Below are 121,121 nucleotides of genomic sequence, written 5' to 3' on the forward strand. Positions count from 1 at the left end.
ATGGGTTACATAAACAGTCTCAGGGAAAGTTAGAAAACATTTTTAACTAGTTGAAAGTACAACTCATCAAAATTTGTGGGATATAGCTAAAGCAGTGATTAGAGGGTGAAATTTATAGCATTGCATACTAATGTTAGAAGAGAAGATCTCAAATCAATAAGGTGCATTTCCATTTAAGAAATTAGAAAATCAGAGCTAAAGCTAAAGCCCAAGCAGGTGGAAGAAAATAAATAATGATTATAATACCAGAAATAAGTGAAAATGTAGAATAGAAACAAAGAAAATTCATGAAATCAAACATTGGTTCTATAAAGAATTCAATAAAATTTATAAATATCTAACCAGCTAGGTCAATAAAAAGATACAAATTATTAACATTATGGATAAAAGAAGATATATCACCAAAAACCTTAGAGACATTAAAGGATAAAAATAGAATACTAAAAACAACCATAGCTATAAATTCAACAATGTGAAGAAAATATAGCCATTCCTTGAAAGACTCAATGACCCAAAATGTACTAAAAAGAAAAAAAAATTATCTGAATATTTCTATATCCACTAAAGCAATTGAATGGTAATTAAAATCCTCGTGATGAAGAAAATTTCACAGCCAAATGTTTTACTAGTGAATTCTGCCAATTGATTTTTGACAAAGATGCAAAACTATCCCAAGTGAAAAAAGCTAGACTGGAAAGATCATATGCTGTCCAGGTCCATTTATTTGACACTTTGGGAAAGGCAAGACTAAATGGTCAGAAAACAGGTCAGGAGATCTCTGTACAGGGAAGAGTTCCACTACATGGTACAGCAGAAAGGAATTGAGCAAGACAAGGAAATTTGTCTGTATCCTGCTTGTGATGGTGGGTACATTGTTTTTACATTTGTCTAAATTCTTTAATTAAAAAATACAACATAATGAAGTAAAAATGAAGGGAAACAAACCTCAAATGGAATCGGTCCTCTACTTCTCCATTCTCTGCTCATTTCCACATCAACAATTCCCAGAAACAAACCCCCACACCATTTCGGTGGAAGGGGCACAGTCAGAGGGGACAGGGTTAGACTTCCTACAGTCCACATCCTATATTTTGGTAATAAAAGGTTTTCCAACTCATTTACTCTTTTTCTTATTATCCTGTAATTGGGGACCTGCAGGCAACTGTCTCTAGGAGAGAATGAAGAGGAAGCAGCTGACCTTATTTGCACAGGCAAATCTTAAACGGGCTATTCTTAAATTAAGGTCTATCTATATTTCCTCCACTGCACCTGGAAAAGCCTTGATACCATTTAAGTAAAAACTTATTTCTGCTACTTCAAAAAATGCTTTTAAAAAATTGTTGCTACCTAATCAACTTCACAAAACAAAAACCTCTCCTCTCCTGTTCTAGTAAACTGAATAAAAACACTTCTGTTTATTTTTCATTCTGTGTATTTCTGTAAGTTACATATTTCTTTCTTTGAATAAGTAGGGTAATTGTTTTTCTTAGCTTGAATTACTTGCTTTTTGTGTTTAATAGTGTGTTCCTCTATGTTCTATTATTTGACTACACAATTTTGCTTAAAACCATAACTTTCTATTATAAAAAAAGAAATTGTTTCTGCTGTCTTTTCATAATTTTAAATAGGTTTGGTGCAGTAAAATCACATTTCCTTGGTTAAAAATATTTTACTGCAGCCCTGACTGGTGTGACTCTGTGGGTTGGGTGTCACCCAGTGGACCAAAAGTCTGCCCATTCTGGACCAGGGCCAGTTCCCCTATTGGGATATCTTACAAGAGGTGACCATTCTATGTTTCTCTCCCACACATTGATGTTTCTCTCCCTCTCTTTCTCCCTCCCTTCCCCTCTCTCTAAAAATAAATAAAATCTTTTTTAAATATTTTATTGTATTATTACAGCACTGAATATTCACTGGGCACAATCTTCTAGGATGCATTAAAAAACACTGCTACAGTAGTGGTTTTAGCTAGGCTGAATGTTCTAAAGTTTGATTGACATGTTAACATGTCTCTAGTATGAAACTTCAGTCTACAAATCAGACTAATCAATCAGAGGCCAGCTCTGGTCAGATTATATTATCTTTGTCTAAGATGTTACAAAAACCACAGGGTTGATATATTGTGAAACAGACCTGATAAAAATGCAACAGAAGTTGTCTCACGTGACTTTAAACAACAAAACCTAAAGGGTAAAAGAAATTTGCTCCGTGAGTTTCACAGACCTAAAAGAGAGAGAATGCTTCAAGTTGTTAAGACATGAAAACAATTGGTTCAAAAATAAATTTTGATTAAGAATATATTAAAAAAAACATAGCTAGCACAGAAAAACAATGGGGAAAATTGGAAAATACTTTGGGGGGAAAGTGTATAACTAAAATTGCCTTGTAGTGATAGTAGACTTCACCTGGGGTGGTAAACACACAATACAACATACAGATGATGAATTATAGAATTGCACACCTGAAACCTATGTAATTTGATTAACCAATGTCATTCCAATAAATCCAATAAAAATAAAAGAAAAAATTAACATAAAATTGCCTCTAGATCTTTTTTTATTAACATAATAAGCTTAGAGATGAATGGATTCTTTCTCTTAAAGCTATAGGTTGAAAGGCTATTCTTCTTCAGAAGTTGTTCAGAAGTAACTGACAGGTCAAAGACAGAACATTTGCCAACTTGCTCTCCCCTCATCCTACCCTCCTTATTCCACTTTGCACATGTCATACTTCTTGGTGCCACCACCTCAATCTCAGGCTGGGTTCAGAAATCACTAACTCTGTAATTTCCTTGTTGCACTGTTCTTCTAAGTTCTTCAGTTACCCCATTGAGTATCCATATGCATCTTTTATATTCAACTATCAAAAATAATAAATATAACACGACAGCTACCATGCATAGAGTGACTGCCATTTATTTATTCATTTAATGAATATGTTTGAGCTACTTGTTTGTATGTAGCCTCTGCCAAGGGTTAGAGATATTGTTAGGAACAAGACAGAGGTGATTTCTCTTCTCATGGACTATGAAGTCTGGTATGGAAAAGAGACGTTATAAAATACTTGCACAAATACTCAGTAATTATCAGTTGTGATGTACACTCTGAAAAATAAATGTGTGGTGCCCTAAAAGCATGTATCGGAAGGACTCCTTTGTCTGGAAGATCTGAGAACTCCCTAAAGCAGCGATTTTCAACCTTTCTCATCTCAGGGCACATACAAACAAATTACTAAAATTTTGCAGCTCCCAAAAAATATATTTTTTGCCAATCTGACAAAAAATAGGTATAATTTTTATTCACTCACACTGAACAGCTATGGCTGTGTTGGTTGTTGTCATTTTTTATTTGACAATCTAAGGGAAAAGATGTCAATGTCCCTGACTAAGTAGTCAGCTAGTGCACATTTTAAAAATTCTTGCAGCATTCTGGTTGAAAATCGCTTCCCTAAAGAAATAGCCTTCAAAAAGTGTTAACTACTCAAATTGTAATTTGAAGAGGGAGACAGAAGGAAGATTGGAGGGAAGAACAGGAGAGGAAGAAGCGGAGGAACCAAATACCAAGAAGTTGACCTATGCTATCTTATCGAATATGCAAAATGAGAGCCTGACTGCAGTCGGAGGAAATAGGTTTCCAGCCCAACTTTGCCACTTAGTTGCCTTGTGACCTTGGGTAAATCACTGAATCATTCTGATCTTCAGTATCTTCTATAAAATGGGAGTAATAACTGTCCTAAATTTCACATGTTGTGAATACCACTACTTAGCATAGCAACTGGCACAAAAAAATACATTCCACAATTTTTAAAAGATTTTATCTATTTATTTTTAGAAAGAGGGGAAGGAAAAGAGAAGGAGAGGGAGAGAAATATCAGTATGTGGCTTCCTCTTGCACATCCCTTACTGGAAACCTGGCCTGCAACCCAGGCATGTGCCCCGATTGGGAATTGAAATGGTGACCTGTGCTCAATCCATTGGGCTACACCAGTCAGGGCTACACTCCACAATTTTGTAATGGTTTCAGTCATAATGCATGCCACATTTAGTATGAGCATAAAAGAAAAGCACATAGTTTTTACTTTCAGCATGCCACTGGTTCCAGTCTTCTACATCCTTGAGTATCCTCAGCTGGGCGTTAGCTCATCCCGAAACCCCTCTCTCCTTTCTTCTTAGAAGGTGCCAAGTAGTTTTAGGATGGAAACAGGACAAAAGTAGTGTCATTAAATAGAGGTATTTAAAGAAAGCAGACTTCTTTCTAGAGAAATTCCAAGTATAATTTTAAACTATTCCATGGCCAGGAAGCTTTGTGTGTCTAAGCTACTCTGAATCTTGACTATGAGCAGCTATCTGCAAAGAGAAGACAGTAAGAGGCCCATCCTCTATAATTCATCATTTTTTCTAGAATTAAATTGATGATGCAAACGAAGGAGTACTAGGTAGGTGCTTAAGAGCACATCTGAGATAGTGACAAGCCTTTGGAAATTTCAATTGAGGCTTTGATATGTAAGATAAAGTTGATATATTGATGTTCCTGCATCCAAATATTGATTGGGAAAAAATCACAATAATAATGACAAGACTAAATAATACATTTACCTGTCTATGGGCCCAAGTTTCCAAAAGACCACAGAATCTAGCCAGCAACTCAGAGTAATTGCCAATATAAGGAGGAAAAGGCAATGAAAAAGCTACTAGTTTGTAATATGTATCCCCTTTATGACACCTGAGTAAGCATTCATCTTTTTGCTTTGTGTAAAAGATTCAAAATTGTTTTCTGAGTGACTGGCTATTTCACAAGGATTCCAGAGAGATTTATCTCTGGAATAAATCTTTCACCCCTAGCAGCCCAGCCTGAGTCAGTAGTGCCTGAAATTTGCTAGCAATTAAAAGCCAAGTGTTGACCTATGTGAAATGAAAGGTTACAGAACATAATGCCACATGGGCAGGTTTCAACAGCTCAGGGTGACATTTGAGTCAACGATACAAGTAGAACAGCTGGAAAGCATGGAAGGGGTTAAACACTCTGGCTGGGCATTTATTTTTAAAACAAATACCAGAAGGAAATTTGACAGTCCATAATTGTGAAGTAGTCAAACAGAGAAGGATTATTTGATGTTTCAGAGAGCACATGACTCACTGTCCGGGCACCAGCTGTGCCCCCACTTTCTATAATGTTTAATGCATGATATTCTCTCTCTCTCCATATCTCTCTCTCCATCTCTCTCTCTCTCTCTCTCTCTCTCTCTCTCTCACACACACACACACACACACACACACACACCACCACCAGTTGCTCTTTTCCTGCTAGGGATTCTATCCACGTTTTCTTAGGATCTTCTCTCACTTGTAACCTTCTGACTTTTCTGAGTTATAAGGGTGACCTTTCAGCTATTATATTACTAAGAATACACTCTGGGAAAAAGAAAACAAAATGCCCATTTTGACCTTTCATTGTCCTCTTGAAAGGGGATTTCTGCCTCCACATTGTTCCTCTGCACCAAAGGACTTTGATACTTATCTCTATAGGTGGGAGCTGCTCGAGAGAAAGATCAAGAAGAAATTTGATGGGAAGCATTGAACCAGCACTATATCTAGACTCATTCCTATTTCACTGAAACTGCTTTTTTTAACTTATCTTTTTTATTGTTGTTCAAGTACAGTTGTCTCCATTTTCTCTCCACTACTCCCCCCAACCCCAACCATCCCCACTCTCAATTCCACTCCCCTCTGGTTTTGTCCATGGGTCCTTTATAGTTGTTCCTGAAAACCCTTCTCTCTTTTCCCCCCATTATCCCCTCCCCTCTGGTTACTGTCAGTTTGTTCTTAATGTCAATGTCTCTGGTTGTATTTTGCTTGCTTGTATGTTTTGTTGATTAGGTTCCCTGGCTCTGTGGTTCTTAAGCCTGAATTGAAACTGCTTTTTGAACTACAACAGTAACTTACAGTGTCACTCAAAGGATCTTGTGCTGCTTTTTAAATAGGTTTCTAAAGGCTAAAGCTTTAAAAGGAATGATTTACTTATTCAAACAGTAGAAGTATCTTCACCCACAAATGCTGTGATTGTGTAATCCTCATCTAAACAAAGAGATGAAATTAAATAGATAGATAGATAGATAGATAGATAGATAGATAGACAGACAATAGATTTGATAGGTATATAGATAATAGGAAGGAAGAGAGGAAAAGAGGTAGTGATGTCTTCAATATTCCCGCTGGCTGATGGTTTTCCAGTTTGAGAAATAAAACTCATTCCTAAATACATAGAGGAAATCCTGGTGATTCTGCACAACCCCACCTACCAAAATGTGAGTGCACTTCTAAATTAGGATGTGTTTGAGCAGAATCTAAATGACTTCCCAGGTTTATAAGGTGTCTAGTTCCTAAAACATCCCACAAATAGATGATCACAATACTCTATAAGTCTTATACCTTATCATTACAAAAAATAAGTGCCAAGTAAGGCATCCCTAGAAATCTTGGGTCTACCATCCTACTCTCTTCCTCAAAATCTACCTCAGAGAAAAATCTTTCATGCTACAGTGACCCTGACAAAAAATTGATTCTGTGACACTCAGCACACAACTGCAAGCCCCAAAACCATGGAATAAAAGGCACCTGACTCTAAGAACCTAGACATCTTTAAGCAAAAGTTCTCCAAGAGGTGGGAGTCAAGGTGGTTCCCACTTGGACCCCATGAGGAAGGCTCTAGTTGGAAGAACACCTGTTCTTTCCTGAGAAAAGAACCCAGTTTCAGAGTGACTCACAAAATGTTGTAAGGGCAAAGGATAGACTCCTACTTGCAAAACTAGAGTCTCTCTATCTCTACCTCTACCTCTATCTCTATCTCTCTCTCTCTTTCCCCCTCTTTCCCTCCCTCCCTCTCGTACACACACATACACACACACTCAGCTTAAGGCACTAGAGTCCACATCATTTGTCCACTTTAGTATCCAGTACTGTTGTCACAGACCCTGGAAAATACATGCTTCTGAAGTGAAGGTCTCCCCCAATCTCAGGACCTTTGAAGGGGTCCAGATCACCTGTTTTGTCTTGTCAGCCTGTGCCACCACCCATTAGCCAATGAAGAAAGATCACCTGGAAATACAAAGTAACTGCCTACACTGCATCTGCAAAATCCTATGGCTCCAATCCCCACTAGAAGATGCCCCTTTGGATGACATCCCTGGGCCTAATCACATCACTGCTTTTACTGTAATTTAACATATAGTCGATCTCTGGAAGAGGTCAGTGAGTTTTCTCTCCCAGCCTCTTCCGGAGCACTATAGTCTAAGGCCTCTGCAATCTCCTAACCCCTCAGAGTTCGGCCGCCTCCATGATGCTGGCCTTGGATATCCAGCCCTCTCCACTACAATTCCCCTTTCCACTTCCCACGCACTGCATCACTCCCATACTCAAATAAAGTTCAATGGTCACTACTGACTTTTACTAGATCAAGCTTAATTTTACTGACTGCAAGGCCTTTTATAAACAGTCTCATCCCACCTACTTAGCTGGGTTTATCACAGTTTGGAGGACCTTAGTCAGGCCCATCTCTTCAAAATCCCAGACAGCTAGCCACCGTCATTCCGAAGATTTTCTAAATCTATACCCCAGAGCAATGCTGAAATTTTTTTCTCTGGTATGCCCTAGTTGGAAAATTTTGTAGTCATCTTTCAGTGATGGAGGTGATAATTATAAATAAATCACTTGAAAGTAATTGTTTGGATTGTGAATTAAGGAGAATGGTTTGGCTATTTAAATGTAATTAGTTTAATTAGGTAGAAGAGGATATTTTTTAAATAAGTAATAACCACCAGAATGAATTTGCTACTTGAAATGTATGCTGGTGGGAATTAATTAAACATCCACAAGTAACCCTTCACACAGTGGCTCTCCAACATTAGTCAATACCAAAATCTTTTCGTTAAAACTCAGATCACCAGAAATTCTGAATTAGTAAACCTGTGGTGAAAACAGAGAATCTCCATTTCTAACAAGTCCAAGGTGACCCTGATGCTTCTGGTCTAGGGACATGCTTTGAGACCGACTGGCCTGGTGTGTACTGTATCTCAGTCTATCTTCAGCATCGTGTGCCTGTATTACATCATTTCATACTTGCAATAAAAACCTAGGAGGCTGCTGTTACTACTATGTGTGTTCTATATGGAAGTTAAACAACTTGTCTGGCTTCATACCACTAGTAAGTGGTGGAAAAAGCATTCAGCACTAAGCCATCAGCTCTAGGTCCTGCATGCACCACAAGCCTTTCATATGTATTGATTATGAAAGTGTCATTTGAAAAAAGTAAACAGATTGGTTCCTTCTCTGGCTGCAATGTCTCCCCCTGAGGAATAAAGCAGGGGTAACATTAAAGACAGCATTAAAGGGCCATAATGTTCTAACAAAAATGGAACACTTACCTAGAACAGATTCATGAGGATGAGTCATCGGTGTCTCTGTAAAGCTCCACATCGAGGCTCTTTGGACAGCAACCCCACATCCTCCAGAGGCTAGTAATGATTCAGTTCTACTGCAGACAAACCCTCTCTTCCCTCCCCACCCCATCCCCCAAAAAGACTGTTATCACACTGACCTCTCCACTTTCCTAGTTTTAAAAGCTTCCCAGGTTATTCAAATGTGCTGCCAACTTTGATAACTAGCACTCCAAGCACCGGCTGGACCTCCCCACCTCAGCTAATGACTTCTCTGGCGATATGGCTTTGACCAGGTTTATCCCATCAATGCTCTCGGACCGCCACTGCTCCTGCGCCTGTTCAGCCAACCCCCATCTAGTCTACATAGACATCAGCATTTCACACGCTCCTCTCCGACGTCTCTAGCCCTGTCCAGGATGTAGTAGTTCTCTGAATTTAAAGATATATGTGCAATTATACAATGGTTTCTCTTTATCATGGGGGCTGGGAAGACTGGTAAAGAGAGTCAAATCTTTATTTTGTAAAAACTCTCTCAGTAAAGTTCCATTTAATATGAAAACACTGTGAAGATGGCACATTTCCGTGTCTGGCATGTTTCATATGTTCATACAAGATGTTTCTTAAGATAGAGCCTGATTCTCTGGTGTGGAATGCAAAACCCAAGACATTCAAAAGTACTTGTGAAATGCAAACAGTTTCATCTATTAATGGTAGTGCCTTCTGGCCTGCCATTTTTTTAATGTATATATCATGTAGATTCTGCCTATTTCTAAAAAAATATTTAAAGAAATATATAATATAAAGGTGTATATAAAACAAAATAGCTGATATCAACATAAAGCAATGATCATTGATCATTATAAAAATGAGAGAGAACAGTGAGCTAGGAATTAGGAGTGAGTGACTTTCTGTAACTGAGTTCTGTAATAGACAATGAAAACAGAGAAATATTGGATGATATCAATTTTATTATAGAGAAAAAAGGAAGGATGAAGGGAGGAAGGGAGGAAAGAAAACCTATTTGGAAAAAAAATTCTGTATAAATTAATAAATTAAATGATTGCCCTGATTCTCACTCATGAGACCTGGTCCCATAACAATCAAGGTGGTTTTCAAGTTTAGCATCCCCTTTTGGAGTGTCACTCAGGATCTGTGGTGACTATGCAAACCATGCCTATCTAAAGTGTGAAGAGAGAGTGATTAATTAGCTCATTGTCATTCCATGCTGCCAAACATGAGCATATATTATGGTTTTCAACAATAATACTTATTGTATATGATTATAAATTAATACAGCCAATGCAATCAAAATTAATCTCATCTCAATGTTCCCAACTAGGAAAATAAACATTTTTCCTAGCCTCTTTCCCTCACACATTTTTCATGGAAATGACACTTATGAAATACATCAAGGCATGATGAAATTTCTCAGTGAAGGGACAAAATTTTTAGTTTTACAATGGTCAGTGAATAGAAATCTCTGATGTATTGAATTGCAAATCAGTTCCAAAGAAATAATGAGTGAAAATTGTTCTCTATGTAACTCTGTGAAACATGGCCAGCTTCAATATAGTTCCTTACTGCTGCATAACAGAAGTTTAATATGTACTTGCCTTTAAAAAAATGAAGGTCCCATTGAGTTATTCCAGGCTATGAAATCCTAGCATCATATGCAGAGGACATCAGGATGCCTAGCTATGTGGCTAGGTAGCAGTGCAGTTCTCTAGTTGGCACTTCCAGAACTTGGCTCACATGCCCCAAGTGATTTAAACACACCTATCTCCAAGCTTGCCCACAACTATGGGTTGGTGGGCAGCTATAAAGTGGGCAAATGGCCCTCTAGTAAAAGCCACAGAAAAGTCAGACTATCCCCAAGAATAAGCTTATATACCTGCCTCCAATGGCCATTTTTGTCTGTTTTCTCACCATTATTTCTAAGTTGCTCCAAAGTATAGCCGAATTGTGCTGTCCTTCTCCTTGACTGCTATGCATTTACAAGGGTTGATTCGTGCTCCTCACCAAGGCTTAAAAGCCAAGAGTCTCAATATTAGAAAAGACTTTTAAAATGATCTAGTCCTTTTACTTCCCAAAGCTGAACTACACACTGTGGAAGCACCTAGCAACAGGAACCCATTCCTTCTTGTACCAACCAATCCCAGTTTTGGAAACCCTGGTTTTCAGAAAATTTTGAAAAGGAGCTACAACCTATTTCTTTCTAATTGCTGGCCATATTTCACCACTGAGACCATAAGTGTTTCATCATTCATACGTCTGATGACACTTCAAACATTTAAGGACAGGTGTCATGTCCATGATGGTTTGCTCTTCCCTAGTTTCAGTACCCCATGAATGGTAAGCTTGTTTTCCTATGGCACAGTTTAAAGTCTCTTCATTATCTTGGTGTCTTCCCTCTGAATACTGAGGAATTCTTCTATCCTTCTTAAAACATAATAACTTTCAACAAATGATTCTGGAACAACTAGATATTCACATGCAAAAAATAATAAATCTAGACACATTATTATCCTTCATGAAAATTAACTCACAATCTATCATTAATCTAAATGCAAAACTCAATGACATGAAACTTCTAGAAGATAGCATAGGAGAAAACCTAGGTGACCTTCTGCCTGACAAGGAATTTTTAGATAAAACACCAAAGACATGATCCATGAAAGAAATAATGGAAAAGCTGGACTTCATTAATACTAAAAACTTGAGTTCTACAAAAGACGTTTTCAAGAGAATGAGAAAATGAGCCACAGACTGGAAGAAAATATTCACAAAAGAAATATCTGATAAAGGTCTAGTATCCAAAATATACGAACAACCCTCAAAACTCAGCACTAAGAAAACAACCAACCTGATTTAAAAATGGGCCAAAGACCTTAACAGACACTTCACCAAAAAAGATACACAGACAGCAAGTAAGCAAAAGAAAAGATGCTCCATACTATACATTATCAGGGAAACGCAAATTATAATAACAGTGATATACCACTATCCACCTATTAGAATGACCAAGATCCATAACACAGACAATACCACATGTTGGCAAGGATGTGAACAACAGAAAATCTCATACACTGCTGGTGGGAATGCAAAATGGCACAGCCACTTTGGAGGACAGTTTGGAGGTTTCTTATAAAACTAAACATACACTTACATATTGTCAAACAATTGCTCTCCTTGGTATTTGCCCAAAAGTGCTGAAAATTTAAGTCTGCACAAAAACTTACACATAGCTATAAATGGAAGATTTATTCATCATTGCCAAACCTTGTATGCAACCAAGAAAGATATCTTTCACTAAGTGAATGGATAAATAAACTGTGGTACAACCAGACAATGGAATAATAAAATGCTACTCAGTGCTAAAAAGGAACAAACTGTCAAACCATGAACTGACATTACAGAACTTTCAAAGTATAGTTCTAAATTCAAGAAGCCAATCTGAAAAGGCTACAATCTGCGTGATTCCAACTATATGACATTCTGGAAAGGGCAAAATTATGGAGACAATGAAAGGATAGGTGGTTGACAGGTGATGGAGGGGTGGGGAAAGACAAGTAGGCAGAGAGGATTATTAGAAAAGTGGAAATACCCTGTATGCTATTATCATGGATATATGCCATTTGTCCAAACCTATAGAATGTGCAAGTTATGAATGAACCTTAATGTAAACTGTGGACTTGGGGTGATTATGTGTCAGTGTAGGTTCATGTTGGTAACAAGTCTACCACTCTGGAAGGGGATGTAGATAATGGAAAGGCTACACAAGTGTGGGGGTTAAATCTGTGTACCAACCTTTCAATTTTGTTGTAAGCCTAAAATTGCTCTAAAAAACAGACTCTTAAAAAAAAGTAATAGCCTAGAGATGGTTGGAAGTGCTCAGTGGTGGGTTGAACGTGACTGTAATCTCTGTCTCACACATCAGATGCTCACTTGCAATATAAGAGCATATTCATTCTGCTGGTAACTGTGGGATATTCATGGCACTCATTGCTGATTAAAATCCTGTCCCCTGCAGTTTTTGAGGAAGAGTTAAGAGGCACTTTAGGTTTGATTTACTTACACGAGGAGAAAAAATGCCTCTGTTGTAAAACATGAATTTTCCATGTTGTTTCCCCCATTCTAAATGTCCATTACACGTGGCTGCAAAGAACCTAATTTTAAATATACCATGATACTTAGTTTTTAACTCCTATGGATGTTAATAATACAAACTCTTCTAGTCTTTGACATTCCAAACTAAAATGAGTCACCATAATACCACTAAAATTATCACCATAATAGCCATATTCTAACAAAATAATGTATATCTCTGAACCTATCTTTCATTACTTAGTAAGCACTTAAAGTCCCAATTATCTAGCAGTATAACCAGAACTATTATTAACTTCATTTTGCAGCTTCATTGTCAATAGGCACATTGACAATGCCATGTACAACTTCAGAAGAGAAGCTCCTGAAAACAGCCTTTGTCCTGGTTCTAGAGGTGGTGTGCTGATAAAGGCTTTACAACCAGGGCGAACGCCTTCTGCTAGTGCCCGTCATCAAATGGGGTCTGATTCAGATGTGAACGCCTCAGCAGACGGGAGGGTTAATAAGCTCCAATGCAACACGTAGCAATTTAGAGCCAGTAGGGACGTCAGGAATAATCAGGTCTACTTCCTGTTTTACAAATAAAATTAATCCCAAGATGTTTAGTTTATATTTGTGTTCAGGCCCCACAGCCATTGATTGCAGTTAGAACACACGTCTAAGACTTCTAACTTATAATAGTAAGATTTATTCTCACGTTAGGCAGTAGCACTTTCTTAGTGCTCCAGTGAAGAGCATATGGTCTTTAAGCTGTTCCATGGAAAATATTCCATGGTCAAATAAGCACATATTATGTGCTTTTATTGGATAATTACAATGCTCATTAGCTTTGATAAGGAAATCTGTTTAACAGTATTAACACAGCATTTCCTAATTTATTTAACTCCGAAAACTTGCCCACTCCAATCCCACCGCCCATTAGCATTCACCTATCTGAAGAACCGAGAAACTTTGCCTCCTGGCATGTTTTACCTACTTTTACTAGTATTATCACTCAGAGCTGTATATTGAATATGTTACATACTCCTCCACTTGATAGACTTTCAAATATCTGAGGACAGCTCGTATACTTTTCCAGAAACCTGCAGAGGCTGATTGGAAGTAAGCTAAGAGTTCTTTTCTAAGGAATGATGGCAATGCAGATGTAAAGAAAAGAAAATTTAAGTAGAACCCCTATTGGCTTTGGAGGCACAGATAATATTTAATTTCTTGGATCTTTCTGGCACACCCAAAGGGATTCACAAAAGCTACTACAGCAAAGAAGTCTTCCGTGTCAACTGGAGGTCTTCCAGAAAGCCCACTGAAAAACCCAACCATCCTTCAAGAGAAGGGGGGAGGGGAAGGGGGAAGCCACTTCTGGCAACAGTTTCACCAGGTTAATTAATTGCGCCTGGAGGAACTACTTTGGGTGCAATACCAATGACCTTCTCCTACCCTGTAGACTCAAGCAAAACGTACCTGATTACTATTCAGGCTGGGCTGAACATTTCTAAGGACTTTTTAATGAAGAAGAATGTTTCTAAGAGGGACAAACTGGTCAACTCTAAAAACCTTTTATTAAGTATTAATGAAAAGGAAAGCTGATTCTCAGCCAAATAAAAATGTGTTTAAAATAAAGATCTCTGTCAGGGTTTTCTTCTATCTTTGTAGGCTTTTGCTCTAACCTCTGAGAAAAGAAATTTCTAAAACCATGGGTAGCTTTGCTACTTTTTCAGGAGGTACAAAGCAAGGGAAAAAAATTAAAAAACATGAGCTTTATAAATGAAGGGATGAGGTGGGTAGGGAATGCGGCTACAAAGTCCAATTGGACACTCTCCAGACCTGTGCAGGGTTTTTACAAAGCTCTCGGTGGATTAGTTTTGCAGGTAACGTAATTCAAAACACTTGAGGAGGGCATACGATAGTAAAATTCTTGAAATAACTTTGTGTCTGAAGGCAGGAGCCTTTTATTTGAGAATAACAAAAAGTACAGGTGAACTGTGAAAATAAAAGACCATTTGGAGTTCTTTTAGACTTTACCCTGCAGCAAACCAAATACAATTAAATATTTAATGAAATCTCAGGCTAAGTCCAACCAATGCAAGCAGAAAAATGCCGAGATGGGTTTTAAAATTTAATCTGTAACCCTAGGTCACTCACCCAGGGACACCACTAATGGTGTGACAAGCGAAGCAGAGGAAGGGCTAAATTCAGGGGCCACTGAAGCCTATGCACACTCAAAGCCACAGTGCTGTGGTGTCAAACACGTTTTAACCTGTCGGTCTACACTGGCTGTAGAAAGTTTCAAGTTGACTGACACAGTAGGTGAGTGGAGAGAAAGCAGTATTTTGGAATTATGCTATGAATTATTAGTATAAGGACTAACTTTTTTCATATAATGCTTTTGGAACATAACATATAAATAACAGAAAGACAAAATAAACAAGCAAAAACAAACAACCAACACTAGACCCAAAACTAACACCTCATACACCATCCAAAAACCCAACAGGAAAATAGGGAAAGGGAGAGCAGGCATTATTAATGGCCCATTATATAAAGTTCTCATGTGATTTCTCCCCCACGCTTAATGAAATCCCAGTCCTCGATGCCACTCCCTGCCAGCACTCCAGCCCACTGCAATCTACCCTTCACACCACAGCCACTGTGATCTCGCAAACCTGACCAAATCACTTCCTTGCCTAAAAGTGATTGTTGGCTTCCTGTTACCTAGGAGAAAGGTACCAGCTTACTGGTTTGGCATTCAAGTCCTTGTCAGTAACCCCTCGTCCCAGCTCTCCAGCCTGATGCCTGTGCTCTCTGACCCTCACCATTTAGCGCATGGGGCATGCATAGTGAACTTCCTGTCATATTCAACTGCCTGAGTCTTTGAATCTGTTTCTCATCTCACACTGCCCTCCCTCCAAGCCCTCCTCTGTGAAATCACTCATCGATCCAAACTCTGTTCAATTATCATCATTTCTATGGAGCTTTTCCCAGCTGTCTTGGACCAAATTAATTGCTTCCCTCCTTGTACCCCCAGGGCTCATTTATTGTAAATAATAAGTAATGACAGATTAAATCACTAAGCACTTACTATAGGCCAGGCACTGTTCTATGCATGTTTACTCATTTTACTTAATCCTTGTTTAAACCTCATAACAATCCCATGAGGCTAGTACTCTTATTGTTATTTCTCATTTTCCAAATGAGAAAGCTCAGGCACAAAGAGGCTCAGTGTCTTGACTGAGGTCATTCAGCCAGTAAGTGGCAGGCACAGGATTCTGACACAGGCAGCCTGGCTGACACGTGGCATTCACACTCAACACCGCCACCAGCTACCAACAGACTGAGCCTCCTGGGACCACGCTGGGAGGGAGTCTCTGGGGCTCAGCCAGGCCGACGGGGTTCCCTGAGACAGGGGCCAATTGAGCTTGCTTCTCACCAAAAGTTGTGGGGACCCCCCAAATTGGGAAAATTAGCAAGGCCAAGAATTGAAGGTGAAGATGAGTCAAGCAAACCGGGAGAGAGAGACTTTACAAGTCCTCTAAATCAAGGGAGAAGTGCAAAGGTCAGAGCTGAGCTCTAAAATCAAAGATCTGAGAGCCAGGGACCAGGCTGTTTCCATAAGCAGCAAAATGCCTTACTCACCTTTTGTCCCTATAGCTGAGTTCAGCAAAGTTCTTTTGTTTGAAAAGGTATAAATAAATCTAGCTGTCAGTGTGCTTTAAACATTTTATGGGAGCACCAGGCACCTGCTTGGAGGGTTGTTTCATCCCCTCCAACTCAGAACTTTGGAAGTCCAACCTTGAGGCAGCCCTCACTCAGAGGGACATTGTTCCCGCCCGGGCTCAGAGCAGACCCCAGAATAATGGAACCAGGGTTGAAGTCTTTTGCTGATAAAGCACAGACTACTGACTCGTAAATAATACCAGCTTACTTGTCACTTGGTCATATTTTGTTTTTTTATTTCGGGTCATCACACTGAAATCTGTGTGTCACTTCTGAGCTGAGGCATTAGAGAGTGGCAGCTCTGGAAGCCACGAGGTGAGAACACAGGGCCAGTCTCCAAACAGAAACAAAGCCTGGATCCAGCTGACAACGCGTCAGGGAGAGTGGCCGTGAGGAGTCCCGAGATGTGCATCAAAGTTTCTGAAAGCAAGAAACAAACTTCTGTTGGGTTAATCCATTAAGAGTTTAGCAATTTTGCCCTGGCTGGTGTGGTCCAGTGGATTGAGTGCTGGCCTGTGAACCAAAGGGTCGCCAGTTTAATTCCCAGTCAGGGCACGTGCCTGGGTTGTGGGTCAGGTCCCCTGTTGGGGGCGCACGAAAGGCAACCACACACAGATGTTTCTCTCCCTCTCTTCCTCCCTCCCTTCTCCTCTCTTTAAAAATAAACAAATAAAATCTTTAAAAAAAGATTTTAGAGATTTTGTGTTTTGTTGTCACTGAAGCCTTAACTAATACAGACTATAAATGCTATGGCCTCAACCCCAAAACTCTAACTTCTTCCAGCTTGACTTTTTCAGAGCATTTATCTAAAGTGAAGGAAAGGAACAACATGGGGAAATAGATACATCTAATGGCATCCTTTTCTTCAGTACAAGCATGGGAATAAATTGGGAAGCAGCCAGACAGGAGCCGTGGATATCCTCACAACACACAACAGACCCGGTGTCACGAGGCATCCCACAGACTGACTTGGGACAGGAGAAAGAGGATGAACTACAAATGGGCTGTGGCATTATTCTCCTCCAACAAAATCCTTCCCCTTCTTGCACTCACTCTTAATTCACACCTTGGCTTCTACTTTGACAAATTTCCTGATGTGCTGAAGACTTTTATACATTGTAATACAAGGTTACATAACTAAGAAAGATTTTTTTTTAAAGACCCACAGAATTGCCTTTGAGGAACGTGGAGGTGCCGGGGATTGAACCCAGGGCCTCGTGCATGCTAAGCATGCGCTCTACCACTGAGCTACACCCCCTCCTAGAATTGCCTTTGGAAGCAACACACTTTCTCTCACCTATGTGAGGTACTTTGGACTTACTCTTGATAGAGGAGTAGAGTGAATTTCCTTCTCTCTGCCCCTTTAAATGTATTCATCCTCACCACTGTCTTGCCAATGCATTAGCCAAAATGATAAATACACTTTTCTTTAAGCAATATTTTTAAAGATTTTATTTATTTATTTTTAGAGAGGGAAAGGAGCAAGAAAGAGAGAGAGAGAGAGAAACATCAATGTGCGGTTGCTGGGGGTCATGGCCTACAACCCAGGCATGTACCCTGACTGGGAATTGAACCTGCAACACTTTGGTTCACAGCCCACACTCAATCCACTGAGCTATGCCAGCCAGGGCTTCTTTAAGCAATATTAAACTGGAAATGTTAAATGTGCTTACCTTCTTCCCAGCAATTTCAGCATAGCAATTTACACTACTCATAAAAATTCAAACGTAGGCTGTTGGCAGCTTTTTTTATAATAGTGAAATACTGGAAACAACCTGAATGTCCATCAACAGCAGACTGGTGATATGGTATTTTTCTGCAAGTGAATTTATAGCCCTTAAAATGATTCTGTAGCTCTAGATTTATTGACAAGCAAACATCCATGTCAGGTTTATGAGAGAAAATTTAAATTATAAAAATATCTATAGTGTGATTCTATTTATATAAAACTATCTGCTGCCTTTGTGTGTGTGTGTTGTTTGTGAATAGAAAAGGCTTGAAGGATCCTCTCCAAAATATTAACAGAAATTCTCTTTTCTTAGTAGGTTTTGGGGTATTTTTCTATTCTTTCCTAAGTGTTTTTCTATACTGCTTCAATTTTTCAATTTTTGCATGGTGTATTTACTATTGTAAAAATAATAAAACTGATTTTATTTGAGGTAGAATGTTAAAACTGGATATTAGTTATCACCTTCTAACCCACCTAGAACCTCATTTCAATAACAGCACGAAGTGGCACTAACTAGGTTCAACAGTCTGTTTATCAGAGCTCGGGTCTACCTACAGTTTCCATAATAGGAATGGCATCTGATCATTATTCAGACACTGTTCCACAAAAGCAGTGACGAGGATTTAAAAGTCCACTGGAAGTTAAACTATTCTTTGATGAACGTTCATATCAGACTCACATTCAAATGTGAAGATGACTCTGACAGAGAGAAGGCACATAAATCCATTTCAATAAAAACTTCAGGTTTTTTAACTATTGTTGCAGAACTGGAATTCCCATGGTGATCAAGGTTTTCAATCATGATCTTCAGTTCATGTGGGCAGATGTTTCAGCCTCACTAAGTAACCAGCTGTCAGATAAAGGAAAAGCAAAAGAAGCTCTAAACTTTATCTGTCAACATGCCCAAAACTATCTCAGGCAAGATATTATAGGTAAGTTTCTTTTTAAATTATTTTAAGCCTCTCTCACCTGATAAAGAGAAATAAAGAAGTTCTGTCAGAAATGATTTTAATAAAAGGCAGAGTCAAAATACATTGACAACCCTCTTGTTTAAAAAACTGACATATGAGCCAGAATTTAATAACTAAGATCCAAAGAACGGGAGGATGAAAGTAAACAGGAGGTGGACAACTTCAAAATTTTAATGAATTTCTAGATTATAGAAACTTGTCAGAAAAGTGCTATCATGGGAATATGCTACCAGGAAATATTATGAATAAAGTTTGATTCTAGAGCTAGCTCATCCCTTCAATATTGTTATTAGATTCTCACTAAAAATTGGCCGAATGACTGAGTGTCACGTAATTCAGAAAGAGATTAGCTATGCTGCTATAATAAATACATTCTAAAATCTCAGTAGTTAAAATAAAAAGTCATCTATCTCCTAAGTTATGGTTCAGTGTTTTTTGGGTGACAGACAATTCTGGAAAGCTCTCATCCAGGTGGTGATGCAGAGATCCAGGCTTCTTCCCTATGGTAGCTCATAATTTGAAACATATAGCCTCTAAGATTGCCACAAAAGAACAGGGGCTGGGAAATCAAATGTAGTGCTTTGTGAACAGACCTAGAAGTGGCATGTCATTTATACCCACATTCTTTCAGCCAGAACTCAGCTACCTGGCTGCAATGAACGAAGGCTGGAAAGCATAGTCCTTCTGTGTGTCCAGGAAAGTGAAATGGAATTATGAGTATTCATATGCTGATGTTTTCTATGTTAACTGTTTAGTGGTAATCTTTATAGAACATATTATATACTGTCTTGCTTTCTTGAAGACAACGATAAATATTACACTCTTTTTCTCTGTGTGTGCCCCAAGTTGATAATTACAAGCACTACTCACTGCTCTTAACTAATATACAGGCATGGAGGGTATGTTTCCTCTTTACTTTCTCAGTGCTCCCTCAGTTAGTCATCCACACTTATACTTAATAATGCCTTGACTTGGATCCCCTCTGCCGTCAGTCACAGTCTCCTAGAAGATCGTCCTGCTTCCACTCTGACCTCACCAACAACTAATCCATTTCATACACTGCCATCAGCTGAATCTTTCCAGAACAATGCTTCAATCACCACTGAAACAACATGGCTTCGTTTTCCTAAGGTATCATACTATTCTCCCTTATCTTTCTGATTGCTACCTCTGCAATATGGTCTGGTCCAGGCTCCATAGCCTCATTACGCTGAGGAGGCTACCTAACTGTCTGATCCCCTTTAAAATTCCATTTCAGCCAACGGTGCTGTATTCCCTTCCCCATGACATTGCTCATTTCATCCTTCCTGTCTGAGACGTGCTCGACACCTTCTGTAATCACCTATGTCCTCCACCTTCTTTAACACTGTTCCAGTCTCATTTTCTGTATTAGTCAGGTAACAAGCTGCTGTGACAGAAGAACACCCAAATCTCAATGATCTAACACAACAGAAGTTTATTTCTTGCTTTCACAAAATCTAAACTTGTGTTCCTGATATCGAATGGCCCTCCTTTCAGGTGACAGTTCAGGGACTCAGGCTCCTTCCTTCTTGGTCCCACTTTTAGTTCATAGCCCAACTTTTAGGTACTGCTTTTCATTGCCTCTGGCACACTTGTTTCTTCTAATCAGTACTCCTTACTCCGCCTATAATTTACTGCTGCTAATCTGCTACACAGTGTTTTTAAAATCTTAGCAATGGGAAACTTTCTACAAATAAGATCAGCTGTGGACCCCCAAGGACATGGAAAGAGCAGAACTGTGCAACCGCCCGGCTCCAAGGAGACTCTCCGTGAAAGGAAGTCCCTTCACCCACTCTCCGCCCCTCAGCAACACTGTTTGCTTGTTGAAACACACTTCACTTGGCAACTCACCGAAGATTTTTTATCGTGGCACAAAACCTATTACTTTTGTCACTCTTACCACAAACAAACAAGGAAAGAAAAGGATGAGGAAGAGGAAATGGGAGAAGAAAAGAATTTTGAAAGCTCTGGTGAATAATAAGACTGATAGCTATCACGGAGATTTAGAAGACATTTCAACAATGCCCCCTGTTTTCCCCACAGAAATCCTTCTCAGCAGCTCACAAAGCCTCTTCTGCACTAACGCCACATGAAGACAGAGACACAGAACTGCTTCAAAGTGTCAGCATAGAGAAATACTATGACTAGCCATAAATGTTCATTCAAGCAGCTTTTAATGGAAGCACAGATATCTTTCTGAAAGGAATTTAGAGCAATTTAGTCATATATTTTAAGCAAAAATAATAATATTTAACATGTTAAAAAGTATAGAAATTAGTTCAATTATTTCTAAGAATATTAAGGTCTATGGGTTCAGTGAAAAGTTTCATGTGCCAAAATCCATATTATTGTATATGTTCATGCTTATAGGATTTGTCATTATGAATTAATTTGTTTCCCTGGGCCACTATTTAATTGTCATTTTTTATTAAACTGCCTTGAATTAAATGTTAACTGAATAGAATACAAAACAAAGTTTCTTTAACCCACACTGACCTCTAGAGACATAGAGAGATTACAAAATGTTCGAGCAAAACCAAAACCCACCTTCACAAAATCAGTGTGAATATAATAAAAGGATTCATTCAGGGCCATAAGGATAGACAATTCTTTGAGCTCCACATTATACTCCGTTCATTAAGCACACCACACTACATGTTATTAAAATTTCACTGCAAAGATAAAAAGAAAGAGACAAAGAGCAAGTCTCTAAAGATAAAAGGAACTTGAAAATAATTGAAATTGTTCAAATGTATGCCTTGGAAAAGGCATTGAACCATGTATCCAGAGGTCTGAGTTCTGGTTCTGTTTTTTCCACATAATACCTGTGTGACCCTGGGCAAACCACTTTCCTCCTGAAGGCTTTATCTTCCCCATCAATTAAATGTGAGTTTGAACCAAGTTCTATGATACTCTGTGCTATGTACAAGCTAAGAATACTAACAATTTCTTTTCTAATCTAAAAATAATCTATCTTTTTTTTAAAAAAAAACACCTTCTATTTTTAGACTGGTCAGTGTAGTACATTACTAGTAAAGATTATTATATTAATTCCCTATGGTTGCAGTAACGAAGTGCCACAAACTGGGTGACTAAAACAATAGACATTTATTTTCTCACAGATCTGGAAGCTACAAGTCCAAAATCAAGGTGTCAGGAAGGCTATGTTCCCTCTGAGACTCTAGGTAGAATCCTCCCTTGCTTCATCTTAGCTTCCGGGGGTGGCCATCATTGTTGGCATTCTTTGCCTTGTAGCTGCATCACTCTGATCTCTTCCTCTATGGTTGCATGGTGTTCCCTTCTGTATCTCCAGGTTACCTTCCCTCTCCTTATAGGGATGCCAGTCATATTGGATTAAGGGCCCACCTTACTCAAATATGACCTCATTTAACTTAACTAATTATGAGGACTTCTGGTCAAGATGGAGACATAGGTGGATGCACCGTGCCTCCTCGCACAACCAAGATAGGGACAACAACAATTTAGAAACAGAATAACAACCAGAACTGATAGAAAAATGATCTGAATGGAAGTCAGACAACCAAGAAATTGAAACAGACCCGTTCATCCAGACCAGTAGGAGGGGCTGAGTTGGGTAACCAGGTGCGGGCCGCGGCACGGAGAGCAGAGAAGGCATGGGGGCGTGTAAGACCGCAACGGGTGGACCCTGAGTGCACAAGCAGCAGCTGGCAGACCCCAGCTGAGGGGTGGCAACCACAGACCTAGTGAGGTGGTGATTGTAAAGCAAGGCAGTACGCTCAACCCAGGATCCCAGTGCTGGGAAGCAGAGCCTCGGGACACTGATTGAGGACACCTGTAGGAGTTGAGGTGCACAGAGAGACACCCAGCCTCACAGGAGAGGTCCTTGGAGGGTCCCACAGCATTCACAAGCCTACTCACATGGGAATTCACACTAGAGGGGCCCAGTTTGCTCCAGGGAAGCAGGGGAAGGGACTGAGGTTCCACAGAGAGTGGAGCAAGCACCATTTTTTTCCTCTTGGACCTGCCCCCACATACAACATCACAACCCAGTGACTGGGGTGCCCAGCCCTGGTGAACACCTAAGGCTCCACCCCTCATACATAACAGGCATGACCAGACCAAAAGATGGCTCAAACAGAAGACCAAATGAAGGCCCAAGAACCCATCCTTTTAAGCAACTGAGAGATAGCCAACTATCAGATGCACAGTTTAAAACACTGGTGATCAGGATGCTCACAGAATTGGTTGATTTTAGTTGCAAATTAGATGAAAAAATGAAGGCTACAATAAGTGAAATGAAGAAAAATACACAGGGAACCAACAGTGATGGAAAGAAAGCTGGGTCTCACATCAATGAAGTGGACCAGAAGGAAGAAAGAAATGACCACACAGAAAAGAATGAAGAAATAAGAATTCAAAAAAATGAGGAGAGGCTTAGAAACCTCCAGGACATCTTTAAATGTTCCATTATCCAAATTATAGGGGTACCAGAAGGAGAAGAGGAAGAGCAAGAAGTGGAAAAGTTATTTGAACAAATAATAAAGAACTTCCCCATTCTGGCAAAGGAAATGGACTTCCAGGAAGTCCAGGAAGCTCAGAGAGTCCCAAACAAGTTGGACCCAAGAAGAAACACACCAAGGCATATCATAATTACTTTAGCCAAGGTAAAAATGAAGGAGAGAATCCTAGAAGCAGCAAGAGAAAAGGAGACAGTAACCTACAAAGGAGTTCCCATTAGACTGTCAGCTGATTTCTCAAAATAGACCTTACAGGCAAGAAGGGGCTGGAAAGAAATATTCCAAGTCATGAAAGACAAGGACCTACATCCCAGATTGCTTTATCCAGCAAAGCTTTCATTTAGAATGGAAAGGCAGATAAAGCATTTCTCAGATAAGGTCAAGTTAAAGTTCATCAAGTTCATCACCACCAAGCCCTTATTTTATGAAATGCTAAAGGGATTTATCTAAGAAAAAGAAGATTAAAAAATCTGAACAGTAAAAAGACAGCAAACTCACAGTTAGTAACAACCACACCTAAAACAAAACCAAAAGAAACTAAGCAAACAACTAGAACAGGAACAGAACCACAAAAATGGAGATCAGATGGAGGGTTAGCAACAGGCGAGTGGGAGGAGGAGAGAGGGGGTAAAGGTACAGAGAATAAGTAGCATAGATGGTAGGTAGAAAATAGACAGGGGGAAGGCAAGAATAGTATGGGAAATGTAGAACCTAAATAACTTGTGACACATGGACATGAACTAAAGGGGGGGAATGTGGGTGGGAGAGGGTATGCAGGGTGGAGGGGAGTGAAGGGGGGAAATGGGACAACTGTAATAGCATAATCAATAAAATATATTTTAAAAACTTAACTAATTACATCTGCAATGATTCTATTTCCAAATAAGTCCATATTCTGAGGTATTAGGATTTTTACTTCAACATATCTTTTGAGGGCACATAATTCTTAATAGTGATGATGAGAAAATACACAAGGTCTGTCCAGAAGGTATCCAGCCATGTAATATGAACAATGGAGACATTTATTGAAGAAGATACAAGAAATATTATACATAGGAATATGACGCCTCAGTCCCCCTCAAAGTGGGCACCTTGGGACCTCACACAGGTCTCCCAATCACCATCAGTGCTCCTCATATTTTCCTGAATCACATTGGCAGTCTGAAATCCTTTCCCTTTCAAAGGTGATTTTAGTTTTGGGAAAAGCCAGAACTCACAGAGCATAGGCTATAAGGGCGTTGAATCACCTGGGGATTTGTTGTTTCACCAAAAAACTCTAAACAAGATGTGATGCATGAGTGGACGTGTTGTCATGATGAGGCTGCCAATCACCAGTGGCCCATATCTGTGGCCTTCTGAATCATCCAAATAGTTTCTGTGGAGAAATGTTAAAACTTAATACAAAATTTGATGCAGATTTGTTGCTCTACTCACTCAGTCATTTTGAAGGCAACCACCACACAGTACACATGCTTACTCAATGGCGTCTACCACCCTCACTGAATAGTACAGTGACGTTGTCATTGTTCACATATGTGCATTCCAGTCCACCCTCCTTGGCTGCCAAGTTACATTGATGTCATGCAAACCATTCTTGTTATATTAACAATGGCTGGACTTTTTCCAGACAGACCTCATAGTCAGAGAAACTTGGCAGTTTTAAAAGAAAAGCAATGTCATTTGCAACATAAGTCACTTATAGAGCATGTATAATGAATCCTTTCCTCTTGAAGGTTGATGTCTCTGCTGGAGAATCCCATGGTGAGGAAATAGTTATTCAGTACAGAAATGGCATGACCTAAGGCTGGCAAAGTGACTCAGACGAGATTCTGGCACCATGTCAGTGTAGGTTGGGGTGGTGAGAGATAGTGGTGCTTCTGTGTAGTGTAGACTCATTCAGACCCAATGCCTCTGAGGGTTTGTCCTGCAAAGGTTAACACGACGAAGAACCACTGGAACTCATTCTGGCCATTCTGTCAGAAAAATTGTTTTAAATGGCTTGTATTTTCCTCTGAAACTTTGATTAATGAGCAAGAAATATAGAAGATAAGCCTGGAAAATCTTGTTACACCATATAGCAAGGTAGCTATCAGAGCCTATACTAAGACCATGTTAAGAGGACTTAGGCATCAACATGTTTGTGCTGCCCAAATATGAGTCAATTTGTGCATCAATTAGAATAATAATAGATTAAAACATAGCAATTGCATTTAAAACCCAAGAGCTCCCAATAATATTTAAGGGGGCAGGGGAATCTTATTTGTCCTCTTGGTAGAAAATAGGAAACAAACACACTACTTCAACAACTTATAAGTAAAGGGAAAGAATCTAGTATTGATTCTGGCTTTATTACTCAAACTGTACCACTATTTTAACAAAAGAGTGAATAAGGGGATGTATTCCAGACACTTGTGGGGAGCCATTTCATGTGGTGTGGAAATGTAGTTCAGTCTCCATGAAGAAAACCAGTAGGGAGCGAGTTGGCACACAGGACCACGCCCATGGAGAGGTTTTCCTGTGAGGAATCAGGCCTGCATTGTACCTAGGCTGCAGTGAGACTTGCTTTTGCTGAAACTCCCTCACCCTGAATTGAGGCAGCAAATGCTTACTGTAACTTCCTAAAGTCTATACTAAACCTCCCAAGTATGGAGTGTGACTGGTTCAACCACTTTTCCCCTTGGTCTGCAACATCCTTCTCTTTGAAGTAATTAGCAACATTCTTTCCTTTATTATCTATAAAAGGTAATCACCTGCAGTGAACCTGTGCATGGTAAATGAGGACTACCCTCCATGTAATGTACCCAGAAAAGCAATAAAAGCCTATCCAGGTAAGGACTGGGTTCTCTGGCCCTCTTGCCCTCTCTCTCAGAGAGTGGCCATGCCATCCCTTTTTTTCCACAGGACTTCTGTTGTCCATGTGCATTTGTTCACAAGCAGCCACCACAACACATGGATCCTGCCAGCCAGGGTCCACATCAGACAGTAAATGAAAAAGAATCATATAATAACACCATTATGCAACCCCTAATGAACTAGAGGATGCCAAGAAATACAATAAGGATACTAGTAAAAGAAAACTCCTAGATGTAAATAAATTACACAACCAAAAGATAAGAAAACACAAAGATATTAAGAATGCCAATAAGATGTAAACATGTCATTGACCAAATGCCACTAAGTGATTCAATGCATTTTCTCTCTTCATATTGTTCTGAATGAGTGTCCACTTGACAATCCATGAGCCACAACACTAGCGACACAATATAATTGTGAAAATGTGTTTCTTATACCCAATGGAAATAAAAATTCACATATACTTCCAGTTTAAGAAGGGACATACACACACTTCTTGTACTTTCTGAAACCCCACTGGAAAAAAAAATTTCAGAGGTAACCTCAAAATGAATGGTGGGGGGAGAGCAATTATGACAAGAAATTATGCAAATTACACAAATCACTGGGAGACATTAAGCAGAGGACTGGGAGTTAGTAGAATACAGTCAGAGCCTAGGATGCACGAGAGCCCAGGGGTACAAAATCATCTTACACAGGAGAAAGTATTAATGAGAAGTCAGACCACCTCCCCTCTCACTCCCCTGGACTGAAACCCATCCAAGCAAATGCCCCACCTATTCACGCAGTGATGCCGGGCAGGATCCCCACCCCAGCATAAGACTTTCATACCACAGCAGAAAAACCTAAAATGGCCACACAGTCATCAATCACTGATGGAATGAAAAATAGAGGTTTAAGAATGTTACGGTGATAAAGGTAGTCAATAAAAGAACTAAATAATGTGACTGGGAGATAATGACAAAGGAAAAACAGAACATGGTAGGTAGAGGAACAAATGGAGAACCACAGAGAAAATGATTCACACTTGGCAACTGCAAATATTTCAGCACAGTGGGTCTTTAGAGTGCAAAGGAGGGATTGATGAGAGATGGTGAGTCTACCAGAGAAAGCAGAGGCCAGAACTTTACATCATACTACAAAGAGTTTGAGCTTTATCCTGAAAGTTCCAAGGACTTTAAACACAGCAGATTTGTATTTCAGAAACACAACTCTGACTTTTGTTATGGAGATTTCTGAGAAACAAGTCTGGAGACAGGAAAACCACTTAGGTGGCTGCTGAAATCATCCAGGAACAAAAGATAATCAATTGCTAAATTTAGAAAGTGAGCCAGAGAAATGCTTTCCTAACTTTAGCACACATTCAAATCACCTGAGGGCTAGTGAAAACAGTGGGACCTATGAGGCGGGACCCAAGAATCTGCATTTCTAATAAATGCCCAGGTGATGCTAATGCTGCTGGTCCCGGGACCACACTGTGAGAACCACTGGCCTGTAGGAACAGAAAAGGGATCTGAGGGTAGGACTAGACAAGAAGTGGAATCAACCATTCTTGGTGGCTGATCAGATGAAGATGTTGAAGAAAAGGAAGGACTCATAGTTCTCAACTTTCTCCCTCAGGCAGCTGGGAGATTTCAGTGTCCATGGTCAAGGAAGGAACACCGAGGAGGAACATATTTGATGGGGTAAGGAAGAAGTAAGTATGATGAGATCCATTTAAGCACGTGTCAAACAACATTCATACTGCACATCCCAATGGAATTATACCACAGGCAAGTAATGTATTCTTCTGGACTTGAAAGGGAGATACAGGTTAGAAGTACAGATATCAATTTAAGAACCATCAGCATATAGATGATAATTAAAGCCATAAGAATGAATATGATTTCCCATGGTCAGTGAATACTGTGAGAAGAGAGAAGAATAAGAGAACAGAAAAATTTAAGAAGAAAAGGAACTGGCACACTATGTCAACAGATAGATAAAGAGGTAGATAATATTCACTGCTACATTGTTTGTAGTAGCAAAAAATTAAAAATAATCAAGTTCTCATAAGGAAGGGACTGGTTAAGAAAATCATGACACTTTCTACAGCAGAATTCTTTGCAGCTGTAAAAAAGGGGGATGAATAAGCACTTTATTAATAGAAAAGATGTGCTAAATATATAATATTGTTAAGTGAAAAAAAAGCAAAGTGCAGAATGGCATGTTTAATGTGCTATCATTTACATGAAAAGGGGAAATATATATATCCAATTTGTAACCCCAAGTGGAACACAGTGGAGGACCTGGAGATTAGGAGACAGAACATCCAAGGAAGAACTTCAACCCAACGGTCCAAATGTCCTATCAGCCTATGTTAAGATGGAAGCATCAGAACCTGATGTTATTATCAGAATCTGATGCTGTTAAATATTTAAGTCACAAAAATAATTATCCTTATTCTGATTCTATGATTACTCAACAATATTCTGAAACTTTTCCCATGTAAAGAAAATTCATTCTTCACATTGTCCACCTAACACTCATAGATTTTTATGTCAACTTAATCATTAGCATTCTACCATGGGCTGTAACCATTCATCTCTTGCAAGCTTTGTGAGCTTGAGGCAATATCCCTGGGTTCAATCAGATTATGTGGAGATTTGGGGTCTATGGAGCTAAGGGCTAAATCCTGGACTTGGATACATCAACCAGGGTGAACTGCACATTGTTGGGGTCTTTTGACAGCCAGTCAGCTGGTCTCTCTTGGCCATACTCCAACAGACCCACGATGTTATATTCCAGTTTCTAGAGGCAACAGAGTTTGTTTATACAGCTCCTCACTTGATATTTATGATACTCATGTCATTAACTGATATCAGATTTGCCAATCTACCCATAAATTCTATAGGACTGTAATCTCCAACCTCTCCCAGCAGCATCCCTTCCCCTCCAAAGAGTTTGCCAGAATCATTTCATCAAAATCTTTCTTTCTACTGTAAACAAAAATTACTGTTAGATACCTTGATGTATACTTGCCAGGACCCACCACCAAACCATAAACTTTCCATGGGGAGGATCTGTTTTATTCAACTTTGTATTCCAAAAAGGTAGTACAGCACTTTGTACATCACAGACACTCAACACATTCATGTTGAACTGGGTTGAACCACCTGCTCATACACTACCTACCCAGATAAGGTAATTACTTAAGCCACTTAAATCAAGGATCCTTACAGGATTCTCTTTCAGGTAGGACCTCTAATCTTGTAAGGGAGATATTTTTGCCCAAGGGCCTTTGACAACCTTCAAGTGTAATCATAAATGAAGTCACTTACTCAACCTACTTATAAATCTGCTCAGATAATAATACACTGCATTCTAGCAAGTTCTGAAAATAGGTTTTCTATTGTAGTTAATAAAAACTCTCAACATACATGACATATAGATTGATATTTTCCAAATTAGAATTTTATTTTTAAAATATGTTGCACTAAAATGATGCCAAACAGAATGCAAATTTTCTTTGAACCTGTAAAGCGGGGTTTGCAAACACTGTGAAGGGAATCCAGGCCTGGGGAGATCAGAACAGCTGGACCAGTTAGCCAGGCTCAGACCCTCCACTGCTGTAATACACACAAATAGTAAACAGCTCTGATTTGTTTAAAAAGGACTTTGTAGTCTCCCTCTACCTCAGGTCATTATTACTATCAATTTCCCTTCCTTGTATCTGCACAGAAGTACCAGGAATGAAACAATGGAGCAACCAGAAGGTTAGATAACAGAACATTTATTGAGACTATGCTGCATACAGTGTGAATCTTTTTTGGCAGTTAAAGTGCCACTTTTTTTGTTTTCTTAAATAGTTACTATTTATTTATTTCAGTCATTTCTGTTACTCTGTCTTCTAACTAATATCAATGTAGTCTGTGGAACACAGAACCTGGAAGAAGTCCCTGCCACAATCTAAACTCTATGACAGGGTAACCCCCCCAGGGAAAAATCTCAGAGCAGAGTACTTTCTGTTGAATATTCAAAACCACTTCTCTTTGCCAGGAAATATCCTCAATATGGAAAATCCAGATCTATAAGTATTGAAAAATACCCTTTTAAATCTTATTCAAATAAACCTTCGAACTCCAGAAAACTAACTGCAAGCCTTAAGATGTAAGACTACTTTTTTATCTATGAAAAGAGGCCCAATCACTTCCCATTGGAGAGGAACAAAATATCAGCATGTTAAAGCAGAAAATAAAATAAGAGCCTTAAATTGGAATGAGATGACAGAGAAATATGGAACGAGGCAGAGGAGATCTAAGAAATCAGGTCGGCTGTATCTTAATTACCAAGTTCCAAAATTAATCTACACATATATTTCTGAACTCATCCTCAGTGGGATTTTATCTCTGCTTCCCCCTTTTTTTGACTCAATTGGAGCTTTATTGTCAGAATATCATCAGTCTCATCTGATAAATTAAATTTTAACTAAGTCATTACACATATTGTAGATTTGCTATTCTGTTTTAACCTCATTCAAATAAGTGCAAGTACTGTTTAATACATTATAAATATTTCAGAACAAAACCTAAGCAAATGAACCTTACCCAGTCAGGAAGAGAATCCTATCACTGAGCCATGCTGTGCATATGTCAAATACCTTGATAGAGTAATAATGACCTATTAATCTGAGTACAAGTTAAATGACCCCACCACCTGCTGCACATTAACATTAATATTCTGATAAACTATTTAAAGAGATGAGCAGTGTCCCTACTATCCTACACCAACTCTAGCTTTCAGGTAGTATTAACACTCACAGATGTGGACAACTTGAATCAAGACCTAGGAACTAAAATAAATCATTGGCTTCCAGCATTAAAATATTGTCTTTTTTTTTAAGTTAAACCTTTAGACTTCCACTAAAGATGGCAGCATAGGCAGACATGGCTTGCCTTTTCGAACAACCACATCAAAATTACAACTAAAATATAGAACAACCATCATTTAGAATCATCAGAAATTGAGTTGAATGGAAGTCTCACAACTATGGAATTGAAGAAACCACATCCATCCAGATTGGTACAAGGGATACACACAGGGGAATGGGCTGGTCCCATACACAGGTGTGGTGAATAAAAATTTAGGGTGGCTATCTCAGGAGCAAGGAGTCCTGGCCTCACACCAGGACTCCCAACCCAGGATTCCAGTGCCAAGAGGATGAGTCCCCACAACTTCTGGCTGCAAAAACCAGGAGGGATTATGGCAGTGGAAGAAACTTCTGGAGCCCCAAGAAGTTCCTCTTACAGAACACAACAAAAACAACCACACAGAACAAGAAGAAAAAAGAATCCAAAAAAAAATGAGGACAGGATAAGCAGCCTCTCAGACAACTTCAAGAGATCCAACATTCGCATCATAGGGGTACCAGAAGGAGAAGAGGAAGAGCAAGAAATTGAAGACTTATTTGAAAAAATAATGAAAGAAAACTTCCCTAATTTGGTGAAGGAAATAGACATGCAAGTTCATGAAGCACAGAGTCCCAAACAAGATGGATGCAAAGAGGCCCACTCTAAAACACATCATAATTAAAATGTCAAAGGTTAAAGATAAAAAGAGAATCATAAAAGCAGCAAGAGAAAAGAAGTTAGTTGCCTACAAGGGAGTCCCCATAAGACTGTCAGCTGATTTCTCTAAAGAAATCTTGCAATGTAGAAGGGATTGGCAAGAAATATTCAGTCATGAATAGAGGGGGCTGACAGCCAAAATTGTTCTAACAGCAAAGCTATTATTTCAAATCTAAGGACAAATCTAAGAGCTTCCTAGACAAGAAAAAAATAAAGAAGTTCACCATCACCAAACCATTATTATATGAAACATTAAAAGAACTTAAGAAAATCAAAACCATGAACAATAAAATGGCAAAAAACTACACATCTATCAACAATTGAAGGTAAAAAAACAAAATAAGCAACCAAGAAGAACAGAGACAGAACCATGGATACGAAGATAGTTTTGATAGTTGCCAGATACAAGGGGGTGTGGGAGAATTGGTGAAGAGGTGAGGGGATTAAGAAGTACAAATTGGTAGATTCAGAATAGCCATGGGGATATAAAGTACAGTATAGGAAATGGATTAGCCAAGGAACTTATACACATGACCCATGGACATGAACAATGGTGGGGTGACTGCCTGAGGGAGTGTGGGGGTTCTGGGTGGAAGGGGACAAATGGGGAAAAATCAGGACAACTCTAATAGCATAATCAATAAAATATAATTTTAAAAAATAAAAGTTAAATTTTGAATGCTTTTTCAGATTCTTCTGTACACATGGCATCATAAAAGCTACACTGTGCTAGAATTGTTGATGGTCAATACGTAAATGGTTGAGTACCCACAGGTACAAGGCTCTGGGTTTTCCCAGTGATCAAGAGAAACATCATCATAATACTCAATGTATGAGTCCTACGCTCCAGTCTCAAATCTACTGCTGAACTTAATGTTAGTTACATGGCCTTTGACAGGTCACTCAGTCTCTCTACCTTCCTATTCTCCTCTGTAAAGTATAGAAGTTGGACTAGATCCTAAAGTACCACAAATATCATGTTGCTGCTGCTACTGGGTTTTGCATCACAGGAAGCAGATGAAAGTGCACATTATCCAAACATCACTGAACAGAATGAGTTTACTGACTTATGCCTTTCTATGGTCAGCTATGCTCAGTTTTAATTCCAAAGTTTCACCTGAGGTAAGATTTTTTGGGTCCTTGAAATGGTAATGAGAACAACATCATATTCAACACATATATTATTAACAACATTTAAGAACTTTCTTTAGTAAGTTGAGAAGGTACAGTAGAAGAAACTAGTAATTTCTAACTGTGAAGTAATTTTTGTCTTAAGCTACAAATGTAAACACACAGCTCCCCTTCATCTATATAAATTATTCCATTTGAATATCTGTGCTGCTATTGATTCATCAAAAGGTCAAATGAATTTAAACTTTCAAAAGAAAGACATAGATTTACTCCCTATGTTCCTCCTTGATGTTTTCATTTTTACACATTTATACTTTACAGCATTATGTAATTTGTGGGACTGAGAATTCAGAATTAGGAGCTGTGAGCTGAAATCTAAAGTTTCTGAATCTTCTTATAAGCCATAGAACTCCAAATTTGGTAAAATTTCAAGTCAAATTCCCTCACTTTAAAGATCATACACACATGCACAATCATATATATACACATAGCACTCTGGAAATAAACTAATTTGCCCAATAACCTATAGTCAGCAAGTAGCAGGGAGGACTTGAACCCAGGTCCTCAAGTTCTTTCCACTACAGGAAATGACTGCCCTCAACATACGCAGAGGGCAAAGACCATCTCCAAAATTCTTTCTGGTCTAAATGTCTGGACTCCCTAGAGATGGTTACAATCCGGATGGTTCCCTACCCTACAATAAACACAATTAGGCTCTCCATTTTCTGGGTACAACTGAGAGGGGAACACTAAGAATCAGAGTTCTTAGTTACAAGCCACAAAAGACTTGGGCTGATTTAAGAAGGATTTCTGGATAGTTGCCAGAATCACCAGAAAAACAGAAAAGGGCAAGGAAAATAGATATTGTGTCCACATAAATTAGAGACCTCTAAAAGTGATTATATGATATTCAAACTAATTTTATAAATTTAATGGTATGGAAGCCCATTTGAGCATAATACATATAATACAATGAGGAGAATCCACATCAAAACATGTATATTATTACCTTTTGATGATAGAAAATAAGTAATTTTGAAAATTTATGCTTAGCTAAAGTTCCTAAATTTTTCTTCCACATATATGTATTATGTGTATAATAATTTTTATGAAAATAATAATGAGGTGAAGAATTTCCAATTCTATTGGTAATTTTATACAATTCCAAAACTTTAATAACACATAGTGCTAAGAAAGCACATAACTGCTTTTTATGACATTCATTAAAAAATAAAACATGCTTTTAAATGCTAATTTTATTTTTGCACTTGTTTTATAGTTCAAGAATCACATTTTTTCACTAACAATTTCCTTAAAGAATGGAATCTTTTAAATTATTTTTAAAAGAAGGGAGCACAATTCTAATTCAGAGGGTGTTTGACCTGTCCAAACATCCTGTTTCTCCTCTTTACCAATTCAAACATTTCCTTTCCTGGCAAGACTTACTGCCGTCGACCGAAGTTGCGGGTAGCTTTCTACTGCTCCTGCTCCTGGAGGGTTAGCTTGTAACCCTTGGATTTCTTGGCATTCTTTTCTTCTTTTCCCCAAATATCCAAGCTCTCTACCCCTTAATTTTGCTGGTTGATTCTGTGCTCAGTCATTATTTATGGCTGGAGATAATCCCAGATTGGCACAGCTGGTCTGGTTATGAGATCTGTGATCTCATTTAGTTTTACCAGGTATGATCCTTGGCCACAAACACATCAAGAGCATGTATATGAACTAAGAAGTTTAACAAGCATGAAGCAGGTAACACAAACATGGATCCTCTACTGCAGAGTTTGCACGCCATGATTTAAAGGAGAAAAAAACAACATACAGCCAAGAGTACCTCTGGCATTCTTTTATGCAGGGTGAAGCTTCCCACTCTGGGAAGGTAGCAGGCTCCTAGTATCCTATGAGAAGTTCATACTGTTTCTATTGTCTCTTTCATATGGAGCACCCTCGCTGAATCTCTCCACCAGCCCAAGGACTACATATTGTTCAAAGAATGTTTCAAACTCTATCTTTTTTCCTGAGGGATATACAGATGCATAGCTAAAAATGAAAAAGGAGGGACTACAAACCTGAAAGACAGACATAATAATGATGATAGGTACCTTGCTGCTAAACACCACATTTACTCCTCATATCACAACAGCCTTAGAAGCATGGACTGATTACACCTACTATGTTACACATACTGTGACCATTAAGGTAAATATAACAGAGCCTCTGCCTTTAGAGAATTTCAGTCTGGTAGAATCAACTGTGTTCAAAAATAATTCAACACAAGAGGCTAAGTGCAGAGAAAGGGGGAGTGTGCCCAGAGAGCAAGAATTTATTACAGCCTGGATTCGGGGGAAGGCTTCTGCAGAGAAGCCCATTTTACAGATAACAAAACTGAGATTCACAGAAGTTAAATGTTCATAATCACAAACTAAAAAACGATGAGCCAGAAATCAGACACAGCAAGTCCATCTGAGCCCCACATTCCCACTCTTTCCATCGTGGGAAGTTAACACAACCATCTGCACATTTGCCAACACCAAGTATGTTCATTTTCTAGAGCTGCTGTAATGAATTACTGTAAGCTTGGTGGCCTATAGCAGCAGAACTTTATTCTCTCACAGTTCTGCAGATCAGACATCTGAAATCAGGTGCTGGCAGAACTGGTTCTTTCTGGAGGCTTACAGGGAGAATCTGCTTCATGCTTCTCTCCCATCTTGTTGTGGCTGCCAGCAATCTGTGGTGCTCCTCTGCTCGTGCATGCATCATTCCAGTCTCTGCTTCCAGCATCACGTGGCCTTCTCCTCCATGTTGCTCCTTTGTCTGTGTGTCTTAAATCCACCCCCTCTTCTTTCTCTTATAAAGACTCCAGTCAATGATTTAAGGCCCACCCTAAAACCAAGATTATCTTGTCCCCAGAACCTTAACTTTATTAGACCTGCAAAGACTATTTGCAAATAGGGTCACATTCACAGGTACCTGGAGTTAGGACTTGGACTCATCCTTTGGGAGGATGCTATTCAACCCACTACACAAAGCACATTATTTACAAGCCTGGTCCAGCTTGTACTTCTTAGCTGAAGGTCTTGAATTCATCGGGGAATCTGTGGAGAACTCTCGAGCATGCACTCAGCCTTGGGCATGCAGGCCATCTTCCAGACCACCAGGGAGATAGAGGCTTATGAAGACCCACTGTGGCTATCCCCTTCCATTCTTCTCCTTGTTAAATTCCTCACTAGTCTGTTGGTTTCTTGCTTATTCCCACTAGGAACACAACTTCAAGACAGCCTTTCCTGTTTATTTGCTGACAATTTCTATAACTGAGGGCATGGGGTTTTCCATTCCCCTCTCCAAATCAAGCCAGCCTCCCCTAGCAGCTTTTCGTGGCTTGCCCTGCCACAGCTAAACCGTCCCGTGATGGAACTGAGGAGGGGAATGGGAGTAGTCCAGGCTGTCCGGCACAGACTCTCCTTGCTTGTACCCAAGGTTCAGTAGTTCTTGTTAAATAGCACTGAACAATATGTTGTATGACCTTAGTCAATTTGCAGATCTCTGAAATGGCTGTTTTTGGTACTAGTATTCAGCTTTATCACTGCTTTTTGTGAAGAGCAGTGCTCCTCACTCTACTATCCCAAGAGCCTCACTCCACAGCCTCTGGGCATCAACAACAACAACAAAAAGCCGTAGCAGCACTGCAGCTTCACTCTCACTAGTCAAAGGAGAGGCAGAGAGGTCTCCAGAAATGCTCACTCTGACTTGGGATAGCACAAAACGGAGTGGGAACTGACAACAGTTTGGATTTTTTCCCCTTCAAACATTTCTCAATATTTCAATAGTAAAAGAAATGAATAGAATTGTCTAAGACTATATTTTACAGAACAAGAGTTCAAAATCCAGATAAAATAATCCATCTAATCAAGATGCAAATTGCTACAGTAATTGCATATAACTCTGTACACACAGAGAAAAATACTTGCCTATTATTATTGCCCATGGGCCACATTGATTCACTTAAATATTTATGAAGATTTTTTACTTTATAAATCTATAAATCTGTTATTATGAAATTTCCATAGCCTTTCTTTCTCAGACTAGGAAGCCAAATCATTTAAAGGCACTCCTATTTATAATACACTCCTGCTAAAAGGTGATAAAGGTAATTGTTCATTACTGACTTTGGGCTATTAAGATACAAAGTAGCTCTATCAACTTTTTTCCATCAATTTTTCACCTGCGCATGCCCATAAACACAACTGCAAGAGACTCTTTCAGAGGCTACAAACTGGTAAGCTTTGGCTGAAAAATAGATTCTATTTAGCTCTTATTATACCTTTTAAAATATTGAACTAACAATTTTAAAAATCCATACATTTCACATAAAATATGAACAAAATATGCTTTCTTTTAGAAAAGAGCTATTAATATCAAACCTTGTAATATCTGCCTTTTAAAACAGGGCAAGCAATCTCCAATGTGTTGTAACCCCCACTTGTCCCCGTAATTTCCCTAACCCTGAGAACCAATGTCAGCTACCATCAATCACCTGCATTATTTTTCTTTTTATAGTAGAGAAATATTTTCTGTAAAAAATATCTTTATTAAAAATGGGAAGAAAAAATAGTAACTGAGAGGGCTATTTGACTAGCCTTCACCCAGTCCTCTTCAGTTACAAATGCTCTCTGGCTCCCAGAAGCGTTTGAGTTTGTGGTCTCCACTTTTTGTCCCTAGATTAGAACCAAATAATCTCTTGAAATATAAGTAATTCAAGATTTAGTCATTGTGAGGTTCTTGTTTATCAGGTTGGCCTGTGCCAGAAGGAAATCAAAAATCTTTCCAAAAATCAATTGATTATATAATGTAGTGTTTACATGTCCAAATTCTAGAGCCAGACTACTTGAGTTCAATTCCTGACTTTGCCAGTATAGAATTTGTGATCTTGAGCAAATGAGTTAGCACCTCTGAGATTCGATTGTCTTGTCTGTAAAATGGGGCTAATAATATCATGCAGCTTGTAGGGTCATTTAAGGGTAAATTAAGCACTCAGACAGTACCCACTGGATAGTAAATGCTCTGTACATTGTAGAACCAAACCAAAATGGAATCACTTATGTCAGGGACAAAATGGAGACAATCAGGACAGGTGCATAAAGATAACCCAACCTAATTTTACAGGAATTTACAGCTCTTCTCAGAAATCAGCAGGCAATATCAATCAGTCTCCAAATACCAAGTTTGTTCATCCCATCTCTGGACTTCCTTGTTCCCATGACTCAGCTGTCCTAATCCAAATATGGAAGAAGACACCCAGGCAATCAATCAGCTAGAAAAGCCAACTAACTTCTGCATTTATTCCATAAAAACCCCTGAGTCTGTAAGCAACTTGGAACTCATTGCCCCCATACCCTTGAGTTTCCTAGTTTGCAGGTAAAAAGCCTAGTAAGAAACTCATCTTTCTTCTTTGTTTTACTCAGTGTTCAGAATTTGATTTTTACATGTTTGCTATTATTATAAAAAAGCAACTGCCCCTTGAAACATTACTACATTGTCCATTGTTAGTGGAATTGACAATCACACTTTGTAAAATTAATCTATCCCCACATACATATAAATATTTTTATGTCTATACAAGAAAATTAAATAGAGAACAAAGTATTAACTAATAAGTTTAACTACTATAAATAGTTAATTTACCTGGATAATTAAGGTTCTAATGTCTTTTAACCTTACAAAGCAGATAATAGAGTTTGGCTCCTGAAATTTCTAATTATCTATTATCATCTTTCCAGTTACTCATTTTGCCTAGTTTTTTTTAAAGTAAATTATTTAAAAATAGTAACAATTACTTCTTCAGCAAAAAGTTCCCCTTATGTTTCTACAAATATTGATGTCTATGGCATTCCCTTCTGTACTCTTCATTTTTTCCTTTCCAAAGGGTGGTACTTATAACTAAACTTCTTCCCATTGTCTCCAAAACCTCTGCTTAGATGATTAGGAATTTATGGCAGGGTAGGGTGTGATGTGGGGCAAGAAAATGAAAGAAAATAAATCATGTACCTAACACAAAGGGAAGCAGAAAGCATCAACCAAAATTGTATAAGGAAGAGAGCATAAGCAGATTCCAACATAATGGATTCTAGAACTGCACTAAAGGGAAGATACTTGTGCATGAGTACCACTAAATAAAGTACAATGAGTCTGAATTATCTGTCTTGGAAGCAACCTATATGCTGAAACATTGCCCAGCAGGACAGGGAGATGCTCTCACATCAGGCCTACCCAGAACATGAAATCTGTAGTCCAAAGAACACTTTCTAGGCCATTCTGGTTCCCAAGGTCTCTAGTTACAACCCCAGGGCAATTGATGATTATCTACTGGAGACTCCCAGGGCAAAGCAAGACACTATGTTGGTTGATTTGATTAAGTCAAAATAGCCACATAAAAATATAAAAGTTTTTTTTTCAATTACCAAGTAATGTATACTACAAACATACCTCATCTTTACCCAATCCTGGGGTTCGGGGATAGAGAATAACCTTCAGGTGAGATACCTTATATGACAAGGAATCTTTTTCTCTGAAAATTTAATGTTTATTAGAAAATGGCTAACTTGAATTTTCTAGATACTTCCATGGGATGAGAGAGGGCACTACAAAGGGCCAGTTGCAAGTTGTATATAGGGCCACAAAATAAGGCATTAATAAAACAATGAACGCCAGGATCTTACCATACAATAAACATTATTTAAAAGTCCAGAGCTCAAATCAGGAGCTAGCTTTCCCTATCTCATCCATCCAATAGCCCCTCCGTGCTTCCAAACAATTTGCCCTCATTAAATGCATCTTTCCATAAATCTGTATTAAGCACTGCTGAGTTAAAATAATTTAGGACAACTGGAAAGTAAATAAAATATAGTTTTCTTCTTTTAAGGTGTTCACATTTAGAGAGTAAACTATAAAACACAAAGAATAACACATATGCAGGAGCAGAGTGATGTAAGGGTCCCGTGCATTTTTGGACAGATGCAATCTCTGGACCAAAGACTGAGAAAAAGAAACAGGGGACTAAAAGGTCAAACACTGGTCTATGATCCTGAACATCGACACTCACTGCCTGTAAGTCCCTTGCATTCCCTTCTCTACTCTTAATATTTTTCCTTTCCAAAGGGTGGTACTGCCTGATGCGCACAGCCCTACACCAAACCCTGTTCTTCTCTGGAACCAGTAAGCAAAGTGACCTAATTAAATCAAAAGTTCCCTTTGGACTCCTACTAAAACTTAATACAAAGAATCCCAAAGACTTTCTTCCTTTTTTTAAATACTTACACCATTTATTATACATGCATGCATGAGTTCATTCCAGTTGGTACAAATTGTGTTGCCTTTGGTTGGGAGTTATAAGCAACCCATGAGAGCTTCATCAAAGAAAGGAATGCTTGGGAAGGTCATAGATGTGTCTAAGAGGATGCAATGGAGAGACGAGTGCAAGACTTAAATTAGCTCTACCTCTCCGGCAGAAGTTTACCGACCTTCCTTCTAATGTGCTTCATTAATGTGACTGAGTTATCAATACTTCAAGTCCTTCAGTGCAACAGGGAATGTCTTGGGTCCATCTTGAGTGCAGTGTCTGCCCCTGGACTAATTGACCAGAGCCAGAGAAGCTGATTTCCATGTGTAGACATGGCTATGGGGGGTCATCCTGGAGGTTAAGACCCCAGAGAAGAGTGAGGCAGTCTCTGAAAAATGACTTATACAACAGAAGTAGGAATTTCCCCAAGAGCCCTTGACCTAATTTTGGAAAGTAGGTGGGCTCAAGGAAAATTTCATTATGGATGAGAACTATAATCCCATTACTTAAGTATGAAAAGGAGTTAGCTGAGCCAAAAGGAAAACTGTGGACAGCAGAGAGAGGAGGGCATTGTCACACACGGGAATGGTGTCTGCAAAAACTCCGAGGTAGGAAAGAATAAGACACATCAGAGGACTCATGAGAAGTCTGGCCAACGGAATATCTTAATTCTGGTGCACCAGAGGCCTTATCTCCAACCCAATGCCCCTTTCCTCAGCCCTCCTGGGAAGTCACTGAGACTCCTGGTGTCCAGCAGCTAAAGGCTTTCAAAAGGCTTGTCGCTGAATTCCATAATGGTTGTGGTTTAAATTATTAGGCAAAACCTGAAATTTTCAGTTCAGTGGTGTTTACTGTAACCAGCTTTGTCTAGGTTATTCTCAACCGAGTCTTTAAATACAAATAGAATATAGAATACATATTAATATAAGGTAGAATTAAATATGGAAAATTCCTAGAGATTTAATCTAAGAAAGAGGATAGGTAATATGTTTAAAACTACAAACCTCCTCTAGTAAAATACACAAACACATGTTTTGCATAAAATTTTTAAAAAGTCACAGATACTTAGAAAGATTGGGTTTTGAGAAAAACTGGAATTTGAACATGGGAAATAAGGGGGGTTACCTGATGAGGACTACCTAGCCATTTAAGGAGAAGGGTTTCCATGTGGTACTTTGCTTAAAATCTACATGCACTGTATTTGACAATCACATTATAATATAATAAAGCATCTTATAGCTAGTCTTCAACTAAAACTCTGAGATCTCTTAAAAACTAGAAGGCCAATACAGCATTTCAGTCATATTTAAGCTTTTGAAAACATTAACAGAATATTTTCACTCATGCATTTCGAAAAGGAAATGCTGTTCATTTTCATTCAAAGACCAGCTTCCTTTTCATTCTTAAAAAAAAAAAGAAAGAAAGAAAGAAAGAAAACCCTACTGCAACATAAGGCATGATGAGATGCCCTCTTCTGTTTCTAAACAGTTAATGCAGGGTTCTTTGAATCCTAGCCATTTGGAGGACTTCAAATTAAACTGTGAACACAGCAGGATTTTAAAATCCTAAAGCACTTCTATTGACCTCCAACGACTGGAATATCTCCTTACACAGCAGAAGTTCCTCTTTGCCAATTAAAAAGTCCTCATTCCTCTCTCTGTGTAATAGCACACCCTGTTCCTGGCTGAGAAGAAAATAAATTAACCTTGGGCTGGCGACTGCTTTTCGCCTGATTTCCCTGGGTGGGTGAATGAGCTCACCAAATGTATAATGTGTCCAAATTTCCTTGTTACCCAATTTTATATATATATTTGCTGCCCTGAAGCCTTGAACATAATTCCAAATGGCTAAAGTTAATACTTTCACCTGGGCTCGAATCCAGTTGCTAAAAACAAAACAAAACAAAACAAGAAGCAGTGAGATAACAGTAGACCCTGAAGGATGGCCCAAACTTCCCGTTCTTTGTTGGCAGAATTTTGGTGTGGAACTGGCAAAGCTGGGCAAACTGTGCCAAGAAACAAATGTAAAAGGACAGATCCAATCCAAATGGAGGTGCTGGAGAACAGTTGTTTCAGTGGAACTACCCCTGGGCCACTGCCAGTTGCATCTGGGCAGGAAGGAAATGCAAATTCAAAGGAAAAATTGGGCCATTTTAGAGCAAAGCAATTTTTCAGCAAAAGCTCAGTGCTAACACTAAAGAATAAAGAAGGTATTATTTAGTTGTAAATTGGATTGATTGATTCTTTTCCTTGGTGATTCTAACTAAACTGCTTCTCTTCCTCTTCCCTGGAGTGATGGAGGTGTTTTGATAAGGGCTCCTTCTTTCTGCAGGGCCACTTCTCATCTTTGTTACTTCATACCACCTCTGTTCATCTCATGCAGCTACTGAAAGGGATTCTGTCTTTATGTAAGGCCTACAGCCTGTACTGAAATCAAAGCTAACTGATAACTTTCCTTTCTTTCTTTTTCTTTTTGCCTTTTAATCATCTCCCAAACTAAACAAATAACTCTCATTTAGAAAATTAGACTTTGGAATCAGAACTGACTTTTAGACACCTGTCTATTGCTCACTAGTCCTGTGAACTTCAGATTCCTCAGCCATGAGATCCAGAAGTGCCTGTTTCAGCTACATCATCAGGTGGCTGTCAGGGTAAAGTGAGATTATATATGAAAATGCACTTTAATACCTTATTATCTATTAGCTCATTTAACCCTCACAATGACCTTATAAAGACTATTTTGTCCCTATTTTACAGATATGAAAGCTGAGGCAGAGAAATTAATTCACTTGACAAAGGTCTCCCAGCTACTAAGTAGAATCACTGAGATTCAAACCCAGGTAGCCTGGTTCCAGATCTTACACTTTGCGTCCACGCACACCACCTTCCATAGAGATGTGCAGTGGTGTTAGTCATTCATTTCTTCATCAGCTATTTATTGGTCATCTACCATATGCCACACACTCTTAGAAGATGAGCCAAAAATGATCAAATCAATGGTATTTTTGTTACTTTTCATTTTTAGTTCCTTCACTTCATAGGAAATAAAGAGAACAGCATAAAGGGAGAAGGAAAAAGAAAGACTCTGAGCCTATCATTTAGGCCTCCTCCAAAATAGTCACATAAGATGCTACAACTCAGATGAGAGGACCTCTGGCATAGACTCAATGACCACTGGCAAGAGGAGTTGGAGAAGAGGAGGCCATGATGCCTAGGAGACAGGGTCCCTCCCCACAGGCAGGTGCAGAGGGCAGAAGGCTGCAGGACCTGGGTTTTTAGCTCAATGAACAGCAGAATCACTGAGTGGCAAACCCCAAAGCTCCAGACACCTAATCTTGAGCCTTCTTCACGAGGTAGCCCTAAGATCCAAGGAGACAGCCTCTGTGAATGTGCTTGCTGGATGATGAAGTGCTCTATAATGTTAGACATAATGAAGAGGTGACTTGCAGTAAACCCTGGCCTCAACAAGGAATCCAAAATCGGTAGTTTGACACAGGAGACATAGATATAGTATTTAATTTAGTAATGGGGGCAGGGGGATTCAAGTCCTGGAATTTATTTATAATTATCTAGAAAAAAATCATTAATAGAAAAGGGATAATTAATAGTTGTAACATTCTATGGTTTTCTCTTCCAGAGCAATCTTCCCCAAGAACTTCAAATAAGTTTAACTCTATTAGTTAATCACCATCAGCTGTAGTACAGAGTCATTGCTATTATTTACCCTACTTTTAAGAAAGGAAAAATTTAAATGAAACAAAAATAAATAATACTTTAATAATGTGATATGACAAGAAATATCTATTCGGTCTTCAATCTTTTTCCTGGCACAGAGCTCTTGAAACCCTTGTAATTTCCTGAGTGGCAAGGTTGAGAGGAAGGTTTTTGCTATTCATTATGAGCCCCTTCCAACTATATCTGAATTTATGCTAACAAGCTAACCCTTGATGGGGTCCTCAAAAACTTCAGGATAGGGACTGGTTGCCAGAGGAGCAAACCAAGTGATTATAAGGTTGCTACCTTCAGTCCCAACCCCAACCTACAAAACAGGGGACAGGGGATGGAAACTGAGTTAATCACCAATGTCCAATGCGTTAAGCAGTCATGCCTATACAAGGGAACCTCCATTAAAAACCCTAAACAACAGGCTTCACAGAACTTCCCGGTTAGCTAATGTATTCATGTGCTAGGAATGTAGCATACCCCAGCCTCCACGGGGTCAGAAACTTCTGCACTCAGGACCTTTCCAGATCTCACTGATTTACCTTTTTATCTGGCTGTTCACTTGTATCTTTTATAATATCCTTCATAGTAAAATGGTAATAGTAAGTAAAATGTTTTCATGAGTCCTGTGAGCTGTTATAGCAAATTATCGATTATCTAACCTGAAGAGGGAATCATGGGAACCTCCAATTTGTAGCAAAGTCAGACAGAAGTGTGGGTTACCTGGGAACCCACTACTTAAAATTGCCATCGGAATTAGGGGGCAGTGTGTGGGGCCGAGTTCTTAACCACTGGGGTCTCTAACTCTGGAGAGTTAGTATCAGAATTAAACTATAGAGCACCTAGTTGGTGTTTGCAGAGAACTGGAGAGACCCACACATTTGGTGTCAGAATTGTTGGTAGTAAAAACAGGTGGCAGCAGAAACACTGAGGCATTTCTACACAAAGCCACAGCATGTCACCTGCCAAGAAAAAGAAAGATTCCTCTATCAGGGAACATACATACTTTCTTTCACTTGGAAGTATCAATTTCTTTTTGAAATGCTAGCTGAACATGGACTCTGTCCTCTCCCATAATCTGGTATTCTAATAAATATTAACAGTATCAATTTATAAGTGTAACTTCCTTGTCTGGCCATACCCTTAGTCCCATCTCCTAGGCCCCTAAAAAGAGAATCATGGGGCCCATTGTTATTCTATTGTTATCTATAATTTCTCTATCCAATTACCACACACACACACACACACACACACACACACAGAGTGTGAGTACATTTATACCATCCTGATCTTGAACTTGCTTGGTAAGCTTTCATGGACAGAGATGGGACAGATAAGAGATACACTAAATTCACAGCTGTCACACAAACAGTCTAAGGGTAATCACAGGCACCCGAATTTACACATTTACTCAAAACAACAAATTCAGACTCATCTCAGCAAAGTAAAGGAGTAGGCAGAAATAACTACGGATATTTTTTGAAAGGAGAGAGGCGAAAGGTACGTGTGATTACAAAGGGCCTTCATCACCAGCGACGCTTTTCTGCCCAGCAGGGCCGTCATGGGTAATGGACAGCATCTACGACACTGTGGTGCTGGGAACATCTCAGCGTCAGCTCCAGATAGACCGCTGGGGTCTAGAAGGAGGTGCAACATATCAAGGGGAATTTAGGACACATCTGAGAAAACACTTCAAAAGAGAAAGCAGTTTATACCCTGGTTACCACAGCTTAACATGGAGAGATGAACTTTTTAAGTTCAGCTTAAAAAGTCTGAAGACTTTTAGAACATGTACGATCTTCTAAAGGCTGAGAACTAATTAAGTGACTTAGGGTCAGCGATTCTCAGAAAATGTTTTAGAAATATAGTCCCTTATTTCATTCAACAAGTTCTCATAGCCTTTGACTGAAAATATCCAGTATCCAGAAAGTTACAACCAAGACAGTTTTACATTTTGAAATGCTAATTTAAAAGATTTTTTTTTCTTTTCACACTGGTCTGAAACCTGTCACCGTATAACTCACATTTACTGATCATAAACTTCTGGAGCAGTGACAGGCCCTGAGAAATGAAGACAGGCATCAGCTCCTCTCCATGCCTGTTCCTCTCCAAACCAAACAAAGCTGACCCTTGAAGAATGCAGGTTTGAACTGCATGAGTCCACTTACAAGCGGATTTTTTTTTTAGTAAATATAGTAAGTCCTTCCTTATCTGCAGGTTTCCCACAGGCAGAGTCAACCTTAGACTGAAAACAGTACTTTCTCATTGAAACCAGTTTCCCAGCTGCGGATCCCAACCCCACATCAAAAATACCCTTTTCCACCCGTGTTGGTTGAATCCACTGACATGAAGGGCCAACTCTAGTTAAGTTTTCGGGGAATCAGAACTTGTAGGATTTTTGACTGTGGGGTTGGCGCCCCTATCCTCCGAGTTGTTCAGAGTCAACTGTAATCACAGCTCCCTTTGAAACTCAGGTGGCCCTGTTTCTAGATCTTCCATCGCCCTAGGGGCTGTGTTTTGGCATCAAACTTCGGTATGCCTAAGAACCACCTGGAATGTTTGATAAAGATGAAAACTGCCAGCCCCACCCCTACCCCTATCCTCTGATGTAGTCAGAATATCTGGGATGGGCCCTGGATCACACTCTTGAGACCTCCCTTCCTGATGCAGGTGGCCTAAGACCCACACTTGGTAAATCATGTGAGTATATTCTTGCTGCATTAAAGTGTGATGTTACCAACTGGACACAGCTCTCCAAACTCCCTCCCACTAATCCAGGGTCCAATGACACCAGTACCTTCTCTGATCCAGACACATGTGCCTATTCCAAAACTTCATCTCTTTTGGATAAAATATTTTGTCACATCTGTCCTTTAGGAATATAACTGCAAGGCACATTAACTTTGCTGTCTACTTTAGCATGTTTTATATATGACCCATATCAAAACTGTGACAGTTGTATTTGGATTATTATGATGAGAGCAGACAGAATTCAAAAATAACATATCAAGGGCTGACCCTGGTCCTGCCTGACAGAAAAAGCCCTAAAGTCCTAGGAATATTCTTACACAGTGGCTTCTTTTTAGTTGAAACATTACTATTACCATAGCCTTTGGAAAATAATTTACTATTTTAGAAGTTAATCATTTTATATGCCCATTCCTACTTTGATCAGAAACCCCCCTGCCAGTATTCCTTACAACTCTCCAACGCCACAGGTTCTGGACACAATTACAAGGTCCCTTTCTAGAAAAAAAAAAAAAGGAAGAATAGAACAGGTCCCGTTTTCACAGTGTTTTGCTCAGCAGAACACTGCAGTGGGAAGTAGAAACTCCAGGGTTAGGTGAGAGTCAGGAACAAGCCATACAGTACTCTCCTGTCCAGATATCTGATGTGCCCAATAAGAGTGAGGGTCCCCATAAGCAGGAGTAAGTGTCTTTGTCAGAATGAGGTGGGACAACTAGAAGAGAGCTGAAAGAAGGAACCCTCTACCCAGAATCTTACACCCAGCAAAAATAGCCTTAAGGAAAAAAGAGAAATCAAGACATTTTCAGAAGAAGAAAAACAAAAAGAATTTGTCACCAGCAGATCCACCCTGAAATAACAGTTAAAGGGCATCCTTTAAACAAAAAGGAAATGATAAAAGTAGGAACCTTAGAACATCAGGAGGGAGAAAAGACACAAACAAAAATATGAATAAGTGCAGTGGAATCCTCTGCTCTTCCAGGGGTTTTTTGTTTAGTTGGTTTTTTTATGTTTGAGGATTAAAGTACAAGTTATAACATGCCTGGTATGGTTCTAAGTGTAGGTGGAGGAAGTAGTTAAGACAATTATGAGTGGGGGAGGGTAAGAGACTGTGAAGGTGGGAAAGGTAGCTATACTTCACTAGAACTAGTAAAAGCACGACACTAGGAAACTGTGATGAGTTACGTATATATAATGTAACACCTAAAATGACTACTAAAAATGTTATACAAGTCCCAGCCAAGATAGAGGCATATATAGAAACCCTTCGCTTCCTCACACAACCAAAAGGAGGATAGCAACCAATCTAAAATCAATAAACAATGAGAAGTGCCAGAAAATCAAAATGCATGGAACTCTGACAACCACAGAACTAAAGAAATAGTCAAACAGAACCACCAGACCAGTAAGAGAGCAGATGGAGAGAAACCGCAGCAAGGCAGCAAGTGCGGGCTGGGCTGGCTGCTGCACAGAGGTGAGCTGTGTGGGTGGGGCTGACTTAAGGGGAAACTGAGACTCAGAGTGGGCTGTGGACTACGGCAGTTGCCATGGGAGGAGAAACTCCCAGTCTCACACAAGAGAGTTTGTTGAAAAGCAGGCTAGAGACGAGCAGGTGAGCTGCACTGTTCCCTCTCTGGCCCCTCCCCCACAGGCAGCTCCACAGCACAGCAAGGAGGGTTGCCCCACCCTGGTGAATACCTAAGGCCCTGCCCCCTTATAACTTACAACTTAACAAGGGCCCCAAAAAAGAAATAGGGCCAAAATGAAGGAACACTGTGAAAGAGAGCTAAATGATGAGGAGATAGCCAACCTATCTGATGGAGAATTTAAACACCTGGTAATCAAAATGCTCTCAGAACTGATTTAGCTTGATCAAAAAATGAAAGAACAAATGAAAGATACTCAAAATGAAATAAAGCGAAATATTCAGGGAACCAACAGTGACGGGAAGGAAACCAGGACTCAAATCAATGATCTGGAACAAAAGGAAGAAATAAACATCCAACTGGAACAGAATGAAAAAACAAGAATTCAAAAAAACACAGAGAGACTTTTGAACCTCTTTGACAACTTAAAACATTCCAATATCTGAATTATAGGGGTGCCAGAAGGAGAAGAACAAGAACAATAAATGGAAAACTTATTTGAACAAATAATGAAGGAAAGCTTCCCCAATCTGGTCAGGGAAATAGACTTCCAGGAAGTCCAGGAAGCTTGGAGAGTCCCAAAGAAGTTGCACCCAAAGAGGAACACACCAAGGCACATCATCATTATGTTACCCAATATTAAAGATAAGAAGAGAATCCTAAAAGCATCAAGAGGAAAGGAGAGAGTTATCTACAAAGGAGTAGATAATTAGGCTATCAGCTGATTTCTCAAAAGAAACCTTGTAGGCAAGAAGGCACTGGAAAGAAGTATTCCAAGTCATGGAAGGCAAGGGCCTACATCCAAGATTGCTCTATCCAGCAAAGCTTTCATCTAGAATGGAAGGGCAGATAAAGTGCTTCTCAGATAAGGTCAAGTTAAAAGAGTTCATCATCACCAAGCCCTTATTTCATGAAATGTTAAAGGGACTTATCTACAAAAAGGAAGATCAAAAATATGAACAGTAAAATGACAGCAAACTCACAACTATCAACAGACGAACCTAAAAATATAAGAGAAAGAAAAACAACAAAAACAAACACTAAGCAAACAACTAGAACAGGAACAGAATCAGAGAAATGGACATCACATGGAGGGTTTTCAGGGGGGAGGGGAGGAATGGGGAAAAGGTACGGGGAAGAAGAAGCATAATCAGTAGGCATTAAATAGATGAGGAGACATCAAAAAAATGGTACAGGAAACAGAAAACTCAAAGAACTTATATGTACAACCCATGGACATGAACTAAGAGGGGTGGGAAGCTGGAGGGTTGGGGGTGCAGGATAGAAGGGGGACAAAGGGGGAAAAATTGGGAAAACTGTAATAGCATAATCAATAAAATATACTTGAAAAATATTATACAGAGAGATACCACCAAAACACTGTAAATAAATCAACATGAAATCTAAGCAAGGTTCCAATAACCCACCCGTGGGTAGGAAAAGGAAGACAGAAAAACAAAAAGCAGAGAGAACAAACAGAAAACAAAAAAATAAAACAGCAGATTCAAGCCCTACCATATGAATAATTACAGGAAATGTGAATGGTCCAAGTTAAACAACTAAAAGACACAGATTAGCCCTGGCCAGATAGCTCAGTTGGTTAGAGCATCATCCAACTACAGGAAGGTTGTGAATTCAATCCCTGGTCTGGGCTCATACCAGAATCAACCAGTGAATGTGTGCATGGGTGGAACAACAACTGATGTCCTTCTCTCTCCCTGTCTCTGTCTGTCGCTCTCATTCTCTCTCAATTAAAAAAAATCAATAAATAAAAGACACAAATTGGCCAAGTAGATTAAAAATCATGACCTGACTATATGTTGTTGAGAAGAAACTCACTTTAAATATAGCAATATAGCCACAAAGACAAAAAGGGAAAAGACAAGTTTACCAATATCAAGAATAAAATGGGATATTGCTAGAGACCCAGCCAACAAAAGAATAATAAGGATAGATAAAACCAAAATTTCTGCACAGCAAAGGAAACCATCAGCAAAATGAAAAGACAACCCACTGAATGGAAGAACATATTTACTGACATTTCTGATGAGGGGGTAATATTCAAAATTTATAAAGAATTCATAAAGCTTGCCCTGGCTGGTGTAGCTCAGTGGACTGAGCTCGGGCTGTGAACCAAAGGGTCACCAGTTCGATTCCCAGTCAGGGCACATGCCTGGGTTGCAGGCCAGGTCCCCAGTGTGGGCCATGTGAGAGGCAACCGCACATTGATGTTTCTCTCCCTCTCTTTCTTCCTTCCTTCCCCTCTCTCAAAATAAATAAGATCTTTAAAAAAAAGGAATTCATAAAATTCAACACCAAAAAGTAAACAGTCCACTTAAAAAATGGGCAAAGGACCTGAATACACACTTCTCCAAAGAGGACATACAGATGACTGATAGACATATGAAAAGGTGCTCAATGTCATTAATCATCAGAGAAATGCAAATTACAACCATAATGAGATTTCACCTCACACCTGTCAGAATGTCTGTCATCAATAAATCAACAAACAAGTGCTGGTGAGGGTGTGGAGCAAGGGAAACCCTTTTGCACTGTCAGTGGGAATGCGGATTGGTGCAACCACTATGGAAAGCAGTTATGGATATTACCTAAAGAAAATTAAAAATAGAACCACCTTATGAACCAGCAATTCTACCACTGGGAATTTATCCTAAGAAACCCAAAATACTAATTCAAAAGGATGTATGCACCCTTATGTTCACTGCAGCATTATTTACAATAACCAAGATTTGGAAGCAGTCCAAGTGTCCATCGGTAGATGAGTGGATAAAACAGCTCTGGTACATTTACACAGTGGAATACTACTCAGTCATAAAAAAATAAGACAATTTAACCCTTTGCAACAGCATGGATGGAACTGGAAAACATTATGCTAAGTGAAATAAGCCAGAGAAAGACAAATACTGTATGATTTCACTCATATATGGAATCTAATGAACAAACTGAACTAACAAGCAAAAAATAAAGACAGATTCATAGGCAGAGAGCAGACTGACAGCTCAGTAGGGGTGGGGGCTGGAAGGATTGAGCAAAAAAGAAAAAAGGAGAGAAAGGACTCACGAACTTGGACAACAGTGTGGTGATTGTGATGGGGAGGGGGTGAGTGGTGGTAGAAGAGGGTATGGGGGGATATGTGGTAATAGAAAAAAATAAAGTAAAATTTTTTAAAAGATAAGGAATATTGTGACTAACTCTACACACACAACATTAACAACTTAGACAAGCAGGGCCATTTCATCAAAAAACACCAACTACCACAACTCACCCAAATGATCAAGATTTTACCAGGCTATTCATTTTAAGAATCCCAGCAATAGGTTAATTGGATCATTTTTAAAAACTACCTTCTTTTCATTTTCTTATCTTTGAAAACAAAACAAACATTCTCTCTAAACTCCCCCTTATCTGTTTTACCTGAGGTGCCTGTTCAAAATGAAAGTTTCTGAGCCCAGATTTACTTAATCCAAACCACTGAGGGTGGACAAAGCAAAGAGCATCTTGGGTATTCCACTGCTCACTGAAGTTTGAGAACTACCGTCCGCATCTCAAGAAAGTGTGAAGCCCAAAGAGCCCTGATTGTTTTCAGAATGCTGCATTTTACTCATCCTTATTCTATCTTTTGTTACCAACACCTGAGTGAAAGGTAATCACCACAACTTCTAGATCCAAAAGGCAGGATGCAAAGAAGTTTTTCACAAAATATGGAAAAACTAGCCACAGTGGGAAAATAGGAAAATGTAATCTCTTTCCCACAGTTTTTTTTCCCCATTATGTTATCCACATATGTATCCACACTTTCAGTTGGTTTTGCTTCCATTAAAGCTCCTAATTAAATTTGTTACCTGCAATAAGTTTGAGTATCACATCCCTTAATCAGACACACTGCTCTTGCCCAGGGAGTGATAAATCAGTTGTGCGCCCACAGAACTGTTATGAGATGACAGAAAGACAGGCATACAAAGTTTCTTTAATGGAAGAGGATACGAAAACTTTGAAACTGAATTAAGCAGGCAATAACAAACAGAAGCAAAACCTCCCAGGCCCTCCCACATTGCAACAGGGAGATGGCACTGCTATAGATAAATCAGCTTCCTGGACATGTGAACTCGCTAGGCTCGAGATATCTTTTTCATTCTCACGGAAATCTGAGGCCTGTCTGTTCTGGAATCTCTGGAAGCTACACATGACTATAAAAAACCCCAGATCCTCCCCAGGCTGAGGCTTCTAAACAGTCTGAGGGCCATTCCTGTAACTATCATTTCCTAAACATGTCAGAGCCTCAGGCCCTGTGGTTTCTGGAAGTGCCACAAGGAACCATGCCATTTGGCAACAGTAGAAGTTTAGTTGCCAAGTACTTAACAATGAGCTAGGGGACAGGCACAGTGTTATTGATATTTTAGGAGCTTTTGAAAAACAAGACCAAGACCAATTTACTCTCACTGCTTTTTCTCACTCCCTACTCAAATTCAAACAGGGTCCATGCCTCCTACAACCATATTGTCTAGCCTTGTTTCCTGCTCCACTGGGAAGATTTAGGCCAATGGACATAAAGCACCTCACTTTCTTTTCCATGTATGTGTAACATCTTTTCCTTAGTTTCCCTTAAGAAGTAATAAGACATAGAGTGGTCAAAAGCATGAGCTCTAAAACCAGACTACCTGCCTACCAGCTGTGTGATCTTAGGCAGTTACTTAACCTCTCAATGCCTCAATTTTCTAATCTGTAAAATGGGGATAATAATAGTATATATCTAAAAGAGCCCTTGTGAAGAGGAAAGACTAACATTTACTAAACATGTTGAAAGCACTCAGTACAGTGCCTGGCATGTAAGTAGGTATACATCAGTATTTACTAGCATTATCCTAATTTCAGAGAATAAACACTCCCTCTTTAGAGGGAAGTTCCTGCACCTGAGCCCATGATGCCATGCTCATCGTCTCCAACAAGAGTTGGCTCCATCAGCGTCTTCTTCCTCCATCGACAATCTCCCTCTTCCCTAGCTCCCTCTCCTTAGCCTTTAAAGATGCAGGAGTGTGCAGGAGTTAGGGCAGGGTCCACAGAGGAAGCCAAAGTGCAGCCAGCCTTGAAGACTCGGCAGGAATTTGCTCAATGGAAGGAGGGCAGCTGGGAATCAGTGGGAGGATGCAGGGGTGAGGGCTCAAACAAAGGAAACAGCAGTTGCCCAAAGCTTTGCTGCTTGAGGAGTTGTACAGGTGGTCATGGTGTTGAATGCTTGGAGTGCATTCCTACAGGTGAATCTCTAAGGCAGGGTCCCAACATCAAATGCCTGTGAAACCACAAAGGCGAACTGAATGAGTCAAGTAAGCCAGTTAAGAAAATCAGGAACGGAGAAGCTCTTCACCTTAATTACCACCTAAACACAGAGCTTGCGATAGGGGCTCGAGCACAAGTGATTTGTTTTAGGAGGTGTTCCCAAGGAGTGTGAGTGAGGGACCTGGAAGAGTAAAAAACAAGGAGAGAAAGCCAGTCCAAGGGGGAATGTGGATCTGGTCACCGCTGTGGAAAATGGCAGCTCTTTTCCACTCGGGCATATTGATCTGCCAGTTCTGGATTCTCATTTCTCAAGGGTTCCCCGTAGGGTAGGAACAACTTCACACTTAGGTTTGCACCTGTGTCAAAGAGGTCAGTGAGTTCCTTTCTACATCCCACCGGGCAGAGAGGCCGTGAGGCAGGAAGCAAGGCTCACACAAACCGCAGCCTCGGGGCTGCAGTACAGGGTGATTCCTGAACCGGGGAGAGAGAGCTCAGGGTCCATTTACAGAGGGCAGCCACACTCACGTCATATAATTTATACAGAAATGCTGGCCAATATGGCTGGAAATCCAACGTTTTGTGTCAAACCTCTCAACCTTGTTCTCTTAGTAATAGGTTGTATTTTTTCTAAAACACTGTGGGGCCAGATATAACACATCTGCCAGACAAATTCAGTCCTGGGTTGCTGGTTTGCAGCCTCTGCTTTCAGAAGCCTTTGGTTTAATTCCATGACAATAAAATCTAAATTTTTGGCAATGGGAAATGAGTCAAAGTTTTTAAGCAAAAGGATGTTATGGCCAGATTTTACTTGGGAATATGCCCCTTCTGCAAATGCTTGACGTTTCACCAAATGTTTCCCCTTTCGCATATCAGCCCATGAATTCCGAAGTGGCAACCACCTGTGATAGGGCAATTATGAGGCGGCGCACAAATCTCTCTTGAAATCCAGCACAGGCCACAGTTTTTGTAACCAGTGGTGACTTTGCAAAGTCCTTAAGCCCAGAGATGGATTCCTGTTTTCCTCGCCAGCTACCAAGTGATAAAGTACTGATAGCGTGCAAAGGAACATGAAACTGCTCATTCGCTCTCCTCGGTCCACTAACAAACACCTGGTGGGAGGGCATGTTGATGAGATGTGTAACAGCATTCGGCAACAGCCATCCTGAGGATGCCCATCTGCAGAACACAGTGAATTTTTCCTAAGGCCCTGGCCGATAACATGAATCCATTGGCTGGGTATTGTCCTGCCAACAACCAGAGAGAATTCCTGGGGAGCAAAATTGATCAGTCCCCCTGCATTTAAGTGGAAGAAGAGAACAGGAAGAACAGCATCACATTCAGCAAATGACAATCCCCCAACCGTGGACTCCGTAAGCCACTGGCACTGGAGTAAAGGGACCTGATGAAAAACAGGCACAGTTCTCTTCCCTAGGAAAGACTTTGTCCTTCCAGTTTCATCTGTCTAAAATGGGACGTATGTAACTAAGGCATCACCTCCTGCCTTTTAAATATAAACCTGAGAGGGGTGAACTCTACAATTTTGGTCATTTGTTTTAATTCTCTAGAGTGTATTTTTAAGTGGTCTCCTGGGTAAAGTAACACAAGAAAGAGTTGGGCAAATCTGGGAGAGATATGAGGAAATATAGTTAAATAAGCAGCACTCGAATAGATATTAAAAGTACATGGTATAGAAATTTTTCAGTAAAACATAAAAATGACGTACTTACAAATACATAGGAAAAGGTTTGGAAGGATACACATTATGCTAATAATAGTAGTGACCTCTGGAAGGGAAAAGTGGGTTTTGGGGAAACTGGGAGTTTAAGGAGTATTTCCCCACTTTAAAAGTGTTGAATATTTGACAGTGAAATGTATGTAAGTCTAATTATGTGATTGAACATAGATATAAAGAAAAAATTCCTCTCTTTGAGGACGTTCCTTCAGGTCACATAAATACACTTTGAAATAGCTGATCCAGTTGTGATTTAAGTACTCTGTTCCACAATTTACTTGCAAAAACACGGAGTGACTGGATAGAAGAATAATTTGCCCTGAGATGCCACTGGAAGACTAAGGATTTTCCCAGCTTCGACCACAACGACACTGTAGTGTTGGGCAGAAAAGGCCACATCACTGAATGGATGCAGTCCTGAGTCCTCTTCCTCAGGGAAGCAGTAGCTTCATGCACTCACAGGCCACAGGCCAACCCTGCTGGCTGAGTGGGACAGCCCTGGAAGGTTGCTGATGGTGGGACTGCTCCACCCGGCAGAGCACAGAGCAGGAACCTCACCGTCCGACATCTCGCGTTCTTTCTTATTACTACGTATTCTTCCTTCTGACAAACCACACTATTTCACTCGAAATTTCAAAACTATCTTAAGTGGAAAGTAAACTTTCCAACAAATAACAGATAATATTAATAAAGTACTTTTAAGATGATCTGATATATAGTGAGTGCCTTGCAAGTGTTTGTTAAGTAATTAACAAATTTACTTAGCGGACGAAGTAGATATACTCTATGACAAAGATCTAGTTGTACTAAAAATAGGACAAAGCATTTGCTCAAGTGTTTTTGATAACTGACTGAATTAGAGGTTGCCATCATAGCAGCCACCTGCCTGCTATAGCCCCTTGTGGGTAAAACGATCTTTTCCAGAGAGGCATCCCAGCGATAGCCAAGCAACACCCACAAGGCAGCCGTGACTGTTTGGGTCCCAGCAACCGTGCTAAATCTAGGCTATTACTAGAACCATCTGAGGAGTCCAACCTAGAGCAATTAAATCAAAACCTCTGTGGCACAACCCAGGTGTAAGTTAGTTGTTTCTAACTTCCCAGGTGCTACTAAATTAGTTGTTTTTAACTTCCCAGGTGCTACTAAGTTTGAGAACAGCTGCTCAAATTTTAATACGCGTATGAATCACCTGGGGATCTTGCATAAACATAGGTTCGAATTCAGTAGGTCTGCAGTGGGACCTAGGATGTTGCATTTGTAAAAGGCTACAAGGTGATGTAGCAAGGATCTAGCCTGGAGAGTCTATGGAGATATGTTTTAAAAATTCACCAGGGTATTGTTTTTAGTAAGAAAATGTTGAAAAAACACCTAAATGTCCATCAACAAAAAGAGGAATGAATTATGCTATACTTAGACAATGGAATACTATACAGTATTTAAAATGAATAAAATATGTTGGGAACCGCCCTGCCTGGTATCAGAAGCTGTAACCCCCGCCTAGGCTAAGGCTAAGGGAACGCCCTTGGAACCATAAGCCAGCAAGGAGACAAGCTTATCTCCCTGACAGGAGCGCTGCTTCTGCTCCTTCATACCTCACCCTGCCTGGACCCCAATGCTTGGTTGGTTAGCCAATGATGGGTAAGATTCCCCAAGGGGGGAACTATCTAAGACAGGCACGATCATGTGGGAGGCCCCCAAAAGAAGGACTTTGGGGGCTACGGCAAAAGGGGGTAAGGGACTCTCGCCCTTTGGCTTTGACAAAGCCCAAGTCCTCCTGCTCTGCAAGAAAATCTCTTAATCTCTTGGCTGCTTTACTTCCCTTGCTCCACCTAAGCCTGAAACAATGACAGGGTGGTGCCGTCCTGCACTGGAAAGGGCAGATTCCCTGGGTGATCAGGCCTAAGAAAGACCATGTAAATTCCTGTGAAACCTTCTTTGTTTAGAATGTCCTCAGTTGAATGAGAAGGGTTCAAGGAGGAAGTTAGCTGTTTGTTCCTTAAAGTCTTACAGCTCTTTGACCCTGACTCAAAATAGACCCTCAGAGTTCCTTGTTACCTATATTTGACCCTTACTTCCTCGCAATGAGTATTGTGCTTTACCTGAATTCTTATGCAAAACGAACCCAATAAAAGCCGGTTTGGACGGTAAATCAGCGCGTTCCCCACTAGAGGGGGTGGCCGTTCTGTCCCTACTTCTCCACAGAAACTGGTCTGTCTCTGTGCATGTTTTTTCTCGCGTTTCGACAAGCCATCTGCAGCATTCCGTGATCACTGCTGGCCGGTGACCCATACTTCAAAAATATAACTATAAATATCATCATACATATGTTGAGAATAAAAATAAAAATATTTGTATATTGTTGAGACAATTATGTTAATTTTGCAAGCATGAACAATACTATCTACTGTTTATGGATACATATAGCAGTAATATAACACATATAGAAATAATAAATACCAAATTTAAGATTGTGAGTTTATCTGTCAATGGCTTAGATTAGAGCTGGCAGGGGATGGGGTGCATAGTGGGCTTTGGCTGAATTTGTAATGTTTTATTTTTCTCTAAAAATATCAGAATAATATACAGCAAAATGTTAGGACTTGATAGTGCTGGGGAACTTGGTGATTACATGTCTGTTTAATTATCCTATAAACTTTGCATATATGAAATATTTCATAATTTTTAAAGTTTTTAATTTTTTTACACCCATGTTCAGCATTATTCACAATACCCCATGGGTGGAAACAACCCGAATGTCCATTGATAGATGAATAGATAAATAAAATATAGTATATACATACAATGGAATATTAGCCTAAAAAGAAAGGAAAGTCTGACACATTCTACAACGTGTATGAACTCTGGGGACATTATTCTAAAATGAAGGGAAGCAGGCACAAAAGACAAGCACTGTAAGATTCTACTTATATATTAATTCTGTGAAGTAAAATTCACAGAAAGTAGAATGGTGCTTGCCAGGGACTGGGAGGTAGTGAGGAACAGGGTATTGCTGTTTAATGAGCTACAGAGTTTCTGTTCAGGAGGATGAAAAAAGTTCTGGAAATGGAGGGTGGCAATAGTTTGCACCACGTGAATGTACTTAATGCCACTGACGTGTAGATTTAAAAATAGTTAACATGATCAATTTTATGTTGTGTGTATATTTTACCACAATATTTGTAACTATTTTTAAAAATATTTTTATTATTTTTAGAGAGAGGGGAAGACAGGCAGAAAGAAAGGTAAGGAAACATCGATGTGTGAGAGAAACATCGGTTGCTTGCCTCTCGCACACCCCCAACTGGGGACCCGGCCCGAAACCCAGGCATGTGCCCTGACCGGGAACTGAAACAGTGGCATTTCTGTGCACAGGCCGGTGCTCAATCCACTGAGCCACACCAGCCAGGGTTTGTGTTTTTATTTTTAAAACATCATTATTTTATATATCTATATATGAAATCAATAGAGGACCAACGAAAGAAATTTTGAAAATCATACAAGGCAATACCACACAGTCAGAAAGAGTGAGATAAGATTCGCGGGTCCTGGCATAGAATGATTGCCAAGGCACACTGCTCACTGAGCAAGAGTGTCACATGGATTTCCCACTCACACTGCATAGCATACCTCTGGGAAAACCACTAAGCAACTGGTAACTGCTCACCTTGAGGGAGGAAAATGGGACATGAGTTCACAAGTGGCTCAGAACTTATTCAAAAAAATTCAACTAATTTTTTAGAAAGACCAGTTCTCTAAATTGTCCATACTATTGAGAGCAATTAAAAGGAATAACTGGAATTCACACCTAATAAGACCCCAATTCGAAGTAACTGGATTTCAGCAAGGTTAAGTGACATGCTCAAGAGCACACACAGGTGACAGAACTGGGACAAGTTATGGTAACATTTACTTCTTCTAAGTGTTGGAAATATTTAATAAAACACTTAAAAATGTCTCCTTATGTACTGCCAGCGTATTGAAGCAGAAACCATTATGTTCCTCCCCCAAATAAATGATGTTTGGGAAAACTTTAGTATTTTGTAGTTCTTATATTATCAGTATGATTTGTGCATGTTTGGTAACATTTGCCCTTGTACATAATTTTTTAAATGTTCGACAATCTTCTATGATGAAAGATTAGTCCTTTCTTTCCAGTTTGGGGCTTCCACTGACCATTATTTTATTTTAGTTTCTATGTTTGTTGTTCACATACCCAAACATGTATGGGTAATAGGTTTTTTAAAAGAAAAATAGGTATTTTTAAAACATCTCAAAAAATCCTACACATATGTATATACATGCCTCCTGATTCCCAATCTATGACTTTTCTCACTCTGCATACTTCAGCAGCTGAAACTATAAAAGAATAAACTCCTTAATACCTCCTAGAGCAGGGAGGTGTCAAACTCATTTTCACCAGAAGCCACACCAGCCTTGCAGTTGCCTTCAAAGGGCCAAAGTTGAAATAATTTCAGGGCTGTATGAATATAACTACTCCTAACTGTTAAGGAGTTGAAATTACATTCGGCCCTTTGAAAGCAACCACAAGGCTGATGTGGCCCTGTTGACAATGAGTTTGACACTCCTGTCCTAGAGATATGTCTTCCCTTGCTTTATTTAAGGATAAAAACTCCTCTCCTTCATTAGGTGGTTTTTAGCAGAAGATCCTGCTTCAAAGGTAGTGTATCAACCACATTCAAATTGCTAACTGTAAGATTTGGAGAGTCCACAGGGTGGCACTAGATACCTTTGGTCAAAGCCCACAGCCTAATAGGCTCTTTGTAGAAAACAAGGATAGAGAAGAGCCTCTGGCATCAGCAAAGATTAAAAATTGAAGTTAATATTAAAGACATCTTGTTCCTTTCCGGAGGACAGCTGCCAACCAAAGCACATTTGAAGCTCCAATTATGCTGAAAGACATCCAAAATGCCAAGCAGAAGTTACAGACTGCCTCCAGTGGCAAATTGACGCTGCTCCTTCGGACACGCTTCCCCAAAGTATTTGACATCTTGAACATGTTTACACACACTCCTTCCTAATACACACACCTCAGCCTCTCTGTCTCTTCCTCTCTCCCTCACACACACAGTAGACTGTATTTTCAGGTGATTTTTTGCGGGGGAGGGTAGGTAAAGGATTCAGAGTTACATTCTTATTAAATAATACATTTCACGGTGGGCTAAGTCTCAACTCATTATAAAAATCTTAAAATGCATCACACAAAGACCTACTTCTGATCTCTCTACAATCTTACATCAATTTATAATAGATTGGGAAAGTTCATTGCTGGTCTTTTACAGACAAGCAATTTTAAAGTATAATATCCAGTGCCTGATTGTGAATAGATTTTCAGCCAACACATAAGCCTCAGAAATGCCTGGGAAAAAAAAAAAAAGCTGAAAAGCTGTACTGATTTAAGACCTTTATTTTTTTGATGCCCATTATTACGGCTTTCTTTTAAGCTACAAATCTCTTGGAGATGATATAATAAAATGTGCTGATGCCTTGAGTGTTTTTAAAACACAGTCAATGTGATCCATTCAGTTCATTCAAAAACATTTTTTGTGTGTGCAGACAGGAATTTTTCCCACGACAGTAAGTGTATGTGTCTTGCATCCCGATTAAACAAACCATAGCAGCACCTTCCAGGCCTATCATCTGCTCTTCAAAATGAGCATTGAAATTCAGAAGCACACTGCATACAGTAAGCCAGAGTGCTTAATGACCATACCCCAATAATGTATTGTATTTTTAAGTAAATTTTAAGAGTATTTTGTATGTGAAATATCCAAAAGATTAATGGGTATATGCATGTTAATATGTTTATTTCTAAAAGCAGCAGTTATGATTATGCTAAGCTCAACATTTCTCAGAATTTGAAGGGAAGATAAATTTTAAAATATATCAATAAAATTAAGAACTCCCTCCAGTCTCAGGCTAACTCCAGTGACGTGGGGCAGCTGGGTTAATTCTACTGCAAGCCCAAGACCTGACAGCACTCCATGTGAGCTCTAGGAGTGAGCCCATGACGGATTACGTGCAGACTGATGAATGGTGAACCCACAGTCATCCAGCATGGGCATTAAAAGTAACACCTCCGTGCTGACAATGTGCCTTTTTCCTTGACCTCCAACTCATAGCTGAACGATCTGCAGACAAGACTCGGAAACTGTTTTATTAAATTGAACACAAAATGCCCATTATAACAATGTCAAGCCTTTATCAGAAATCAGTACATAGTGAGGATACACAGCCAAAATGAGCCATCAACATAAGCAGTATAAATTTTAAATAACTTTTTGATTTCTATATTCAATATACAGAAGAAAACAAAACCAAAGGAGCAATTTCAATTTCACAATTCACAGTTGATTGGTTTAAACCCCATGACATTTTTTGTCATTTCTGTAGCCCCAAAACAGAAACATTTCCAAAGCAGTGACTGGCACTTAGCCCCAATAGCATACACAGATGTTAAACTCCTGCAGGACATTTAGAAATAATTTAAGGAAACAACTCCAATTTCACACAGTTCTGGCTGGCATTTTTTTTTTAGCTATATCCTTTACCAGAGACACTGTTCTAGTAAAATAGCAAAAACTGTTTTTACAAGCTTGCCATGCCATTAAATGAAGGATTCTAAAGTCTCCATTGGTTTTCCATGATTTTATTCTCTAATTTAAAATAATAACCACTAAAATGCAACCTTAACAGTGAAAGCAAAGTCATTTTTGCTTCTGGATCTAAGAGCATACATCCAAGAGAGGCAACATATTGTCCTAGCAGATACGTGGAATGCTTTAGAGCAGAGTCTGACATACTCTAGTAAGGCATTTCAAAGCAGACACACCACACCCAAATTAAACTGCTGTGGGCAGCCAAGGATACCACAAGGTGAACACCAATTACACAGAATCAACACGAAATTCTCATAAGATGACTCACGAATTTACAAAACCACAGAAAGGCTGAAGTAGCAAAAGAAGGCAAACAATGACCAGCCACTCTGAGTTTTGTTCCTGTGAATGCCAGATTCGAAGACTAGAAATAAACTTTATATGTTCTTTGCCCTAGGATAATATCATTCATTCTGACACATTGGGGTTACTTTTCCTTTAAAAAATAGATCATGTAGAGAATATACATATAATCAGTGATAGAGAACATTCATTTTCACTAGTGAGGGGGTCACTTAAGCACTTACATAGAAAGAGTTATGAATGAATCATGAAAGTCATTGAAATGCAAAAATAAATCTGATAAAACCTGCATTAGTTAGTATTCAACAGTGAAGTGATATTTTTAGCAATTTCATTGGCTTAATGAGGAAATATGACCATGAAAAAGTTCTTTAAGTTCAAAAAGTCATGGAATGCCTAAATATAAAGTCTAATTAGTAAAAATACATATTTTCATCTTCAGGGCCCCAAAGGAAGTGTTATTTAGAAGCCATAAATCTTACCAAACTAGCACAAGAATATGAGTCAAGAACACTGAAGTTTCAATTCCGACCTATCCATTCCACCTTCATGCCCTGGAGCAAGTCACCTACCATTTTTCCCACAAAAAAAAATTGGCATGATGAAGGCATATGTCAAAAAAAATTTTCTCCAGGCAGTACTAGAGTAAAGCTAAAGATGTTACTAAGGCTCACAATCTCAACAATTCACTGTGCAGTACAATCATTTTTGATCCTGCTAATTATGGCTAGAGGAAGCATGGGCAATTCCATTCTCAGGGAACTCAGAGGCTTTATATAAATTCATGGTTTTAACTTTCTAAACTACTTAATCTGCTCCCCTAGAGTTTTTAAAACAGCTAATCGTCTACAGTCTGACTCTGTACTTTCTGGCAGAATGGGTGGAAGTGTGAAGGAAATGTGATGACATGACAGAAACAGCAGCAGGTTGAAATGAGGTATAGGCTGATTTCACAAACCCCAATGAGGAACTCACAATTTTCTAAAGCTGCATAGTTCAGCAAAAATACATCATAACAAGAGGGATAAGGGAGAAATCTTACCATGAAACTTTAAAATATATGACAACTAAGCATTTACAATGTCCAACACAAGAAGACTTCAGTTTGAAAAGCATTGTCTTCCCTCATTCTAAGCACGTACAAACGCAGAAACTGGCAGAAGGCTGAAGTCCACAGGAGAAAAAGCGTGTGCTCAATTGGCTGAGGTTATCAACTTCATGAGTCAATAAACACATGATCTAAATTTAAGACTGAGACACTGACTTTAAAAAGATACTGATATTTAAACAAGCACAAAACTCTAGTTAATGATACCTATGCTGAAGTGTTTAAGGGAAATGTATTGTCTGAAATTTACACTGAAGTGTGTATTTAAAATAAACTGTGGGTAGATGGATGAACAGAGGGGATGGGCAGATATGTAGTAGTACCAGCACAGTGAAATACTGACTATAGAATCCAGTGGTGGATATACTGTAAAATTTTTTCAACTCTGATGTTTGAAAATTTCCACAATAAAATGTTAAGTTTCTACAATGAAATTAATTTAGTAGTGTGTTTTAAAGATTCAAAATACTTAGCAATTTGGAATTTAAAAAATTTTTTGAAATAAGGAAAATTTTGTTGTAAAAGGCCTCAGATCGGATTTGTGAAGGTGCTTTTTTAAATGTAGAAACTAAGTACCACAATTAATATTTATTGTGCATGACCATCTCTTCCCACACTTCATTTTCAATACATAATTCCCTCCCCTTTACAGAGACTGATTTTGAAAAACAACATGGGATGAGGCTTTTCCAAATTCAGTGTCAAGCTCTTCCCAATCCACACACCACTGTTCACCAAATGTAAATGTAACGTAAAGGTGGAAAGTACTCTATGACTGCTGCCACCCTAGAACACTTAATTCATTTTTGGGGTGTATGGTTTCTGATCAGTACAAGTAACAGTTTTACTCAATATCAAATTGAGCCTGCATTAAGAAAAAAAATGTAGAACACAGAATTCACATAGACCTTTGCTATTCTAAGCTCCTGGGTTTAATGAACTGTGATTAATGGCAATAATTCTATCATCTCTTCTCTCTGTGAAATGCTAAAACTTGCTAAAGGCACTCATATTCTGGGCTTAATAGAGACAAGGTCACATGGGACCATAAGCCAGTATTTTTTGGTTTTTGGTACCTGCCCAGAAAGGGAGTTTACAAATGATCCTCTCATTCATAATGGGAAGAAAAAGTCAAAAGAGCTATCGGAAGTAATGTCATATGGGAAGCTATTTACACAACTCTTTGTCCATTCTGTTAGTTTGCTGGTAATCACTCACAATAGTAAGGATCCACCGCCAAAAAAAAAACAAACAAACCCCAAAACTAAAAGCAACAACAAAACACTATGTATGAAACTCCTGAATAGTGATTTGGCTGATCAAAACAAAGTTAGTAAGGTAGAATATTTTTAGACATCTCTTCAACAGCCTGTATTAAACTTTTGCCTACATTGACAAAACATTTCTCTATTTCAAAAGCAGCTCTATTGTCCTTACATGCCTCACCAAGTTCTTTACAGAGTACTTACAGCCTAAGTTCTGAGACTGAGGAAACAAGATAGGTTAGGCTCCAAATCCACCATTCCTGGGCCGCTCTGCGGAGGTACTGAGAGGGACAATTACATGTCCCCCTGGCATAAGCAAACTCACTTTCCATAGGCCACTGGGCAATCCTCAAGCTGTCACTGCTCAACGTTCCAGCCAATTCAGGAGTGAAGGAATCATAAATCCCACAGCTAATCCTTAAAATCTATCTACAGAGGAAGATTTATATATATACACATTTTATCCTTGTTCAAAGTGTGGCTAGGTAGCTATAGCAAGTATTACCAGTGTCACAGAACAGCCCTGCAAAATAAATGGAAGATCTCATGCTTCCTTTAGCTGTTCAAGTCAGAGGGACAGAAGAATGATCTCAGGCACAATTCTCCACTCAATCTCAGGGTTTCTAAAACCTAAATGGTTTTCTAAGTGTATCAGCACATTAAAGGGGAAAATAGCATGGAGTTGGAGAAGGAACTTTTCAAAATGGATGGTATTTAAAAAAGTATTCACTTACAGATTTCAGTGCAGCAAGAGACAGGCAAACAAATGTAGTAAACGACATGCACGTATTTACAAGTTGCAGCATGTGGTATACAAAGACCAACAAAGTATTTTCTGTTCAAAGTGGAGTCAAAAGGATTGCATGGCACACACATTTTGTACCTTAACTTTTTGGGAAGAAATAAAACACTTCAAATGCAAACGCAATCCAATCTTTTAATTGGAGCATGGAGCATGGAATTTTTCCTTTAAAACTTCTTGCCCTCAATATCTTACTAAAGTTTCTGTCATCTTCTAACATCGACTTTGAAAGAAAACTTACACAGATATTCACAGAGAAAAGAGACTTCGATGCCACGAGGTCTTCTTGCAGATGATTACCGAAATCTACTTAATTTAATTAACCGCAGGTTTTCCATTGTTTAGGCCTCAGTCTGCCCTTATATACCGCCTGTAAAAGATACTATCGTGATTCCTGGGGAGCTCAAGGTACAAACTCTAGAGCACACTACAGAGCAGGACTGGACTTCACAAAATGAAATCAATGGAGAGCACATATCACTGGCTGCAGTAGTAACGACAACCTTCTCTGACCGGGAAAAACACTGTCTGTAAGGAATGCATGACATGAGATACTGTACCATACAGAGATGGATTTTTAGGCATTTCCTTTATGACAGCTTCTGTCACCCTTTTTTTCACCTGTGGAACACAGAATATTAGGAAGCAACAAACCCAGGGCACACCACTGTCACAGAGATTTGTAGGGGCTTTTTAAGGAAGATGTGTATGTCACCTCTATAAGTGATCACAGAAGTTATTCATCAACTTCCTAGAGTTTAGAAATTAAGGAGTAAACAGAATAGGCAATATGGTATCTAAAGTATCATATAAAACAAACACATAGCTCTTTTTTAGTGCAAAGAAATATAGCAAGTAAGAAATAACACTATAAATCTTTTTTTCCTTAAAAGAAAATGCGTTTATGCATTCATAAAGTCCATTAAGGGCACTGGGAGACTGGAAACCTGAATACACAAGGCCAGAAAAAACATCAAGGCCTTAAATCCACTCCTCTTTGTATGTATAATGAAATTAAGTGGGGAAAATGAGGAAACCCTTCCTTTAATTTTATTTTACTTGCAAAGGAAAAAATTGAAAATGGATGAATGTCACTTTTACAAAATACAAATTCTTATCCACAATCATTTACTGTTATCTGAGATAAGAATTCAATGAAATCTTCTCTATGATATCACATAAAAGTATTTATCTATAGTTTTATGTATGTGTGTATATAAATACACATACAAAGAGAAGGGAAGATGGGATTTTTAAATAATCACAGAACCAGTGGCCAGCACTGTAATATCAAAATCTACCACAGAATTACTTAGCAGCAAAATGAATAACCTACTGATGAATAAAATAAGCTCTAAATTGCCCTAAACTAATCAACTCTATTTTATAGATAACTGCACAAAGCATTATTATACAAAAAGTTATGGGTCTGGATAGAATTTCAACCAAATGTTATCTTATTCTTCTGTTTCTAGGAGAAAAAAATATTAAATAATAATTCTTTTCAAAAACTATCACTTCAACGGAAGAGTGACTTGATATTGTACCAGAGGTTAATCATAAAACTAAATTTTAAATATGGGTCTAGATTGTTCAAACATCATTTGGAAGAATTAAAGAAAAGGAATGACGATTATAATTTTCCTCGTCCCCATTTCTTTGCATATAGAATTCTCAAGAAAAAGCCAGGAGTTTGGTTATTTTCTTAATTAGTAATATAAGCAATCAAGTGTGAACTGACCATAGTGCAAAGATACTTCTCAATATAAACTTCCATGTGGCCTTTCAAAAGAAGTATGGATGAGCACCGGTCTTATCCATGTAAATATAAGTAGATAAAGTACAGTTAATGAAAGTTCATAGAGTACTCCATTAGTTAATCTAGACATACACTAGAGCTTTATTTTAAAAACAAAATACAAAACTAATAACACTGTTGTCATTATCAAATATCAAGTAATCTATAACATATTTCTGTATCTCTATTATCTTCAAGAAAGCTGAATTAGAAAGAATGAAATCAAAGTTCATGTATTTTTCTACTAGAAATGATGATACTGAAATTTGATTAACTTTTTAAAAATTCTTCTCTATCTATGAAACAGTAAAGTAAGTGGTATTTTTCAGAATAGCCAGCAAACCAGTAATACAGAGGTGAATATGAGTTAAATGGAAGGATCAGTTTATCTACAAAGTCTGCCAAACCAAAAATCCAGAGATCTAAACTTATGATTGAGACCATCGTGGAAGTAACAAGTCACTATCAATGAAGTAACTCTAAACTGAAAAATCAAACACATCTTTACATTTTCTAAAACCAGCTGAAAAATATTTTTTTTAAAAAATATCCTATCTATCTTAAATTCATTGGATATTCAAATGTGGAGCTTGGAAATTCCACAACATAGCTGGGGCATGAAAATAAGCTTATTAGACAAGTTAATTCAGCTGGGTGGGGAGGGAGTGGAGAGGAAAGAAGGTGGCATTTAAATATGTGAAATCCATAACTGGAAATTAAGTTTCACTGTTTGGAAGTGCACACCAGAAGTGTCTGAGTCCAAGAAAACCTTCATCTCAATAATGGGAAGACATGATAACAGGGAAAATGTCCTGGAGAAGACCCAAATGTTGTTTATAATAGAATATACCCCACCAACAAGACACTGAGTAGAGGTGGTGATTCCAAAGAAGCCTTGGGAAACTGAAATCTCTGCTTACCTGTTTTTACTGTGATCTGAAGGACTCATAAAACCTTTTACTTAAGAGTACATAAAACTAAAATTGCAAAAGAAGATGAGATTGTTAAATAGTTAAAGCTCTAAGTGGTCAGGCTGCTAATTGACCAGAATGGTCGAGATAAACCATTATTTCTCATGGGGTGTAGAGGTCACATGGTCTAAGTAACTCAACACAACTGACCTGAAAAAGCATCATGACCTAAGAAGCACGTTCTCATCCTTCCCCAGTTTTGACATCTCACTGTACCACTGCAGGTTACATGTATTAACATTAAGCAGAGGAATGTACTCATATCAAAAGGACCACAAAGCAGGGCATGTTGACAGAAGGCAAACAGGCAGGATGAGCTGCTCTATTGGAATACAACAATCACTATACATAGCCCAGATTCTCCATCTCATTCCTGTACCGCTGTTCAGACACCTTGCTTTTATGTTGCTTGCTCTCTAAATGATGCCGGAATTCCACCTCTTCGCCAGCCCCAACATTACACATTGAGCAGTAAAACTGGCCACTTGGAGTGACGCACATGGCCAGATCACGCGGAATTCTCTGCCGAGAGCGACGATTGAAGTAAGGACCTCCTATAGCAAGACACAAAATAATGTGTTCACTTCAAAATATTCACTAACTGAATGGCAGCAATCTGATTAATTATAACTATAATTTTGTCCCTAAGTTAAAATTATAAAATTTACAGATTCCTACCTTCAAATGAACGTGAAGTTAATGGATTTTTTAAATTACAATTTTATAAAGGTTCAATCTAAAAACTAGTATGATTCTTCCAACTATTGTCACAAAGATTACTATAGAGCCAAACCCAAACTCTAAATGACAATGTCTCTAAAATGTAAATACTGTTTTAAAATGATTTAATTTCCCAGTATTATATGAAGTTTTACAATTATCCTAACTCTTTAATCCAAAAATTCTATTTCTAAGAATTATCCTAAGAAAAATATTAAGAACGCTTGCATAAAGATTTATCAACAAGGGCATTTATTTCATCAGCATTTATAAAAAGGTTTTTCTGGGAGGGGTTAGAGAAAGGAGAGTTCCAAAACTACAACTTGAAAAATTATGTTAAGGACTATAATGGAAAACCATGCAGTCACTAAAAATAATAAAAACACTATTAATTCCATGAAAATGTGATTGTAATATGCTATTAAGTGGAACAGAAATATCACAAAATATTATCACAATTCTATTTTAAAGAAGCAATATGAAGGATGGAATGACATATATATAAATGTTGGTGGAATTATTGATCATTTTATTTTCTTTTTATATAATTGACTTAAGTTTGGTCATTTGTTTATTAATTTCATGTTTTTCTTTTCTACTAGAATAAATATTTCAGGCTTTTCTCAAAATATTATTTTTACTACATCCTATAAATTTAATATAATTTTATTACTGTTTGGTTCTAAGAGTTTTTAATATCCCATATAATTTCTTCTTTGATCCATGAATTATTTAAAAATCTTTTAAAATTTCCAAACAGCTGAAAATCTTGTGTGTGTTTTTTTAAATATTTTTGTTATTGATATCTCATCTAATTGTTCTCTGGTCAGAGAATATTGCCTAAACAGCCTTCTGACCTAAAGTTTATTTTATCTAATATTAATACAACTATCTCAGCTTCCTTCCTCTCAGCTCATTTTTTAATCTATTCTTAAAGCCTCTGTCTTTTAAGTGGGAATTTAGTAGATTTATATTTGTTGTAATTACTGATATATGTTCAGGCTTTTATTAATTACATAACATTACTGTTTCTATGTGTCCCTATTTTCTATGCTACTCTTACCTTTCCAATTACCTTTTTTTTTTAGATTTATTTATTTTTAGAGAGAGGGGAATGGAGGGAGAAAGAGAGGGAGAGAAATGTCAATGTGTGGTTGCCTCTCACGTGTCCCCCACTGGGCACCTGGCCTACAACCCAGGCATGTGCCCTGACTGGGAATCGAACCAGTGACCCTTTGGTTCACAGGGCAGCACTCAACCCACTGAGCCACACCAGCCAGGGCTGTTTTTTGTTTTATTGTTCACATGAATGACCTGTGCTGGTATGTGTCCACATTGGAGGATGGGGTAAGAGGATGAGGGGCTACGCAGTCCTATTTTCCATCCTGAAGATAATCAGAAAAGGCAGGACACATTCCTATAAGCTAGTTGACCTGAAGGTGTGTATCATAATCACTGGGGAAGCATTTTCAAAACACATGTGCATCTGGGTCCTACTCCAAATTTACTGACTGAAAATCTCTAAGTCCTGGTTCAGGCATATGTATTTCACAAAAACTCCCCTTCTGGTTCACTAACCTGGTTTAACACCACTGCTACAATGTTTTTTCCCAATAAATATGGAATTAGCATGGTGTGACTTCAAACCAAATAGTGCATTTTTATAATTAATGTTACATTTCTCAGCTGGCAAATACCAGAAGAAATATAAAGGAACTTGATAAAAGCTCTTAAAACATAAAAACTATAGTTTAAAAGCAAAATAAATAATATGCTAAATAAAAAATAAATAAATAAATGAAACCTGAAGTAAATACCAGCTTGAAAAGCCACTAGACCAATTCAAACAAAACAACAGCTTACCCCAAATTCTCAGGGTTATCTATGACCATTAAAAGAAATAAAAATAAAGGAGACCACTTCTAGAATGCAGCCAAGGTATGTGGAAATCCAGTGGATACCTGAATTATTCTGTACCGTGTACGTATTTCTCCTATTAGGCATCATTTTATATTCATTCCCTTCTTTCCGGGTCCGCCGCTGACCTGCCTCTGAGGATTCCCTGGAGAAAAGAAATTTTAAAAGAGTGAGACGTCTAAACCAGGATCCATTTCAACTCTTTCTCTCTACAGACAGTCAGTCTCACACAACACTTTGGCCTCAGAAAAAAAGGCAATACCTACGAGAATGAGTTACTCTGAGCTTCCGCCAGCCGCAGCCTCTTGGCATGATTCTTCCCTTGATAGTGAGCCTGAGCCACCGCGGGAGAACTGAAGGAGGCATCACAGAGCTTGCAGTAATCGTTCTCTGTGGCCAGGATCACTCTGCCTCCTGGCTTAAAGGAGCCCATCTGACAACAGAGACGCAAGAAACAAGGTTAAAAAAACACCTGGAGCTTATTCCCTTCTTTTCCTCAAAGTTCCTTCTAAGGCACTTTGTGACTTAATCATGGTTTTGCAGGACAATAACCAGTGTGCCAAAATAACGAATGGCTCCTTGTTATCTCCAATGAAGAAATTAAAAAAAAAAAACAACTTAAAAACCCAGCATGGAAGATATAGGGCAGTGTAAATAAAGCCTAGAATCACACTGTCAGAAAAAGTAAAGTCAGCCCAGAATCCACCAACAAGCATTTACAAGCATTTACTGAACATTTACTGTTAATAAGGCTTGCTACTTAATGCAGAAGCTGTGTACAGACATATATTTAAAAAAATGAGCCTCTACTCAAAGAGTCCACAAACTAGCTACAGATATAATTGTAATTATATACTATATTATAATTACTTTATAATAATATAATTATAATACCATATAATGGGGAAATAACCAGCAGATCCAGACAGTTACATTCAGGCTGGGAAACAACAAGTTAAGGGAAACTAACATTGTGCCCAAAAGATAGTATCCACTCAAAATGTTTTTGGGTTAACAAAAAACAACAAACTAGATTTTGTCTGGAGGAGAATAAAATATATGAGAGTCTGGAAGGCATATCATATCAGGACCAGCGGAAAGAAATAGCACTGTTTCTTTCACCCCGAAGGGAAGATTTCTGGAGACAGGATAGCTGTCTTCAAAAATCACAAAGGGCTATGCTGTGAAAGAAGGCTAAGGCTGTTTGCCCAGAAGGGTGGAGCTGGCTGAAAACAGTCCCCAACAGGGAGCAGCCACCCAGTTCTAGGGCAGCCTTCAGGAATTAGTCCTGTGACCACTACACTGCCTGAAGATCATCCCAGTAATTTTCCTGTCCTCTCATTCTGTGTTTAACATATCTCACTTACCCCCACAAATTCTTGCAGATGGAGGAATAGCTGGTATTTCTATCCATACCTTAAGTACTGGAAACTAACATTTAGAAAAATAAAATTTATACCATGGTGATTATGAGTAGAGGTCTAAGATTAAAAACAATTCTTGCCCCACCACATGTAATGCCATGGACAAGGTACTGTACTGAGCTTGCCGGAACTTCTAATAAACTTCCAGGTGAGATGAATGTTGCTGGCCATGGACTACACTTCGAGTAGTAAGGCCAGTACTTCTAAGTTACTGCAAGCACTACGTGAAGTCAGCACCCAGGTCTAGAACCAGGCAAGGCAGGCTATGAGCACGAAACTCAAGGGAGCATCAAAACACCCAGCAATCAAGAGAAATAATATTTTAATGAAATAGTTTAATAAACTAGATCATCAAACCTAATACCAAAAAAATCAACGAGGAACAAAATATCAAAATTTTAAATAAAGACAGGATCAGTAACTGTGCCATATTGTTGCCTGAGGAAAAAGGAAAATAATACTTACCCTGTCTAAGTTTTGACCTTTTGTTCACCATTGAATTGTTTATATTAATTCTGAATATTTTAAATATTTATCTTGACTACTGAGTTTTCTGTTTCTTCCCCCTTATATTGTGGGCACAGTGGAGTGTATCCCTCTCCTGACCCTAATCCCAGACCTGAATGAAATAATGCATGAAAAGTGCTTAGCAGACTACCCGGCATAGTAAGTACTCGATTAGAGTTATTATCTATGAGCACTGTACTGTTCTAAAGACAAATAATACTTCAAAGGCAGGTTAAGGAGTAGAATCCATATGTCAGAAGCTATTCAAGTACAGAAATATCTTGCTCAAAATACGTGCCCTATCTTTCAACGAGTGAAAGGAACTCCACTTTTAACCAGAGAGAGTTTATACAGGTTCTCTGCACAGAAGTTAAAAAAAGGGAGAGGGGTTAGCAATCTCAAGAAACTGATCTTAATGGAAGGCAAAATATAAAATAATGGCATTAACTACAATAAAGATATAAATGTTTTGAAATCTCTTATTCTATTCAGGGTTAGTTAGTTTTTATTCTAGTTTAGCCCTAGACACTGAGGGCCATTTAGGCCAGAATTTTGAGAAATGCATAGTGGAAGACTCGTGAAACAGTAAGTGTTTCATCATTTCATGCATCACAAGCAAAGCCAATGGGCAATCTGAAGATTTGTGGATTTTGGCATGTGTTAAATCCAGCCCTATAGTTCAAGGAGTTTTAAAAGCACCAAGTGGTCCTTTTCAGGAATATCTGCCCAACTGTGCCTTGATGGGCACACGGATGATAATCACACCCGTGACCATTTGTGCACAGGACAGCTTCCCCCTGACACACGCCTCACCTGCGGAGGGACAGGAGCAGCTGGAGTGGCCACAGGTTCTACCGCATTGCTCATTCTGGCAGGAGGAGGACAGCTGTTCGCTGCGTAGTAATTTCTGAGTTTCTTACCATGATTTTTACCCTAGAAGTGAAATGAAATGGGTAATCACCATGGGGGCAAATGTGTCATGTTAATATATTCACTTAAAAAATAGAAAAAAAGAAAAAAACACAAGCAACACTAACTACATTTTATTCTTTCAGATATATGCAACACTGGGATAAACAGACCACTAGCTAGATTTGATTACTTGATCTTAAAGTAAAAGTCTATTCTTTGGTCCTAAGAGGATAATTAAATTTATCTGAGAAAGATAAGAGAATAAAGCCAAAAGAAATTAATTTCCTATATACTTCTAGAAAAGTATCACATTTTCCAGCAATCTCTGTTCTCCCTAAACTTGCCATTCATACCCCACTGCCTACATATGAATTTCATGACACTGTGCTCTAATCTACTTTATAAATCTATAATAAAATGGATAAACCAATTATTTTTACAAAAACAGCTCTTACAGAGCTATTTTACTTTGTGCATTAATACATTTGCTGCTCACAAAAACCCTGTACGATGAATTCGTTAATATTATCCACATATGACAGCTGAAAAAATGCAATCCGGAGAGCATGGGGGACGTGCCACCAACACTTGCAGCAGGGCCGAGCAGCGGGGCCAGAACTGGAAGCAGGCCTTCCATGTCCAAAGCAAGGCCCTGTTTCTCCACAGCATGATGGCTTCAGGATGCTCCGTGGGCCTCTATTAAAATGGATCTGCTTCTCTCATTGTTTCCCTTAAGTCATTATTCACATGACTACACTCCTTGAATGGACACAAAATGGTGGGAAGAGTCAGTGATCTAAAAGCATTCTAAATGAGGGTAAAAAAGTATATTATCCTTTAAACTACCTCGTAAAAAGCAAATGTGTAGGCAAACATTTATTCACCATCTAGTATACGCTAAGCCCTAGAAACAGGACTCGCATGTGTTCTAGAGGTGACAGATAACATATGCAGTTAATTAAAGTAATGAGCTAAGTTCCACCTTCTGGCCGCTGAAATGCCCTAAAGGTGTCCTCACCAGTCACAGTGACCTCCGGGGGGCCAAATCCAGCCGTCGTACCTGTGCCTTCAGCATATCCGAACTTCCAGCAGCATGACACAACTGATACTCTCTCCCTCTACTGTCTTCTATGACTCCCTCCTTACATCCCTACCCCTCAAACTCCACATGCTATGATGTCCGAACCCTGCTCTCACCTCTCTTCTCTATCCGTCTACACTCAAACTCTCAGTTATTTTATCCAGTCTCAGTGCTTTAAAATATAATCAATAAGTTGCTGACTCTCAAAACTATCTATCTCCACCCCTGTTATGAACTCTATGTTTGTGTTCTGCCCAATATCATATACTGAAATCTAATGTGATGGTATTAGGAGCAGAGGCCTTTCAAAGGTAACTAGGTCCTGAAGGTATCCCTTTATGAAATACACACCAGAGGTACCCCTCACCCTCTACCTGCCACATGAGAGTACAAGATGTCAGTGGTCTGCAGTCGGGAAGAAATTCCTCCCTGGAACCCAGCCAAGCTGCACCCTGATCTCAGACTTCTCGCCTCCAGAACAATGAGAAATAAATGTTCCTTGTTTAAGGCACCCGGTCTCCAATAATTGGTTATAGCAGCCCCAACAAACTAAGACAATCCCTGACCTTCAGAGCCACCTGTCCAACTCACTTCCTGTCATTCATGCTTGGCAGTCTCAAGAGGCATGTCCAACTTAAAATATCTGAAAGGTAATTTTTTGTTCCACCCCCACAAAACTTTGTCATTGCTGTCACCACCACTAGTCATCTACGTGGCAGTTACTCAAGAAAAGCCAACAGGTCCTTTTCTTGATTCCATCCCTCCTTAAAACCAACACATCTAATCCATCAGCCAGTCCTAGCAGCCTACCTTAAAAATACATCCTAAGTCATTCCACTTCTTTCTATGGACACTACAAATCCCACAGAATCCAAGCTACCAACATGTTCTACTTGCAGCAACCACTCCTACCTGGTCTCTGCCTGTAATTCTCACACCCTCCTGAGTGATCACTCCAGACATAAATCAGATCTGTCCCTCTCTCACGTAAAATCTCCCAATGGTTTCCCACTACACTGAAAATCAACAAATCTTACCCGTAAAGCCCTACATGATCTGGCCCTGCCCATGTCTCAGATTTTACTTGTACAGGCCCCTTCCTGCAGCTCATGATGCTCCTGACTCACTGGCCTTCCCTCTGCTCCTCACACATGATAAATTCATGCTAGCTCCAGGGCCTTTGTACTCACTGTTCCTGCTGCCTAAGATGCTCTTCTTTCAGGCTGCTGCATGGCTGGTACCTTCTGATCTTCCAGGTCTCAACTCAAACAGCATCTCACTCAATCTGAAGTCATGCCCATCCCCACTTTCTCCCCACCGCCCCTCCACGCACTCTCCATCCCATTACCACAATATCGAAAATAATGTTCTTTGTTTATTTCTTTTCTCTCTCCAACCCTCTGGACTGTAGACTCCTTAAAAAATAAGAACCCTGTCTGTCTGGTTTACTGTTCTAGCCCCAATGTCTAGGACAGTCTCTAGAATGTAGCAGGCAGTAACTAAATATTTGTTGGAGAAATGAATCAATAAGCATAATGTAGTCAACAAACTGCTAGAACACAGAGAAGGAATTTCTTACTTCTGCCTGAAGGTGTCAGGTATGACTTTCCTGAAAAGGGGACATCCAAATCATCTTTTTTTTTCATTTTTAAAGATTTTATTTATTTATTTTTAGAGAGGGAAGGGAGGGAGAAAGAGAGAGAGAAATAAACATCAATGTGCCGTTGCTGGGGACCGTGGCCTGCAACCCAGGCATGTGCCCTGACTGGGAATCGAACCTGCGATGCTTTGGTTCGCAGCCTGAGCTCAATCCACTGAGCTATGCCAGCCAGGGCACAAATCATCTTTTTAAAAAGTTGACCAGGCAGTTAAGGAGTGAGGGGAAAGAAAACTGTGAACAGAGGGAATAGTCTTAAGCAAAGGCCCAGACTGCTGGAAAGATGGTCTTCAGGATCCTTTAGAGAAGAGTAGGAGTTGAGATACATGCAGGGGTTGGGGGGACTTCCGAGGCAGCAGGGGATGTCTTAAGAAATTTAATGACATGATTGGATTGCATTTGATAAAGAGTATCCTGGGATCAGCTTGGAGGATAATTTAGTGTAATTTGAAGTTAGAAGCTGAGAATACAGAGAAGACAGCCAAAGACAAATCCCCAGGCACTAAAATATAGAGTACAGTAGAGGATGAAGATCCAGAAAATGAGATGAAACTGTTTGGCCTATGAAGTAAGATGAAAATTAAACAAGTGCAGTATCATGGAAGCCTATAACAAGGTGATTCAAAAGAAGAATCTAGTTAAATACAGTATAACCCAGGAACTCTACTTCTAGGTATTATCAAACAGAAATACCTGAGGGGATATTTATCAGAATATTCCCAGAAGGACTGTTTGTAACAACTGAAAATAGAAACAACTTATGTATCTATCTACCACCTAATGGTTAAATTGTAGTCTATTCATAAAATGGAACACTATTTACACAGTGAAACTGACAGTGACCAGAGGGGAGGTGGGAGGGGATAATGGGGGAAAGGGGGAAGGGTTTTCAGACACATGTATAAAGGACACATGGACAAAAATCAAAGCGAGGTAGGATCAAGGGTGGGAAGTGGGGATGGCTGGGGTGGGGGGGAGTGGTGGGGGAAAATGGAGACAACTGCACTTGAACAACAATAAAAAAATGTGAAAAAAATAAAAATAAAAGCCAATATGTAAAAAATAGAAAGAAAATAAACACTCTAGGGTCACACATGACAACATGAATAATTCTCATAACAAAATGTTGAATGAAAAGAATAAATTGCAGAAGATATTTAAGAATAATTTTTCACTATGGAGGTTTAAAACATGAAGAAAATCATTGCAGATTGTATAGGAAAACACATATGTGGCAAAAGTGCAAAACAAGTATAGGAACAAGAAATACCAATTTAGCATAATGGCTACATCTGAAGCTAGGAAAGGATACAACTGGGAATGGATTGGGGTGAGGGGCTTCAAGTGATTTGATAATTTTCACTCTTTAAACTAGACGGCAAATGCACATGTGCATTATATTATTTTAGGCCTTTTTTTAATGTCTGAAGGACTTAATTTAAAACAATAACCAAAATGGAGTGGTTCTCCAGGTCAAATGCTACTGTGGGGTCAAGACACAGAAGTTAATGCTTGGATTTGAAAAGATAGAGGTCAAGAGTAACTTCAGTAAGAACCATTTCAGTAGAGCAGTGGGGGAATAAAAGGTGTATGAGTAGCTTAAGGAGACAATGAGAGATGTGAAAATGGAGACAACCAATATAGGCAACTTTTAAGAAGAATTCTGCTACGACAGGGAACAGAGAAACAGAAGAAATAGGGTATAGAGTTAGAGGGGGGCCATAGATCAGTAAAAGATTTTTTTTATGTTTAGAAAGAGAGGTGCAAGAGAAACACTGATTAGTTGGCCTTCACATGGCCCCAGCTGGGGACCTGGCAACCCAGGCATGTATCCTGACCAGGAATCAAACCAGCGACCTTTTGGTTTGCAGGATGATGCCCAACCCACTAAGCTACATCAGTCAGGGTGAAAGATTTTTTTAAAGATGGACTTTATTTAGCCTATTTTGCATGACAACAAGAGGAAGTCAGTAAAAAAAAAAAAGAACAGAACAGATGATGCAGAAGCTAGAGCATGGCTACAGGAGCACAGTCCATGAAAAGGCAGAAGAAGATGAGATACACAGTACTAAGGGAGGGGTCACCTTTAGATACTATCAGTATCTTATTTTCAAAGCAGTATCCACAGTACAGTTCAAGTCAATGTTGCATACCCAACATAGTGATAAGAAAGGCAACTAAAATTTTCTGAGCACTTATGTGACTGATACTGTTCTAAACAATTCATAAATATTATCTCATTTAACCTTCATGAAATTTCTATCAATTAGGCATAATTATCATTCCCATTTTACATATGAGAAAACTAAACTCAGAGAGTTAAAAACTTGCAGAAGAGCTTCCAGATAGTTGGGTGGCAGCTACCTAGATTTGCATCTCCCCACATATCCTCTACAAACAACACAGAATGACAAGAAAAATAAAACTACACACAAATCATGCCTTCCACACAACCAGACACCACAGAATGTCCAGACTTCATAATAAGTATAAGTAAAAGAAAGAAAGAAAGAAAAAACATCCAATCTCAGTGAGCCATCACTCATGTTCCTGCCACGAGCCTGCATGGCAAGTAACAACACACAATAACGATAAGAAAGAGAAAAGAGGGAACCAGCAGAACACCTAAAGTTGGTTTATAACTACACCAGGAAACATTAAGACCTCTAAGCTTGTAAAAGCGAGGCCCAGTTACCAACTGCTGGGAAGGAGGAGCTTGAATGTACAAGTGATCTAAAGTGCCTATCATCAAAGTGGTGGTCTGGAGGAAAAATAGGCAAAAAGGAAAACAAAGTCACCCTTTTGCAACTGGGAGGTGAAGGGAAAAATAAACAAAATAGGAAAGCTAGCATCCTGCAAGACAAAAAGAACACAACAAAAATCAGAGGACCTATAAACCTTCCCCTGAACACCAAAAAGGAAAAATTATTAAAGAACTGAATTTTGCTGCAGTGATAGAAGAGGCTTCCAATGAATTAAGGATCTCATAAGCTACAAAATCCACAAAATGAACAGATGAATCGAGTCTATACAAAATTACTACCAAAACAATCAACACATGTCAGCAAATGAGCCCCCTGCCCCCTGCCCAAAAACCAACATGAAATAGAAGGAAACCATTTAGAAAAGGTTCCAAATTGAATTAAATATATTCAAACAAGAATTTGGGGATATTAAAAAATCATTGTGAATCAGGAATTTAAAATGTACAAAGAAAAATAGTCAAAACATGGTGAGAAATATGTAGAATAATTAAACTCAGGAAAACAAAACAGAATTATGTCAAACATAAGGAGTAAATACAAGTGCCAAAGGAGAATAGGCACAAATGAAAATGTATAATAATAACAGGCACAGAAGATTTTTAAGAAACAATCAAGAAAATAAAAATGATATAAAGAAAAACTTTAAAGGGTCAGAGAGAAAGCAATGGAAATAGAAGACAATAAGGAATGGCTTACATGAAACTGGTGTTCCTTAAGAAGTAAAACAAAACAATTAAGCAGAGCTAATATTTTAATCTATAATTGTCTAAAATCATCTTAAGTTGTCCAAAAGTAAATACGGAAAAGGCATCCTAGGTATCTAGTTATAGTAGGTTTGTTTTTCACAGAGATATTGATGAGTACTGACAGAGAGGCAGGGAGGGAGAGAGGCTGAGTGAGACTGTTTTGTGGATAAATCCAGGTTTCTCACTATCAAAGAACATAGTTAAACATTAACAGAATATGGAAGGTTAGAATGAGCACTGTCTTGGCATATTGACAGTGGAAGTATCAGCCTGAATTAAGTTTTTAATATATGTACAGATAAATATAAGTATGTTTATATATACACAGATATATTACTAGCTCTGACCCTGAGAGGATCCAGAAACAATAAAACCCCAGTACCAAGCACCACACCTTGCACTGGGGTTTGGTTTTCTAAACACCATTCTCCAACAAAGAAAACCTGGCTTCTTGAAGAAATGGCTGGCATAAGGGAAGTATAAGAAAACCCTGAGCTATTTTATATTGCCAGAAAGTAAGGAAGTATGCAAAAAATTATGGGGACATGTCAAAAGGACACAAGCACTACCTTGAAAGAATTCACACTGGTCAAATTTGGAACAATTTAAACATTAAGATGGTAAATAACAATAGTAAGATATTATATCCCTAAAATAAAATAAGAATCCATAGTGATATAAATAAATAATTAGAAAGGTAGATAAATAGGAGAAAGGGGAAGTTCTTAAAATTCCAACTAATAAATGTACAAAGCATGATTAAAACAGGAAAAAAATCACCATTTGGCAAACACCACAAAAGTATTCCCTGCAGAAAAGAATCATCAATGAATGCCAAAATCATTGAGTAAAACATGATGAGAAATAAAATATCCACATGGTCTCAAAGTATCTCCCCATATGATATTTACTAAGTACAAGACAAAAAAAATGGTTACCTTTATAAAGGGTATCTTGTCAGACACCCCCATACCTAGTGATCAAAGTCAACAGCACCAGTTACACAAAATATGCACATATGTCCCTCCCAATATGATGCATTGGAAAGGACACAATATCATGTCTTTGGCATTCTTGCAAAAACAAAACAAAACAAAACGAAACAAAACAAAAAAAAAAACCATAACATGAATTTAATCATAAGGAAACCCAAATTGGGACATTCTATAAAACAGCTCTTCAAAAATTACAGGAGTATAAAAAGCAAAGAAAAATTGCATTAACACAATGGAATGCTACTTGGGCATAAAAAAGAAAATTTTACCCTTTATGACAGCATGGATGGACCTGGAGAACAGTATGCTAAGTGAAATAAGCCAGTCAGAGAAGGACAAATACCATACAATCTCACTCATGTGTAAAATCTAATGAACAAAATGAACCAATAAGCAAACAGAGACAGACTCATAGAGAGAGAGAGCAGGCTGACAACTGGTGGAGGGGGGACTGGTGAAGGGGATTGAGCAAAAAAGAAAATAAACTCATTGGCATGGACAACAACGTGGTTACTGACAAAGGGAGAGGGGTGGAGAGAGGTAGAAGAGGGTATGAGAGGATAAATGGTGATGGACGGAGACGTGACTTGGGGGGGTGAACACACAACAAAGTGTAGAGATGGTATGTTGTAGAATTGCACACCTGAAACCTATATAATTTTGTTAACCCGTGTCACCCCAATAAATTCAATAATGAAGAAAAGGTGAGAAAAGAGGAGGAGGGAGGGGGAGGGGAGGGGGAGGGGAGGGGGAGGGGGAGGGGAGGGGAGGGGAGGGGGAGGGAGGGGGAGGGGGAGGGGGAGGGGAAATAGAGAACCAAAACAAAACCTAACTGGGGCGGCACTGGTAGTTGCTGGGAAAGTGGGATTAGATGAACATAGAGAATGAGGTGAGTCACTGGGCAGGTGAGTGTTCTAGTCTAAGCCATCCAGTAGCTGAGGACTTAAAGGGCCAGGCCTCCCTGCAGGACATACTTGATAACATCTCCTTCATAAAGACTGAGTGAAGAGATACTCCATGTCTGAGGTACAGAAGAGGTGCAATTTCTCACTAGCCCCATAGTACGGCACACAAGAATGGGAACAGGACAGAAGGAAATCAGGTAGATTGTGTTTACCTGAGAGGTAGAGAGAAATGCAAAAGGTAGAGCCCTGAAATATGCACCACCTAGACAAACAGTTATTGGTGCTTTACTGTTTATGAAGATGTGCTCTCTTCTACCTAAATTTTCCAAAGTTTCTAGACATAACATACTCTCATTTTATACTGGAAAGACAAACAATAACTACTGAAAAGGCACTGTATTTAAAGAAGAACGTTCTTTATAGGCCACACACTCTGAAAGGGACTCACTGTATCAGCTGAGAACTAATAGAGGTAGAAAGGAGAACAGAGAAGAAAGGCAGGGGATGGGTGAAAAGGGGAGAACATATGTTATATTATAAGTGCTTTTTTCTAGAGACATTATTTTAAGTGAAATATCTTTTAAGTATTTTAAGGAGGCTAATTACCAGTGGCAAATGATACAAAGAGGTCAAGTGAAACAGAGCTAGATTTGGCTGTAGAACCACAGGTGACCATGGAACAGACCATTTCAATAGAATACTGGAATGTAAACCAGGGTGCGTTGGGCTGGGGAGTGAATGGGAAATGAAGACCCAAAGAGACAATTATACCCAGCAGAACTCTAAGGACAGGACAGAAGAAGAGAAAGGGTGCTAAAAGAAGGATTAAAGGGAAAGGGAAAGTTGCTGTTACTACTTTTACATGTACAGAAAAAAAAAGGCTTAAAAGTGGTTTTAATTCAACAGAGGTGACAAGTGATAGCAGGTGATGAAATCCAAAGTACAGAGTGAAGAATAAGCCTTGTATGTAAGAAGGGATATCTATTCAGAAATAAGAAACGAGGTAGCAATGGACTTGGACGAGAAGGCAGAAAGCTGACGAGATCCGGCTAATAGCAGGATGATGGAGAACTTCTGTCCCCTAATAAGGTGTATTTTGATCTCAGTCCACTGCAGGATCATTTTGAAAACAATCAGATGAGAGAATTCTGAAAACATAAAAATGAGCTGAGATCTGAGTTGCTGATCATGCCACCCAAACCTGAGTGGTTGATGTTAAAATGTATGTGCCAAAATCAACATTTTAAATTTGGGGATAACATCTAATCACACTCTCTGAACTATGATCACAACATTCAGCATCATAAGGCTAGAACTACTTTTTTAACTGTGTTCTGTCTCTCTTTCTAATTAATCTAATCTGATAGATCATTTCACAACTAAACATTACAAAAAGAAATTGATGTTTATGACAAATTTTAGAAATGTACTTTGAGTAACTATTACTTCTTCAAATGCATGTGCAAATTAGAAAACAAACTGGTTGACTTTGTTTTAAACTGTGGGTGCCTTAGCAAAATTTACCCAGGCTTTTAGCCTTTTAAAATTTCTATTAATGACCTTCCATTCTAAAGTGGTTCATCCTCTAGGCACTTACGCTGCTGAAACAGTGTTGTGTTACTCCATGCGAGACTTGCCCTAAGTAACCTGAAGCCTGCAGATTTTAATATAATGAAGACACGTTTTTTCCTCCAAAGGTTTTATTTTTTAAAAATAGATTTGTTTGTTTGTTTTCAGTGAGAGGGGAAAGGAGGGAGAATGGGAGGGAGAAAGAGAGGGAGAGAACCATCTATATGGGAGAAAAACGTCAGTTGGTTGACTCCTGCATGCCCCCAACTGGGTACCTGACCTACAACCCAGGCACATGGCCTGACTGGGAGTCGAACCAGCAACCTATTAGTTCGCAGCTGGCACTAAATCCTCTGAGCCACACCAGCCAAAACCAAAGACTTTATTTTAAATTAAGATATAACTAAAGCCATAATTTTGAGACTGAAAAGATAGGTAACTCATTAAAAATAAAAGAACAGTTAAGGGTATTTTGAAGCAGACTGACCGGTTTAAAAAGTTCTGGAAATAAAACTAAATCTGTGGTAGCAAGAGACACACGTGGGCATTGCTAAGGCAGCCCCAGGTTGGGAACATCAGGATGTCAGGGAAAGGTGGTAGAGAGCTTACAGGGAAGTATTTATTGAGCAGTTTTCATTGTGTGTCCTGGATTACTAGAACATGATACAGACTTTTGTGTAACACTGTTCAAACCAGATTGAGGATTGTTTACAATACCCTGGGCAATTTGAAACTTTGTGATTTCAACAGTGGCATCAATTAACTAGAACATTTTGAGAAATGTAATCAGAGTGATTTATCACTTCACAAGAAGGTGTTTCTAGCTTAGAAACAAACTACCGCTCCCTTTTATCTCACACATAACTGAAATAATGAATTGGTATCACTCTCTATTAAAAAATTAGCCCTGGTTTGTGTGCCTCAGTGAATTGAGTGCTGGACTACAAACCAAAGTGTTACCAGTTCGATTCCCAGTCAGGGCACATGCCTTGGTTGTGGGCCAAGTGCCCAGTGTGTGACAGGCAACCACACATTGATATTTCTCTCTCTCTCTTTCCCCTTCCCTTCCCCTCTCTCTAAAAATAAATCTTAAAAATATTTTTTAAAAATAAATAAAAATTATAAAGCAGGTTTTTAGAGTTGAAATAAAACTTTACTTTTCATCATCTCATCAATCACTTTGTCTTATTGATCTACAATCCTTGCCATTCTGCCCATTCCTGGTTCTGGTAAGCCTTACTCATTGGTCTTACCCTTGCCTTTAGTACACTTTTTAAATCACTGCCTTTTTTTCTTTGTAGACTTTTTTTGCTTTTTAAGTTTTAAATTATAGTTGATATTTTATATTGTATTAGTTTCAGATGTACAACATAGTGGTTAGAAATTTATATACCTTATAAAGTTGATCCCCGGATATGTCTGCCCTGACATCATTTATAGTTATTACAATATTACTGGTTATATTCCCTAAACTGCACTTAACATCCCATTTTGTAACTGACAATGTGTACTTCTTAATCCCTTCACCTTTTTCACTCAGCTCTCCAAATCCCTACCCATCTTGCAACCATCAGTTTGCTCTCTGTATCTATAAGTTTGTTTTTGTCTTGTTTAAATTTTTAGACTCCACATACAAGTGAAATCAGAGTATTTATCTCCCTCTGACTTACTTCCCTTAGCATATGCCCTCTACGTCCATCCATGTTGTCGCAAATGTAAGACTTCATTCTTTTTTGTGGCTGAGTAATATTCCACTGATCACATCTTCTTTACCCATTCATCTTTTGATTGGAGCAATTAATTCATTTACATTTAAAGAAATTATGACTAGGAACATAGTTACTACCATTTTATTGCTTTGATTGTTTTTGTAGGTCTTCACAGTTCCTTCCCTACTCTCTTACTCTCCTCTTTGGTATGTTGATAACTTTCTGTGGTATTATGTTTAGATTCCTTCCTCTTTATTTCTTGTATATCTCTTGCAGACTTTTGATTTCTGGTCACCATATGATTCATGCATACCAAGCTATATTTATAGCAGTCTCCTTTAAGTCAAAGGTTGCTTAAGTTTGAACACATTCTATAATCACTACCATTTTTATTTACCCCCTCCACATTTATGTGTTTGTCACTTTTTACTTCTTTTGTATTTATTTGTGTGTATCCCTTAATTTACTATTGCCATTACACAAACCTTCCTATATTTTTGGCCTTTTAACCTTTGCACTAGCTTTAGTGTTGATTGATCAAGTGTTTTTATTATGTGCTTGCCTTTGTCAGTGAGAATTTTTTTCTTTGTGATACTTAATACTTTTTCTTTTTTCTTCTTAAAAGAACCAGTCAGGAATGAATAATACAATAATTGAAATGAAGAATACATTAGATGGAATCAACAGCAGATAAGAAGATGCAGAGGATCAAACCAACAATCTGGAAGTTACGTAGTAGAAAACACCCAATTAGAACAACAAAAGAAAAAAGAATTTAAAAAATGAGAATAGTTTAAGTGACCTCTGGCACAAAATCAAGTGTAACAACATTCAAATCATAGGGATAACAGAAGGAGAAGAGAGAGAGCAAGGTATTGAAAATCTATTTGAGGAAATAATGACTGAAAACTTCCCTAACCTTGGGAAGGAAAGAGGCCTACAAGTCCAAAAAAATCAGAGTCCCAAATAAGATGAACTCAAAGAGGCCCACCCAAAGACACAACATAATTAAAATGCCAAAGGTTAAAGACAAAGAGAGAACCCTGAAAGCTGCAAAAGAAAAGCAGTTAGTTACCTATAAAGGTGCTGTCATGAGACTATCAGCTGATTACTCAGCAGGAACTTTGCTGTACAGAAGGGAATGCAATGAACTATTCAAAGTGATGAGAAGCAAGGATCTACAACCAAGATTACTCTTCCCAGTAAAGCTACAGAATCAAAGGACCAATAAAGACCTTCCCAGACAGGAAAAAGCTGAAGGAGTTCATCACCACCAAGCCAGTAATACCAGAAATGTTAAAGAAATGATTTCCTAACCTTGGATTTCAGGATTTCTAACCAATGATTTCAGAATCATTGCTTGTTTACACACCCTTTGTGCAGTCTTTGACGCATCTTTCAGGCTAACATGTTTATGCTTTCCTTCTACATTGATTCACCCACTTAGGTTAGGTTCATGCTTTCATGGTTTATTATGCTGATTCTCCTTTGAGCTACATTCTCTCATTTCAAGCATGTCTGTCTTGTTGAAATCCAGATCTCACTTCTAAGATTAGCTTTCTGCTCTGCTCTCCTAATGAAACTGCTTGCCTTGTCTCCCTCTTTAAAAATTACCATTAACATTGGTTTCATTCAAATCTTTGCTTCCAAATTCTTAGAAACACACTTGTATTACACCAAAACTTTACATTTTCTATTAGGTCCTACTTTCTTAATACCCATTTGCTACTTCTTCACTCTATGTTTACCCTAGATCTTGGCTCCTTACATTGTCCCCTACAACAGACTATCCCTTCTCCACTTAATAATTCTGATTACTGAGAATTTTACCACAGCTTTATTTCCCTTTTCTTGTATTTTCCAATTTATGTATTCACTGTATGAATGACAGAGCTGCAATTAAATAGATTCACTAATCTCATAAACTAAAAAGTTCAGAGCACACACACACAAATGTAGAATAAAACAAAAATAAAACTAAGTAAGTGTTGCTTCTGTTTCTTACCTATTTTAAACCTTATACTCCAATGACCCTGCTCAAACTGAATTCTCTCTATGCGTAACTAGCATCTATCACTTTCTATAGGGACACAAAGTGATATTAGGAGGGGGGAAAAGCAGGAGGTATAGGTATAACCCATGCACACATATTAAATTATACATTACCCAAGAGTTTTACCTCATAAAATTAGACAACTCTTCTTTAAAGAACACACACATGGGTTTGCTTCCAATTTAATGATTTATTAGGGATAGCTAAAAATAAAAAGTTTAAAACCCAGGTTTGATTTTTCTAAGTTAAGTCTTAGGCTATAAAACTGAGTGTTCCACAAGAATGAATGAAGAGGAAAACTAACACTAAGTTTTGGGTTTTAGATGGATCATCCTAACAGACCTGTTTTATCATTTACCCACCTACATGATAAAACAGGTAAAGGGAGACCCTTTGATATCAAACCATTGTGGTGGAAAGTAGTACCCAGAGGGAATGAGAGCAGGGATTGGGGCAAGGGGGAAAACTATAATAATAGAATCAGAAGATGCCTGTATGAACCAAGGATGACATGTGCCAAGATCTGAGAGGTCTAATTAAGTCACCTCTTTGCACCTGAGGGAAAAACAAACCCAAACAAAGGGAACCTCAGGGGAACAACTTGTTATGTCTCCCCCTAAATCCCAGAGAAAACAACATACTATCAAAATACTGATGTGTAATCACAAAGTGACACAATCATCAGTCTTTAGGATCAAAACAAAAAAGACTTACACAAAGAGTAAATAAAAACTTGAAGTTGAAAAAAATTATAATGGCATGAGAGAAAACAATACCTGTGTAAGTCACTGTTCTACCATACTGACTTGTTACTGCACATATTCATAGAGAGAATAAATAATCAGATCAATGGTGACCCAGAAGATAACCTTTCACTCAATGGCATTTGGCCTCACTTGCTTCTCAGGTCTCTTTTCTCCAAAAAAGAGGAAATTATATGATTCTAGATAACAATCTAGAATAAAAAGAAATACTGTACCCTCCCCCTGTAGCAAAATTTAATTTTCCATTTGTCTTTTAAAATTGTCTTTTCCACTAGTTATTCTACATGGAAGAGAAAGCTTTAAATCTTAGAAACAATTATCAGTTCACAACAACGGACTAAAAGAAATCAGAGTGTGCTCTTATAAATGAAGGGTAAGGCTCAATATTCCAATGTCATTTTATTCTCACTACAGAAGATACTTGTGTTGTCCTTAGCAGTGATAAGATACATAAGAAGAGCCAGAGGTTAAAAGCATAAGATTCATAGACAGAGATTACCTTGAACCAATGCAAATTGTATTAGAGGGAAGAGAATATTTATAAGACTAATTCTTCTAGGCAATCCTGACATTGGGTTTGGTACATCATGTGTCAAATACCTGTCCTTGGAATCACAGGTTTGTTAGGTTTTTTCACCAACATAGAAGGTGTACATGTGCTTACAATGACAGGTAAGCTATCAAACACCATACAGCTAAGTATAACAGGTTAAGATCCCATTTTATAATAAATGGCATTTTCTTTCAAACTACAAACATTATGCTTTTAGTCAAACTAATACTTAGTTGTTCACTAAGCCACCTTGATTATTCCAGACATATCAGGAGAGAAAACTCCAAAATGGGTAAAGCCTTAAAATGTTCCCCACTAAATGCCAGATTTTCTTTTCTTCCCTTACCTGATAATGAGCCTGGGCTTGCTGTGCTGAGTTCAAGGTGACATTGCAGAGTTTGCAGTATAGGGGCTTACAGAGCTCCTCCAGGGCAGAGTCTTGCTCACCTCCCTTAGGTAATTCTTCTTCCCCTGCCAGAGGTATGGAAGCCTCCTGCCCAAAAGGCTTCTGCGGCAAATGCTGCAAGGTTCCTGTAGACCTGGCGGCCACTGACATAGGAAGAGAGGATGAGGGCCGCTTAGGCAGAGGAAGCCCGGCGTGTTGCAAGAGAATCATTGGGTAGAAAAGCCTTGGGCATAATCCAACGTGTGAGGAGAAGCTGGGTCTTCAATTCTGAACCAAAAGCAAAAACAAACTCACTTAAAAATGTGACCCAAGCAATATGAAATGTAAATGACCATACAACCTCACCCATTTTTCTTCTTCTTCAACCCATTTTTGGGACTTCTGCCTCGTTTTAGCAGACTTCCCATCTGTTAATCCACATTGACACGATGCTCTTCCACTAAAAACAGGTTTATCGATTTGGCTTTGTTTTGCTTGGCACAGCTCCAGCTGTGGTCCCTCTGGCTACCTCATTGATACATGATGAACATTAATAGCATTGCATCCATGACTAATTAAATCTAAAAATCACTTGGCTGAAATGGACATCAAAGGTCACCTAGTCCAGACCCCTTCCATCAAGCACACTTACACTTAAACACTCTTGATAACCATGCATACGCAAAATGCCACCAGCTAAGAACCTTAGTAACAGTCTACTTTCCATCCAAACTAGTCTTTCATCCAAATTATATGAGAAAAAAAAGAATGAAATAGTGTCACTTCTCAGAATCCTTAAGACACTTCTAGAACTACCTAAATATTAAGGAAGTCTAAGAATAACTCAGAGTTACCATGTGACAAAAATAAATAAAAGTGTGCTTTGGGAGGTGGGGAGTATACCTTCTGATCAACTACTAATACTCAAAGAGCTAAGCCAATGACTCCTCCCAGCAGAGACTGTAGACAGCCTCTAAGCCATGCAGCCATAGCTATGTTCTGTTTGGAATATACTGTTTTGTTTTGCTTTCATTTTGCATTTAAAAATAGACTAATGGCTTCTCTCGATAAGAAAGAAGAATTGGCAACATTTGGCACATTGCCCTACATGGGCAACAATAGCTAGTTAGTGCTGAAAGGCATGGTCCCCAACAGCAAAGCCTGCCTTCTCCAGGCCACCTCAGTCCCCACTCAGCCTGCTGCCTGTATTTACTTGCTTGCTCCCTATAAGCCCTTGAGTTTAGGACTTCACTTCATTTAGCCCTAGACTACATTCATGAGTCCCCTATAAAATGAGAATATTTTCTCTCCCTCCACAGGTAAATTTCCTGAACAAAATAATGTATCAAGTAAATGTCCAATGAGGTAATGGATCACACTACCACAAGTCCAATATAAAACCACTTCCTCAGTCTTTCAGGTATTTCTTTTCCCTTTCTTATTAAATAACTGATAGTCTCTATTCTCTTTCCCTCTGAAAAAGGTGCAATATGTTCCAATCCTTCCTCAATTTTATCCATGATTTCTCTTGCCTCCCACCCAGATGGCATCTTCTAACCCCAAGTATCTCAAAATAAACCACAGCGCACACTTTGAGTTCCCACGATTCTAACTAACCCAAATTAAAATCTTTACTTCAAAATCTACTATTCCCTCCACTCCCTCAATATTATTTAAACCTCTTTTCTTAGTCAATAGAACATGGCTATTTTAAGTTGCTGAAGTTTGCCATCTGCAATAGACAGGGACACATTTCATGACAACAATAAATTTAATAAAATTAAGCAAGTACATTTTGATAAGTCAAAAGTCTCTTTTACCAATTTATTAAGTATACACATGTGGAAATTACAATCAAGTAATGACCTTTATATTAAAATTCAGCATCTTGGGGGAGCAAAGAATATCAGTGCAATGGGGAAATAATGTGCTACAAGCAAAGTACATAAATTATTAGTCATAGTATTCAACAACACTTCTTTCTCATTAACCGTAACATCTATAAAAACAATAATATTATTTTATTCTTAGGCAGAAATATGATATCCATATCTTTGGAAACATAAAGAAAAGCAATACAGATTTAGAACTCTTAACAAGTCAGGTTCTCTATAATCACATTATTCCTATTAATTAAATCAAGCAAAGACATTGAGAAAGCAGAAACAGATAAATGGGCATTTCTAAAAGGAAAACTAAGAAGACAAAGACGACTTTTCAAAAACGTTAACTACCTAACTATAATTCATGCTATTAAAAGACTACACATACTACCTGTACAGAGACATATTAATACCAAACTGTCATAAACAAGCTACCAGTTCAGAAAAGAAATGGTGGAGGAGGGTGTCAAAACATCTGGATTAAAAAAAAAATCATCACTATAAACAGAAAATCAAATGCTACCAATTGTTTAGACATGTCTGGACTTGTTTTATGGACGCTCACTCTCACTTGAAATTGCAGCATGTGTCTCCCCTAGGGTTGCCTACAGACTCCCATCAAAGGCCCTTCTCAAAGCACAGAAGTACAAGAGACCCCCTTCCAAAGGTGATAAAATCTCCCAAATTAAAGAAAAAATGCTCGCCAAGTACAGATTTACCTATTATCGCATTTTATCTTTACAAGATTTTCTAGATATCTAGACTAGCTAGATATTCTAACATTATTTTTTGTAATATTCAACAACCAAAATGTCAAGTTCAAAAAACAATGTATGACAGGTACACCAAGTATTACTACATTTGCAAATAAAAAGTACCATAAAATATAAATCTGAAGAAATAAAGCCAAGTCTTAAGGGAAAGCATGAATGATGATGGTATATAGAAAGACCAATGTATATGTGACTCACATCTGTTCAACTACTGCATTAGATTAAAAGAAACTAACTTGAGGGCTGATGTAAATAAAACATTCCTCAAATCATAAAAGTCATTCAATTTGATGCTTACAGTACCATAAATGAAAGATTTTTGGTGGTTAGTGTCCCGGTTTGGAAAGGGTTGAGGGGACAATAAAGAAAATCAAAGCTTCACAGTGTACTCTTGTTTAAAGAAGGGGAATGTTCATAGCATAGTTTTCATGACTGGACTGGGGCCTACTTTTCACATACTGTTTTAAGGCTAATCACTTTCTCATTTGGAGAAAACTACAGAAGAAAGGGAACAGTGTAAAGGAGCAGGTTACTGGCACCTCAGCAAAGTAGCAAAGTCTGAAATTGGGAATTCTACCAATGAAAGGCAGTGAGCGTTATTCAGAGGTCATCAGAACACAGTCAGAAGGACTGAGAGAAAAATAGAAAAGTAATCAGCTGAGGCAAGGTGTATCATATAAGGAAGACTCCAAAGAACGCAGGAATCTGGAGGAGAAGAGGCCTTGGTGAACTGGCGAACGTTCTCCAGTCTCAGCTGTGACGGTGCCTAATCCTAAGGCACCATTTACATACTTGAATCAAAGCTACATATACTTCAGCATCGCCCACGTAAAATTACCTTACATTCCTAAAATGTGCATGCATGCATACACGCGACCACGCACCTCAATCCCTTAAGGATGCCATCACGAAAAATGGAATCCCCGGTCTCCCAGGAGGTAGGGGCCAGCGCCAGAGCCAAGGCAGCTGCACGCCCAGATATCCAAATAGAGCACGTGAAAGGCTTAAAAACAAACAGATAAATAAAAGCAGCGCAAGCCTGTCACGTGGAGAGCAGGTGGAAAGACTGCAGCCAGATGGACCGTTAGTCCCCGGCTCCTGGGCTCGTCCTCAACGCCCCAAGGCTCCGGGTCCTCTCACTTACCGGAACCGCCGGGACGCACCGGGAATCTGAGTGTGGGCTACGTTGCCGTCTTCCCAGCGCGCCTAGCTCGGCCGGGCTCAACCCCGCCTTCCTCAGCGCAACTTTCTCAGCCGGTCCCACCGAGCCCCTCCGCAGCTAAAGGATGACTCCAAAGTCAGTGCAACCAGACCCACAAGGAAACAGCTGCAGGAAGTGACTGCGGAACCGGGAGGCGGTGGAGGAGGAGACTGAAGGCCGCCACTGCGCATGTGCCTGGAGGAACAGGCTCAGTGGTGCGTCGGCGTCTCCAGCAACCCAGGGCGCTGGGTGCTCTTTGCACAGGTGCGCACTCCATGAGCTCGTGGGTGCTGGGCCACAATGGGAACAAAGGCAGGCGGCAAAAGGAAGATGCACTACCGTCCATTCCAGCGGACAAGCCCTGAGAGTTGTTCATCCTATACCCTTGAAAGTTGATTCAGAGCAGAAGCCTGGACAGAGCTTTTGGAACTTTCATCTGCTATCATTGAGATCTAAGGCTCTTTCATTCCAGCTGTGCCCTCAGTCTGTTGGCTGCCGGCTAATGGGGCTGAGTGGAGCTGCCAAACGTCCAGGACCCTTTAAACTGCTGGAACAGAACCTTTAAGTTGCACCTCTCCCCAAGATAAAAGAAGAAGAGCTTGACTGCCTACTCAGTGGTCTCCAATCACACGAGAGCGCACAACACACACACACACACACACACACACACACACACACACACACACACTTACACGTTTGCCCTGTTCCGCTACACTAACATGGACAAGAAAAAGAATGACTTTCTCCTGACCGCTGGAGCCTAGTCTTTAAGATAGGCAAGACCAGGAAGAGATTGGCTAACGCTAGAATGTCACATCCTCTCGTAGTCAACTTTGACACCTTTAGGGTTGATACTGCAAGATAAGCTGAGGAAATTCCAGCTCTAAAAGTCTATTAATTTGTAAATTCTCCCATAGGAAAATTTGCTTGGGGGTTTGGTTGTGGTAAAATACATACAAATCGACCATTTTCATCATTTTAAGTGTACTGTTCAGTGTCATTAAGTATATTTACATCATTGTGTGCTTATTTTTTAATCACTAGTTAAAATGTCAAGGAGACCTAAGTATAGTAAGATGCGCCCTAGTAGGCAAACTGCTGTAGGAAATTAAGGCTGTTTCTTTAGCTGAAACACACCATCCAGAACCACTGCCAACAAACCAAATTGACTTTTCCAGAAATGAATTCATAAATAAGGTGATTTGTTTAGCAACCATACACACACAGCTAGTGTACACAGGCCATTTGGGAAGAGTAATCGATCATACCTGGGTAGAAAACAAAATTTTTCTGAGTAGATTCTCCAGCTGTTTATGTATCCATACTTCACATGTAAAAAAAATTGTAAATGGCAGTTCATTTTTGGTTTCTTGAGAAATTCCATTATTTTCCACAGTGGCTGCACCTGTCTGCATCCCCACCAACAGACTGGTGTAGCTACTATGGAAAACAGGGTGGAATTTCCTCAAAAAACTAAAACTGGAACTGTCTTTTGACCCAGCAGTTCCACTACTTGATTATACCCCAAGAATCCTGAAACACCAAATTAAAAGAACCTATGCACCCCAAAGTTCATAGCAGCTCTATTTACAATAGCCAAGTGATGGAAACAGTCTAAGTGCCCATCAGTAAATGAGTGGATCAAAAACTGTGGTACATTTACATGATGGAATTCTATGCAGCAGAAAGATGAAGGAGCTCTTACCCTTTGCAACTGCATGGATGGAACTGGAGAGCATTATGCTAAGTGAAACAAAAGCCAGGCAGTGAAAGACAAATACCATATGATCTCACCTATAAGCGGAAGCTAAGCAACAAAACAAACAAACAAGCAAAATACAACTGGAGACATGGAAATAAAGAACTGACAGTGACCAGAGGGGAGGGGCAAGGAGGATAACAGGAAAGGGTCAACCAAGGAACACCTATAAAGCTCAATATTTTGGCGACCCAAAAATTCCATAAATATGTAGATAGAGATAAAAAGAGGTTTTTTGTGTGTTTGTTGCTTTATTTTTACTACATTACAAGCTATGATGAGAAATTATCAAGAAGAGACCATCAGAATGCACCTAGAGATCATAGGGTGCAACCAGATATTTGAAGCTAATGTCAGACATTCTGTGAAAACAACTCACTAGTGAAATAAGAATGACTAAGAGTCCTTAACCCAGGTCAGTATATTTTATAATTTTGGGATTACTTTTCAAAAGACATTTCAGTGAATAAAGTGAGATTTTACCAATAAAGCTATAATTTTTTATCACATGTAAATTTAAAGGTCAAATGATTCATGACCCCTGAGTTCTTCACATAACCTCTCAATTTATTTTTCATTGAAACAATGCTATTATTTTCAGTAAAAAAAAAAAACAAAAAACATTCACAGTTTATCATTTTCACCATCCTGTTAAACATATGAATTAAAGAAGCAAGATTTTTCAGATAAAATGTCCTTGGTAAAGAAAACAGTATTAACTAACAAAGTAAGGAGATAAGCACCCCCACGGCTTTATATGTGATAGACTTGAGTCCATTTATTAATTTTGTCAATTGCTATTCTGTTCACTAAAACTTCACACATCTTGTTGAAAATGTTTTTGTTAGTACTTTGCAAATACATGACTTCACAAATATGCTCAATGTAAACAATAGTAAACAAAAATAAATGAAAAACTAGATCAATATTTATCTTCAATATAACATGTTATATTTGTTTGGGTACATGTTTTGAGAAGCATCACTCTACTTTCCCTACAAATTATCCTTATTATTCTAGTACATTTTGACAAGATTGTATAGATTTCTAATATTAGTGTTTTCACTGGTGATATTCTGTTTTTATGCCATCAGTTTATACTAAGGGATATCTTAGTTTGGGTTGCTATAACAAAATACCTTATACTGGGTGGTTTAAACCACAGAAATTTACTTCTCACAGCTCTGGAGGCTGGGAAATCCAAGATCAAGGTGCCAGCAGATTTAGAGTCTAGGGAGGGCCCTCTTCCTGGTTGACAGATGGCCTCTGTGTGCCCTCAACACAGCTAAGAGAGAGAGAATGAAGCTTTCTGGTCTCTTCTTATAAAGGCACAATTCCCATCATGAGGATCCCACCCACATGGCCTCAACTAACCCTAATAACCTCACAAACCCCACCTCCTAATATCATCACATATGAATTTTGGGAGGACACAGCCATTATATATAACTTATATTAGAGCTCTTTTGGCTCCAGTGACACATGGATAAGACTTGTGAAAGCAGCCAATAAGCCAGAAGGTCATCCAAGATGTATTCAAGGTTCATATAATACATTGTTATATAATACTAATACTAAGGAAAAATATGAGGTGAAAGAGGAGAAGCAGAAAAAAGAGAATGAGAAGAAAAGACAAAATAAGATGAAATAAAAGGAGAAGAAGAGGAAAACAGATGGGGAACACTGTGCCAGGCACTGTTTTAAGCAACTTATTAAATCTTTAAAACAACCTTAGGGTAGATACTATTATTATTCACATTTTGCAAAATAGGTTCTTAAAATTTGAGAAACTTACTCAAAGTCACAGACCATAGTGCATGGGGTCTACAATGATACCATTGACATTAGCTTTGTCAAAAAACTACTATCAGACTAATCAACACTCAATCTACTTCTTCTATTTACAAATAATATGTAGGCTTTATTAATTTAATGCAGCCTTACAATTTCTTGGTTCACCTATCATATAGCTTTAGAAAAAGGAAAATTCAAGAAAACAGTGTAGAAGAACCACTGAGTACTTCTAACTTACACTATATTAGAAATCCTTGCAACAGGTGGTATGGATTAAGGAATTTGAGTGCTGATGATAGCTGATGAAGTTGTGAACAAAACAAATACAACATGCCTAGAATATATTCCCAGATATCTTCCCTTAAGGGGAGATATCTTATATTTACTCTTTTTCCCCTACTTCACTATCCTTGATTCCTGTAGCAGACATTTGCCATTTGTTTGCCTCCCCTCTGACCATCTCATTTCAGAATCTGTATCCCCTTCCATGTCTATGGCTTTTTGTCAACTATAAAGGAAGGAAGGAAGGAAGGAAGGAAGGAAGGAAGGAAGGAAGGAAGGAAGGAAGGAAGGAAGGAAGGAAGGAAAAAAGAAGGGAGAATGAAAGGATAGAAGGAAAAAAGGGAGGAAGGGAAGAAAGAAAGCAGGGAAAGGAGCAAGAATGCAGAAGAAGGAAAGGGAGAAAGGAAAAAGAGAAAACAAAAAAGACAAGAAAAAAAGAGACTTCCAGCCAAGATGGAGGCATAGGTGGATGCACCATATTTCCACACAGAACCAAGATTGGAACAACAACAATTTAGAGGCAGAATAACATCCAGAACTCACAGAAAATTTATCTGAATGAAAGTCAGACAGCCAAGAAGTTGAAATAGACCCATTCATCCAGACTGGTAAGAGGGGCGGAGACAAGCAGCCAGGTGCGGGTTGCGGTGTGGAGAGCAGAGAGAGTTGGGTGTGTAAGGCATCTGGGGCATGCAAGATCGCAGCAGGTGGACCCTGAGTACACAAGCAGCAGCTGGCACACCCAGTAAGGCAGCGATTATGGAGCAGGGCAGAGCTCGCAACCCAGGATCCCAGAAACAGGACTGAGCTCCCATGGAGAACGGAGCAACCACCATTGTTCCCTCTCAACCCTGCCCCCACATACAACATCACAATCTAGTGACTGGGATGCCCAGCCCTGCTGCACATCTAAGGCTCCACCCCTCACTGTAACAGGAGTGACCAGACCAAAAAAAAAGAGAGAGATGGCTCAAACAGAAGAACAAATCAATGCCCGAGAACTTATCCTTTTAAGCGACCGAGAGATAGCTAACCTATCAGATGCACAGATCAAAACACTGGTGGTCAGGATGCTCACAGAATTGGTTGATTCTGGTCGCAAATTAGATGAACAAATGCAGGTTACGATAAAAGAAATGAAGAAAAATGCACAGGGAACCAATAGTGATGGGAAGGAAACTGGGACTCAAAACAATAGAATGGACCAGAAAGAAGAAACAACCAAACAGGAAAGAATGGAGAAATAAGACTTCAAAAAAAATGAGGAGAAGCTTCAGAACCTCCAGGACATCTTGAAATGTCCCAACATCCAAATTATAGGGGTACCAGAAGGAGAAGAGGAAGAGCAAGAAATTGAAAATGTATTTGAACAAATAGTAAAGGAGAACTTCCCCATTCTGGCAAAGGAAATAGACTTCCAGGAAGTCCAGGAAGCTCAGAGTCCCAAAGTCCCTCAGAGACCCAAGAAGAAACACACCAAAGCACATCATAATTACATTAGTCAAGGTAAAAATGAAGGAAAGAATCCTAGAAGCAGCAAGAGATAAGGGGACAGTAACCTACAAAGGAGTTCCCATCAGACTGTCAGCTCATTTCTCAAAAGAGACCTTACAGACAAGAAGAGGCTGGAAAGAAATATTCTAAGTCATGAAAGACAAGGACCTACATCCCAGATTGCTCTATCCAGCAAAGCTTTCATTTAGCATGGAAGGGCAGATAAAGTGCTTTTCAGATAAGGTCAAGTTAAAGGAGTTTATCATCACCAAGCCCTTATTTTATGAAATGCTAAAGGGACTTATCTAGGAAAAGAAGATAAAAAAAATGTATAGTAAAAGGACAGCAAACTCACAATTATTAACAACCACACCTTAAGCAAAACCAAAGGAAACTAAGCAAACAACTAGAACAGGAACAGAACCACAGAAATGGAGATCACACGGAGGGTTAGCAACATGGGAGTGGGAGGAGGACAGAGGCGGGGAAAGGTACAGAGAATAAGTAGCATAGATGGTAGGTTGAAAATAGATAGGGGGAGGGTAAGAACAGTATGAGAAATGTAGAAGCTAAAGAACTTATAAGTATGACACAAGGATATGAACTAAAGGGGGGGATGTGGGTGGGAGAGGGTGTACAGGGTAGAGGGGAGTGAAGGGGGAAATGGGACCACTGTAATAGCATAATCAATAAAATATATTTAAAAAAAGAGAAAAGAAGGAGGGAGAGAAGAAGGGGGTGAGAGAAGAAAAAACTCAGGAATTAGAGACAAAGCAGTGAGGAAAATAAACAAATGAAGATTATTAATATCCTGTGATATTACAGAAGTTAGAACATCTATGATACAAGAACAGGATGCTATAAAAAGGAATATTTGGTATGATATATGTTAGTTATTTATTGCTGCATGACAAATTACTCCAAAACTTAGCAACTTACAAGAAATATTTACTATATGACAGTTTCTGTGGGTCAAGAATCTGAGAGTAAGATGGTTCTGCCACAAGGGCTCTCAGGAGATTTCTGTCAAGCTATCAGCTGGGATGCAGTTTTCTGAAGACTTGACAAGGACTGGAGAATCCTCTTTCAGATGACTTATTACACAGCTGTTGGCAGGTGACCTCAGTTTTCACTACATAGAACTATTCATAACACCATTGCATGCTCTTACAACATGGCAACTAGCTACCCCTAGAGTAAATAATCTAGGGAAAGATAAATAAAAACCCCACAGTGTCATTTATGACCTGGTATCCAAAATGTACATACTATCACTTGCATTTTTAAAAAAAATTCATTGTAAGCAAGTCACTAAATCCAGCCTATAATCAGGGAGAGGGTTGTTAACAATATACATTTTGATGGGAGCATCAGAGAATTCATAGACATACTTTAAACCACCACATAAGAAAATAGCTGCAGAAACTATATACATGATCAAAGTATGACCATCAAAATAAAAATTCAATCAGAGCACTAAAAGGTAAAATTAAGAAAAGTTAACAAAAAGTCAAAGATAATTACTATATGATGAATAATAAGAAAAATAGAGCTTTAAATACAGAAGTTCAAATTCCCAGCTAAATGAAATTCCAGGAAAAGAAAACAGAAAAAGGGAAATAATTAAAGGAAAATTTTCCCAGAATCAAAGGACATAAATCACCAACTTTATAAAAGTGTTCCTCTACTGCCGAGTATAACATATGAAAAACAATCCAAACCAAAGCATAATAACACTGGAAAAAAAGAGGAGATTCTATAATCTTCCAAAATGAAAATTATTTCTTTAAGTTTCCAAAAACCGCCCATCTGGTATTCAAAGTTAATATATTTGCAAGGGTAAAGGGTTAAATTTTTTTTAATGTCTTTTAAGTTCCCCAGGTGTTTTTAAAGATTAGTCAAATTTGGAAACCTTTGGTAAAAAGATAAGAGAGTGAGATAAACATCTTTATATTTAAGTATCACCTTTCTTTAAAATCATGGGACATATTTTCTAAATATTCTGCTATAAATAAATCTGCACTTTCCCCCCATGGGTGGCAAAATTATCCTCATTTTATAGACTCATGGTGATGAAAGGCAAAAAGAATTTTTAAAGCACATGTGACATTTCTGTAACATTTATATGCAAAGAATAGTAGTAACCTGCTCTCTAACACCACTAAAGAAAGAATAAAAGGAAATGACTTAAACTACAACAAAATAGCCTCAGGGTAAGGAAGTTTCCTGACATTGATTTTGTTACACACTAACATGGATGTCTAGGGATGCTAGGAATCTTGCAGTTTTTAGAAAATGTTTCATGTCTGTCCAAGTTTAGAGGACAAGCCTGAAAGAAAGAAGATGGTTAGGAAGACTTTCATTTTGTAAGTTCTTCTTCAGCTACTGCTAAGTGCCTGGCAGTGTTTTAAGATAGCATTTTCAAATGTATTTGATGATGGAATACTTCTCAAATGAAAGTGTGTAAATAGATCTCCAACAAGAGGAACTACTAACACATAATGTTTATTTGCATAAAAAAAGAAAAAAATTCCAGATTAGTTGCTGCAAGAAAATAAAAAATAATATTATCAAGGTAAGTAAACCAGCTTTGATCTCATATTTTGCTATATGATAACAAACTTTAAAATATGATACAAAAATTAAAATGTACACACTCATATAAAAAAATCAATTCTCCTTTTTCAGAACACACAAGTGTTCATTGAAGTTATCTGATACTAGATAAATATAAAAATATTTTATATAATCAATTAGAAAAATGCAGTAGAGGGTTGAAATAGGAGTCTATTCCCTAGACCAACAAAATGATGAAATACCTATCAATAAGATTGCAGAAAACATACAAGCTCTATATCAAGAATCTGGTAGTAATTAACTGAACTATATCAAAGAATATTTGAATAAATTAAGAATTTCAGGAATGGAAATGTCAGTATTGTAAAGATATCAGTTTCACACGAATTAGCCCACAGATTTAATACAATTCTAAATAAATTAATATGGCTAGGTGAGTGGATGGATAGGTGAGTGAGAATAACATGGAAAACTGATTATATGTTCATCAAGAAGAATAAGTACATTACAATAAACAGAACCAGATGTCACATTTATCATAGAAATTTAACTCCTCTCCCTCCAAAGTCCCACTGAACAATGACATTAAATATTTTATTGAGAAAGATAAATAAGTTCACAGGGAAGAGGACAACAGAGAACACCAGCTGGCAAATGATATCAACAATAATATCCTTTTTGGAAGATGGAAGAGATATGACAGCAGAAAAGAAGAGGATGCTATAAGATGCCTCCCTAAAGGAACCATGTGGATTTACCTCAGTGAACCCCTGGGAGGTTCAAAATATGGACAAATCAGGTACCCTACTTGTGAGGATAAGAGGCAGGTATAAAAATAGAGAAATTAATCAAAAGTCAGTATACAAAATGACTGAAACAATAGGTTCTCTTCTCAATCCAGCATACTCAAACCAGTAATCTATCTGAACAAAATGAAATCAGAAAGGCTCTATGCTTAGACACAAAATGTACAGCAGAGTGTAGTAGAGAAGTACATCGTATAAACCTACATCCTGAATAGTGAGAAGTCAGGATCCTTCCTACATTCTAGAATTTTTGTGGATCATACACATGTCCCACAAACAGAATACTAGAGGGTCCTAAAAAACAACAACAACACTGAATGGCCTTAGAACAATTACTTACTAATATCTAATACTAATGATATCCTAGCTGCTGAATCACCCTATAGTGAAGCAAGCCACTCAGTGTTTTCAGCAACTTACTCTGAAATATAAATGGATGGTCTGAGTCACCAAACATTTGAGGAGAGTCTCTAACATCTAATGCTGAAATAACAAACAAAAAAGCACTTAGGGGTTTGAAAGGGGGGAAAACCCAGCCCAGATGCAAGAAGATGACAACAAAAAAGAATTCAGAGACTTTTTAATTTTTTAAAATATATTTTATGTTATTACAGTTATCCCATTTTTTTCTCCTCTTTATTCCCCTCCACCCTGCACTTGCCCTCCCACCTGCATCCCCCCTTTAGTTCATGTCCATGGATCATACATATAAGTTCTTTGACTTCTACATTTCCTATACTATTCCTAACCTCCCCATCTATTTTGTGTCTACCATTTATGCTTCTTATTCCCTGTACCTTTTCCCCCTCTCCCACTCCCCCACTGATAACCCTCCATGTGATCTCCATTTCTGTGATTCTGTTCCTGTTTTAGTTGTTAGCTGTTTTTGTTTTAGCTTCAGTTGATAGTTGTGAGTTTGTTGTTATTTTACTGTTCATATTTTTATTTTTATTGTTGTTCAAGTACAGTTGTCTCCATGTACTAGTCATATTTTTGATCATCTTCTTCTTCTTAGATAAGTCCCTTTAACATTTCATATAATAAGGGCTGGGTGATGATGAACTCCTTTAACTTGACCTTATCCAGAAAGCACTTTATCTGCCCTTCCATTCTAATAGGTTTTCTGGATAGAGTAATTTAGGATATAGGTCCTTGACTTCCATGACTTTGAATACTTCTTTCCAGCCCCTTCTTCCCTGTAAAGTTTCTTTAGAGAAATCAGCTGATAGTCTAATGGGAACTCCTTTGTAGGTAACTGTCTCCTTTTCTCTTGCTTTTAAGATTCTCTCCTTCTCTTTAATCTTGGCTAATGTAATTATAAAATGCTTTTGTGTGTGTTTCCTTGCATCCAACTTTCTTTGGGACTCTCTGAACTTCCTGGAAATCTATTTCCTTTGCCAGAATGGGGAAGTTCTTCTTCATTATTTTTTCAAATAAGTTTTCAGTTTCTTGCTCTTCCTTTTCTCCTTCTGACACCCCTGATTTGGTTGTTGGACACTTAAAGTTGTCCTGGAGGTTCCTAAGCCTCTCATCATTTTTTTTTAATTCTTATTTCTTCATTCTGTTCTTGTAGAATGATTATTTCTTCCTTCTGCTCTAAATCATCAATTTGAGTCCCAGCTTCCTTCCCTTAACTGTTGGTTTCCTATATATTTTCCTTTATTTCACTTTTCATAGCCTTCACTTTTTCCTCTATGTTGTGATCATATTCAGCCATCTTGATTACCAGTGTTTTGAACTCTGCGTTTGATGGGTTGGCAATCTCATCATTGCTTAGTTCTGTTTTTTGGAGCTTTCAGCTGCTCTTTCATTTGGGCCATATTTTTTCATCTCGCATCCCTCTTACATTTTAAGATACAGAGCCTTAAGTATTCACCAGGGCAGGGCAACCTTTCACTGTGTATGTGGTGGATGGACCTGAGAGAGAACAATACCACTTGCTAAGCTCTCTGAAGGCTTTCAGTCACTTCCCCAGCTACTCACAAGTAAATTGGGCCTTTCTGGTGCTGATTTCCAGGTGGGTGGGTTTGTGTATGTTCTGTGGGTCTCTCCAAAGAACTCTCCTGTGGGGCTGGGAGTTTCTCCCACCACCACAATTCCAACAGGTTTTAACAGCCAGAGGTTTTGAGGATTTATTTCCCCATGCTGGGACCATGGGTTCCATGTTCTGTCTTGATCTCCAGTTGTTCCTCCCAGTTTATCCACATGCAAATGTGGGCCCACCTGGCTAACCACCAGCTGCCGCCACCTGCCCAGTTCAGAAGCTGTTGCCGTGCCACGCATCCTCTCTTCACCAGCTTCCCATCTCCACCCCTCCTACCATTCTGAATGAATATTTCTTCTTTCTTCAATATATTTTATTGATTATGCTATTACAGTTGTCCTATTTCACCCCTCCGTTCCCCTTCACCCTGCACACCTTCTCCCACCCACATTTCCAAGTTTTAGTTCATGTCCATGTGTCATAAGTTCTTTAGCTTCTACATTTCCCATACAATTCTTGCCCTCCCCCTGTCTATTTTCTACCTGCCATCTATGCTACTTATACTCTGTACCTTTCCCCGCTCTCTCCTCCTCCCACTCCCCTGTTGATACACTTCCATGTGATCTCCATTTCTGTGGTTCTGTTCCTGTTCTAGTTGTTTGCTTAGTTTGTTTTTGTGTCTGTTTTAGGTGTGGTCATTAATAATTGTGAATTTGCTGTCAGTTTACTGTACATGCTTTTTATCTTCTTTTCCCTAGATAAGTCCCTTTAACATTTCATAAAATAGGGGCTTGGTGATGATGAACTCCTTTCACTTGACCTTATCTGAGAAGCACTTTATCTGCCCTTCCATGCTAAATGAAAGCTTTGCTGGATAAAGCAATCTGGGATGTAGGTCCTTGCCTTCCATGACTTGGGATACTTCTTTCCAGCCCCTTCTTGCCTGTAAGGTCTCTTTTGAGAAATGAGCTGACAGTCTGATGGGAACTCCTTTGTAGGTGACTGTCTCCTTATCTCTTGCTGCTTCTAGGATTCTCTCCTTCATTTTCTACCTTGGCTAATGTAATTATGATGTGCTTTGGTGTGTTCCTCCTTGGGTCCAACTTCTTTGGAACTCTCTGGGCTTCCTGGACTTCCTGGAAGTTCATTTCCTTTGCCAGAATGGGGAAGTTCTCCTTTATTATTTGTTCAAGTAAGTTTTCAATTTCTTGCTCTTCCTCTTCTCCTTCTGGTACCCCTATGTGTCGGATGTTGAAACGTTTCAAGATGTCCTGGAGGTTCCTAAGCCTCTCCTCATTGTTTTGAATTCTTATTTCTTCATTCTTTTCTGGTTGGTTGTTTTTTTCTTCCTTCTGGTCCACTCCATTAATGTGAGACTCAGCTTTCATTCCATCCCTATTGGTTCCCTGTGCATTTTTCTTCATTTCACTTATTATAGCCTTCATTTGTTCATCTAATTTGCAACCAAAATCAACCAATTCTGTGAGCATCCTGATCACCAGTGCTTTGAACTATGCATCTGATAGGTTGGCTATCTCTCAGTCGCTTAAAAAATGTGCTTGTGGGGCTTTCAATTCTGTTTGAGCCATCTCCCCCCACCCCCCTTTGGTCTGGTTGCACCTCTTACTTATGAGGGGTGGAGCCTTAGGTGTTCACCAGGGTGGGGGCACCCCAGTCACTGGGTTGTGACTGTTGTATGTGTGGGCGGGGTCCAAGAGGAAACAATGGTGCTTGCTCCGCTCTCCGTGGAACCTTAATCCCTTCCGCTGTTTCCCCCAAGAAAACTGGGCCCCTCTGGTGCCAATTCCCATGTGGGTGGGCTTGTGCACACTGTGGGACCCTCCAAGGACCTCTCCTGAGAGGCTGGGAGTCCCTCCCTGCTCCTCAGTCCCCACAGGTGTCCTCAATCAGTGCCCCAAGGCTCTATTTCCCAGTGCTAGAATCCTGGGTTGAGTGCACTGCCTTGCTTTACAATTGCCACCTCACTGGGTCTGCCAATTGCCACCCCTCAGTCGGGGTCTGCCAGCTGCCACTTGCGCATTCAGGGTCCACTCGCTGCGGTCTTGTGTGCCTCGGATGCCTTACAAGCTTGGTCCCAACATTCTCTGCTCTGCGCCTCCACCCGCACCCAGCTGCCCGACTCTGGCCCTCCTACCAGTCTGGATAAACGCGTCTATTTTCTTGGTTGTCCAACTTCCATTCAGATCAACTTTCTGTCATTTTTGGTTGTTATTCTGTTTCTAAATTCTTATAGTCTGTATCTTAGTTGTGCAAGGAGGCACAATGTGTCTCCATCTTGGCCAGAAGTCCAAATATTTCTTCTTTAACTCCTTGGTTGTCGGACTTCCATACAGTTTGATCTTCTGACAGTTCTGGTTATCTTTTGCTTTTAAATGTGTTGTCCTTCTTTTGGTTGTGTGAGGAGGCAAAGTGTATCTACCTATGCCTCCATCTCAGCCAGAAGTCTAGGATCCAGATATTTTATTATGCCCCTTGGTGGGAAAAGGAAGACTTCACATATATGATACATGATCAAACAGAATATTATTTTTTAAAATAATGATCAAAACAGAAAGTACCTCCAGAAAAGTTAAGATTTAATCATAAAAATTAAAATTCAACAGATCAGATTGCTAAGTTCCAGATAGTATAGCAAAGAAAAGGTTAAAGCAACAGATTATAGTACAGATAATTTTAACACAAACAAAAAGAATGATACAGAAGGTATAATATCTGACTAATAAGAATTCCAAAAAGAGAACAAAAGAATAAAATAATAATTTTTTCCAAGTAAAAGAATTTCTATATTAAAAGAATCTATTGAATACTAAAGAGTATGTACAAATAAAACTATATCAGTACCATCAAATTCTAGAACAGAGAGTCTAGAAAGTTCCAGAGAGAAAACAGATCACTTAAAAGTAAACTAAACAATTAATTCAGATCATTTAAAAATTATGACAATTGAATCAAGTAAGCATCAGAGAATTCTAAAACTAGAAGGTGAAAGTAATTTAAGAACAATTACATATTCACGAATTTTCCAACATATTATTGCTTAATTATAAAAAGAAAATAAAAGGAAAAGTAGTAATTTATAGTAGAGAAATAAAGAGCAAAGTAATGGTTATAAGGATCACTGACTCAGTGATTGAGTGCTGGCCTGTGAACCAAAGGATGCTCAGCAGCATAGAAAAAAAGACAGAAATCATAAAAAAGGACCAGACAGAAAAAGTAATGCAATGAGTGAAATAAATAAAACACTGTAAGGAATAAACAGTAAGTTAGATGAAGCAGAGGATAAAATCAGTAACTTGGAAGACAACGTAGAAAAAAATACCCAAGCAGAGGAGGAAAACCAAAAAAAGAATTTTAAAAAATGAAGTTTAAGGGACCTTTGGGAAGCATGAAGTGTAACAACACTTGTATCATAGAAATACCATTAGGAGAAGACAGATAGCAAGGGATTGAGAACATATTTGAAGGAAAAAATGACTGAAAACATCTCTAACCTGCTGAAGAAAAAATACACACAAGCTCAGGAAGTACAGAGAGTCCCAAACAAGATGGACCCAAAGAGGCCCACACCAAGACACATCATAACTAAAATGGTAAAGCTTAAAGACAAAGATAGAATCTTAAGAGCTGCAAGAAACAAGCAGTTAGTTACCTACAAGGCAGCTCCCAATAAACTATGATCTGATTTCTAAACAAAAACATTTTAGGCCAGAAGGGATTGCCATGAAATTCTTCAAAGTGATGAAAAAAAAGCAAGGACCTACAACCAAGGCTACTTTACCCAGAAAGGCTATCACTTAAAATAGAGAGAAAAATAGACTTTACCAGACAAGGAAAAGCTAAAGCACTTGTTACCACCAAACCAGCATTCCAACAAATGTTAAAGGGCTTTCTTGGAGGAGGAGGAGGAGGAGGAGGGTAACAAAAGGAGAAGGAGAAACAGAAGAAGGTAAGGAAAACGGAGGAAAAGAAGAAGAGAACAGAGGGACATAGTTAAGAAATAAAATGATAATTTTATTTATATGGGCACACACACACACACACACATACATACCTATACATATCAATAGTCACTTCAAATGTGAATGGTTTAAATGCTCCAATCAAGAGCTGAATGGATAAGAAAACAAGACCCATACATATGCTATCTTCAAGAGACCCACCTCACGATGAAAGATACACACAGACTAAGAATAAATGTGTGAAAAAAGATACCTCATGCAAATGGGAATGGGGAAAAAAGCTAAGGTAGCAATACTTCTATCTGACAAAATAGATTTTAAAACCAAGTTTACAGCAAAAGACAAAGAAGGACACTACATAATGATAAAGAGAGAAATCCAACAAGAGGATATGACCCTAATAAACCTTCATGTACCCAACATAGGACCACCTAAACATGTAAAGCAAATCTTCTTTAAAAATATATTTTATTGATTTTGCTATTACAATTGTCCCATTTTCACCCCTTCACTCCCCTCCACCCTGCCCACCCTCTCCCACCCACAATCCCCCACTTTAGCTCATGACCATGGGTCATACATATAAGTGCTTTAGCTTCTACATTTCCCATACTATTCTTGCCCTTCCCCTGTCTATTTTCTACCTACCATCTGTGCTACTTATTTTCCTATCTTTTCCCCCCCTCTCCTCCTCCCACTCCCCGTTGATACACCTCCATGTGATCTCCATTTCTGTGGTTCTGTTCCTGTTCTAGTTGTTTGCTTAGTTTGTTTTTGTGTCTGTTTTAGGTGTGGTTGTTAATAATTGTGAGTTTGCTGTCATTTTACTGTACATGCTTTTTATCTTCTTTTTCTTAGATAAGTCCCTTTAACATTTCATAAAATAGGGGCTTGGTGATGATGAACTCCTTTCACTTGACCTTATCTGAGAAGCACTTTATCTGCCCTTCCATGCTAAATGAAAGCTTTGCTGGATAGAGCACTCTTGGATGAGGGCAAAGACCTTCCATGAGCTGGAATACTTCTTTTCAGCCCCTTCTTGCCTGTAAGGTCTCTTTTTGAGAAATGAGCTGACAGTCTGATGGGAACTCCTTTGTAGCTAACTGTCTCCTTATCTCTTGCTGCTTCTAGGATTCTCTCTTTAATTTTAATATTGGGGAACATAATGCTGATGTGCCTTGGTGTGTTCCTCCTTGGGTCCAACTTCTTTGGGACTCTCTGAGCTTCCTGGACTTCCTGGAAGTCCATTTCCTTTGCCAGAATGGGGAAGTTCTCCTTTATTATTTGTTCAAATAAGTTTTCCATTTCTTGGTCTTCCTCTTCCCCCTCTGGTACCCCTATAATTTGGATGTTGGAACATTTAAAGATGTCCTGGAGGTTCCTAAGCTTCTCCTCATTTTTTTCAATTCTTGTTTCTTCCTTCCTTCTGGTTCATTCCATTGATCTGAGTCCCAGTTTCTTTCCCATCACTATTGGTTCCCTGTACATTTTCCTTTATTTCACTTAGCGTAGCCTTCATTTGTTCATCTAATTTGCAACCAAATTCAACCAATTCCCTGAGCATCCTGATTACCAGTGTTTTGAACTGTTCATCTGTAGGCTGGCTATCTCTTCATTGCTTAGTTGTGTTTGTTCTGAAGCTCTGATCTGTTCTTTTGCTTGGGCCAATTTTTTTTGTCTTGTTGTGCTTGTTATGTATGAAGGGCAGAGCCTTAGGTGTTCACCAGGGTGGGGCAACCCAGCTGCTGGGTTGTAATGCTGTATGTGAGGCAGGGGTTCGAGAGAGAGCAATGGTGCTTGCTCCACTCTCTGCTGGATTTCAGTCACTTCCCCTGCTTCCCACAAGCAAATTGGGCCCTTCTGGTGCTGATTCCCATGTGGGTGGGCTTGTGTATGTTCTAGGACCCTGTGGTTCTCTCCAATGAACTCTCATGTGAGGCTGGGAGTATCTCCCAGCACCTCAACCCCCACAGGTGTTTTCAGTCAGTGTTTTGAGGTTTTATTTCCTGCACTGGGACCCTGGATTGCGAGGTCTGTCTCCCTCTCCAGTTGTTCCTGGTTTATCTGTTTTTGAATGTGGGATCACCTGGTCTGCCAGTCGCCTTGCACACTGCTCCCCTCCACAATCTTCTGCCTTTCTGGCTCTGTCCACCACCGTCTTGTGTGCCACGGGGTCCGCCAACAGCAGCTTTGCCTTGAGTTCGCTCTACCCAGCTGCCCACCTCTGCCCCTCCTACCTGTCTGGATGAATGTTTCTTTTTTAACTCCTTGGTCATCAGACTTCCATACAGTTCAATTTTCTACCAGTACTGGTTGTTTTTTTGTTTCCAAATTTTTGTTGTCCTTCTTTTGGTTGTGTGAGGAAGCAGTGTGTCTACCTATGCCTCTCTCTTGGCCAGAAGTCCCATATGCATTTCTCTATTGAAATCTTTTTAAATCTCTAAACCAACTCACAAACTCTTGTCTACAAAAGTAGCCAAGGTTAAGTTCTCCCATGGGTTGTATTTTTATTTCATTGACAGTTTCCTTTGCTGGGCAAAAACTTTTACATAGTCCTATTTGTTTATTTCTTTTTTTTGTATCCATTGCCTAAGGAGATAGCTAAAATAATGCTATGAGGAATGTCTGAGATTATACTGCCTGTATCTTCTTTTAGATTTTTATGGTTTAGCATCTAATATTTAAGTCTTTAATACATTTTGAATTTATTCTTGTATGTAGTGTAAGGAGGTTGTCTAGTTTCATTTTTCTGCACATATCTGTCCAGTTTTCCCAACACCATTTAATGAACAAACTATCTTTTGCCCATTGTGTATGCTTGCTTCCTCTGTCAAATATGAATTGACTATAAAGGCATGGGGTTATTTCTGGACTATCTATTCTGTTCCATTGATTTATGTGTTCATTTTAATGCCAATACAACGCTGTTTTGATTACGCTGGCCTTGTAGGGTAGTCTGATATTAGGCAGTGTGATTCCTCCAACTTTGTTCTTCTTAAGATTGCTGTTGCTACAAGGAGCCTTTGGTGGTTCCATATAAATTTTTGAAATATTTGTTCTAGTTCTGTGATATATGTTATTGGTATCCTGATAGGAATTGAATGGAGTCTATAGATTGCTTTGGGTAGTGTGAACATTTTAATGATGTTAATCCTTTCTATCCGTGAACATGGTATATGCTTCCCTTTATTTGTATCTTTTTAAATTGCTTTGTTCAATATTTTATAATTTTTCAAGTACAGGTCTTTACATTCTTGGTTAAATTTATTCCTAGGTATTTTATTCTTTTTGAAACAACTGTGAATAGGATTATTTTCTTAACTTCCATTTCTGATAGTTTATTATTGGCATATAAAAATGCAGCTGTTTTCTGAATTTTAATTTTGTATCCTGCTATTTTACTAAATTCATTTATCAGTTCTAGTAGTTCCTTGGAGGAATCTTCAGGGTTCTCTAAAAATAGTATCATGTCACCTGCAAATAAAGGCAGTTTTATTGCTTCCTTTCCAATTTGGATACCTTTTATTTCTTCTTCCTGTCTGATTGCTGTGGCTAGGATATCCAGTACTGCGTTGAATAAGAGAGGTGTAAGTGGACATCCCTGTCTTGTTCCCAATCTTAAGGGGGATGCTTGTACTTTTTCCCATTGCATATACACTGGCAGTGGGTTTTCATATAGTGCCTTTATTATGTTGAGGCAAGTTCTGTCTATTCCCACATTGCTGAGGGTTTTTATCATAAATGGGTTCTGGATTCCATCAAATGCTTTTTCTGCAACTATTCATATGATCATGTGGTTTTTATCCTTCATTGTGTTAATGTGGTGTATCATGTTTATTGATTTGCAAATGTTGCACCAACTTGCATCCCTGGAATAAATCCCACTTGATCATGGTGTACGCTCTTTTTGATGTATTGCTGTATTTGGTTTGCTAATAGTTTGTTGAAGATTTTAGCATCAATGTTCATCAGTGATATTGGCCTATAATTTTCTTTCGTTATAGTGACTTTATGTGGTTTTGGAATTAAGAAATGCTGGCCTCTTAAAATGAGCCTGGGAATCTTCTCTGCTCTTGAACTTTTTGGAATAGTTTGAGAAGGAAAGGTGTTCACTCTCTTGGAATGTTTGGTAAAATTCACTTGTAAAGCCATCTAGTCCAGGGCTTATGTTTCTTGGGAGCTTTTTGATTGCTGCTTCAATTTCAGTAGTTGTAATCTGTCTTTAATCTCACTTTAAAGATTTCAGATTCTCTGATTCTTCCTGATTTAGTTTAGGGAGATTGTATGTTTCTAGGATTTTACCCAATTTGTTCAGGTTGTCCAATTTGTTGGCATATAGTTGTTCATATTTTCTTACAATCCTTTGTGTTTTTTGGTGTCAGTTATTTGTCTCTTTCATTCCTGATTTTATTTGGGTACTCTCTCTTTTTTTCTTAATGAGACTGATTAAAGATTTGTCAATCTTGTTTATCTTTTAAAGAACCAGCTCTTGGATTCATTGATCTTTTGCATTACTTTTTAGACTCCATTTTGTTTATATCTGCTCTTATCTTTATTATTTTCTTCCTTCTACAAATTTGAACTTTGTTGTTCTTTTTCAGGTTCCTTTAAGGGTAAAGTTGGATTGTTTATTTGAGCTTTTCTTGTTTCTTTAAATAGGCTTGTAATACTATGAATTTTTCTCACAAGGCTGCTTTCCTGTGTCCCACAGATTTTGAGTTGCTGTGTTCTCATTGTCCTATGTTTGGAGGTATCTTTTGATTTTTTTTAACTCCTTGTTAACCCAGTCATTGTATAGTAACATGTTATTTAGCTTCATGTCTTTGTGTATTTTTCAGTCTTCTTCTTGTGTTGATTTCTTATTTCATAGCATTATGTTCAGAAAAGATGCTTGATATGATCTCAGTCATCTTAAATTTATCGAGGCTTGTTTTGTATCCTACCATGTGGTCTATTCTAGAAAATGTTCCATGTGCACTTGAAAAGTATGTATATTCTGCTGCTATGGGATGACATGCTTTGAAGATATCAATTAAATCCATTTGATCCAGTGTGTCTTTTAAGGCCACTGTCTCCTCGTTCATTTTCTATCTGGAAGATGTATCTATTTAAGTCAATAGGGGGTTAAAATCCCCAACTATGACTGTATTTCTGTTAATCTCTCCTTTTAGTCCATCAAGATTTGCTTTACATCAGACTTCTGGCCAAGATGGAGGCATAGATAGACACACTGTGCCTCCTTGCACAACCAAAAGAAAGACAACAACAATTTAAAAACAAAAAACAACCAGAACGGATAGAAAATTAAACTGTATGAACGTTCAACAACCAAGGAGTTAAAGAAAACATTCTTCCAGACTGGCAAGAGTGGGGGAGTCAGGCAGCTTGTGGCAAAGAGGTGGCTGGCGGACTAGGGCATGCAAGGTGGTGGCTGGTGGATGCAGGAGGCAGTGGATTATGGAGGGAAGCAGTGTGGAAGGCTGCAACAGGCCGTCAAGGCAGGAGCTGGCAGACCAGGTGATCCCACATTCTAAAACAGATAAACCAGGAACAACTGGAGAGGGAGACAGACCTCGCAATCCAGGGTCCCAGTGCAGGGAAATAAAACCTCAAAACACCGACTGAAAACACCTGTGGGGGTTGAGGTGCTGGGAGATACTCCCAGCCTCACATGAGAGTTCATTGGAGAGAACCACAGGGTCCTAGAACATACACAAGCCCACCCACATGGGAATCAGCACCAGAAGGGCCCAATTTGCTTGTGGGAAGCAGGGGAAGTGACTGAAATGCAGCAGAGAGTGGAGCAAGCACCATTGCTCTCTCTCGAACCCCTGCCTCACATACAGCATTACAACCCAGCAGCTGGGTTGCCCCACCCTGGTGAACACCTAAGGCTCTGCCCCTCATACATAACAAGCACAACAAGACAAAAAAAATTGGCCCAAGCAAAAGAACAGATCAGAGCTTCAGAACAAACACAACTAAGCAATGAAGAGATAGCCAGCCTACAGATGAACAGTTCAAAACACTGGTAATCAGGATGCTCAGGGAATTGGTTGAATTTGGTTGCAAATTAGATGAACAAATGAAGGCTACGCTAAGTGAAATAAAGGAAAATGTACAGGGAACCAATAGTGATGGGAAAGAAACTGGGACTCAGATCAATGGAATGAACCAGAAGGAAGGAAGAAACAAGAATTGAAAAAAAATGAGGAGAAGCTTAGGAACCTCCAGGACATCTTTAAATGTTCCAACATCCAAATTATAGGGGTACCAGAGGGGGAAGAGGAAGACCAAGAAATGGAAAACTTATTTGAACAAATAATAAAGGAGAACTTCCCCATTCTGGCAAAGGAAATGGACTTCCAGGAAGTCCAGGAAGCTCAGAGAGTCCCCAAAGAAGTTGGACCCAAGGAGGAACACACCAAGGCACATCAGCATTATGTTCCCCAATATTAAAATTAAAGAGAGAATCCTAGAAGCAGCAAGAGATAAGGAGACAGTTAGCTACAAAGGAGTTCCCATCAGACTGTCAGCTCATTTCTCAAAAAGAGACCTTACAGGCAAGAAGGGGCTGAAAAGAAGTATTCCAGCTCATGGAAGGTCTTTGCCCTCATCCAAGAGTGCTCTATCCAGCAAAGCTTTCATTTAGCATGGAAGGGCAGATAAAGTGCTTCTCAGATAAGGTCAAGTGAAAGGAGTTCATCATCACCAAGCCCCTATTTTATGAAATGTTAAAGGGACTTATCTAAGAAAAAAGAAGATAAAAAAGCATGTACAGTAAAATGACAGCAAACTCACAATTATTAACAACCACACCTAAAACAGACACAAAAAACAAACTAAGCAAACAACTAGAACAGGAACAGAACCACAGAAATGGAGATCACATGGAGGTGTATCAACGGGGGAGTGGGAGGAGGAGAGGGGGGAAAAGATAGGAAAATAAGTAGCACAGATGGTAGGTAGAAAATAGACAGGGGAAGGGCAAGAATAGTATGGGAAATGTAGAAGCTAAAGCACTTATATGTATGACCCATGGTCATGAGCTAAAGTGGGGGATTGTGGGTGGGAGAGGGTGGGCAGGGTGGAGGGGAGTGAAGGGGTGAAAATGGGACAATTGTAATAGCAAAATCAATAAACTGTATTAAAAATATACAACCCATGGAATGGGAGAATATATTTATCAATACATCTGATAAGGGGTTAATAACCAAAATTTATAAAGAACTTATGAAACTTAACATCAGAACAACAAATAATCCAATTTAAAAAATGGGTAAAGAACCCAAATAGACACATCTCCAAATAGGATATACAGAAGGCCCATAGGCATATGAAAAGGTGCTCAATGCCACTAATCATCAGAGAAATGCATATTACAACCGCAATGAAATATCACCTCACACCTGTCATAATGGCTATTATCAATAAATCCACAAACAACAAATGCTGATGAGGATATGGAAAGAGGGAAACACTTTGCCCTGTTATTGGGAGTGAAGCTTGGTGCAGTCACTATGGAAAGCAATGTGGAGATACCTCAAAAAATTAAAGAAGGAACTGCCTTATGACCCAGCAATCCCACTTCTGGGAATTTATCCAAAGATACCCAAAACATTAATTTGAAAGAATATAAGCACCTTTATGTTCATTGCAGTGTTATTTATAATTGCCAAGATACAGAAGCAGCCCAAGTGTCTACCAGTAGGTGAGTATATAAAGCAACTATGGTACATTTACACAATGGAATACTACTTGGGCCATTAAAAAGAAAATTTTACCCTTTGTGACAGCATGGATGGGCCTGGAGAACATTTTGCTAAGTGAAATAAGCCATTCAGAGGAGAAAAGGACCATATGTATTACCACATATGTAGTACCACATATTTCATTCATATGTGGAATCTAATGAACAAACCCAACTAACAAGCAAAACAGTGACAGACTCAGAGAGCAGGCTGACATCTCTGCAGGGAGAGATTTGCGGGGGTGGAGTGATTGAGGGAAAAAGAACTCATGGACATAGACAACAGTGTGGTGATTGGGGGGTGGATATAGGGTGGGTGGAAGTAGAAAGAGGATATGGGGGAGATAAATAGTAACAGATAAAAATACAGCAAAAATGAACTATTAAAAAATAAAATAAAATTCATAGGGAAAATGATTTAACTCCACTCCCCAGAAATCTATGCAGTTTTCTATTGCTGCACAGCAAATGCCATAATCTCAGTTACCCATTTATAATCTCAGTTTATGTGGGTTAGAAGCCTGGGCACAGAGCTGGATTCTTTGCTCATGTTCTTATAGGGCTGCAATCAAGGTATCAGCTAAATGTGCACTCAACCCTCTTTCAGACTCACTTGGGCTATTGGCAGAAATCAGTTCCTAGAAGTTGTATGACAGAAGTCCTTGTTTTCTTGCCACCTATCAACCTAGGACTGCTGTGATTTCCTAATGGCTTTCCCTCAGGCCCTTGCCATATGGCCCCCTCCTCTAACAACACAGCAGTTTGCTTCACCTTCAGGGCCAGCAGGGGAACATCTCTCAGATGCTTTACCTTCCCTTGAAGGACTCACCTAGACTCAACCAGGATAATGTAACTAAAAGCCAACTGATCGGTAACTTATTCCTGGGAATAATATTTCATTGTATGTACTGGTACCACACACACTCAACAGAAGATTATGCAAGTTGTGTACATCATGGAGAGGAAATCTTTAGGGCCATCTTAGAATTTGGCCTAACCTTCATTTCAAGTGTGCAGCAATCTGGTTCTCAACTTTAGAATTTCCGGGTGAACTTAAATCCTATCAGAATTCTCTTTGAGTGGGTCTGAGACAGAGCTTCAGAAGGTACTTGGATTTTTTTTCTGCCATATAATTCTAATATGCAGCTAGTGTTGAAAACCACTGGAATAGAACCAATTTTTCATATATTTAAAATCTCAGACAACCTATTTCCCCTTCACCCTTTTTCAGGAAGCTACTAGAGACATACTCCTCTGAAATGAGGAAGTAATCAAGAAAGGGGAAAGCACAGGATCTAGGAAACAAGGACACTAGAATAGAAAATAGCAAAGGGCAGTCTCAATTGGTAGGCAGTAGGAGCCTGAAAAGTAACCAGTCCAGACTGGAACAGGAGGATGAAGGGCTCTAAGATATGGTTTCAGAGAAAAAAAATAAGTAGAATTAAAAGGTTATTTGATATATTTGATCAGATATAGTGGAGTAAGACAACGAGTATTATGCATAAAACAAATTGATATGCAATTAGAAAAAAGAATAGGAACATATAAAAATTATATATATGATAAATGATGCAACTATTTTCTTCAAGGAAAAGTCAAGCTTTTCAGGACAGAAGAGCACGCACTATTTGGCTATGCAGTTAACAATATTAATAGAGTCATAATGTAAATATTGATCCTTAACTCAAAATTATAATTATACTGAGGGTATAGGATGAAGGAAAGCAAGGATATATATGTCTACGTAAGAGTTAAATAAAAAAATGATAAAGTAGTGCTATAATACTAATTCCTAAAATAACAAGTGAGTTTAATGTGTTTGGCTCCAAAAATAAGATGCAAGAAATAAGAAAGTACTATTTTTTAATATAATCTTTTTAGTATTAGATTCTAGCTATGTGCATGTGACACTGTGTTAAAAGTTAAAGAAGGTGCTCACTTTGGCAGCATATATACTGAAATTGGAACATACAGACAAGATTAGCTTGGCCTCTGTGCAAGGATGACATGCAGATTCATGAAGCGCTCCATGTTTTTTTTTAAGAAAGAGTAAGATCAAAAAGGAACTTGCATTTCTTTGATATAAAGCAATAGATTTCACTCAAGCATAACAGACTGTTATATATAATATGGGGGAGAATTAAAGATATTGTTCCCTGGAATATATTGTCAGCTTGACTCATATAAATGCTTATAAAAATTCCCCACAGGTTTGGATGTTTCTTCTGTTGACATTTACTCAGCATAGTCAGCACAATTCCAAAGAAACCCACCCAAAACCACCCTGTGAACTTGCACCCAGTGCTAGGTAAACGCAAGGCCCTACCAGCTCACTACTTCGTATCAGGTGAACTGGGGTGAGGTTTTTTTTTCTGGTATTTGGGACCTCCTTGCTTTAAGTAGCCATACAGGACTTTATTTGAGCTGTTCTTAGAAAGTCCTTGGGGTGAGTAAGGGTTGGATAACCCAGGAAAAGGAAAAAGAGAAGAAAAAAATGGGTTGCGTTTAATTTTGGCTTTTTAATTGGATTACTTATTGAGAGTCCAAACAATACCTTTGCTGGTTAAATGAGAGATTGAACTTTTTTAGCTCTGAAAGAGAAAGGACACTTGCTTCCCCAACCCAAACAGCCCATGGGGCGACAGCAGTTGTTCAAATCCCCAAATCCAGAGTGTCAGAGATGGGTGCCAGGAGTCATCCTGTAGGTAGCACAGCTGATACTGGAGAAGCCAGTGGTGGGAAACCCAGGGAGAAGGGTAGAGCATCCCAGAATAGGTTTACCTTCAGAGAGGGGCCTGAGAGAGGGTTCTGGGCCTTAGAAAGCATGAGTTCAGGCGGAGCCCAGTAAGCTCTCATTGGCCCCTGCTCAAGTATTCTTAGGTGACTAAAAATCTTGTGGGGTTACCTGAGAAAAATTTCCGCTAGGGTATAAAGCAGTTCTATAAGGATATTCACTGTATTGGGTCACCTAGAGATATGGGCATAAGGGCTGGTTTTCCGTAGAAGTTTGCTGTGTCCCTACAGATCTCATAAATAACATGAAAAACTCTGAGGCCAATAAGCCTCATGAGTGTCAGCCTTCCATTAGTATTAATACTAAGATGACTAAGATGAGGATCCATTGATACTTCTAAATTAATCTTTTGCATGCACATAGAAAAAGCCATCTATCAAATTAGGCAGAAAGAATGGAAAGCATATTTCACTGGTCTCACAAAGCTCAAAAAAAAAAGAGGATTTAGATAAATAGGTCAACCTATGGTGCCCTTTACATGTCAACCCAATTCTTTGGGGTATTAAAAATGGCTGTCCTTATTTCAACTTGACTTGTCCAGGATATATATAAATTGCAAATGTCTCCAAAACAAAATTTGGATCCAACTATTCTGTTTGTGTCTGTGTGTCTATGTGTGTATGTTGTAAATGTTATAAAATTTTCTACCTCCAGATGGTACTGTTAAAATCAATTTAAAGGCAAGTCCTTCTTAAGGATTGAATATTCTAAACTTCTTAGAAAAAGAGAAACTAAATCATGTTTTTCAAGTTTACATGATCTAAAATTAATCCTTAGTAAATAAAACCTAGCTTAAGATTGCTAGTTTAAGTAAAATAAACATGTCTTTTTTGTCCTGGGTTTAATAAAAATAAGTCCATGTTAATAACTGACTTTTATGTCTATGAAATATTCCTATAAGTCATAAAATGTCTTCATAAAATTGCTAAGAATGCTAATTGCTTATTTCTCAGTTTTCATTAGAAATTAAGGTTTTAAGGATTAAGAATCTCTCCAGCCAAGATGGAGGCGTAGACACACTGTGCCTCCTCGCACAACTAAGATAGGGACAACAACAATTTAGAAATAGAATAACCACCAGGACTGAAAAAAAATTGAACTGTATGGATGTCGGACAACCAAGGACTTAAAATAGACACGTTCATCCGGACCGGTAGGAGGAGTGGAGTTGGGCAGCTGGGCGGCGAGGGGATGTGGCACAAAGAGTGGTGGGACCAGGCGCATAAGGCATCCCGGGTGCACAAAACCACGGCAGGTGGACCCTGGGCACACAGACAGTGGCTGGCAGACCCCAGGCGTGGAGTGGCAACCAGAAGACCCAGCAAGGCAGCAATTGTGAAGCTAGGCACTGTGCACAACCCAGGGTCCCAGTGGTGGGAAATAGAGCCTCGGGGCACTGACTGAAAACACCTGTGGGGGTTGAGGTGTCGGGAGAGACTCCCAACTTCACAGGAGAGTTTGTTGGAGAGACCCACAGGGTTCTAGAATGTGCACAAGCCCACCCATATGGGAATTAGCACCAGAAAGGCCCAGTTTGCTTGGAGGAAGCGGCAGAAGGGACTGAAGTCCAACGGAGAGAGGAGCAAGCGCCATTGTTCCCTCTCAGACCCTGACACCACATACAATGTCACAACCCAGTGACTGGGTTGCCCCACCCTGGTGAATACCTAAGGCTCCACCCCTTACTATGTGACAGGCGAGACAAGACAAAAAAAAAATGGTCCAAACAAAAGAACAGATCAAAGCGCCACAACAAATATAACTAAGTGACCAAGAGATAGCCAACCTATCAGATGCACAGTTCAAAGCACTGGTGATCAGGATGTTCACAGAATTGGTTGAATTTGGTCACAAATTAGATGAAAAAATGAAGACTAAGCTAACTAAAATGAAGGAGAATGCAAGGGAACTAATAGTGATGGGAAGAAAACTGGGACTCAAGTCAATGGAGTGGACCAGAAAAAAGAAACAACCAAACAGAAAAGAATGAAGAAATAAGAATTCAAAACAATGAGGAGAGGCTTCGGAACCTCCAGAACATCTTGAAACGTTTCAACATCCGACACATAGGGGTACCAGAAGGAGAAGAGGAAGAGCAAGAAATTGAAAACTTACTTGAACAAATAATAAAGGAGAACTTCCCCATTCTGGCAAAGGAAATGAACTTCCAGGAAGTCCAGGAAGCTCAGAGAGTCCCAAAGAAGTTGGACCCAAGGAGGAACACACCAAAGCACATCATAATTACATTAGCCAAGGTAAAAATGATGGAGAGAATCCTAGAAGAAGCAAGAGATAAGGGGATAGTAACCTACAAAGGAGTTCCCATCAGACTGTCAGCTCATTTCTCAAAAGAGACCTTACAGGCAAGAAGGGGCTGGAAAGAAGTATCCCAAGTCATGGAAGGCAAGGACCTACATCCCAGATTGCTTTATCCAGCAAAGCTTTCATTTAGCATGGAAGGGCAGATAAAGTGCTTCCCAGATAAGGTCAACTTAAAGGAGTTCATCATCACCAAGCCCTTATTTTATGAAATGTTAAAGGGACTTATCTAAGAAAAAGAAGATAAAAAGCATGTACAGTAAAATGACAGCAAACTCACAATTATTAACAACCACACCTAAAACAAAAACCAAAAGAAACTAAGCAAACAACTAGAACAGGAACAGAACCACAGAAATGGAGATCACATGGAGGTGTATCAACAGGGGAGTGGGAGGAGGAGAGAGGGGAAAAAGGAGAATTAGTAGCATAGATGTTAGGTAGAAAATAGACGGGGGGGTGGGTAAGAGTAGTATGGGAAATGTAGAACCTAAAGAACTTAAGACACAAGGACATGAACTAAAGGGGGGAATGTGGTGGGAGGTGTGCAGGGTAGAGGGGAATGGGGGGGGTTAATGGGACAACTGTAATAGCATAATCAATAAAAT

At 38.9% G+C, this 121,121-nt stretch overlaps 1 protein-coding gene and 2 non-coding genes across 4 annotated transcripts; 1 reads left to right on the forward strand and 2 right to left on the reverse strand.

Annotated features, from left to right (window-relative positions):
• Positions 1–16,494: 16,494 nt before the first annotated feature.
• ZMAT3 (zinc finger matrin-type 3) lies at positions 16,495–93,125 on the reverse strand. Of its 2 annotated transcripts, none has more exons than XM_045851063.1 (6): positions 92,918–93,125; positions 89,079–89,405; positions 73,837–73,956; positions 71,359–71,525; positions 71,137–71,237; positions 16,495–16,668 (listed from the first exon to the last, which is right to left on the reverse strand). In XM_045851063.1, the coding sequence occupies exons 2-6, from the start codon at positions 89,346–89,348 to the stop codon at positions 16,496–16,498; spliced, it is 831 nt and encodes a 276-aa protein (XP_045707019.1). In that variant the 5' UTR covers positions 89,349–89,405; positions 92,918–93,125; the 3' UTR covers position 16,495. The 2 variants fall into 2 exon arrangements, with proteins under 2 accessions (XP_045707019.1, XP_045707018.1); XM_045851062.1 differs by lacking the exon at positions 16,495–16,668 and adding an exon at positions 61,686–69,009.
• Positions 17,435–17,506, reverse strand: TRNAA-AGC. The gene has a single exon. It is a non-coding gene; the product is annotated as a tRNA-Ala (tRNA).
• A 24,206-nt stretch (positions 93,126–117,331) lies between the features above and the next one.
• On the forward strand, positions 117,332–117,437 carry LOC123827574. Its single transcript, XR_006787238.1, has one exon. It is a non-coding gene; the product is annotated as a U6 spliceosomal RNA (small nuclear RNA).
• Positions 117,438–121,121: the final 3,684 nt, after the last annotated feature.

The sequence above is a fragment of the Phyllostomus hastatus genome, unplaced genomic scaffold (assembly GCF_019186645.2).
Source record: "Phyllostomus hastatus isolate PE091 unplaced genomic scaffold, TTU_PhHast_1.1 phas_contig_86, whole genome shotgun sequence".
NCBI lineage: Eukaryota > Metazoa > Chordata > Mammalia > Chiroptera > Phyllostomidae > Phyllostomus > Phyllostomus hastatus.

Coding starts and splice junctions, on each gene's coding strand:
- ZMAT3 (XM_045851062.1), bottom strand. CDS start 89,348: ATGATTCTCTTGCAACACGCCGGGCTTCCTCTGCCTAAGCGGCCCTCA. Junction 73,957..89,078: donor AAGCCCAGGCTCATTATCAG/GTAAGGGAAGAA, acceptor TTTCACTTCTAG/GGTAAAAATCATGGTAAGAA. Junction 71,238..71,358: donor GCTCAGAGTAACTCATTCTC/GTAGGTATTGCC, acceptor TCTTTTCTCCAG/GGAATCCTCAGAGGCAGGTC.